The sequence below is a fragment of the Elephas maximus genome, chromosome 4 (assembly GCF_024166365.1).
Source record: "Elephas maximus indicus isolate mEleMax1 chromosome 4, mEleMax1 primary haplotype, whole genome shotgun sequence".
In the NCBI taxonomy this organism is placed as follows: domain Eukaryota; kingdom Metazoa; phylum Chordata; class Mammalia; order Proboscidea; family Elephantidae; genus Elephas; species Elephas maximus.
The window spans coordinates 29,045,860-29,190,038 of NC_064822.1; the positions used below are offsets into that span (position 1 = coordinate 29,045,860).

The 144,179-nt window shown below is 42.0% G+C and overlaps 1 protein-coding gene across 1 annotated transcript; it reads right to left on the reverse strand.

The window, feature by feature from the left end:
• Positions 1-23,121: 23,121 nt before the first annotated feature.
• On the reverse strand, positions 23,122-105,932 carry GAD2 (glutamate decarboxylase 2). The gene is made up of 16 exons (XM_049885221.1): positions 105,857-105,932; positions 105,143-105,202; positions 104,791-104,940; positions 103,653-103,886; positions 98,815-98,905; positions 98,168-98,280; positions 94,660-94,775; positions 81,148-81,227; positions 51,550-51,604; positions 49,715-49,831; positions 47,366-47,430; positions 41,191-41,269; positions 34,645-34,794; positions 31,172-31,279; positions 30,726-30,815; positions 23,122-23,295 (listed from the first exon to the last, which is right to left on the reverse strand). Exons 1-16 carry the CDS (start codon positions 105,930-105,932, stop codon positions 23,122-23,124), a joined length of 1,758 nt encoding a protein of 585 aa, XP_049741178.1.
• Between the last annotated feature and the right edge of the window lie 38,247 nt (positions 105,933-144,179).

The window sequence follows — 144,179 nt, forward strand, 5'->3', positions numbered from 1 at the left end:
ATATATTCTGAGGTACCACTGTGTTTCCCCCATTCCTAAATCAAACTGGGTATTACTTAAACTCATAAAGAAGTAATGGCTTTCTGGAGCCATGGAGGGTGGATAAGCCCCTGAAACTATTGCTGTGAAATAGTCTTTAAACCTTAAACCAAAAATATCCCCTGAAGTCATCTTAAAAGTGAACAATAGTTTAGCTTAACTACTAAAAAAGTTCTGCCTTAAACATTATGCTTTTCTAAGGACTGTATTATGGTATCAAATTGACAACAGTAACTTGAAAGATTAGGTAGGAACCTTAGGGGACAATGAGTTTATGTTAATGAGGGAGGAACAACTCAGAAAAGCAGGGTGAGAATGGTTGCACAACTCAAAGAGTGTAACCAGTGTCACTGAACTGTACATGTAGAAACTATTGAACTGGTTTATGATTTGCTGTGTATATTCTCAATAACAACAAAATAAATAAAACTCAGAAAAAAAAAAGAAGTTATGACTAACGACCTTTTCCATTTCCTTACTTTCCTCTATTTTTCCCTTGGTTGGTCACAAGGGTAATGAGATAATGACGATTCCGTGCCAGACAGAACTTGAGTGGGCATGGCTGTTTCTGGAGTTATTCTTAGCTGACAGGGAGTCCTTACGTGCTCATATTAAAGGTTCTGGGAGAGATGAGGAGAGAAGCTTCCTGTTTCTTGTGTGCGGAGTGAATGAAGATAGAATGAGATTTTTCCTCAGTGTCAGTCTCATGAGGTGGGTGATGGAACTCAGCCCAGTAGATTTTGTTCCTTCATGCTGAGGCCTCTATGGCTTATGTGGGCCATCTTTTGCAGCAAAGGCAGCTGTGGTGGTGTCTGTCAGTCTGGGGTCTTTTGTCTCAGGTGCCTGCTGCTCACCAGATAATAGGTGATTATCTGGTCTGGCACTCTTGGGGCCCTGTCTAAATAGAATCCAATAAAATCCTTACAAATGAGTTTACTGGAATAAAACCTGCTCCCAGTGTACTCAAGCCCATGACTCATTTTTTCTGGTCTCATTTGATATTTTATTTTATTTAAACAAAACAAAACAAGACACCCTTGCTTTAATGGAGGGATACCCTGAGTAGCAAATAATCGTGCTCATAGTGAACACGTTGACCTGGTTGACTCATCAGCAGGCATTCCATCCAGGAAGTGATTCTAATTCCATAGGAGCCTTCACAGGGAAGAAGAAGGGAAGGAAGGGAACAATAACTGGTAGCTGAATGTCGCCAAGGACTTACAGATATTATCTCGCTGAATTCTTAGAAAACCCTGTGCCATAAATATCACCAACTCAATTTCACAGGTGAAGAAAAGACACTCAGAATTTATAAAGAGAAAGACTAGTGCTGTTGGAAAATAGAGCATTTTGTCATTAGGCAAGTATTGAAGGGGCTTGAAGAATTTTGGAAGAGCTGCCATAGATTCAGGATAAGTGTAAGGCAAAAGAATTAGGCCATGCTCTTGCCCCTTCCCTCACCCTCCTCATCCCCTCATTGAATATTACTCTAATTACTAGATTCGCAGTGTCAATGAATTAGGGTTCTTCATGCATTGAATTTACTCAGAGACTAAATCATCTCTTATAATAAATGATTATAGCTCATTATGACAAAAGCTGAGGTAATCACTCAATGTCAGAAATTAATTTCCCACCCATGTCAAATACAGATGGTCGATTCTGAATGTACATTTTCCCTGAAATTTCATCCACCCTTTTAAAAATGTGAAGCAAGGGGGTGATTTGTCTTTGCAACTTTAACAAGCACATTGGTAGAAAGGAGGAAAACCCTTTCTTTATATCTTGCTGCTAAGTAATCATTGGAACCATCTGCTCTTTCGTGAGCATAAATCAGCCCCAGCCCAGCCAGCTGTGCAGATGCACAACCAAGAATGGCTTTTCCAACCAGTATATGTCTCGATAGTACAGAGGGAATGTAAGTAAACCTTACACAACAATTTTAGTAGAAATTAGTAATAAAGAAAATCTCTATTCTTTACTATCTTAATCTCCACTATTCTAAAACCAGCTGTCATGGATTGAACTATGTCCCCTGAAAAGATACATTGCAGTCCTAGCCTCTGTACCTGTGAATGTGAGCTTGTTTGGAAATAGGGCTTTTCTTCTGTTATCATCAAGTTAGACGAGTTCATACCAGAGTAGGTTCAGTCCTAATCCCAATACCTTCTGTGTTGTTGCTGTTAGCTGCCATCAAGTTGGTCTCCAACTCCTGGCAACCCTATGCACAATGGCATTGAACCATTATGATCCATGGGATTTTCACTGGGTGATTTTTCAGAAGATCACCAGGCCTTTGCTCCTAGTCTATTTTAGTCTGGAAACTCTGCTGAAACCTATTCAGCATCCTAGCAACATGCAAGCCTCCACTAATAGACGGGTGGTGACTGCGCTCGAGGTGCATTGGCTAGGAATTGAACTCAGGTCTCCCGCATGGAAGGCAAGAATTCTACCACTGAATCATGACTGTCCCCTAATCCCTTCTAAGTGGTGCTTTTATGAAAGGAGAGAACAGACACAGAAATGGGTCACAAGGAATGCCAAGAAATGCCCAGGGGCTAATAGAAGCTGAAAGAGACCAGGAAAGATCTTCCCTAGAGCTGACAGAGGGAGAGAGAGAGAGAGCACAGGCCTGCCAATGCCCTAAATTCTGACTTCTAGCCTCCAGAACTGTGAGACAATACGTTTCTGTACTTTAAAGCCACCCACTTTGTGGTGGTTTGTTACAGAAGCCCTAGGAAACTAAGACACCAACGTACAAGGATTAAAGAAAATCCAAAAGACTTCAGCGGCAAGATTTCATTTTGATTGACTAAAATCTGAATTGAAAGAAACTCCTGAAATCTCTCCTTTCTTTTCAAGTTTCTGTAATTGAGTTTTCTTGAAATTTACAAAGTTATTGTTGTTTAAATAAATTGGAGCTCCTCTTGGAAGGCATTTTCTTGCCAATTGTAACAGGCTTTTAATTACTTTTCCACAGCAAGAAGCTTCAGTTTAGTTTAATCAAGATCGCAAACATCTTTTCCAGAAGTGGAAAACAGGATTCCAAATAGTGACGTAGCTGTTCAGCCCACTTGAGTCTGTAGTTTATGTGTTTATCCATCACATGCTATAAGGCAAGGATGAATCGCAGCAGCTCCAGGGCCGGGTTGCCCTTCAATTCAGAGCTTTTTAATGCTCTGTTGTTGTTGTGAGATGCCGCTGAGTCCATTTTGACTCACAGTGACCCCATGTGACACAGCAGAACTGCCCCATAGGATTTTCTAGGTTTTAATCTTTACGTGAGCAGATTGCCAGGCCTTTCTCATGCGGAGCCACCGGGCTGGTTTAAACCACCAGCCTTTCAGTTGGTAGCCGAATGCTTAACTGTTGCGCCACCAGTGGTGAGACCAGGGCTCCTAATGATCCTTTACCATTTGGTTTTTGAGGTGTTGGAAACTCTTAAATGGCTAGGGGGAGAACACTTCACTCCTCCCTCTGGTGGAGTATCCCCCATGATGAATTCTCATTGCACAAATGGTAGCTGATAACCATTAGGAAAAGAGTCCCTCGGTGGTGCCTACAGTTAACATGCTCAGCTGCTAACCAAAATGTTGGAGGTTCAAGCCCATCCAGAGACACCTTGGAAGAAAGGCTTGGCAATCTACTTCCCCAAAATCACCCACTGAAAACCCTATGGAGTACAGTTTTACTGTGATACACAGGGGGTCACCATGGGTTGGAGCTGACTCCGCAGACACTGGTTAATTATTAGGTAAACCGCCATATTAGCAGCCTATGTCATTTCCCTCCGACTCGTTGGTAGATGTATGTCTGAACAAGAATGTGCCCTGGGAAAGGGGATTCAAAACAAGGACTAGACATTTCATTCCAAAGAAAATAACTATAGGTAGTCCCCAATTTACAACGTATTCAATTTACAACGAACTGCGCTTAGGACCATTCTTTTTTCTTTTTGTGTATCTTATTGTTAGTAATCTGTTGCAGTGTGTAATTTGCTGATGTTATCATTCTCAGATGTTCACTGGCAGATGCTGAATTTTGATTTACTGTTCAAAACACTGCCAGATTTAGAAAGATACTGCTACTAAAAAGCATTAACAATGAAAACTAAAAAAAAAAAAAAAGCTATTTGACTTACGTCAGAACCAACCTGTGAGGTAGTCATCAGAACGGAACCCCGTCCATCCCAAGTCAGGGACTACCAGTATCTCCTCTTGCTCTCCTTTTTCCCTCATTTGTCCTGCCCAACCATTCTGGGTCTCTTCCCTATCACTATTAAAGCTAAGGCTGTGACACAGGCTGCCTCAGTGACCATCTTCTGTCCTTGGGGATGATTCGTATTTGTCAAATATAGGGAGATGCTGCTGGCAATGACGCTTTCTGTGTTTAGGACACAATTTTCTCTAGGTGAGTTTAAGTAGAATCCAAAGTCTTGCATCGAAAGCCTGATCCTTTTGGCAGCTGACACAGAAGGAAAATAAAAATAAAATTAACAGTATTGAATGTTCACTATGTTCCAGGCATTGTGTGTCTTCTTATTTGAATCTTCACTGTAACCTTAGGAGGTTAAGTGCTATTTTTGTTCTCCATTTTATAGTTGAGAGGACTGAGGTACAGTGAGGTTAAATGATTTGCTCAGGGCCACGAAGCTAATTAATGGCAGAGCTAGCGTCTGAGGCCAGGCAGTCCGGTTCCAGGGGCTGCTGCTTCGGCCAGCTGTCTCTTCAGAGGAATGAGAACCTGAGCAGGCAGCGCCTACCTCTCCTGGCAGGAGTATAGGTTTCCAAGGAAGCCACCACAAACCCAGCCCTTTCAGACACCTCCTTCCGTGAAATTATGGCACTTTTAAGAGATGTACTAAATCAGATTTTTATTTGCTTGTCTGTGGAAGCCCCTGGAAAAGAAGATAATAGGATGCGGTCCCTCAGGAGGACAAGAAGGGGGACTTCTGGGAACCCTCGGCTTCCATAATTAATGTCTCTTATTTGCTGTCTTATTCATAAACACTGGGCTGGTAAGTCAAGTGCTGGTTGGGTCAGTGTGGTAATTGGAATCACTTTTCTATTATACAAGAACAAAAACATCAGTGAGGGGGTGTGAATAAGGGTATCTTTAAAAATCCCGCCCAGACTGGGATAATATTGTTTTCACAATTAAAAGAAATCCTTTTAGTCACTCAATCTGAAAGTGCTCACATATACATGCAGTGCAGATATGTTTTGTAATTGCAATGCATCCAAGGCCAGAAAAACAAAAACAGTCTTCTCTAGCATCCTTTTGGGATGAAAAGGTTAAAATGACAAAAGCTGCCATTGCTTCTTTCATTCCATACTCACCTCTCTCCTTCTCCCTGCCCCCTCCCTGCAAACTTCTGGGAATTAACAGGCACAGAAAGCACTGAGGTTATAAAGTTATAAAGTTACTTCAAATCGGAGTTTCTTTTGCATAAACAAAGACAGATGCTAAACCAGGTGCTTTTTCTAAATAGACATTTTGATATATTTTGGTAAGACTCATCAGTTTCTATGGAGAGGCAAATGCTGCCAAATGTGTGAATTTGTTTGAATTTTGGACAAGGAAACTTTAGGAAATGCGAAGCAGACAAAGCATTGCCACTCCACTCCCGGAGCTTGGGAAGCGTCTACATCAGGAAATAGCCCTATAACTCACTGGTCCCAAGGAAACAGAGTGAAGCAAGGAGATGTGTTTGTCATTTCATAGTCACAGCTTCTCATCCATCTAAGACCAGTTTTGGAGGGTTTTTTTTTTTTTTTTTTTTTTGAAACATTGCGAATGATCTTAGGCTCTGACTTCATGGCTGCTTGGGGTGGGGGCGGGGAGGGGGAGAAGAAGCCCTGGTGGAGTAGTGTTTAAGAGCTACGGCTGCTAACCAAAGGTCGGCAGTTTGATTCCACCAGCCACACCTTGGAAACTATGGGGCAGTTCTACTCTGTTCCACAGGGTCGCTGAGTTGGAATTGACTCCATGGCAATGGGTTTGGATTTTTTTGGTTGCAGGGGTTGGCGGGGGGAGATGAAAATGTCATTATTTTGCACAGCCAGACTAAAGCCAAAGCTAGCATTTACCTGGGTAAATTGCAAAAAAATGTAAGAATAAGGTAGGAGGAATCCAATGCTGGATGTTGGAATGTCTGTGAATTTAAAAACGAAAACATTGCTGGTAGAACAGTAGTTTCTACTAACATGTAGACTCTGCCACAATCCAGTTTTAGAGCTTTCAGTCTGACTTGTAAATACTCAAGTCAATTTAAGTGACATTTATTAAAGGCTCATTAAGTGCCCTGAAATGGATGTTAGGAGTGGAGAGAATGGAAAGCATTCGATGCAATTAATCGTTCTTGGATTTATGGATTACATAAACCAGAAACCAAACCCATTGCCATCTAGTGGATTCTGACTCTTGGAAACCCTGTAGGATAGAGTAGAACTAACTGCCCCATAGCATTTTCAAGGCTGTAATCTTTTTTTTTTTTTTTTAATCTTAATGGGAGCAGATTGCCACATCTTTCTCCTGCAGAGCAGCTGGTAGGTTCAAACTGCTGATCTTTCAGTTAGCAGCTGAGTGCTCAACCATTGCGCCACCAGGGATTACATGGATCAGTGTAATTAAAAAATTCAGGGACTCGACATAGAATTGTTAATTCTTATTTTTCCCAAGTAAGATATCATCAGTACTATTTTACAAAAGAAACGGCATTTTTTTATTGTTGTAAAAATGTATATAACACAACATCTGCCAATTCGACATTTTTCAGGTGTGCAATTTAGTGATGTTGATTACATTAATCATGTTGTGTAACTATCATCCATAAATTTCCAAACTTTCTATCACTGTAAACGGAAACTCATTGCTTCCTAAACAATAGCTCCCCCCATCCCTCTTGCTCCCACCTCTGATAATCACTAATAAACGTTGGCCAAAAGAAAGGGCATTTTAAGAACAAAAAATAAATGTAACAAGGATGTAATCTGAAACACAAGACTGCCCTTCAAACTGAATAGATTTAGCTCCGCAAAGACTTACTTTGGTGCCTTTAGTTTCTCTTTTTGCTCCAGAGACATATTCATTCTGCCTGAGTCCTCAGCACAGCGTTTGGGAAACCCTGGACAAGATGATCTTTCAGAGTTTTTCTAGGACGGTTTAACGTCGCTATGAGTCGGAACCAATTGGACGGCAATGGGTTTGGTTGTTTTGAGGTTGATGACTGTAGTCCCTGAATGGTGTTGTTAACGCATCTGGCTGCTAACCGAAAGGTTGGAGGTTTGAGTCCACCCAGAGGCAACTTTGAAGAAAGGCCTAGTTAGTCTACTTCTGAAAAACCAGTCACTGAAAACCCTATGGAGCACCGTTCTCCTCTGACACACATGGGGTCAGCATGAGTCAGAACTGGTTAAGAATCTGACAAGAAGGTATGCCCCTGCCCTCTGAGAAAAATGTAATGACTAGATTTGCAGACCAGAAATATCTGGAGACCAATTCCAAGGCAATATGGATGCCAGTAAGTGACAGCACGACACGGACTAAACATTTAAAAGCGCAGAGTATTTAATTAAAAGCAAATGAGGAGGGGTGGGGCCAAGATGGCTGACTAGGTAGATGCTACCTCGGATCCCTCTTGCAACAAAGACTCGGAAAAACAAGTGAATCGATCACATACGTGACAATCTACGAACCCTGACCAACAAACACAGATTTAAAGAGTTGACCTGAGTGACAGAGACTGAGAACAAACAACCACGGGGAAGCAGTGACTGTTTTCGGAGCCTGGAGCCAGCGTCCCAGTCAGGAAACCTTGGCGCCGGGCTTTGGACTGGGCGCAGGGGAGCTGAGCACGGCATCCTGAGATGGCACAATCATGGGGCACAGCCCTAACCCCCTGAACTGACCTCAGGGGAAGCCCAGTCAGTGCATGCAGGCAGCGCAGTGACGCGGCTGACAGGAGGAGAAGTCACCAGGAGGCAGTGACTGGTTTTGGAGCTGGGAGTGTGGCATCCCTGCCTGGGAACCTTGGCGCTGGGCTTTGGACTGGGAGTGGAGGAACTAACCATGGCTTCTGAGACAGCACAAGCAAGGGACGCGGGCCTTACCCTCGGGGGCAATCTCTACCCAGCCAGCACACACAGTCAACGACGCGTCCCTCGGGAATCTCAGATAAAACAGTCATCTCAAGCAAGATAAGTAATTTTGTCTATATTCCAGGGTGCCACTCTCCCTATTTATCGGAACCCTCCCCTTCCCTTCCCAGGAGGCTTCATTAACATTGGAATTTCCTGAGCCAGAAAGTAAACTGCTCTGTGGTTTTTCTTTCTTTTGTTTTGTTTTTGTCTTTTCTTAACCCATTCTCCTGGCCTGAGAGGAGCAACTACAAAAAACCCAGGGACCAAAAATCCTTCCCTAATTGGACTAAAAACACAGAACCAGCTCCAGCCAAGCATATGTGATCCACAGTCTTGGGCTTTCATCCCTACAGGGAACAAGGTGGCTATTATAATGCAAAGGCATTTCTGATAGGGATCTGACTGTAATTGTTTTAGTGGATTACTGGAAAGACAAGTTTCCCAGGTCTGATATCTCTGCATATTCAACAGAGCCCTCACTGATCCACAACAGGGAACTGAGGGCTGAAGCTCTCCCCAGACCACCTAGCCTCCTGCCTTAGGGGTCTAAGGAGGGTGACACCTACCAATCTGTAGAGGTACTTGCATTGGTTGCCTAAGGTACAGCTGCAGAGCCCACCCACCAAGGTGCTTTAGGAATAGAGACACACCTACCTTACTGACACTTGGGAGAAGCCTGTCAGCATCCTGCCCCCCTGGAGTGTGAACCCCTGCTGCTACTAGAATCTGGTGCACACAACTATCATCACTACTTCTCTAGGTGGATAGGTGACAGTCTGCATCACACACTTGATGACCCAAAATCAGATTCTACTCAAGAATAGTGAATGGACTCTTAGGCTTCTATATCTGGTAACAGGCCAAACCAGCTGGTAATAGGACATAAGTGAGTCAAGGGCTACAACAATCAAGACAGCTCAATCTAGTAGCCCATCTACATATATTGAAAGAAAACAAAACAAGATAAGACTCAGTGAGCAAATATAGAATAAATCACTACAGTATCTTAGTGATGGCTCGGAGACAGCAGTTGATATCAAACCACATAAAGAAGCAGACCATGACTGCTTCTACAACTCCCCAAACTAAAGAATCAAAATCTTTCCCAAATGAAGATACAATCCTGGAATTGCCAGATATAGAATATAAAAAACTAATTTACAGAATGCTTCAAGACATCAGGGATGACCTCAGAAATGAAATAAGGCAATCTATAGAAAAAGCCAAGGAACACACTGATAAAGCAGTTGAAGAACTCAAAAAGATTGTTCAAGAACATAGTGGAAAAATTAATAAGTTGCAAGAATCCATAGAGAGACAGCATTCAGAAATCCAAAAGATTAACAATAAAATTACAGAATTAGACAACGCAATAGGAAGTCAGAGGAGCAGACTCGAGCAACTAGAATGCAGACTGGCAGAGCTGGAGGACCAGGGAATTAACACCAATATAGTTGAAAAAAAAACAAAAAAAAAAACAGATGAAAGAATTAAAAAAAATGAAGAAACCCTAAGAATCATGTGGGACTTTATCAAGAAGAATAACTTACATGTGACTGGAGTCCCAGAACAGGGAGGGACAGCAGAAAACACAGAGAGAATAGTTGAAGATCTGTTGGCAGAAAACTTCCCTGACATCATGAAAGATGAAAGGATATCTATTCAAGATGTTCATTGAACCCCATTTAAGAATGACCCAAAAAGAAAATCACCAAGACATATTATCATCAAACTTGCCAAAAGCAAAGATAAAGAGAAAATTTTAAAAGCAGCCAGGGATAAAAGAAAGGTCTCCTACAAAGGAGAATCAATAAGAATAAGTTCAGACTACTCAGCAGAAACCATGCAGGCAAGAAGGCAATGGGATGACATATACAGAGCACTGAAGGAGAAAAACTGCCAGCCAAGGATCATATATCCAGCAAAACTCTCTCTCAAATATGAAGGCAAAATTAAAACATTTACAGATAAACAGAAGCTTAGAGAATTTGCAAAAACCAAACCAAAGCTACAAGAAATACTAAAGGAAATTGTTTGGTCAGAAAACCAGTAATATCAGATACCAGCACAACACAAGGTCACAGAACAGAACATCCTGATATCAACTCAAATAGGGAAATCACAAAAACAAATTAAGATTAATTAAAAAAAAAAGAAATGCTCAAAACGGAATCATTGAAGTCAATATGTAAAAGATCACAATAATCAAAAAGAGGGACTAAATACAGGTGGCATAGACCTGCCATATGGAGAGGGATACAAGGCGATATAGGACAATACAAGTTAGGTTTTTACTTAGAAAAATAGGGGTAAATATTAGGGTAACCACAAAGAGGTATAACAACTCCATAACTCAAAATAAAAACCAAGAAAAACATAACGACTCAGCAAACATAAAGTTAAATACTATGAAAATGAGGAACCCACAATCTACAAAGAAAAACATCTCAGCACAAAAAAGTAAGTGGAAAAATGAAATTGTCAACAACACACATAAAAAGGCATCAAAATGACAGCACTAAACACATACTTATCTATAATTACACTGAATGTAAATGGACTAAATGTTGTACCAGCCTGGTACTGGTACAACAACAGGCACATAGACCAATGGAACAGAATTGAGAACCCAGATATAAATCCATCCACATATGAGCAGCTGATATTTGACAAAGGCCCAGTGTCAGTTACTTGGGGAAAAGATAGTCTTTTTAACAAATGGTGCTGGCATAACTGGATATCCATTTGCAAAAAACTGAAACAGGACCCATACCTCACACCATGCACAAAAACTAACTCTCAAGTGGATCAAAGACCTAAACATAAAGACTAAAACGATAAAGATCATGGAAGAAAAAATAGGGACAACCTTAGGAGCCCTAATACAAGGCATAAACAGAATACAAAACATTACCAAAAACGACGAAGAGAAACCAGATAACTGGGAGCTCCTAAAAATCAAACACCTATGTTCATCTAAAGACTTCACCAAAAGAGTAAAAAGACCGCCTACAGATTGGGAAAGAATTTTCAGCTATGACATCTCTGACCAGTGCCTAATCTCTAAAATCTATATGATTCTGTTAAAACTCAACCACAAAAAGACAAACAACCCAATCAAGAAGTGGGCAAAGGATATGAACACGCACTTCACTAAAGAAGATATTCAGGCAGCTAACAGATACATGAGAAAATGCTCTCGATCATTAGCCATTAGAGAAATGCAAATTAAAACTACGATGAGATTCCATCTCACTCCAACAAGGCTGGCATTAATCCAAAAAACACAAAATAATAAATGTTGGAGAGACTGCGGAGAGATTGGAACTCTTATACACTGCCGGTGGGAATGTAAAATGGTACAACCACTTTGGAAATCTATCTGGCGTTTTCTTAAAAAGTTCGAAATAGAACTACCACAGAACCCAGAAATCCCACTCCTTGGAATATACCCTAGAGAAATAAGAGCCTTCACACGAACAGATATATGCATACCCATGTTTATTGCAGCTCTGTTTACAATAGCAAAAAGCTGGAAGCAACCAAGGTGTCCATCTATGGATGAATGGGTAAATAAATTGTGGTATATTCACACAATGGAATACTACGCATCCATAAAGAACAGTGACGAATCTGTGAAACATTTCATAACATGGAGGAACCTAGAAGGCATTATGCTGAGTGAAATTAGTCAGAGGCAAAAGGACAAATATTGTATAAGACCACTACTGTAAGATCTTGAGAAATAGTATAAACTGAGAAGAACACATACTTTTGTGGTTACGAGGCGGGGAGGGAGGGAGGGTGGGAGAGGGTTATTTACTGATTAGTTAGTAGATAAGAACTACTTTAGCTGAAGGGAAGGACAATACTCAATACACGGAAGGTCAGCTCAACTGGACTGGACCAAAAGCAAAGAAGTTTCTGGGATAAAATGAATGCTTCCAAGGTCAGCAGAGCAAAGGCGGGGGTTTGGGGACTACGGCTTAAGGGGACTTCTAAGTCAATTGGCAAAATAATTCTATTATGAATACATTCTGCATCCCACTTTGAAATGTGGCATCTGGGGTCTTAAATGCTAACAAGCGGCCATCTAAGATGCATCAACTGGTCTCAACCCACCTGGATCAAAGGGGAATGAAGAACACCAAGGTCACACAATAACTATGAGCCCAAGAGACAGAAAGGGCCACATGAATCAGAGACTTACATCATCCTGAGACCAGAAGAACTAGATGGTGCCCGGCCACAACCGATGACTGCCCTGACAGGAAGCACAACAGAGAACCCCTGAGGGAGCACAACAGAGAACCCCTGAGGGAGCACAACAGAGAACCCCTGAGGAAGCAGGAGAACACTGGGATGCAGACCCCAAATTCTCATAAAAAGACCAGACTTAATGGTCTGACTGAGACTAGAGGAATCCCGGTGGTCATGGTCCCCAAACCTTCTGTTGGCCCAGGACAGGAACCACTCCCGAAGACAACTCATCAGACAGGGAAGGGACTGGACAATGGGTTGGAGAGAGATGCTGATGAAGAGTGAGCTACTTGTGTCAGGTGGACACTTGAGACTGTGTTGGCATCTCCTGTCTGGAGGGGAGATAGGAGGGTAGAGAGGGTTGAAAGCTGGCAAAATTGTCACGAAAGGAGAGACTGGAAGGGCTGACTCATTAGGGGGAGAGTAAGTGGGAGTATGGAGTAAGGTGTATATAAGCTTATATGTGACAGACTGACTTGATTTGTAAATGTTCACTTAAAGCTCAATAAAAATTAAAAAAAAAATGCAAATGAGGCAGGATTTGTGGTGAAAGTGAAGGGGAGACAGATATTTAATTAACGGTATTGTCTAGTGGGAGAGCAAATGGGAGCGGCTCCCTCAGACTGGGCTGCTGGGAGGTGACTCAGAGATCCCAGGGGTGGAGAAAGGGCTGTTGTCTCCCTCAGTTGACAAGAATGCCAGATCTGAGGTGAATATATTCACTTACTTGGTCTTTGCTCCATTTCTGTCCACCCTCTCCACACCCCCACATCAAAAGTTTTATTTCTTCATTCTTTCCACACACAATCATTCTGCTCAATCTTTGACACAAGATTGTTCTTTTGTAACTACTTTAGTCTGTCAAAGCAATTTTCCTCAGCTATCGCTAGCTCAGGAGAGACTAGGGCGAAGGTGGCACTGGCAGCAGCTATTCCCTGGCTTGCTGCTCTCCTCAGCTGCCGTGCTCCCAGACTTTCATCTTTTCCAAGTCTCTCCATTTCACAGCTGTAAACAAACAGTTATGCCTATTAACCAGCCATCCCCCCACACTGTGCTTTCAGAGCACTACTGGTTATTTTAGGAGAAATCAATTCCTCCAGCTCTCATGAAACTGGAGCTCTGAGCTACTGACCATTCTGTGAGGGCTAGCTCATGTTTTGTGTCAATAAGTGAAATAAAAGGGCACAGGCGTACACACATCCTTTTTAATTTAATGGACTTAGTGAACTGACGGTGTAGTGGTTAAGTGGTATGGCTGCTAACCAAAAGGTCAGCAGTTTGAATCCACCAGGTTAAAAAAAAAAAACAAAAAACCCAGGTGCTCCTTGGAAACTCTATGGTGCAGTTCTACTCTGTCCTATAGGGTCACTATGAGTCGGAATCGACTCGACGGCACTGGGTTTGGTCTTTTTTCTTTTTTGGTGAACTGAAATTCATCTCTATAGCTGTATGGAGTCTGTAGGTGGTGCAAATGGTTAACGTGCCCAACTGCTAACTGAAAGATTGGAGGTTTGAGTCTGAGTCCACTCAGAAGGACCTCAGAAGGAAGACCTGGCGATCTATTTCCTAAAATTCAGCCATTGAAAACCCTATGGAGAAAACGGTTACACTGAAGAATGTCACTGAGTCATACATAAATTGTTGAACTGGCGTATGTTTTGTTGTGTATATTTTCACCACAATTTAAAAAAACAAAAACAAAGAAAACCCTACGGAACACAGTTCTACTCTGACACACATGGGTTTGCCATGAGTCAGAACTAACTTGATGGCAACCTTTTTTTTTTTTTTTAACATAGCTATATATGTGTAGGTATGTGTATGTGTGTTTTAGTAGGCAAATAATTTTAAAAGAACTAGGCTTCTCTGGCTCTGTTAATGGGAAACACAAACAGAACTTTAGTCAGAGTTGCCCAAGATGGTAAAAACAAAGTTAAGCTGAACATTACCTTGTGTTTAAATTTAGAGCCAGGTGTCTTCACCTAATTGGAGTAGGTAGCAGTTATATTAACCAGATAAAAAGTTAAATTTTTTTCATATTTTTTATTGTACTTTACATGAAGTTTTACAGAACAAACTTGTTTCTCATCAAACAGTACACACATTGTTCTGTGACACTGGTTAACAATCCCACGACATGTCAACACTCTCCCTTTTCAACCCTGGATTCCCTATTACCAGCTTTCCTGTTCCCTCCTGCCTTCCAGTCCCTGCCCCAGGGCTGGTGTGCCCCTTTCGTCTTGTTCCACGGGCCTGTTCAATCTTTGGCTGAAGGATGAACCTCAGGAGTGACCTCATTACTGAGCTGAAATGGTGTCCGGGGACCATGCTCTCAGGATTTCTCCAGTCTCTGTCGGGCCGGCAAGTCTAGTCTTTCTTTCTTCCTTTTTTTAATAATTTTTATTGTGCTTTAAGTGAAAGCTTACAAATCAAGTCAGTTTCTCACACAAAAGCCCATATACACCTTGCTACACACTCCCAATTACTCTCCCCCTAATGAGACAGCCTGCTCTCTCCCTCCACTCTCTCTTTTCGTGTTCATTTCGCCAACTTGTAACCCCCTCCACCCTCCCATCTCCTCTCCAGGCAGGAGGTGCCAACATGGTCTCAAGTGTCCACCTGATCCAAGTAGCTCACTCCTCATCAGCATCCCTATCCAACCCATTGTCCAGTCCAATCCATGTCTGAAGAGTTGGCTTCGGGAATGGTTCCTGTCCTGGGCCAACAGAAGGTCTGGGGCCCATGACCACTGGGGTCCTTCTACTCTCAGTCAGACCATTAAGTCTGCTCTTATGAGAATTTGGGGTCTACATCCCACTGCTCTCCTGCTCCCTCAGGGGTTCTCTGTTGTGTTCCCTGTCAGGGCAGTCATTGGTTGTAGCCAGGCACCATCTAGTTCTTCTGGTCTCAGGATGATGTAGACTCTGGTTCATGTGGCCCTTTCTGTCTCTTGGGCTCATAATTGCCTTGTGTCCTTGGTGTTCTTCATTCCCCTTTGATCCAGGTGGGTTGAGACCTATTGATGCATCTTAGATGGCTGCTTGCTAGGGTTTAAGGCCCCAGGTGCCACTCTTCAAAATAGGATGCAGAATGTTTTCTTAATAGATTTTATTATGCCAATTGACTTAGATGTCCCCTGAAACCATGGTCCCCAGACCCCTTCCCCTGCTACGCTGGCCTTCGAAGCATTCAGTTTATTCAGGAAACTTCTTTGCTTTTGGTTTAGTCCAATTGTGCTGACCTCCCCTGTACTGTGTGCTGTCTTTCCCTTCACCTAAAGTAGTTCTTATCTACTGTCTAATTAATGAATACACCTCTCCCACCCTCCTTCCCTCCCCCTACCTCGTAACCACAAAAGAATGTTTTCTTCTCAGTTTAAACTATTTCTTAAGTTCTTATAATAGTGGTCTTATACAATATTTGTCCTTTTGCAACTAATTTCACTCAGCATAATGCCTTCCAGCTTCCTCCATGTTATGAAATGTTTCACAGATTCCTCACTGTTCTTTATCGATGCATAGTATTCCATTGTGTGAATATACCATAATTTATTTATCCATTCATCCACTGATGGGCACCTTGGTTGCTTCTGGTCTTTCTTTTTGAGTTAAAATTTTGTTCTACATTTTCCTCCAGCTCTGTCCAAGATCCTCTATTGTGATTCCTGTCAGAGCAGTCAGTGGCATAGCCAGGCACCATCTCATTGTACTGGACTCTAGTGGAGGCTGTGGTAGGTGTGGTCCATTAGTCCTTTGGATTAATCTTTCCCTTATATCTTTAGTTTTCTTCAACCTTCCTTGCTCCCGAAGGGCTGAGACCAAGGGAGTAGTCTAGATAGCCGCTCATAGGTTTTTAAGACCCCAGATGCTACTCACCAATGTAGAATGTAGAACATATTCTTTATAACAATGTTATGCCACTGAGATCATGGTCCCCACAACCCTTAGCCCAGCAATTCGCTCCCTCAGGGAGTTTGGATGTGTCTATGGAGCTACCATGACCTAAAACAGTTAAATTAAAAAAAAAATCTAATTCACAGAAGCAATGTAGAAGAAACCCCAGTTAAAATATGGAGAATCATGAACTCCCACTGAGGTGTGATGATCAGAAAAAGGGCACTATTAAAAAGCCTTTGGTCATTGTTTAGTAGTAGGATGCTAGAAAGGGACAGGTTGCTCCTCTTGGGCCTGCAAACATCCATTTTCTCACTTTGACAATATGGAGTCTGAGAAAATTCTGATTTTAATCACAAATTTATTTGACTAGGCATTTGTTTGGATTGTCATCTTTCGCTATAGCATTTGAAGATTGTGAAAGATAAAGGATGGAAAAAAATCACTATGAAGAAAACAAAACACAGTGACATGATTGGGAATGAAGAAATTCTGATTGGGTGGTCTGGGAAGGCTTCACGGAGGAGGTGGTATTGGAACTGAGCCCTATTGACGAGGAGCCAGGTATGGAAACATCTGGGACAGTGTGTTCTAGACTGAGGCCAAAGCAAGGGCAAAGGCCCTGAGGCAGGTTTCAGAGAAGGCCCATGTGGCAGGAACATGGTGGTAACAGAGGAGGTGGGAGGTACAGGTAGGGAAGGTAGAATAGATGACCCCAGGCCATTCTGGTTAGGCATTGCGCAAAGGCTTTGTCATTTGTATTAACACAATAAAAAATGTTGTTTGTACTTTGGAAAAATCACTAAACTTCTCTGAGGCTTAATTTTCCTATGTATAAACCGATGGAGCTGGATTAATATACAAAAGCATCTGACATACGGTAAGCCCTCAATAAGGTTAGCGAAATTAATTACTGCACCTAAGGACTCTTCCAGATTTATAAATCTGTAACCTTAAACCATCTTCCACCTAAACTCTTCCCTAGAGATCAACTGGTCCCACCCACTCATTTCTCAACTGAGGAAACTGAGGCTGAGAGATGTTAGTTGACTTGACCAAGGTTGTACCATGGACCAGGGGAAGATACAGTAATGGGTATGGATGGTGTATCTTCTACTGGTAAGACATCATTGGAGATGACAGAGAATCTTGTTGGGGGGTATGTATTGTAGAAGGGAGGCTGGGAAGGAAGGGTGATAAGAAAGAAGCATACGAAAAGACTTTGCCTCTAATCTCCATTGTCAAGAGATGACATTTCCAGCCTGAACTTGCTAGGTAGGTGCCCAACGAGCACTACTAACCAACAGTCAGAAGTTGGGTAATTCGGAGGAGGGAGAGTGGTTAGGAAGGTGTTATAGAGAAGGTGACATGAACTGATTTATAAAATTCGTATGTAATTACCATCATCATTATAAAGACAAGATTTGTTGAGCACTTATTGGGTACGAAACACCAGGCTAAGTGCTATACATGCATTTTTTTTTTTTTTATTTTAAATTTAATCCAGTCAAAAACCTTGTGAAGAAGGTTACTGCTGTAGGATGGGGTACAGAAACTCAGGGAGGTCAGATGGCATGTTCAAAGTCTTCTACCTGGTCAGTGATGGAGTTGGGATTTGAATCTAGGTAACCATCCGTCAGAATCAACTAACAACAACAACAAATCTGGCCCCAGAGCCTGCACACCCAACACCCATACGATATTGTTCCTCTAGTGAGAAGGAATGGGAAATTCTTTCTAGGTTTATGGAATAATGTGAACAAGGGCGGGAATGGGCAAGGCATCCCCTCTTCATTCAGCTATTACCAATTGGGTCCCCTATAAACAATACTGAAATAGTTAGAAACCTTGGTTTCTTTCTCCCCCTTATCTGCCACCCTCTACACACACACTCACATCTGTTTGAAGTTAATATCCCTTTACTCCAGACTAGTACCTATAAAGGGATCTCAAGCCCTTAGGGGCAGCCTGAACCTGATCCTGCACAGATATATATTCTCTCGATTAAATTTCTGTGTCTTTTTAGCCTTTAATCTGCCCACATCATCCAACTCCCATTCCCAACAGCCTGGGAGAAAAGCCCCTGAACACAGGATTCCCCCAAAACTCACAGCCCACAGAGACCCAGAAATAAACACAATGGACAATACACAGCAGCATACACACAGCCAATGTGTGTACAGCATCGTGTTGTGTGTCTGCATATGTCCCAGCTGTCCTGAAAGGGATGCGGGGCCTATATTCGTTTCCTGGAGCTTCTCTAAAAAAATATCACAAACTGGGTGGCTTATAGAAACAGAAAATTTACTGTCTCTCAGTTCTAGAGGCCAGAAAGTCCAAATCAATGTATTGTTTGGGCCATGCTGCCTCAGAAGGCTCTAGGGGAAGATTCTTGTCTGGCTAGCTTCTTGTAGCCCCAGGCTTGCAAACTTATGTTCACAAGGCTGTCCTTCCTCTGCTTCTTCTTTGTTATAATGACACCACCCATATTGGATCAGGACCCACCCTACTCCACGAGTACCTCATGTTGACTGATAACATCTTCAAAGACCCTATTTCCAAACAAGGTCATGTTCACAGGTACCAGGGCTTAGGACTTCAACATATCTTTTGGGGGGACACACTTTAATCCATAATGGGGCCTCATTGGGTTTTCTGATTGTTGTGGGTTGTTGTAGAATTGACAGTTGGGGAAATGAGAACATTAACTGGTTATTTGATGATATTATTACGGCAATATTACTATTGTTGCTTCAGCTTGATGATGGTATTGAATGTTTTTTAAAAAAACATCTTTTAGAGATTCATATAAAAATAACTTGGGCTTGGGAAGAGAATGGGGGCAGGCGGATGTGGGCGACACAAAATGGGCCCTGAGTTAATAACCGTTGAAGCTGGGTGAAGGGTACACGAGTTTATTATACTACTTTTCAACATTTGTATGCATGTGAAAATTTCCCTAATAAAATATTAAAAACAAACAAACAAAAAGATGGGATCTGACTGAAGGAGAAACCACAGTGATCAATGCATATTCTTCAGAAGCTACAGGAGGGGGCGGCTGCAGAAGTTTAAGGTATTTTTTTCCCCAACAAAGACCCAAAGACACTCTGAGGCTGGTGACAAGTTGAGGGAGTGGGAAAGGCCCTGAGCCACTTAGCAGGGCCAATCGCTAAATGGTATGTATCTCCACTACACTGCAAAGTTGGAAATGAGCACTGAACACCCAAGGCGTGTCCACATTTACACATTTATTCTGGCTTAGAGAGACAACACAGATAAAATACTTTGATTATACACAAGTTTATATTTGGTAAGAACAGGTTGCCACATATTTGCATTTTTATTATTATTATTTTTTCTGTCTTTTGTAATGAAGTAATGGTGGGGAAATGTCAACGTCTTACAGAAACACCAATTAGGAACAGTGTTTTGGCACACGTAACTAAATAAATACACACAGTGTTTGCACTTAGCATTTGACAACAGAAGAGCACGTGCAAGATGGTTCCCAGTTTTCAGGTCCTGGATTCCTTGTCCTGCTACTATATTTACACCCTGGCTTTCTTTTTCCATATTCCGAGGAATAGCAGCTACTCCCAGGCCCAGCAGGGTTAATATCTGCCGTTTTAGCAGTTTGTGACACTCTGTAATTGGTTTCTTCTATTCACAGAGACAAAGTTGTGTTTCCACCTTGCATTTTTGTTAAATTACACAATTTGGGGTAGCTATTTTTTTGAGGGCTTGTCCCTATTAGAGCTAACGTGGAGGGCTCACAGCTTAGTAGCGAATACAGGGACAGATGGGAATGTGGTTCTCATAATATCAAAGTTCAATGCAGCTACCACACGGAAAAAGACATCTCAATAATATATTGCGCAAGCTTTTACAGCGACACATGTGGATTTGCAACACTGTACAGTTCAGACCTAAAGTGCACAACCCCGATCTGAGGTGACAAGACAGTACTATCAATATAATAAAGGCAACACAGTCACAGATACAGTTGAGTTCCTTTTCTTCCCTCACATCCTGTGACGATATGTGAAGTCAGTAACATGTATACGTCTCAGATAAAATAAAGACATACTGCGCTTTTTTCAAGTATTTCAAAATAATAAACACAATATTGCTGTATAAATGCAAATGGCCATGTTAATTCTAGTTAAAGTTAAAACCAAAATTTTCTAAAATTTGTAAAGAATGGGCCCATACAAAGGCCTTTGGCACTGGGAATTTGGGGTAATGTTAAAAAAAAGTCTTTTCTTCCTTCCTTCCTTCCTTCCTTCCTTCCTTCCTCCCTCCCTCCCTCCCTCCCTCCCTCCCTCTCTCTCTTCCTCCCTTTCTCCTCCCTCCCTCTCTCCTTTCCTTCCTTCCTTCTGAGTGGATTACAGACCTTCTTAAAAGCATATTTATTAAACTCTTGGGACCTATTAGGCTATTATTTTGTCTCCATTCCTGGCTATAGTTGGCAGGTATTTCACTGCACAGGATTGAGCAAAGCTCCTAGTAAACTTGGGGAAGGACCTGAAAGGACAAAGTATAGGGGAAAACAACCTATTAGTGAAACATATTTTGTTGGAATTTTATATATAGGTTCAAGTGTTTCTCCTTTTAAATTCTATCTTGTTACCAAGTTATAAAGCAGCAGCTTCTGATATAGGACCTGTACCCCGAGGAGTAAGCATCCTGGAATAGAGAGGAGTTGGTCCAGATCAGGGGCATTCTCTTCTTCAAGCAAGGTAAGGGGTTTGATAAACTCCTGTCTCTGCCTCAGAAGTGGGATCACTGGCCTAAGGCTCAGGATAGATGGGCAACTTATTCTCAACAACAAATTTCTAGAAGTTTCTAGAAAGGGAAGAGATGCTTGGCCATTAGACAAAGCCTAGAATGTGAGGCTTGTTCCTTTATGAAATTCTTGGGCAAGAACAATTTTCTTCTCATCGTCATAGGGAATCTATTTGTTTTCTAGACAGAAAGGGTCCGAAGCCATGTTCACATCAAGTGGTGCTAAAAAGAAGTTTTTGTATATAATCTGGGAAAAATACTGTAGGAGCAAGCTCTTGAAGATTTCAGTTGGTTGGAGTCTATAGAATATGACGGGGTTTCTATCTGTTGAAGGACAAGGTCCTCTTCCTCTACTTGTACACCTGTAGTCTTTCTGATTAAAGAAGTGGTCCATTCAGAAAGAACGGATACTTCTACATTTGTATCTGAGGTCTGCATATATGAATCTGTAGTCCTACCACTCACAATTGGCATGTGACATTCGTGGCCCCATAAATATTTACGGGGGCTTTTGTTAGCTCACGTCTCACCACCAGGCTTGCAGGGGAAGAAGGATGTTTTAAAAATGTTATTTTGAGTTCTAGGGATCGGATTATCTCTGCATATTCTGGCCACTTTGGATCTTGATGGGGAACAGATAAAAAGAAGGTCTTAAGATGATGTCTTCAAACCAAGGGTGAGGAGCTCATTTCATGGGACGAAAATAAACACTCAAGGAATAGAAGTTAATTATTTGGAAACCCAGTTATAAGAAGTCTAGCAGGAGAGACTTGTGAGTCGGAATGGGCAGGTGATGGACTAAGCAGGTACCCAGGGGATAAATCACCCCTTCCTGCACTGTGGCAATATGGCGTACAGGATAATGTCATCATTCTCACACAGAGATCTCTCCTCCCAAAGCCAAGTTTAATTTTCTTGCTCACCACATTCATGGACCGTGCTTCATTCCTTTTTACTCAGGCTGATTAGATTTTATTTTTATTTTCCCTAATTCAAACGACCAAATAATACTGTTCAGGAAGATGCCTCAAGAATCAGCATCAACCTTCTGTTCACAACAGACCGAATTGGAGAGCAGACTAGAGAAGATCACCCTAATTTAATCTAAGATGAAGCTTGGCTTGTAGCATTTACTGGTAGGTCAGCTAAGGGTCAACAAGGTGAAAATTTCAATGGGAAGAGAATCTTGTTGTTGACCGTAACTGATCTGATCTACCACTTTAAAGAGCTTGTAGTATTCTTTCGTTTGTTTGGAGATACTCACTTTAGAGATGTGATAAGCCATAACATGTACAGAAAGAAGGCATCATGCCTTTTAAGAATTTTGTGGGCCTAGGTTTCAAAATAACTTTGCTAAGTGTTTTATTGTGTTTCCATTAAAAGAAAGAAAATAAAATCTGGCTTAGTTTTTTATATCTGCCCCTGCAGTTTGTATAACCCATATAAAATAAAAATCTATATGTTACAAAATAGGATTTCTTTTTAATATATATATTTTCCTTTTGTAAAATTATATGTATTTAAATACATTTGAAATGTTGCTATAGGTAAATTAGAAATTTTTTTTCTAATACTATGAAAAAGGCAAGAGTTTTTATTTGTCAACATACATTTTATATTTACTTTATCCTTTTCACTGTACCCCAAAGAACCTTTTACGATTCAGGGGGCAATTTGGCACCATTCAATCCTACTACTTTGACATGAAAATAAAGTTTGATTTGCACACTATATTAAAAGGGAAATATTTATAACAATTTGAAGCTTTTCCTAATTGATTAGAACACAGCCTTTTATCACTAATTACTAGAGGGGTATTCTAAACTTAAGAAAGGATTTTTAAAAGGAGCAATGTTTTTTGATTTTTAAACTGTACTCTACTTTGACACCACAATATAGAAATAGATTTACTTTGGAACAAACTACAAATACATTCACACAGTTTGCGACAACTTAATTGTCTACCTTTAGAACTGAAACAGCTTAGTGAGCTTAAGTTATTATAAATCTTGTCCAAGGCGTTCTATTTCTTCAATCAGGAAGTCAATGTCTTGATGAGTTGCTGCGGGGTTTGAGATGACCATGCGGAAGAAGTTGACCTTGTCTCCCAAGGGCTGGTAGCTGACCATTGTGGTCCCGTATTCCATCATTCTGGCTTTAATCACTGGAGCCACCTGTGGGAGAGACCAGATCAACTTGGTGACTATTTCTCCCCAAGATTCTCCCCGTAGTCAAAGGACCCAATATCAAGTACACTTTCAGTTTTTTAACAAAACAATTGGAGCCATATTTGTTTTTCCTTGAGGGAACTGCCTCCACTTCTTGAGGATCTTAAAGATGGTAAGAGGAATAACAAATGGTAGGATATTGGTCTCACACTTATTAGGTGCTTATAACCACATACCTTTACTTTCTAGTCAGTGTTTTGGGAGAATGGGAAGAATCTGATATTGATTACAAAGTTAAATGGTTTAGCGATACGACATTTTGCTAGAGTTTTGTTTTTATATTCAAGAGTTTTAATGACCCAGTAAATGCAAAAACATTGGAAATAAAACAAATTTCAGAGAATTGTTACCAAAAAGTAACAATGAAGTAGGAAGATATATAGACTTTTGGCAACTTTCCTGAGATCTTTAAGATTTCATTCTCCTTTTGTGTTACCCCAGTTTATATTTTGAAAGCTATTCCTTAAAAACGTTAAAGAATCAGCTAGGACAAAAAGCTAAGCCCACAAAGGATCTAACATACAGAAGTGTATCACAGACAGGTTTTCCACATTTATACCAGACTGATGGTTACAGCTTCAATAGTTCTCTCTCTTTTTTTTTTTTTCCTTATTTTGTTAGGTGTCATTGATTTGGTTCCAACGCATAGCAACCCTATGTACCACAGAACGAGGCACTGCCTTGTCCCGCACCATCCTCACAATCGTTGCTATCAGCTTCAATAGTTCTCTCTCTCTTTTTTTTTCTTATTTTGTTAGGTGCCATTGATTTGGTTCCAATGCATAGCAACCCTACGTACAACAGAACGAGACACTGCCTTGTCCCGCACCATCCTCACAATCATTGCTATCTTTGAACCCATTGTTGCAGCCATTGTGTCAGTCCATCTCGTTGAGAGGCTTCCTCTCTTTTGCTGACCCTCTACTTTACCAAGCATGATGTCCTTCTCCAGGGACTGTTCCCTCCTGATAACATGTCTGAAATATATGAGACAAAGTCTTCCCATCCTTGCTTCTAAGGAACATTATGGCTATACTTCTTCCAAGACAGATTTATTCGTTCTTTTGACAGTTCATGGTATATTTAATATTCTTCACCACCATAATTCAAAGGCATCAATTCTTCTTTGGTCTTCCTTATTCATTGTCCAGCTTTTCCATGCATATGAGATGGTTGAAAATATCATGGCTTGGGTCAGGAGCACCTTAGTCCTCAAAGTGACATCTTTGCTTTTTAACACTTTAAAGAAGTTTTTTTTTTTTTTTTGCATAAGATTTGCCCAGTGCAGTATATCGTTTCATTTCTTGACTACTGCTTCCATGGGCGTGAATTGTGGATCCAAGTAAAATAAAATCCTTGACAATTTCAATCTTTTCTTCAATTTATCACGATGTTGCTTACTGGTCCAGTTGTGAGGATTTTTGTTTTTTTTATGTTGAGGTGTAATCTATACTGAAGGCTGTAGTCTTTGATCTTCATCAGTAAATGTTTTAAGTCCTCTTCATTTTCAAATAAGCAAGTTTACAGCTCAAGTTAATTTCTCATTCAAAAATGTATACACATATTGTTTTGTGACATTGGTCGCAATCCCCACAATGTGTCAGCATGCTCCCCTTTTTCACCCTGGGTTCCCTGTGTCCATTCGTCTAGTTCCTGTTCCTTCCTGCCTTCCCATCCTGCTTTTGGACAGGAGCTGCCCATTTGGTCTCGTATATCTGATTGAACTGAGAAGCATGTTGGTTACGTGTATTACTTTTTGTTTTATAGGCTTGTCTAATCTTTGTCTGACAAGTGGGCTTTGGGAATAGTTTCAGTTCTGGGTTAACAGAGTGTCTAGGGGCCATAGTTTTGGGGGTTCCTCCAGCCTCTGTCAGACCATTAAGTCTGGTCTTTTTATGTGAGTTTGAATTCTGTTCTACATTTTTCTCCTGCTCTGTCCAGGACTCTGTTGTGTTCCCTGTCAGGGCAATCACTGGTGGTAGCTGAGTACCATCTAGTTCTTCTGGTGTCAAGCTGGTGTAGGCTCTGGTTCATTTGGTCCGTTAGTCCTTAGGGCTAGTATTTTCCTTTTGTCTTTGGTTTTCTTCATTCTCCCTTGCTCCAAGTGGGCTGGGACCAACAGATGTATCTTAGATGGCTACCCTCAAGCTTTTAAGACCCCAGATGCTACTCACCAAAGTGGGACATAGAGCATTTTCTTTATAAGCTATGTTATGCCAATTGACTTAGATGTCCCCTGAAACTATGGTCCCCACATAACAAAGGTTTTTGAATGGCACAATTCACTCCATAACAGTGCCTGTGGCCCTTTGAGGGCTTCCTGAGGCCTATTGTGACTATAAAAAGTAATACAATAGGAACAGTCATCTAGGAAGAGGCATACATTTAAATTATGGCTAACTGTACATATGATCTTCCCAAACTGTATATATGATTTACCCACAGATATTCAGCATCAGAGATTATAAATCTAGCATTTGATCTTTTAAATTCATTGCTGTGGAAACATAACCAGGAATGGTAGATATCAGAGAAGATTCAGACTTTAGATACATGTCAAAGACTCAGTTCAAAATGGGGACCATGCCTTTTTATCATAGTTTGATTCATTTAAGTTAAGGATAATTAGATCCAAATAGAATATTTCTATGAACATGTGACTTCTGAATCTCAACCTTTAAATAATCATGGGTTTACAATGAGGTTTTCATCTTCTAAGTACAATGCATGCAATCAGCAATGTTCCCCATCAGGTCCAATCACTGGTTAGTTACTAAAGACAAAGGCAACAGGCAGGCTTCACATTCACTTCACCATATACTTCACATTCTGGACCTGGTTTCTTCATGTAAACATGGAGGTAGACGAGATGATGATTTCACTGAGATTTTCTCTTCTAGATTGACTAGTTCTTATGTCCCCTCCTATCCCTTCCTTAGTCTATGGGGAGGTAATGTAAAGAGGAATGTTTCTTTGGGGTTGAGCCTTCTTTCACCCAAGGATTAAGGGTGTATGCAGAGATTCAGGCTCATCCAAGGGAATAAATATAAAAAAGAATTTAAATCTCTCAAATCTGGAATTAAGTCCTGGGAATGTATCTACTAGAATATCCTAGCCTCAAAAACCAAACCAAACCCACTGCCGTCGAGTCGATTCCAACTCACAGTGGCCCTAAAGGACAGAGTAGAACTGCCCCATAGAGTTTCCAAGGAGCATCTGGTAGATTTGAACTGCAGTCCTTTTGGTTAGCAGCCGTAGCTCTTAACCACTACCCCACCAGGGTTTCCATCCTAGCCTCAGGACATGAAATTTATTCCTTTGTGCTGTAATGCAGAGCAAATCAATGTGTTCCTGGGAAGAAAAATTCCAAATTAGAAAAGGAATCTAAATCCCTGTGTCTGCAGAAATTTAAGAAAAAAAAAATCACATAAATATTCTTTAGTTTTATTTGTGTATTAAAATATGCTTGCTCTTTAGACTTGATAAAATAATGACAATACTGCTTAACTCAGCGAATTAAACACTGATTTCATTTTCATGGGCAACCCGAAGAAAAGCACATAGTAATGGCACTAACTATTGAAGGGCAATCACCCCCAATTTTGCAGGTGAATGCAATCAAAGGTCAAAAGATTAACATTAACAGCCATCATCTCAAATACATTTTGGCATAAAGTGATATTGCATCCCCCCAGTTCCTGAAGCTAGTTGGGTTGGCAAAAATTACAGCTGTCTAAATACATACGACACTTGGCTGCTTCCAGAAAATGCTGATGAACTAAAAGTAGCAGGAACATGGAACATCTATTTAATTGCATAATCTCAAATTGCAGGCTAAGAAAGAAAATAAGATTCTGACTATTCTGATGAATATATAGAGTTTTCACTTACTTCTAGACTTTTTTTTTGGTCACATGTTTGTCCCAATTGGGATAGAGGGAGGCAGCCTGTTCCCTAAAGGCCTAATCAATAAGAGCTCCCTGGGGCTATCTTAAGGGTATCTTTTTCTTCCTTGTGCTGTTAGTTTTTTTCAACCTTTAAAAAAACAATAGCCACAAAATTCTTCCATAACTTGAATCTATCCATACTTGTTTCCTCCAAAGAGGGCTCAGACGAAAGCATTATAAGATAACCTTACAAAAAAGGTATCACAAATTGTATGTTCCCACTATGTATTAGAAAAATGTTTTTATATTTAAATCTTGGGAGTCTGAGATAAATTTCTGAGAAAGGGAAAAGCTGGATAACCATAGGTAAGATATTTTAAAATGTTAAAATTTCACTAAATAAACTCCTCCATTACATTTGAAAAACACAGACATTAGAAGAGTCACTTTAAATATGAAGTCAAACTACTTACTACTCTCCCTGTTTACTTTTAAATTCATCGTTGATCTCTTGAATGGTCTTCTTTACTTTCAGTTTCTTCTTGATTATAAAACCGAAAAAACCAAACCAGTTGCCCTGCAGTCATTTCCAACTCACGGTGACCGCATATGTTACAGAGAAAAAGTGCTCCATAGGGTTTTCTTGCCTATAATCTTTACAGAAACAGATTACCAGGCCTTTTTTCTGAAGTGCCTCTGGGTGGGTTCAAACTGCCAGCCTTTAGGTTAGTAATCTAGCACAAACCATCTGCACCACTCAGGGATAACAGACCTTTTTTTTTTTTTTTGGCCAACATTTATCATCTTCAGGTTCCATGGTGGTGCGGTGGTTAAGAGCTTGGCTGATAACCAAAAGGTTGGCAGCTTGAATCCACCAGTCACCCCTTGAAAACCCTATGTGGCAATTCTACTCTGACTTATAGGGTCGCTATGAGTCGGAATCGACTCGAAGGCAATGGTATCATCTTTAACAATATTCATTCCCTCCTGCCTCTTGGGCTTGGCTTCCTGGAATGAACCACTTTTACTAAATTTCAAATATGACCACAACCTGCCCCTTCCCAACACGTATATCCCGTGAAGAACTTTTAGAACACTTTCCAGGCCCATCCAAAACCAAAAGAATTAAATTCTGTGGGTTAAGACCTGGTCACCAGTATTTTATAAAAAGCTCCCACATAAGCCTAATGTGTAGCAAGGGCCAGGAAGCACTAATTAAAACCCAAACCCGTTACTGTCCGGTCAATTCTGACTCACAGAGGCCCTATAGGACAGGGTAGAACTGCCCCATAGGGTTTCAAAGTTGTAAATCTTTATGGAAGCAGCTGCCACATCTTTCTCTCACGGAGTGGCTAGTGGGTTCAAATGCTTAACTACTGCGCCACCAGGGCTCCTTAAACGGTAATTCCAGGCTTAATTTCAAGACCTGAACTAGACGTAAGCTTCCTCTTACACCTGAGGAGTCGGAGCATCAGGAGTCTGACGCTATGTTGCTTATGGGCAGGGGTTAACATTTGTGAGTGTTTCTGAGGGTTTTAAGTCCACATAAAATCCTCCCGCTACAAAAAAAAAAAATTAGGCTGGGTAGTATTGTTCTTCCTTTTATAGAAAGGTCAGCCAGGTAGCCCAAGATCCTTAGCAGTGGGAAAAGGAACCTGAGACTCGCCTTGGAGAGGTGGTGACTGGAGAAGGGATTCCCTCACTTCCTAGGTCTATGGTAAATGGGGGGGGGGAGGGGGGAATGGGAACCAAAGACAAATGAAAACCCTCAGGGTTTCAAATGCACACGACCACCCCTAGCTTCCCAGTCCTGCAGCACTGTGGGAGACGGGCTCCTGCGTTTATCTTCCTTTAAGACTATCTTCTGTGCAGGTTGTTAACCCAAGTTCACCCAAGCGTAAATGACAGAAGCAGGAGTGGATAAGAGAAAAAGCGTGTCTTACTGGCCACAAGGAGTCCCTGGGTGGGCCAAATGGTTAAGCGCTTGGCTATTAACCTAAAGGTTGGCAGTTTGAGTCCACCCAGAGGTGCCTTGGAAGAAGGACTGGCGATCTGCTTCTGAAAGATAACCACCATTGAAAACCCTATGGAGCAAAGTTTCACCCTGACACACTTGGGGTTGTCACAAGTTGGGAGTCAACTCAACAATAACTGGTTTAGTTTGGTTTACTAGCCACAGCATTATTTAAAGCTCAAGGTCTCAGGCTCTGGAGTTAGATTTTCCGTGGAATTTTGGAAAGTTACTTTTTCTTCCTGAGCTTCAATTTCCCCGTTAGCAAAATGGGGAAGCAACAGCACTGCCTACATTAGGGTGCTTTGAAAGGTAAGAGATCTAACACCGAATAGAAGTTGAGCCTAACCCGTTGCTGTTGAGTTGATTCTCATAGTGACCCTATAGGCCAGAGTAGAACTGCCCCATAGGGTTTCCAAAGCTGTAATCTTTTTTTTTCCCCTAGATTTTATTTATCTTATTGTTGAGAATATACACAGCAAAACATATACCAATTCAACAGTTTCTACATGTACAATTTGGTGGCATTGATTACATTCTTTGAGTTGAGTAACCATTCTCACCCTCCTTTTCTGAGTTGTTCCTCCCCCTTTAACATAAACTCACTGCCCCCTAAGAGTTCTATTTAATCTTTTGAGTTGCTGATGTCAGTTTGATCCCATATAGATAGTTCTTAAAAGAGCATAATGGTCAAGGCAGCTTTTCTACAAGTTAAGCTAAACTATTATTTGACTTTAAGATATTTCTGCGGATATTTTTCATTGAAGGTTTAAAGATTATCTTAGGGGTCCGTCCCCCCTCCATGGCTCTGGCAAGTCTAGAATCCATGAGAATTTGATCCAAGACTGTAAATCTTTATGGAAGCAGGCTGTCACATCTTTCTCTGTGGAGCAGCTGATGGGTTCAAATGGATAGATTCAGACTTGTTACTTTCCAAAACTGAGAGGTTCAGACCCTTCAGTTAGCAGCCAAGTGCTTAACCACTGCTCTGCCAGGGCTCCTAGGATATAATAGGCACTCTACAAACAGTGGGAGTTATTAACGCTCCTTGCCCTGTTACCTTCTGGAGTCACCACAGCTCCAAAGACCCCTCAGAGTAGCCTTAACCTTGACATCTCAAGAAGGTCAGCAGCAGCTTTGTTTTCTAACTATTTCTAGCGACAGAAGTTCATTGCTATCTTCTCTGCACTGGTAACGAAGGCCAGCTTTGCTTGGAAGATCCATCCGTTTCGACAACTGGTTTTGCTGCTTTGGGGATGCCAATCAAGGTTATCATTTAATTACTTAATTTAAGACAACACAGAAAGAAAACAGAGAAGCAAATGGAAGCGTTAAAAGTTCTGCTACACTGGTACTGTATATACTGGCTCCGCAGAAGCACACAGAGCAGAGTGTCTAAATTCACATAAAGACAGTATGAACACGAAAGGCCCAATATACATATCAACGTACACACTGAGGGCTCCCATATCACTTACCTTTGAGAGGCGACTCATTCTTTCTTCATTGTCTTCCAGAGTACGCAAGCTCGGAGGTACATACCAGAAGCAGACATTGGTGTGCTGAGGCTACAAAGGAGGAAAGCAAGATTTCACATCCAGCCCAAACGGGCAATTGTGAAAATCCAAGGACACTTCAATTCTCTGTATTTGACAAGTTGAGAATACAATTCCCACCTTTAAATCAGTAATTGCCTTGGGAGAGCCTGAACTGCACATTATAAAAAAAAAAACCCACATTATATGGAGCCCTTATTAAGTCTGACTTTTACTTCAGCTCAGAAAAGATACCCTAGCATCTACTGCTTCCCCTTTGTAGTGGCCTTGCTTACCTGCAAAGCACACCATTTACATTAAAAACATATCAGTGATAAACACTGGAATTGGCTAAACTCTTTTGGGATTGTAGACATCGGAATACACACCTTTCCATCAAACACCATTTCATATCCTTCTCGGTTTTTTATGATATTGTATAAATACTCCGCCAGCTCCAAACACTTGTCAATCTGTGCTTCAAACCCAGTAGTTCCCTGAGTAAGAGAAGAACAAAGTTCGTTAGACAGGCCGAGTCCTCATAGGCCCACGAGGTTCGGGCAAAGTGATCCCTGTGGAGAATCAGGGTCATTCTGCCACTTCCATCTCTGCTCTCTCCTCACACCAGGGTGGGTTTTCAGAGGCTTTTCTGGCTGTTCTTTCCCTAATGCTCTCCCCCTCAGGGGCTTTTGTCCTCTTCCACTGCATTACTGCTCTCCTGGGTGGGCCCCTTTTCTTCCTCCGCCTCCATTCCCGAAGTCATTATTTTGATCACTCACGGGGAAAATCTGCCTCTGCATTTCGCTGGAGTAGTCTTGAGGTCACTGACAACAGGAGGCTGAGCTAGCCTCTTCCTGCAGAGAAGCAGCAGCAACACAGGCCCTCCCTCGCCCCCCAGGATACCCATTTAGTCCCCCTCATCCTGTAAATGGTCCATTCTCAGACCTCCCTCTTTGTTCACCAAAGTACCTCCCTTAGAACAAATATAGTAGGGGCTCAATGAATATTTGTTGAACAAATGAATGACTGAATCTTAGGGTGCACACAGATGCTTTTGTTGGGTTCGCCTGCCACTCTGCAAAGCTCATTAGATTTCTCCCTTGGGGATAAAGGTTTCCTGTGTCTGTAATGGCAAACATTATCGCAGAGGACTTTTAGTTGCCAGCTCTGGGAGCCTGGATCTGGACTTATGAACAACAACAGCACAGCCTCGGATTGGAGTTGTTTAACGGAAGTCAGTGCACACTAGGGAATTACTCCGCAAAATGACTTTCCTCCTACATCCTTCAGCGGTTATTGACTGCTAATGAAAAGCTTACAGAAACAGCTAATGTCCATCTCAAGAGCACTTTTAACTGGGCTACCAGTGACTAATCCAACATGGAAACCCGAAGGAGCCATTCTCATGGAGATAAAACGGGCCTGTCGTCTGTGTTCACAAGGTCTCATCATCTCAGGGAAAAGTGGGATGAACCTAGCGCAGTGACTTCGAACACCTGTAACATACTTAACAACAGACTACTTCTAAGAAAGCTAATAAAATCCGTTGCTGTTGAGTTGATTCTGACTCATAGCGACCCTAGAGGACAGAGAACTGCCCCACAGAGTTTCCAAGGAGTGCCTGGCGGATTCGAACTGCCTACATTTTGGTTAGCAGCTGTAGCACTTAACCAACCACTATGCACCAGGGTTTCCAAGAAATCTAATGGGATTAGAAATTAATTTTCTCTGGAGATTTCTGCCATAGCCCATCGTCGCAAAGGAGGCCAACTGGTTCCTGATGACTCCAAGAATGCGCTTGGGCTGATGCCTGAATGCTCAGACCAGCACCTGTGCCATGTGCTCCATGATTCCGTGAGTACCAAGGAAATTAGGATGGGTTTGGGCTGACCTTGGGTTGGACCCTAGGTAGGAGGGAGGGAAGCTAACTGTTCTTCAAACTGAATCCTTTGGACCAGTCTAAAGTTGGCTTTAAACTTTCATGTACCGGATCCAGAATACGGTCAGAGCCAATATGACTGCTGCATTGCAAAGGCAGTGGGATTACCACAGCCCAGAGTAGGAGTCCTTTCACCTTCACTAGTCTAGGACTGTACTCTGGGGATGACCAAAAGCAGTCTGACTGCCTTTTTAGCTGGATGTTAAAGAGGTACATAGGAGTCCCTGAGTGGTGCAAATGGTTAACATACCAGCTACTAACTGAAAGGTAGGAGGTTTGAGTCCCCCCAGAGGTGCCTTGGAAGAAAGGCCTGGTGATCTACTTCAGAAAAACCAGCCATTGAAAACCCTATGGAGCACAGTTCTGCTCTGACACACATGGGGTCACCATGAGTTGGAGTTGACTCAACAGCAACTTTTTTTTTTTTTAAAGAGGTACCTGGGGAGCGACATAGGAAACTCTAGTGTGTCCTTAGCAGCTCAGGGCACCTGGTTTTCATGTTGTATATTTATGGGAATAGATCCATGTTTCATTTTCAAAGTTTTGAAGACGTTTAGGGGATCCTTCAAAATTCATCCCTTCATCAAACACTTCTTGAGGAGCTATTTTCTGCCACCAAGCTCTAATGTGAGAATGACAAAGGTATATCGTGAACTTTGTCAAACATTATGTCACCGCGACCTGAATCACTAAGAAGGAAGCTAAAGGCTCAGATGGATACTCCTAAGTGAAAGGCTGGACACCCTGCTTGAGGGCTCTGGTGAAGGGGCTTCTGAAAAACATGGTTGTATTTACCCTCTCACTGCTCACACTCCGTCGAGAATGTAAACTCCCACAGTCTGCCCAGCTCAAGGGACCAGAATCCATCACACCACCCTTCCCAGGCAACACAGTGCAGCCTTAGGTAGCTACCCAATATTCAGTAACACTTAGAGAAAGTTCAGCTGGGGCAAATATTATTATGGAAGGTTGCCTGAAGGATATGTAGTCCAACCTCCCTGGAAACCATCTGAGAGTTATGTCTGCATTAAGCAACACCATCTTTTCATTTAAACTGCCTTTTCCTTTGATTCAATAGTTACAGATTGCATTACTTCTCTCCCAAGCCCCCTTTTTTTCTTGTTAGCTGCCCCTCTCTCTGAACTGCTTTGGCAATTCAGTTTACTATGAAAAATTTTATAGACAGCAGCATGTAGAATTTATTGCTATAGTTCATACCAGGTGGGCAGTCACTTATTTGTGACATTTAAGTTAGGAATCTGAAAAAAATTTTTTTTTTACCTTTCTAGCCTGTTTATGTTTAAACATAATATTTATGCCCTTTGAAGACAACAAGTAAGTCCCACCAATACTGCACACCGTTAGTCACAGAGATTACCTTTCTAAGAGAGTTGTGATCACATACAGTTAAACTCTAGAGGTAAACAGAGAAACTGTACAAAGGAGGTGAGTAGATATTTCTGGAGTTTTTTTTTTTTTTTTAATTATCTCTTGAAAGGTCAAAAACAAGCTATCATGGTAGTTTTTTTTTTTTATTTTTCCTTTGTGTTCTCCGGATACATGTGTACAAATTTGCATTAACCTACCCAAGTGGTCAACCATTTGGTAAAAACCAAGAACTGGGGACAAAAAGGGGGGAAAAAAAAAGTACCTCCTAAGAATCGAGGAGTTTTGCCCTATAAAGCAAAATGGGTTTGTTTTCCAGATGAGTAAGCATTAGAAACAATTTGTCTTAAAAGAACAAAAAAAGGATTTCATTATATTCTTACTCACGTAGGATGCAGATATTTGGAAATAGCAGTAAAGAAATTTAATCTTGGGTAATTTTCAATTTGGAAATCATTTTTGTAACATGTCATCATAGGCGCCACCAGAAATTGTTGTTGCTCCTAGCCACCAGTTAGCGGGTCTACACGTGCTTACCTTTGCCCTCCACATTAGCCACAACTTAAAAACATCGACATGGCGCCCGCACTGTAGGGCTTTGTCTCCAGTGTCATAGGACAGGTCGTAGTGTTTATCTTGCTGAAAGAGGTAGGAGGCATGCATCTGGTTGCAACTCTGCATCAATCCCTAAAAGAGAGAAGAGAAAACTTAGGAACCTCTACTGATATTATCAAGTATTCTATTCAATTTACATTGCAGTGGAAATTATTAAGAAAAAGAGAGAGAGAGAGAGAGACATTGTACATCCTGGAAAAAGGAAACCGTGAAAATCAAATGGAAAAAAAAAGAGGCCAGTATCTGGATGGTATGGGCTTCCATGATAGGTCAGCTCTGTGGGATAAATGACTCAGGGTCAAGTGTCACCAGAAGTTAGCAACAAGGGTATACTTAACACTTTTACTCACCTTCTAAAGAGCAGGCATTTATTTAAAAGAAGTGTGTGTGTGCGTATGTGTGTGTGTGTGGTGGGGATAAAGACATAATCAGATTGTTCATTCCTTGGGAGAACAATCTGAAATTCTAGTTTTATTGTAATTAAAATATTTTGGCAACTCTTCGGTTCTGTAATACATTATCAGAGCAATTCTTCTAAAGTTTCATCCATGTTTATTTCAAGCCCTTTATCATTTAGTTGTTGCTAGTGTTCGAGCTCTCTTTGGAAATCACAGACTTCAGGATGGCTCATGGCTATCATATCTACATGTTAAAGTCTAAAAATGTAAAGGTATTGCTATTTTGAGATGATTTACATATGCAACCTTTCAAACGCCACGTTCTTCCCAGGAATGATCAGAGCTTCAGTACTGTGTTTTCATACTGAGTTGCTTAAGGAAGTTACAGTGGAAATTTTTGTTGTTCTGCCAGGGAACAAGGACCACTGATTGGCCCTAGCACCATAACCCTACTATGGAAAATGGGTGGCAAAGTGATGGAACTATTCCAAAGAAAAAGGAATGAATCATGCTTTTTTGACTAAAATAGCACTGCCAGTCTCCTCATTAGAAACCCCACCACGTCTCCATTTGTCACGAACCTCAGGAAGCCTTTGACTCTTTATCTACAGTATAATGGCGATTTTACAAAAGCTTTGACGTTGTTTCTCTTCTGACTCATGACAAGAGGAGAAAAGTCTAAAATGTAACCAATTAGTTGATGTTAGAAGTGAAAACCCTTTTTAAAAAATTACCCAAATTACCACAATGTAATGTGACTAAAATATTAACGTCCTGGGAAATCAGATGCCAGGTGTTAGACAAGTAGAACTGGGCTGTATTTTGTAGTGTAGGCTTCATATTCACTGGAATCTATTAAGTTATTTTTGAGACTAAGAAAAATTAAATACAATGTATTTGTATAAGAGCAGTCAGAAGACACTCATTTTGAAAAAGAAAATTCACTTGAAGCCCATTATGAAGATGTGAAAATTGCAACAGGTATTTCTATGTTGTTCCATGGTCACAGAAACTTGGTTACCCCTCTTCCCCCTGCCACACAAGCTCACAATAGGTGCCACCAACCCAAAGGATGACCACTTCAGAAAGTGTGCAACTATGGACAGATCAAACCGGCTCCTACCAGGGTAGGAAAAACTGCTCAAAGCAAATGGCCCCCCAAATGACGACCAGCATCGATCTCATTGTTGTACAAAAACATAAGTAAAAGTGATGTGGTTTTGCATACGGAAGGCTTTGGTGAAATAATATCCTGGTTCAGAATCAGTGAAAAGTTATAGACCACCATGTTCCAAACTATTTGAAGCATGTTAATAGTTGCTGTGCAAAGAGAGATTCCCATGATCAAATAAACTTAGCAAGCTCCATACCATAATTCCCTCCTTTTTAGATACTTGCAACACATATATTATGGGCTCCCACAAGCTCCAAAGTAGTGAAACTTGTTTTAAACTATTTGCTGATTCTCAAGCTTTTTTGAACCCAGAACCCTCTTACTGTGGAATACTTACTAAAATCATATGCAACAGTGTTATTCCTTGGGCGCCAATAAGGAAAACACTGTCAGAGCTTCGTAGACTCTTGGATGTAGGAGGGACCTCAGAGCTGATTTATTTCCTGCCCATGAAGGAATCCTTCCTATACTGTCACTGGTAAGTGGTTGTTCAAACTGTTTGATCTCCTCTGAGGATGAATTTATCCCTACATAATGCATTCATTACTATGTCGGACAGCTTAATTTTTAGAAATGTCTTCTTCTGATTGATTCCAACTCAGACCTAAAATCATTGTGTATGCTGATTTTGCTATCACATCTCTACCACCCAGTGTTACTAACTGTTACGGATTGAATTGTGTCTCCCTGAAAGATATGTTGAAGTCCTAACTTCTGTACCTGTGAATGTGATCTTGTTCGGAAATAGTTTTGTTTTGTTTTTTGCAGCCGTTATCAGTTAAGTTGAAGGAGGCCTGGTGGCACAAAACGTTGGTGGTTTGAACCCACCAGCTGCTCCATGGGAGAACGATGTGGCAGTCTACTTCCGTGAAAATTACAGCCTTGGAAACCCATGGAAACCCTGGTGGCGTAGTGGTTAAGTGCTATGGCTGCTAACCAAGAGGTCACAGTTCGAATCCACCAGGCGCTCCTTGGAAACTCTACGGGGCAGTTCTACTCTGACCTATAGGGTTGCTATGAGTCAATGGCAGTGTTTTTTTTTTTTTCTTAGGAAACCCTATGGGGCAGGTCTACTTTGTCCTGTAGGGTCACTATGAGTCAGAATCGACTCCGTGGCAGCGGGTTTGGTTTTTTTTTTTTTAATCAGTTAATGAGGTTGTAATGAAGTAGGATGGCTCCTAAGCCCTTCTGAGTGGTATCTCATCAAAGGCGAGAACAGGCAAGGAGGCAGAGACACACAGAGCAAAGACACCATGTGAGGATCCGTCTATAAGTGAAGGAGAGTCAAGAAAGCTGAAAGAGACCAGGAAGGATCTTCTCCTAGAGCTGACCAGAGAGGGATCATAGCCCTGCTGATACCGTGAATTCAAGCTTCTAGCCTCCAGAACTGTGAGAAAATTAATTTCTGTTCTTTAAAGCCATCCACTTTATGGCATTTTGTTATGGCACCCCTAAAAAATGAAGACATTAACCTAGTACCCCACAGTTAAAATAAAACAAAAAAGCTAATCTCCACTTGAGATCATTTAAACTGTGAGACCACTATCCTCCCCTCAGCTCTCTTTCTCTTTTTCCTCCCTAGGTTAAACATTCTTGCTTCTTCCAACTATTGCTTTTACATCTTTACCAGTTGTTCACCTCTGTCTGAGCTCTAGATTGATGGAGTCTCACATTGGGCACCGAGCTAAGTGAACCTTTCCAGGTGTGGCCTAACCAGAGTGGGAGACTACCACCTCCCTCAACACGAAACTCCGTTTCTCTTATTACAGGCTAAAATCCCATTAAATTAGATCGAATTGTATTTTTCTCTTGACTCATTGTTGACCACGCAGTTCAACCTAAATATTAGGCCTTTTTCACAGTCAAAATATTACTATTCTATACTTGGACAGGAGCCCTGGTGGTGCAGTGGCTGCTAACCAAAGGGTCAGCAGTTCGAATCCTACTGCTGCCCCTTGGAAATCCCACAAAGTAGCTCTATTCTGTCCTATAGGGTCACTATGAGTCCGAATTAACTTGAAGGAATGAGTTCTGGGATACTTGGACATAAGAGCTGGTCCTTGCAATTGTCCCCACGAACAACTTCCCTTTTTCAGATGTGGTTCCCTGTCCCAGCCTGTAAAGATCAACCTGCATTTTAATTCTGTCATTTAAAAAAAAAAATTGCTGTTGAGTCTGTTTCGACTCACAGCAACCCTATAGGACAGAGGAGAACTGCCCCATAGAGTTTCCAAGAAGTGCCTGGTGGATTTGAACTGCCGACCTTTTGGTTAGCAGCTGTAGCACTTAACCACTGCATCACCAGGGTTTCCATTTATTTTCCCTCCCAGTTTCCTGTCATCTGAAATGTTAATAAGCTTCTATGTTTATTCTCACCATTGATTAATATTTTGAATGGTACAGGGTTAGGCACCAGGACACAAGGCTCTATCCTGGGTGACATTAAATTGTCAATCAGCAGGTCCTTCTGACATAGTCTTTTGAGCAGTCCCGAATCTGCCTTCACTCTATTTTCATCCGGCCTGCATTTCCCTTCCTGTCTGTAAGAGCATGATGGGAGCATTTAGCTGAAATCTAAATAAAAAATCATAGCATTTCCAGTAATATAGCTGAAGTTAGTATGAGATTGTTGTTGTTAGGTGCTGTCAAGTCGATTCCAACTCATAGTGGCCCCATACGACAAAGCAGAACTGCCCCATAGGGTTTTCCAGAATGTAGCCTTTATGGGAGCCTTTCCTTAACCACCATCCTTTCCTATCTGCTTAACCACTGAGCCACCAAGTCTCCTTTGCATGAGATAGGGTATATGATAATATATTTATCATGGATTGAATTGTGTCCCTCCAAAATATGTGTATCAATGTGGCTAGGCCATGATTCCCAGTATCGTGTGATTGTCCACCATTTTCTCATCTGATGTGACTTTCCTATGTGTTGTAAATCCTATCTCTATGATGTTAATGAGGTGGGATTAGTGCCAGTTATGTTAATGAGGTGGGACTCAATCTACAAGATTAGATTGTGTTTTAAACCAATCTCTTCTGAGATATAAGAAACAAGGCCCAGGAGTTTAGTTCATCCTTTGGACCAGAGGTCCCTGAGCTGAGAAGTTCCTCAGCCGGGGAAAGATTGATGACAAAAACCTTCCCCTAGAGCTGACAGAAACAGAAAGTCTTCCCCTGGAGCTGGCACCTTGAATTGGGACTTCTAGTCTACTAGACTGTGAGAGAATAAACTTCTATTTGCTAAAGCCATCCACTTGTGGTATTTCTGTTATAGCAGCACTAGATAACTAAGACAATATTGAACTGAATTTTTAACTGATAGAAAACCAGTCTGAAAGAATATCTTTCAATGTATCCATCTCATTTTGGAAGGAGGTTCTGTCTTCAATCAGTATTTCTATTAATTACTTTCATGAAGACACAGAAGGCATACTATTTAAATTTACAGTTGACAACACACGGTATTAGGAACACAGAAATAATAATACCCTTTGACTCATCAATCCCACTTTGAAGAATCTATTTAAAAAAAAAAATCAGAAACCCAATCAAAGATATAAGTTCATGGATTTTTAGCAAGCCAGTATTTAAAATATTGGTTAATATCTTAACCATTGGGGTACAGTTAATTAAATTATACTGTAGAATATGTTGAGGCCATTAATCATGTTTTAGAAGCTCATGCTCACCATTTTTATGTTAAGTATAAAGAAGGACAAACATGTAGATATGATACATATGATAGGAATTTTATTCTTTAAAAAATGTATTCCTAGAAAAATTGTGGGAGAAAATACTAAAAAAAAAGTTAAAATATTTATCTTCAAGTGATGGAATTTTAGGTGACCTCAAATTTATCTATGTTTTCTGTACTGCCTAAATTTTCTGAAATAATTATGTGTTAATTTTATAATTAGGAAAAAGCAAAATATTTTTAAAGTAAATAAAATAAAGATTTAAAAATCCCTGTAACTGGGCATGCTAAGGAGATAAAATTTAATGGGGATAAACTGAAACTCCTTATTTTGTGTCTCATAAACTAAATAAGTGTAGGATTGAGGAGCTGGGACGTCCTCAGGATCCTGGAAGAGAGATGTAGGGGCGTCGACTGACTGTGAGCAAGCTACAGAGAAGGGCCTTAGGATTTGTTAACAGAAGTACCTTGAAATCAAAGTGGTCTTTGCTGGCTAATACATATGCAGATGCCTTACTTTTTAAACACGGCAATAAATATTAAATATGTTATTGTTGTTGGCTGCCGTTGAGTCGATTTCAACTCATAGCAACCCCATGTCACAGAGTAGAACCGTCCCGTAGGGTTTTCTAGGCTGTAATCTTTACAGGAGCAGATCTCCAGGTCTTTGTCCCTCAGAACTACTGGGTGGGTTTGAACTGCCAACCTTTTGGTTAGCAACAGAGTGTTTAACTGTTGTGCCACCAGGGCTCCTTACATATTAAACATAATTGAATATAATTAACAGAGAGACACCCCCCCCCCGGCCCTAAATGCTAACAGTAACCCTAACCCGATGTTCATGTATATTTTTTCTTAAGGCAAAACTAACCCTTTTTACATTCCAGAAAAAAATGGAAATTTAATTTCTTGAGAGAGTAAAATAGAGGACCTCTGGCTTAGAGGACACAATTAAGAAAAGGGGCATCATACGGAAAACCTGGAGATTAGGTCAAAGTTTATATCTGGAAAATTGAGGTCCTCTAAGCCTGTTTTCCTCTCTAAGCATAGGCAGGCGTTAGAAGAGTACTCTCTGGAGAATCTGAGCAACTCTATACAAAAGACCTAAAGATACTGACATTGAGAGAGAAAGCCAATAGTACATAGACAGCCAAACCCATGGATGGACTAAAACAGGCAAAGTCAAGAAGGACATACCTCTTCTCTAACCAGGAGAGCTGAACACTGCAAAGGGACACCCATCATCTTGTGTGGATTCCATGTCACAGAGTTGGCCCTAAAATAAACCAAATCATGTGAGAAGTGGCATCCCATGACAGGCTCAAACTATAAGGCCCTGCAGATGGGCAGCAGAGCTTCTGGGGCCTATGGCTCTGTTTCTCAGGCTCCAGGACAACAGTAAATTCACAAAACCAAAAGTGGGCTTATAAAATGTTCAACATCTTCCTTGCCCACAGAGACAGTAAATAAAAGCAAAACAAAACAAAGAAAAAAACAAACGTTGCCATCAAGTCAGTTCTGACTCATGGCAACCTCGTGTGTCAGGGTAGAACTGCACTCCCTAGGGTGTTTGTGGCTGTGACTTTTCAGACGCCGATTGCCAGGCCTTTCTTCTGAGGGCTTGAACTACCAACCTTTCAGTTAGTAGCTGAGTGAGTTAACCATTTGCACCACCTGCGGACTCACAGCTCAGTAATGTAACTTCACTGTTGCTTTTTAAGAAGCAAGATGGCCATATTCTCCAGAGCTCCCATGGAAGCCTTCATTCTGTCTCCATGGTGGGTCGAGAGCCCCTTAGATTCAGGGGAGCATCCTGCCCAGTGTCCTGACTTTAGCCAGTGCTGGAGCAGAGCAGTGGGCAGGTGCAGGGGGCTGCTGTGCACACACAGCACCCCCTCCCCCAATGACCTCCATCGTCCCTGCTTCTAACACTAGTCAAAGAGCCTGGACTACATACATACACATCACACAGTCCGCTGCTTAATTCTGTTCTTCTCTTGGCTCGATTTCTCCTCTTCCTACTTAACTGATTACCAAATTTCTCAAACCTGTTTTTTTGTAATAGCTTTTAGCGAGTTTCCTGCTTCTATCTCTTCTCTAATTCAGAGTTATCTTTCTAAACCACAGAGGTTTTCAATCTTCTTTGTCCCAACACACCTGAGAAATATACTGCTCTCTCGTCAGTAATTGTGGTTTACACAGCAGCGATTCTCAGCTCAGGGATTTATGTTACTTGAAAAATCTGAACCACTGTCCTGGTCCAGACTCCTTTAACGATAATAATTGTTATTTTAGTCTGGATACAGCAATAGTGTCTTAATTGACTCTTGGGCTCCATTTCACCCTCCAACAGGTCACTAGAGGAATCGAACTCTGTTTATAGCCCTCTCTTCTTCCTGAATTGTTGACCACTCCCCTTTGCATACAGCCTAAATTCCAAACGGCGGAGTACGGCTCATGAAGCTGCACGGGCAAGCCCCAGTCTATGTGTTCAGTCTTGTGTTCCTTCACTTTCCATTACCCATTTTTGTCACATCAGATTATTTTTGTTGTCAGAAAATTCTGTTCTCTTGCTCCTAGAATAGCCTTTTTATGTCATTTCTTCTTCCTGGGATGTCACCTTTCTCAGCTTCACTTGGTTAAATCTTATTTATTCTTTAGAGCCCAGATCAAGTACTATCCCTGCAGCCTTCTTCAACTTCTCTCCCTGGCTCCACTGTGCTGTTTCTGCCTCCTCTTCCTCCCGCAACCCCAGCTCCCCCAGGGAAGTGACTGCTCTCACCATCAGTTCCCATGATTCATTTCACACTTTTTTTAGGTCAGGTGAGTCTCTGAGTATGTCTTCTGAGACTGGTGGATCCCGAAGGATGAGGATCGTGATTGTGAACGTGACCTTGGTGTACACCCACAGGAGGAAGGAAAGTAGAACAACACATGGCCGCTGCATCCAGACTGCCCCTGGGTTGCTGCTGCTCCTCTTGCTGAAACGAGCCCTGGTGGTGCAATGGTTAAAGCGATGGACTGCTAACCGAAAGCCTGTTGGTTCAAAACTACCAGTGGTTCCACAGAAGAAAGGTGTGGCAATCTGCTTCTGTAGAGATCTGCAGCCCTGAAAACCCTATGGGGTCACTAAGAGTCGGAATCAACTCATCTCAGTGGGTTTGGTTTTTTTGTCCTCTTGCTGAACAATGGGCTTGGGCTGACCCTGCTCCCACTGCTTGGTGGTGCTAGAGCTTTGGAAAGAAATGAGAAGCTAGGAAAGATCCCATTCATCCATTTGACGGAGGGTGGATGTCAGCTAGCCAGGCAGACAGCAGTTAGTGGCCAGAGGATCTTATCTAAGTAAATGAATAGTCCTGCTCATCTTCTGGTCTTTCTTTGGCTCTGACATTGACTGTCAGATATTTTAGGACTGGAATGGAGGACACAGAAGCAAAAGCAATTCATGTCCAGTGGCTACAACTCCTGGCAAGAGGACTAAATAGCTTCATGAATAATAATGGAACTGTGGCACTGGAAAGCTCCTTTCAAGAAAATATCTCCTTATTCTGTAGAATGACCCTAGAGTCAATAAACCTGGGCTCTAAGCAGTAGATTACAGTGATGAAGGGAGGGGAGTTCAGGAGCCAGACAGTCTCTGTTTCATCTAAGTTCCATCACTTTCTAGCTGTGTGACTTTTAACAAGTTACTTACTCTTTCTGTGTCTACATTTCCTTGTGTGTGAAAGAACAGCAATAAACAGCTTGGGTAAAGTGCTTAGGACTTTGACACACAGTAAGCATTCAATAAAGCTGGCTCTTGCGATTGATTTCAGCTCTGTCACTCACTAGCTTTGTGACATTGGGCACATACTGCCTGCTATCCTACACATTCTACAGCGCTACGTCTCATCAGAAGCCCCAGCGGTGCAGTGATTGAGAGCTCAACTGCTAGCCAAAAGGTCGGCAGTTGGAATCCACCAGCGGCTCCGTGGAAACCCTATGGGGCAGTTCCACTCTGTCTTATAGGGCTGCTATATGAGCCGGAAAGTGACTTGACAGTAACAGGTTTTGTTTTTTGGTTTTAAGTCTAACTATGGTAAAACTCAGACTGGTCAGTAAGGAAGCCCGACAGGAGAAGAAAAGCTGTCCTCCATTTCCCTGACTGTGTGTGTCTGTTTCCATGCAGTGGTCTATTTGTTGTTTTAGAATGGAAGCCAAGGCCCACAACTACCTGTCACTGAATTCTCTGTCCCGCCTCTCTCTGGAGGGGCTGCCTCCTAAAGATGGCAAAAAGCTGCAGAGTGACTTGATGAGATGGCTTTAATTTTTTTGAGAAATGTTGGCAATTTGTCAAATACAGCCTCAGGTTCCTTTTCAAAATGTTTTCCCATGGGAGTCTAGCATGCGGCTTCTGTGGTTTTCAGTAAGCTGGAGAGAAGCAAGTCCCTCAGGGCTGTTTTGAAGACATACTCTTGTGCCCATATTCGCACTTCAGACTCACAGATCCCGAATGACACATTAGCCCTCCCACTCCTCATCCATCTAACTCTATTCTTCTCTATGTTCTGTGCCTTGGATCTTGGAGCCATTTTCCTTCAAGCATCCGGCCCCCAAACCTCAGTATCATCTTTTGTTCCATCTCTTCTTCCCACTCTCTTGATATCGTCCTTTCCAGTTCTGTTTCCCACGTCCCCTGGGTTCACCCACCCATTTCCCTGTCCATTGCTACCGTGCCAGGTCACACCTTCAGCATCTCCTAACCTCCTATACCTGGACTTCCGTAATAGCTTCTCATTACTCCCTGGTTTCTATCTCCTCTCAAATCCAGAGTTATCTTTCCAAAAAGCGGATAATATCACTTTTCTTCTCAAAACCCTGTGATGGCTCCTACAGTGGCGGTTTGCAATCTTTTTTTTCCAGACACATGAGTAATTTACTGCTTTCCGATCTGTGGAGCCCTGGTAGTGCAGTGGTTAACAGCTCGGCTGCGAACCGAAAGGTTGGCAGTTTGAATCCACCAGGCGCCCCTTGGAAACTCTATGGGGCAGCTCTACTCTGTCCTATAGGGTTGCTATGAGTGAGAATCCATTCGGCAACAACGGGTTCTCCCGTCTGTAAGTGGCTCACACAGCAGCCAGTCTTTGTGCAGGAATTCGTGTGACGTGAAATAGCACCCCCAGGTGATTCTGACTTGGCTCTGCAGGTAGGTCCTCTGCTGGACAGGACTTTGGGACTTTCCACTAATTTCCCAGCACCATCTGTCACGGCCACCATTGTCTTCTGCATCCATCTCACTCTCCAGTCCAACAGGTCTAAGCTTTCTCCAAGGACCTGTGCGCTTCCAAACCTCAGTGCCTCTGCTCAGGATGCAGCTTGAATGCCCTTCTTCCATTTTCTGCTGGATGAGGACTCCTCACCTGTTGATGCTACGCTCCAAGGCTCACCCCTCGGTGAGAGCCTTCTTTAATAGGCCTGTTTAGGAAGGGTCATTCCTTCCTCTGTGCCCTCCCATCAGCTTACTTCTCTTCTCAGCCTTTACTTCTTCCTGCCTTGAATTCTGACCCATTGTTAATTGTCCACATCATTGTGTGGACTTCATATCTGGGTTAGCAGGTTTAATTATGATACAGGTTCAAGAACTGTGGCAATGAGAGGACTCTGTGTTCCAGGATGAATGTTCTGAGCTTTGCTCTCAGATAATAGTCTTTAGTACAAAAGCATGTGGGTGTTTATTTTTCTGAGGCTCAGGGTGGGTAATATGAGTTTTCAAGTAACCGTTGGTGGAGGGTGAGCTGTGGCTTTCAAAAGTTGGAGCCATAAATGGCATTAAAGGTAGAATAACAGACACTCATTTTTTTTTTTTTTTTTTTTGTGCCAGTCAGAAGGAAATTCAAAGATGAGAACATGCTGTGTGCAGGGCCCTCTCTCAAAACACAGGAACTTAATTCTTATTCTGATGACCTGAGGCAGCACCACGTGATTCGAAGTGTCATTGTAATTGGATAATAATGACTGTAGCGCATTCGAAGGCTTGAAAGGTAAACTGGCATAGAGTTTTAGCCTTGTATTGATGGGGCCCTGGCAGTGCAGTGGTTAAGAGCTTGGCTGCCAATCAAAAGGTCTGCAGTTCATGTCCACCTGCTGCTCCTTGGAAACCCTATGGGGGAGCTCTACTCTGTAGTATAGGGTCGCTGTGAGTCGGAATGGACTCCACAGCAATAAGTTTGATTTTTTGGTTTAGATACATGTAAGCTGGGCTTATGAAAAATTTTGTTGTTGTAACTAAACTACAGGGATATTTTTACAAAAGATAGTAAATTTCTGATGAAACACCACACAAATATTTTATAGACAGTCATTTTGGTGTCACCCCCTGACAGTGTCACCCAGTGTGGTTAGCACCCCCACCCTACCCTAGCGACACCACCACTGACAGATGCCTCCCAGCTTCCTCAGCCTCTCTCCGCGTCCTGGAACACATATTGTGCCAAGGCATCTCAGGGCAGAGCCCCGGGAAAACTTTTCCTGGGCGGCATCTGGCTATTTGGCAGGGCACGTTGGGTATTTGGCAGCCTCAGATGAATTCAGGGTTTCTCCATGGCCTGGAGCGTCAGATCTCACCACTGTAGCTGACCTGCCACTGTGTGATGGGAAAACTGGGAACTCTAAGCTCCCCTTGCATATGGTCCACACCAAAGTCTGAGGTGGAGTTCATATTCTGTACTTTTTTTTTTCTTTGGACTTAAATATGCTTTGTGTGTAGTGTGTGGGGGTGTTTTGCAGCTTTTCTAACAGTGTACTGCGTGGGCTCTGACCAAAAGGAGCTCTGCAACATCAATCACAGTTATGTCAGAAAAAAATTATCACAAGAATGAAACCACGAGATCATGGTATTATCATGAGTATGCCTTGCTTTAAGTAAATCGGCCATATCAAACCCAAACTTTCCACATTAGTAAGTTATAATGTGCTTATCTTCTTTGCAAAATTATTTGTTGGTTTATATAAAAGCAGTGGGTATTATCCTGTAATGGGACTTGAAAGCTATAGATCTTCTCCCTAGAAAAAGGCAGACTGTCTGCAAGTTTTAAACAATTCTGGTGGCTGGGTCAGAGGCCCCAGAAAGGTCATTCCTGAATCCCCTGGTGAATCATAGGCCCCCAGTTAGGAACCTATATTTGAGAGCCATTTCACCTGGGTCACTTGATATGGGATTGGATTTCTTTTTATTGCTTAAAAATAAGAATGTAATGATTTCACCAGGCAATGAACACAAGCACTGCACAAAGAAGGCTCACTTGTGTTCTAAGAGTCCCTGGAAATCAAGTGGAAATTTGCTTTCACATTTAGCTTTCACACTTTACATTGTTAACAGGAAAAATGTGTGTACCTCTCCACGCCGCTCAATTTCCATTTGTGTTTCCGGGATACCAGTAATCCTCCTCCCCAAGCTGCCTGAAAAAGGAAGATCATATAAGGAAAAAGGTTGACTAGGTTTCTATAGTTTGGTGTCTTCTAGAACACAGAGTATCTTGCAGAGTGAAAATTACTTTCTTGACCCTACCCCACCTTCTTCTAGCGTCAGACCTCCTAAGTTTATATTGGAGGGCTATCTTAAGGTCTCAGACGCCACCGCTCATTTATAGGAATGTAAGGAGCCAAATTTGAAGCACACTCCCTCAGTCTACAAGAGAAGGAGAAAATGTTCCCCCCCAACTCACCACTACCACCCTTAGTCCCAGTGAAGCTCATGTTCTCGGAATGAGGAACCATATGTTCTCCACACTTAAGAAAAAAAGAATTTTTTTTCTTTTTTTTAAGGGTAGAGAAGATGGGCTGGGGACCCATTAAACAGCTTCCAAGTTGTAAGGAAAAACCCTTTTGAGAAGTCTGGATGATTCCAGAGGGATAAAAAAAAAAAAAAAGAGGGATAGAACAGCTTAACAACCCTATTTTACTGATGTGTAATATTGGACAAGAGAATTCCTCTGTCCAAGAAAAGCAAACAGGAAAGATTCATCATACTAGTCAATTCGCTGCGGTATTAGAACAACAACAACAAAAAACCCAGTGCCCTCGAGTCGATAGAACATGCCCCTTAAAAGTCTACTCAAGTTTGAAGATCTGAATTGGTGTAGTAATCTTTGCAAAGAAGATGTCAAGATGGTGTCTAATTTGAAAATGTTGACATTCTTTACTCTGTGTGTGAAAATCATCCTGGGATATTTTTTAAAGAAAAAAAAAAAAAACTGTTAAGGTTTAATTGTGTGTCTCTTTGTTGTCATTTCCATTTTTTTACCCTTTGAAAAATGATCCAGTTTTCAAAATGTGTAATATTTTACGATTATTTTCTAATTTAATTATAGAGTATATAAATATTAAACATTAAATCTAATAAGAATAAGTGGTAAATGTGATATATTTCAAACAAAAGTTAAACCAATCAGTTAAAAGGTTCCCCAGCTCTAATTTAAGTAGGAAGCCTTGGGGAGAGATCACAGCATCTGCTGGCATAGGACACGCAGACATTCTTATTTTTAACATTGTTAGAGTAATCAGCTCCCTGAAACAGCTAGCAAGATTTGGCAGGCTTTTCAGTTCTCAAACCTAGGTCACTGATGGTAGTTGTGGTATTCAACCTTTTGGGTCCTTCGTGTCTTCATGTGTAAAGTGAAGGGGTCTCTGGTAGCCTAATGAACAACTCACACTGTTAATCAGGGAAGGAAAAGAAGATAGGTAATTGCTATGTAGGATAACTCTGGAATAATGGAAACCTACCTAGGTTAGCCTGAAGAAGTTTTCTGCTTCTAAAAAAAAGCTAGAGAGGGGATTAATTTGGTCTGAGTACTTATTATAAAGCTGAAATGACCTATGCTGGTGCTACTCAAAGTGCTACCCGACAACAGCATGAGGATCTTGCACCAAAATGTCAATCAATTTATGGCTTCCTTCATTGAGAAAGTCTTGTAACGAAAAAAAAGTCAGCTAAACCAAACACTGTGCTTAGTAATGGCCTGGCACAAGCTCCTTATTTCATCATAGATTAAAAGAGTTTACAGATGGCAGCGATCTTTGAAACACACTTGGAGTAATACTGATCTAAACTTCAATCCATTCAATTCATTCTTCTAAAAATTGACATGTTTTTTCATATGAAAATGTTTTGAGGGGTACAATTCCATTATTTTTTGGTGTGACTAAGCCTGGAGTCAAAACATCTCAAATACAATTTATCTTCTTAGCTGATCAAGCTCATTGATGATTAGAAATGTGGTTCAGATTTCCTAGCAAGCTGTCAAGCCTGCTTTTGTCTTTAAACATATGAATACCTGACTTGAGTCTGAGACTTTTATCTTCTAGCTTTCTTGTATAAATGCATCGTCTTTTTACTTTTTTGATCATTCTTGCAAGTGTGTGAATGTGTGTTTATGTCAGCTGTATTCCTTCATGGATGTTTATGGCTCAATGAATTGAGAACTAAGTGCACAGCTCATGTACTGGTCACAAAAATAAAAATATCAACATGTTGGGGACATTAAGGCATAATCAGCCTCCAGCTGCTTCCTGTGAATGCTGTGTACTGTGTGAGTTGTGCGCTACTTTGCCTCTGCAATCCTTAAAACTTAAATGTCACCATTCTGAAAATAAGCTCATAAAAGAAAAAAAAAATCATTCTCTGATCCTCAGATGAAAAATGTGCAAAAATATTTTAATGGCCAGCCCCTAGTGGGGTACTTACATCCACATGCATCCAGATGTTATATTTTTTGCAAATGTCAGCAATAGCTAAGAGGGGATCGAATGCTCCATACACGGTGGTTCCAGCAGTGGCGCTCACAAGGAAAGGAACAAATCCCTACATAAAGGAGAAAGCCCCCCAGAAGGTCAAAGAGTGGCTCAAGGATTCTTTTAAAAATCTGATGAAAACAATGGAAATTCTTCTCCTACCATATGCATCTGCATTTTTGGAACAATCAGAAAGTTTATGGACACCCCGGAGCTTGGTAGGTCCCCACATGGTGCCAATGGTCTGTGTCCAAGTACAAACCTAAAGGTTGGCGGTTTGAACCCACCCAGAAGTATCACGGAAAAAAGCCTTGGGGGTCTGCTTCCTTAAGATTACAGCCAAGAAAACCCTATGTGGCAGCTCTACTTTGTAACCCACGGGGTTGCTATGAGTCGGAAGCAACTTGATGGCACAGTGGTCTGATTTTTGCGCTTGGAACCCATTGGAATCTGTGTGCACTCTCCAGGACCTGCATTCCCTGGTCCATTCTGGTGGCCTTGCCAGTTGCCTTATGAGAATAGACACTGGGGTTCTCAGGAGGGGCCGTCCCAAACATAAAGGTGAGCAAACTTTGTGGTAAAAAAAAAAAAAAAAAATGGTACCCACCATCATTTATATATATTCTAGGTAGATTTCCTGACCTTTTTTTTTTCCTTTGCAAACTTTCTAGTTCTCCTTATTCACAATAGAAAATCTGAGCCTAATAAACTGCCTAGAATGAACAGGCAAGAGAACAAAAAGAAAGACCTCTGATCAACCCATTATTCTTCTTTGGAAAATCCTCTGATAATTTATTTGCAGTCTTAGAGGGGAGGGTAGATATGGGGCCACATAATTAGCCATGGCTTTTATTCCAAGTAGTCCTCAGTCTGTCTTGTCAAGGCACAATGAAAATCGATTGAAATAACAGGCTACTGCTGAAAGAAGGCAGAATTTCACAAACAGGATGAATCTGGTTACAGCCTGACTCGGAATGCGACATGATGAGGTTACAGCATGAGTCTTTAGGTGGCAGCAAAGGTTTAATCTTGTGGTTTATTTTTCTAGCAGCAGTTCTAGCACAAGAACCAGGGAAACTTTCCTATTGTCACTTTGCAGAAAAATGGCATATGAAAATATGTAATTATTCCTGAGTTCATAATAATCAAATGCATGCATTATGCCAAGGAACTGTGGGTTATACTATCAAGAGTTAAACTAAGAGAGTTCTAAAAACAAACTCTGGTTTGTGAGACATCGGGGATGTAAACGAGTTCCTAGAGCTTTGTGGGAATCTTTGACAGGTCTTTAGAAGTTGTTACTTCCAAAAAGAGTTCTGTGCTTCCTGCAAACCAAGATATTTGGAGAGCCAATCATATCAGCCTGCATCTAGGCAGCAAAAGCTGGTCCCTTTTAAAAAACTATACATCAGAGACTCACAAACTGTATTAGCATTAGGATATTTGCCACTTGTGAAATTATCTTTCAAATGCAGGTCTGTTTAATGCTAACCCTCAAAACATCAGGAAGACACATGCCTTGGAAACTCCTGTAGTTTATCTCTGTATATATTATTTATTTAGCAGCTTAGACCTTTCCAAAGCACAGCCTGTAACTCAGAGAAATAAATCATGATAGGATGCAAAACTCCATGCTCTCCTGAAAGGTGGGAGGTTGAGGTTTGGATGCTATTTTTAACATGAAACCAAAGTGTGTTTCTCTACTGGGTGGAAATAGAAGTATGTATTCCCAGCTTGTTAGGGCTGATAAAACCCCCTTCCTCCCCGTTCTCCCTCCCACACACTTACTTTTTGTTTGGCTTCAAGGATCCTTCTTTCAAGATCAGATGGGATCATTTTCCCTCTAAAAGAAAAAATAAATATATTACAGGTTTGTTTGGAAGAATTTACTGTGCTGCCTTTGCAATGTAAGCAGTCACAGGGGAGTAAAAGTCCAGCCCTAAACAGTAGAGAATAATGGTCAGTTAAAGCAACTCCTTGGCTATTTCCAGCAAGAAATGTATTCACATCCCTGAATGATGCTTGGCTATAATATACAACACGTTTATGCAACTCCTAACCATGCTGTGCTGTTATCTTGTTGAACAGCCACAAGGTCCCTCTACTTTGCTCAGAGCCTGCTTTTTAAGTCATCCACGTAATTCCACTAAAATAAGCCTGATTTGGAGCGAGATCTTTGGCAACGAATGGGGGAGTACACATTCGTCTTCCAGGGCTTCTAATGAATGGAACTGCAATTTCACACACAGACACAAAGCCAAGAAGAGAGTAATCCATTCTGCCACCCTGATCTTGAAACTGTTGAAAGAAAACATTAAGTCAAAAAGTTACCTGGTTATATTCTAAGGGCTCAAAACATAAAGCAGGCCAAGAACTCATGGGCTCAAACTCAAACAGTTATATAGACAGGCATCCTAAAAAGAAATATCCCCAAATGTTTCTTTCTTAAGATAAAAACACAGATAATACTTTGCTTACAATAAAAACCTTGTTAGATGTCGTTAGATGCCATCAAGTTGGCTCTAACTCATGGCAACCGTAGGCACAAGAGGATGAAATATCACCTGGTCCTACCTTATTCTCACAATAGCCAGGATGCTCAAGTCCAGTTTTTGTTTCTGGCTTTGTCTGTATTTTGAGTGCCTTCCTACTTCGGGGGCTCACCTCCCAGCACTCTGTCTGAGAATGTTCTATTGTAATCCACGGGGTTTTCATTTGCTGATTTTTGGAGTAGGTCACCAGGCTTTTCTTCCTAGACTGTCTTAGTCTGGAAACTCTGCCGAAACCTGTCCACCATGGGCGACCCTGCTGGTATTTGAAATATCAGTGGCATAGCTTCCAGCATCATAGTAACATGAAAGCCACCACGGTATGGCAAACTGACAGACAGGTATTGGACAAAAACTCTACTATTATAATAATCAGAAATACTAATTTCTACCAGAAACAATTGTTGTTTATAGAAGAGTAGGCCAATTAATATCACTAGATACGTGATCTTGGTCAAGTTACTTAATTTCCCTGTAGAATAACTATACTAATGTCACTTATATAGTTATTATGAGGGTTAAATGCATTAATAAATGCAAAATGACTTAAAAAGTCCTTGGGATATGGTAAGCCAAATGTTGGCTTTCATTGTTGAGATTGTTATTAGACATTGTGACATTGTAATATTTTCATCCCAAGACTTTGGGGGAAAAAGAGGCAAAGGATAGACCAGGGTAGTTGCATGGTACTGGTCGCTGTTGTTAGCTGCTATTGAGTCAGTTTGGCCCCATGGTGACCCCACGTATGCAGAGCAGAACTGCTCCATAGGGTTTTCAAGGCTGTGACCTTTCGGAAGCAAATGACCAGGCCTGTCTTCCAGGTGACTCTGGGTGGGTTCTAACTGCCAACTTTTTAGCTAGTAGTCCAGTGTTTAACAATTTGTGCCACCTAGTGAGAAATTCTTTAAAGCAAAATAGCTCTCTTACAGTAAAAAGATCAGTGTTTGCCAGGGGTTCAGCAGAGAGGGGAAACGAGGACTAGGTGGAGGACAGGGCATTTTCAGGGCAGATTCTGTTAACGGTGGACACATGACATTTCTATCTAAGTTCTCAAAAGGCAATTTGGAAAAATAAATTATGGGGGAGGAAGCTGTCACAGTGAGCTGTTGGGGGATGCTACTGGCTGGCATTTAGCGAGCAATGAGTGGGGTTCTGACATCCGAGTCACCCACCAGCACAACAGTATGTTTGACCCGGTGATTGCAGACACAGAGCAAGCACTGGGCTACCTCACTACATCTGCTAGGGCAGTCTTGCCTAAGCTTTTCATATTGAGATATGCTACTTTATTAAAAATTACTTTTCTAACTTTCCTCCATTTTTCTAGCTTGGACATTATGTACTAAAAGCAGGTAAGTTACATTTTGTATGATTTTCATTTCAGGGTAATAAAGGCGGTATTACAAAATAGTTGTAATATAAAGCAGACGTGAGGTCTCCAAGCATCGAGAAAGCGAAGCTATTTTCCAAAGAAAGGCAGTTACAACGCCATTACCTGGGCACAGTAACTGACAAGTTACTAGTGATTAGTTTGTCAGGCTGAAATGCAACAAAGGACACTAAAGTTACATTTACTGTGGAAGGGTATGGACTCAGATTCAGAGCAGCTCACTGCTTAAGAACTTCAGTTGAGATGTACCCCTCACAGGGGAGACTATGGGACCCTTCCAGGAGGTAGGGTGGTAGAGTTGGGAAAGTTGCCCCAGAGGGCATCTCACTCCCTACATTTTCCCAACACTTCACAGCTTTGCCTTGGGACATCCCCTAAAGCAAAGATTTTAGGCTACGCTACAAAACTTTGAAGGAGCCCTGGTGGCGCAGTGGTTAATCACTTGGCTGCTAACTGAAAGAAAGGTCAGTGGTTTGAGCCCGCCAGCTGCTCTGTGGGAGAAAAGACCTGGTGATCTGCTCCTATAAAGATTACAGTCTTGGAAACCCTGTGGGGCAGTTCTGCCCTGTCCTGCAGGGTCACTATGAGTCTGAATTGACTTGATAGCAACTCGTTATAAAACCGGCTCTAGCCCTAATATAAACAAAATGTTCACATGTCAAAGAAAATCCGGGTAGTATATTTATCTTTTAAATAAAGTTTCAAGCTCATTAAAATTGCCATAGTATTTTTTACAGGTAAACATGAAAACTGAGAAGGAGAATTCTTAGAACTTGTTCTGAGATCCCTGAATTTTAAAGAGAATGGTATAGACCAGGCCAGCTTTTCATTTTGTTATACATGACGTCACTGCGAGTCGGAGTTGACTCGAAGGCACCTAACGACAACAACCACAAGCTGAACACCTCTGCCTTAGAGAATTTTGGGAAGACTAGCTTGACAATCACTATTTGTTCATCTAAACACCTCTGGACATTTTGTGAAGCATAAAGCAATATGGTGTCACCAAGAAGGCACAAATCAGGGCACATAATTGTCAAGGACTCAAGATCTGATTCTAGTCTAACCCTCTCATTTTCTACATGAGGAAATGGATCAAGAGAGGTGTAGTGACTGCTCAAGATCAAACGCTGGTAAAAGACCAGCCTGTAACTAAGTATAAAAATGTCGAGCTTCCAAAACAACTTCTAAGGGACCAAATACACAGGAAACCTACCTTGAAAGGGTAGGCTCTTTTAAGATTAAAAAAAAAAACAAAAACCCGAAGCCAGTGCCACCGAGTCAATTCCGATCAATAGCAACGCAAAAGGACAGAACAGAACTGCCCCACAGGGTTTCCAAGGCTGTAAATCTTTCCGGAAGCTGTCTGCCACAACTTTCTCCTGCCAAGCAGCTGGTGGGTTTGAACCACTGACCTTTCTGTTAACAGCTGAGCTCTCAACCACTGTGCCACCATATAATTATTTTAAGGCAATATCTGGCTTTCATGGATCAGAGGTATCATTCAAGCCTGGCTGGAAAACTAATATACGGTCTGTGCCATTTCCATACCAGTGAGTTTGGGGCAAGGAGAAGGGAGGAGGCTTGTCAAATAATCAACTCCAAATGTTCACTTCTCTTCCTGAGTGGAAAGAGATGGTTGTGGCTTTTGACAGGGAGGGCGTTCTTCTTTCCTAGGGTGTTCTGTTTTCTCTAGATCCTATTTGTTTTGTTCACGTATGAACCCAGAGCTGAGCACACTGCAGGTGGCAGATAAATATTCCTTGGATATGTGTGGCTAAAAGGCAGACGTTTAACCCTAGGATGACGTAAATATATTTACCTTACTTTAACGTTTGGCCAGACAGCTAGTATGGGAGTTTCTGGGGACAAAAACTTTAATCTTTGTTGGAATTGATTGAATTGCTTTAGAACAATGCTTCTTAAAATTTAGTGTGCTTGAGTTATCTGTGTACTTATTTAAAATACACTCTTTGAGCTTGCCCCTAGGGATTTGATTCAGTAGGTCAGATATCAAACCAAACCAAACCAGTTGCTGTTGAGTTGATTCCAACTCATTGTGACCCCGTGTGTGTCAGGGTAGAACTGTCCTCCGTAGGGTTTCTAATGGCTGATTTTTTTGGAAAGTAGATCCCCAGGCCTTTCTTCCCAGGTGCCTCTGTTCAGATTTGAACTGCCAATCTTCCAATTAGCAGCCAAGCACTTAACTCTTGGCACCACCCAGGGACTCCTAGGTTGGTATGTTATTGTTGGTTGCTATTGAGTTGATTCTGACCACGGTGACCCCATGTATTACAGAGTAGAACTGCTCCCTAGGGTTTTCTTGGCTGTAATCGCAATGGAAACCAATCAACAGGACTTTTCTTCCAGGTTTGAACCAACCTTTATGTTAGCAGTTGAGTGCAAACCACTTGCACCACCTACGGACCTACTTCTGTATAAACAAGAAACCAAACCCGTTGCCGTCAAGTCAATTCCAACTCATAGCCACCTTATAGGACAAAGCAGAATTGCCTAATAAGGTTTCCAGGCTGCAATCTTTATGGAAGCAGTTGTGGAGCGGCTGGTGGGTTTGGACAATGACCTTTCGGTTGGCAGCTAAGTGAGCACTTCACTACTGTGCCACCAGGGCTCCTTTAGGCCTGTATAACCCCTTGGAAAAGCTCAGTCAGAACAAGGCCAGGGGCCTATTGCGGATCAAACCATCAATTACTCATATGCAAGTTCAAGTTGAAACTGATGAAAATTTGAACAAGTCCACCAGGCCCAAAGTAAGACCTTGAGTATATCCCACCTGAATTTAGAAACCATCTCAAGAATAGATCTGACATGCTGAACACTGATGACTGAAGACCAGATGAGTTGTGGAATGACATCAAGGACATCATGCGTGAAGAAAGAAAGAGGCCATTAAAATTACAGGAGAGAAAGAGAAGACCTAACTAGATGTCAGAAGAGACTCTGAAACTTGCTCTTGAACATCGAGTAGCTAAAGCAAAAGGAAAAAATTCTGAAGTAAAAGTTCTGAACAGAATATTTCAAAGGGTGCCTTGAGAAGACAAAGTAAAGTATTATGATGACATGAGCAAAGACTTGGAAATAGAAAACCAAAAGGGAAGAGCATGCTCAGAATTTCTCAAGCTGAAAGAACTGAACAAAAAATTCAAGACTCGAGTTGCAATACTGAAGGATTCTACAGAGAAAATATTAAATGACACAGGAAATATCAAAAGAACATGGAAGGAATACACAGAGTCACTATACCAAAAATAATTGGTTGATACTCAACCATTTCAGGAGGTAACATATGATCAGGAACCGATGGTACTGAAGGAAGAAGTCCAAGCTGCACTGAAGGCACTGGCAAAAAACAAGGCTCTGGAAATTGACGGAATACCAATTGAGATGTTTCAACAAATGGATGCAGCGCTGGAAGTGCTCTCTCGTCTAATGCCAAGAAATTTAGAAGACAGCTACTTGGCCAACTGACTGTAAGAGATCCATATTTATGCCTATTCCCAAGCAAGGTGATCCAACCGAATGTGGAAATTATTGAACAATATCATTAATATCACAGCAAGCAAAATTTTGCTGAAGGTCAGTCAAAAATGGCTGCAGAAGTACATGGACAGGGAACTGTCAGAAATTCAAGCTGGATTTAGAAGAGGACATGGAACCAGGGATGTCATTCCTGATGTCAGATGGATCCTGGCTGAAAGCAGCGAATATCAGAAGGATGTTTACCTGTGTTTTATTGACTATGCTAAGGCATTTGACTTATGGATAACATTGCAGAGGATGGGAATACCAGAACATTTATTGTGCTCATGAGGAATCTGTACATGGATCAAGAGGCCGTCGTTTGAACAAAACAAGGAGATACTGCATGGTTTAAAGTCAGGAAAGGTGTATGTCAGGGCTATATCCTTTCACCATATCTATTCAATCTATATGCCGAGAAAAAATCAGAAAAGCTAGAATACATGAAGAAGAATGGGGCATCAGGATTAGAAGACTCATTAACAACCTGCAATATGCAGATGAAACAACCTTGCCCTTGCTGAAAACAAAGAAGACTTGAAGCACTTAGTAATGATCAAAGACCACAGCCTTCAGTATGGATTAGACCTTGAAATAAAGAAAACAAAAATCCTTGCAACTGGACCAATAAGCAACATCATGATAAATGGAGAAAAGACTGAAGTTGTCAAGGATTTCATTTTACTTGGATCCACAATCAACCCCATGGAAGCAGCAGGCAAGAAATCAAAAGACACATTGCCTTGGGCAAATCTGCTGTAAAAGACTTCTTTAAAGTGTTGAAAAGCAAAGATGTCACCTTGAGGACTAAGGTATGCCTGACCCAAGCCATGGTGTTTTCTATCGCCTTCAGAAGACCAAAGAAGAATTGGTGCCTTTGAATTGTGATGTTGCCGAAGAATACTGAATATACCATGGACTGCCAAAAGAATGAACGAATCTGTCTTGGAAGAAGTACAACCAGAATGCTCCTTAGAAGCAAAGATGGCGAGACTACGTCTCACATACTTTGGAGATATTATCAGGAGGGATCAGTCCCTGCAGAAGGACATCATGCTTGGCAAAGTAGAGGGTCAATGAAAAAGAGGAAGACCCACTAAGAGACGGACTGACACAGTGGCTGCAACAATGGGCTCAAGCATAGCAACAACTGTGAGGATGGCGCAGGACCGGGCAATGTTTCATTCTGTTGTGCCTAGGGTCGGTATGAGTTGAAACTAACTCAATGGCACCTAACAACAACAACAACCCATTGCTGTTGAGTCGATTCCGATTCATAGCAACCCCATGTGTCCGAGTAGAACTGCTCCACAGGGTTTTCAAGGCTGTGACCTTTTGAAGCAGATTGCCAGGCCTGTCTTCCAAGGTGCCTCTATTAGTGGGTTCAAACTGCCAACATTTTGGCCAGTAGTGAAGTGCTTAGCTGTTTGGGCTACCCAGGGACTCCTTTATTGAGCCTTACTATGTGCCCAACACTGTTCTACTGCAGCGCTGCCAGGGTCAACAAAACTGTCTCTGCTGTCCAGGGGTTACATGCAAGACAAACAATACAGCAAATAGACAATGATGCATAGGAATCAGCATTGCTAACAGGCACCCTCAAGAGATTCTGATGCAGGTAGACCCAGAGCCACACATTGAGAAACACTGCTTGAGAAATGGAAATTTTAGACTGGTAGGTATTTGAATAATTGTGTAAAATGCTAGCCAAGTACTTATTTTCAAATGACCCCTGGTTTTGAGCCAACGTGGCTCTACGGCAGCGAGCAGAAGGAGATGCAGATGTGCCTGCCTGCCCGTATGCTGCAGGGCGAGAGCACTGGTCGACAACAGTAGGCTCCTTTGAGAACTGGAAGCTGTCTGGCCAGGCCTGGCTTTCCAGGACCAGCATCTCTTGGCGCGTAGGAGGCATCCTCCATGTCTGGCCTGAAAGTATTTCTATAGCAATAGCATATATCTCTAATAATTCCTCATCCAGTTTTTAAGCTCACAATTAAGGAGTGAGTGATGCTTTGTAATGCTCCTCTCTGTTAATTGTTGGTGTTTAAGACTGCTACTAAAGTGAGGACTGTTGAATCTGACTGCTGCTTTTGATGCGGCTGTTTGGCACTGAAACTCCTGATCAGCAATAGCCTTTAAAAACTCATATGATGCTATGTTGTTGTTGTGAGTGCCTGCAAGTGGATGCCAACTCATAGTGATCCCATAGGAAGAGTAGAACTGCCCCATAGGGTTTCAAAGGTTGTAATCTTTACGGAAGCAGACTGCCACATCTTTCTCCCACAGAGCAGCTGGTGGATTTGAACTGCTGACCTTTCAGTTAGCAGCCAAATGCTTTAACCACGGTATCACCAGGGCTCCTATATGATGCTACAGTGGCCAACAACTCCATTAAGTTGCCTGGGCAAAAATCCCACAAAGCCATGCAGAACTGCCGGAAGGAAAGAGGTTCTCTTTGTAGAAAGAAGGAAAAAGACACCATGGACCTTGGGCCCAGATTCGTAGCTATATTCCTATGACACTCAGGCATAACAGCCATTGTGGGGATGGCGCAGGACCGGGCAGTGTTTTGCTCCGTTGTGCATAGGGTTGCTGAGTCGGAGCCAACTCGATGGCACCTAACAACAACAACCATTACTGTTAATAGCAACACCACCAGCAGCAATAATGAATCACCAGTTTTAGAAGCAGTAACTGCTCTATGCTTTACTACATGATTCCTGCTCTTCCCTCCCATCCCATAAGAGTTACTATTGTTCTTACTTTGTAGATAAGAAAACTGAAACTTGGAGGCGCCTCAGTTGAACGTGGTTAAAAGCCTGGAATGCAGAGACAGAATAGCTGCTTTCCTGCACTAGCTGTGCACACTTGAAGAATTAAGTTCCTCCTTTTACTCATTTTTAAAATGATAATAATAGTACCTGCTTCGCAAAGTTTACATGAGGATTAAATGAGGTAGTTGGTATAACATACTAAGAATAAAAATTTGCCCAGCATATGGTAACCATTCAGTGCATGCTTTTTTTTTTTTTTTTTTGAAAAAAAAGACCAGTTGGCACCAAGTCAATTCTGGCTCATGACGACCCCATGTGTTTCAGAGTAGAACTGTGCTCCATAGGGTTTTCAAGATTATGACCTTTTGGAAGCAGATTGTCAGGCCTTTCTTCTGACGTGCCTCTGGGTGGGTTCTAATCATCACCATTTTGGTTAGCAGTGGAGCATGTAACCATTTACACCACCCAGGGACTCCCAGTACATGTTAGATACTCTTATTGTTGTTATTAGCTGTGTTGTTGCCTTAGTTGCCATCAAGTCAATTCCAGCTCATGGTGACCCAATGTGTGTAGAGTAGGATGGCTCCAAAGAGCTTTCAAGGCTGTGACCTTTCAGAAGCAGATTGCCAGGCCTGTCTTCTGAGGTGCCTCTGAGTGGGTTTGACCAGCCAGGCTTTCAGACAGTAAAAACCAAACCTGTTGCCATTGAGTCAATTCCAAATCATGGCAACCATACAGGACAAAGTAGAAAGGCCCCAAAGGGTTTCCAAGGGGCGCCTGGTAGATTTGAACAGCTGACCTTTGGTTAGCAGCTGTAGCTCTTAACCACTACACCACCAGGGTTTCCTTTTAACTAGTAATGCTTTATGATTTGTGCCACCCAGGGACTCCTAACTGCAGTATTACGTGATTTGTAGGATGTCACACAGCTGGTAGAGGGCAGAGTCAAATTTCAAACCTAGAGCTGTGTGACATCAGAATTCAGGCTCTTAGCACTGTACAACAAATGCCTTCCTGAAGCATTTATGGGGCTTAAACAAAGTGCCTACTACTCTGACTTAACAAGGAGTTTTCCAGGTTGAGTTCTAAAATTGTAATGATACATGTGATATTTTCACTATGGTTTTCAGGAAACTCCCTGAACTGAGTAGTTCCTTGACCCCAATTTTTTTTTTTTTTTTTTTGCTATTAGCACTGGCTATTAAAATAAGAAAAACATCTAACCTCCTCTGTCTTGGGATGATATTGTTTTTCCTAGTATAACACCCGAATGCTACAGGATTAACAGAAACTTGCTAGTTTTGGTATGCTTGACTAGTAGTGCTGAACAAAATTATGTCTCTAACATAGACTGCAATATAAAGATAGCAAGGGAGTTCATGGACTCAAGTGAATTTTCAAATTGCCCAGATACTATATGATGACTTGAGAAATTACACAGACTGACTTGGGGAAAAAATTGTCAAAGGAACTGCAGAGCAGCAGTAAAAACTACCAAAGAGATTCCCCTGGGGAATAAGAGTTCTGTGTGTCGTCACTGCTGCTGCAAATGTGGATAACCTTCCTTAGGAAAGGCCCCTAAGAAAATCTAACAAAAGTCAAAACAGATAATTTAGGAATTATCTGCATTACATAACCTCTTGGAAGCTCTTGAGCACCAGAAGAAAGCAAATAATAAAAATTAGAGCAGAATTAAATGAAATAGAGAATAGAAAAACAACTGCAAGAGTTAACGAGACCAAAAGCTGGTTCTTTGAAAAGATCAACAAAATCAATAAACCACTGGTGAAAGTGACAGAAGAAAAATAGCAGAGAAAGCAAATAGCCCAAATAAGAAATGAGATGGGTGATATCACAACAGACTCAACCAAAATTAAAAGAATCATAACAGAATACTATGAAAAATTGTACTACAACAAATTTGAAAACCTAGAGGAAATGGACAAATTTCTAGAAACATACTACCTACCTAAACTAACACAAATGAAGGTAGAACTAAATAAACCTATAACAAAAGAAGAGTTTGAAAAGGTAATTAACCCCCCCGCCGCCGCCCCCCCCCCCCCCACAAAAGCCCTGGCCTTGACAGCTTCACTGGAGAACTCTACCAGACTTTCAGAGGAGAGTTAACACCACTACTACTAAAGGTATTTCAGAGCATAGAAAAGTGTGGAACATTCCCAAACTCATTCTATGAAGCCAGCATATCCCTGATACCAAACCCAGGTAAAGACACCACAAAAAAGAAAACTGCAGACCAATATCCCTCATGAACTTAGACACAAAAATCCTCAACAAGACTGGAACACTTATACACTGCTGGTGGGAATGTAAAATGGTACAACCACTTTGGAAATTGATTTGGCACTTCCTTCAAAAGCTAGAAATAGAACTACCATAGGATCCAGCAATCCCACTCCTTGGGATATATCCTAGAGAAATAAGAGCATTTACACCAACAGATAATGCACACCCACATGTTCACTGCAGCACTGTTTACAATAGCAAAAAGATGGAAGCAACCAAGGTGCCTATCTACAGATGAATGGGTAAATAAATTATGGTATATTCACACAACGGAATACTACGCATCCATAAAGAACAATGATGAATCTGTGAAACATTTCATAACATGGAGGAATCTGGAAGGCATTAGGGTGAGTGAAATTAGTCAGTTGCAAAAGGACAAATATTGTATAAGACTACTATTATAAGAACTCAAGGAATAGTTTAAACAGAGAAGAAAATATTCTTTGATGGTTAAGAGAGAGGGGAGGGAGGGAGGGAGAGGGGTATTCGCTAATTAGATAGTAGACAACTGTTTCAGGTGAAGGGAAAGATAACACACAATATAGGAGAGGTCAGCACAATTGGACTAAACCAAAAGCAAAGAAGTTTCCTGAATAAACTGAATGCTTCGAAGGCCAGAGTAGCAGGGGTGGGGATTTGGGGACCATAGTTTCAGGGAACATCTAGGTCAACTGGATAAAATCTATTAAGAAAACATTCTGCATCCCACTTTGGTGAGTAGCGTCTGGGGTCTTAAATGCTAGCAAGCGGCCAACTAAAATGCATCAATTGGTCTCAATTCACCTGGAGCAAAGGAGAATGAAAAACACCAAATACACAAGGTAATTATGAGCCCAAGAGACAGAAAACCAAAAAAAAAAAAACCAAACCCGTTGCCATTGAGTCGATTCCGACTCATAGGGACCCTATAGGACAGAGTAGAACTGTCCCACGGAGTTTCAAGGAGCACCTGGTGGATTCAAACTGTCGACCTTTTGGCTAGCAGCTGTAGCACTTAACCTCTATGCCACCAGGGTTTCCAAGAGACAGAAAGGGCCACATAAATCAGAGACTACATCAGTCTGAGACCAGAAGAACTAGAAGGTGCCCAGCTACAACCGATGACTGCCCTAACAGGGAACACAATAGAGAATCCCTGAGGTAGCAGGAAAGCAGTGGAATGCAGACCTCAAATTCTCATAAAAAGACCAGACTTAATGGTCTGATTGAAACTAGAAGGACCCTGGAGGTCATGGTCTCTTTCTGTTAGCCCATGACAGGAACCATTACCAAAACCAACTCTTCAAACAGGGATTGGACTGGACTATAAGGTAGAAAATGATACTGATGAGGAGTGAGCTTTCTGGTTCAAGCAGACATATGAGACTATGTGGGCTGCCCCTATCTGGAGGGAAGATGAGAAGGCACAGGGGGACAGAAGCTGGCTGAATGGATGTGGGAATAAAAGGTACAGAGAAGGAGAGTGGGGTCTCATTAGGGGGAGAGAAACGAGTAGTATATAGCAAGGGGTATATAAGGTTTTGTATAAAGATTTGTAAACTTTCACTTAAGGCACAATAAAAATTGAAAAAAAGAAAATGCTCTGCATTCCACTCTGGTGAGTGGTGTCTGGAGCCTTAAAAGCTTGTGAGCGGCCAGCTAAGATGCATCAATTGGTCCCAACCCACTTGAAGCAAAGGTGAATGAAGAACACCAGAGGCACAAGGAAAATATTAGCCCAAGAGACAAAACAGACACATAAACCACAGACTCCATCAGCCTGAGACCAGAACTAGATGGTGCCTGGCTATCACCGATGAATTCCCTGACAGGGAACATAACAGGTCCCTGACCAAGGAGGAGGAAAACGCGGGGCAGAACTCAAAGTTACATAAAAAGACCAGACCTAATGATCCCACTGAGACTGGAGGAGCCCCCAAAGCCATGGCTCCCAGATGCTTTGTTAACCCAAAATTAAAACCATTCCCAAAGCCCACTCTTCAGACGAAGATTAGGCTGGACTATAAAACATAAAATAATACTCGTGAAGAGCAGGCTTCTTAGTTAAAGCAGGTAACCCAGTGCCATCGAGTCAATTCCAAATGGGTAGCTCCTGTCTGGAGGCAGGATGAGAAGGCAGGAAGCGACAGGAGCTGGTTGGATGAATGTGGGAAACCTGGAGTGGAAAGGGGGGAGTGTGCTGTCACATTATAGGGATTGCAACTAGTGTCATGTAACAATATGTGTGTAAATGTTTGTATGAGATATTAACTTGAGCTGGAAACTTTCACCTAAAGCACAAAATTTTTTTTTTTAAAAAAGGAAATTAATAAAAAAAAAAAAAAAACCCTCAACAAAATTCTAGTCAACAGAATTCAATAACTTATCAAAATAATAATTCACCATGACCAAGTGGGATTCATACCAGGTATGCAGGAATGATTGAACATTAGAAAATCAATATAATCCATCACATAAATAAAACAAAAGACAAGAACCACATGATCTTGTCAATTGATGTAGAAAAGCCATTTGACAAAGTCCAACACCCATTCATGACAAAAACTGGCAGCAAAATAGGAATAGAAGGAAAATTTCTCAACATAAAAAAGGGCATTTTTACAAAGCCAACAGCCAACATCATCCTAAATGGAGAGTCTGAAAGCATTCCCCGTGAAAACGGGAACCAGACGAGGATGCCCCTTATCACCGCTCTTATTCAACATTGTGTTGGAGGTCCTAGCCAGAGCAATTAGGCTAGAAAAAGAAATAAAGGGCATCCAGGTTGGTAAGGAAGAAGTAAAAGTATCTCTATTTACAGATGACATGATCCTATACACAGAAAACCCTAAGGAATCCTGCAGAAAACTACTGAAACTAATAGAAGAGTTCAGCAGATATGAGGATACAAGATAAATATACAAAAATCAGTTGGATTCCTCTACACCAACAAAAAGAACTTCGAAGAGGAAATCACCACATCAATACCATTTACAATAGACCACAAGAAGATAGAACACTTGGGAATAAATCTAACCAGAGACGTAAAAAACCTATACAAAGAAAACTACAAGATACTACTGCAAGAAACCAAAAGAGACTTACATAAGTGGAAAAACATACCTTGCTCGTAGATAGGAAGACTCAACATTGTGAAAATGTCTATTCTACCCAACGCAATCTATAGATACAATGCAATCCCGATCCACATTCCAATGGCATTTTTTAATGAGATGGAGAAACAAATCACCAACTTCATATGGAAAGGGAAGAGGCCCCGAATAAGAAAAGCATTACTGAAAAAGAAGAACAAAGTGGGAGGCTTCACACTACCTAATTTTAGAACCTATTATACCGCCACGTAGTCAAAACAGCCTGGTACTGGTACAACAGATACATAGACCAATGGAACAGAATTGAGAATACAGATGTAAATTCATCCACATATGAGCAGCTGATATTTGACAAAGGCCCAAAGTCCATTAAATGGGGAAAAGACAGCCTTTTTAACAAGTGGTGCTGGCGTAACTGGATCTGCATCTGCAAAGCAATGAAACAAGACCCATACCTCACACCATGCAGAAAAACTAACTCAAAATAGATCAAAGACCTAAATATAAAATCTAAAACAATAAAGATCATTTAAGAAAAAATAGGGGTAATGCTAGGAGCCCTAATACATGGCATAAAGAGAATACAAAACATTACTAACAATGCACAAACACCAGAAGAGAAACTAGGTAACCGGGAGCTCCTAAAAATCAAATACTTAGGCTCATCAAAAGACTTCACCAAGAGAGTAAAAACACAACATACAGACTGGGAGAAAGTTTTTGGCAATGACAAATCTGATCGGAGTCTCATCTCTAAAATCTACAAGATACTGCAAAACCTCAACAACAAAAAGATAAATAACCCAATTAAAAAATGGGCAAAGGATATGCACAGGCACTTCACCAAAGAAGATGTTCAGGTAGCTACCAGATACATGAGGAAATGCTCACGATCATTAGCCATCAGAGAAATGCAAATTAAAACTACAATGAGATACAATCTCACCCCAACAAGGATGGCATCAATCCAAAAAACACAAAATAACCAATGTTGGAGAGGTTGTGGAAAGACTGGAACACTTACACACTGCTGGTGGAAATGTAAAATGGTACAACCACTTAGGAAATCAATTTGGCGCTTCCTTAAGAAACTAGAAATAGAACTACCATACGATCCAGCAATCCCACTCCTTGGAATATATTCTGGAGAAATAAGAGCCCTCACATGAATAGATATATGCACACCCATGTTCACGGCAGCACTGCTCACAATAGCAAAAACATGGAAACAACCTAGGTGTCTATCAATAGATGAGTGGATAAACAAATTATGGTATATTCACGCAACGGAATACTACGAAACAATAAAGAACAACGATGAATCTGCAAAACACCTCATAACATGGAGGAATCTGGAAGGCATTATGCTGAGTGAAATTAGTTGCAAAAGGACAAATATTGTATGAGAACAGTATTATAAGAACTCAAGAAAAGGTTTAAACACAGAAGAAAACATTCTTTGGTGGTTACTAGGGTGGGGAGGGAGGGAGAGGGGTATTCACCAACTAGATATTAGACAAGAATTATCTTAGGTGAAGGGAAGGACAACACACAATACAGGGGAAGTCAGCATAACTGGACTAATCCAAAAGTTAATAAGTTTCCTGAATACAACCAAACACTTCGAGGGACAGAGTAGCAGGGGTGGGGGTCTGGGGACCATGGTTTCAGGGACATTCAGGTCAGCTGGCGTAACAAAGTTCATTAAGAAAATGTTCTGCATCCCATTTTGGTGAGTGGCATCTTGGGTCCTAAAAGCTAGCAAGGGGCCATCTAAGATGCATTACTTGTTCCCAACCCACCTGGAGCAAAAGAGAATGAAGACCACCAAAGACACAAGTAAAATGTGAGCCCAAGAGACAGAAAGGGCCACATAAACCAGAGTTCTCATCAGCCTGAGACCAGAAGAACTAGATTGTGTCTGGCTACCACCAATGACTGCCCTGACATGGAACACAATAGAGAGTCCCTGACAGAGCAGGAGAAAAGTGGGGTGCAGAACTCAAATTCTAGTAAAAAGACCAGACTTAATGGTCTGACTGAGACCAGGGGGACCCCAGAAGACATGGCCCCCGGACTCTCTGTTAACCCAGAACTAAAACCATTCCCAAAGCCAATTCTTCAGACAAAGATTAGACTGGACTGTAAGACATAAAATGATACTTGTGAAGAGTGTACTTCTTAGCTCAAGTAAATACATGAGACTAAATGGGTAGCTCCTGTCCAGAGGCAAGATGAGAAGGCAGAAAGGGGGAGGAGCTGGTCGAATGGATGCAAGAAATACAGGGTGGAAAGGAGGAGTGTGCTGTCACATTATAGGGCGAGCAATTAGGGCCACATAACATGTGTATAAATTTTTGTATGAGAAACTAACTTGAACTGTATACTTTCACTTAAAGCACAATAAAGTAAAATAAATAAATAAAAATAAAGAAGTCTGCCACCAAACTTCCTATTAAACAAAAAATAAATATTCTTTAAAAAATATATAAGGAGAAGAAAAATACAATCTTTACCAAACAACATAAAAAGATTTTGATAAATGGACATCATATACTTTCATGAGAAGACTCAGCATTGCAAATAGGTACATATAATTAACCTCTAAATTTAATATAATTCCAATAGGATTCCCAGTGGGGATTACAGAGAAATGGGAAACTGGGAAATTAATTTTAAAGTATAAATGGATGAAAAATATTAGTAAGAATAAAAAAATAAAAAAAAAAAAAGACTGGGTGTAGGACAGATTTTTCTGTACCAGGTAATAGACAATGGAATACATTATGAAGCTATAGTGATTAAAAAGTATGCCAATTGAGCCAAATAGGAAAATCAGTGGAACAAAACTAAAGGACAAGAAACAGGCCCAATATGAATTTAGTATATACAGATCAGTGATTAAAATACATATATATATATATATATTTTTTTTACCTCAGATGCTATCGAAACAACACTGGGCAACAAAATAAAGTTGATTACCTGCTAACAGGGCCCTGGTGGCATAGTGGTTCAGCATTTGGCTGCTAACCAAAGGTTGGCAGTTCAAATCCACCAGCTGCTCCTTGGAAACCCTATGCAACTGTTCTACTTTGTCCTGTAGGGTTACTATGAGTCAGAATCAACTTAATGGCAACAGGTTTGGATTTGTTTGTTTGTTTGTGACCTCCCAAACATTTTGGAAAACATCTGCAATAACCAAAAAAACCAAACCAAACCCAGTGCCGTCGAGTCAATTCTGACTCATAGCAACCCTACAGGATAGAGTAGAACTGCCCCATAGAGTTTACATCTGCAATACACATGATAAAAGAGGGTTCTATTTTCTTTTTGAACTATAAAAACTGATAAATGTAAAAAGCTTTTCTTGAGGGCAACATGCCAGCAAGTATCATAACTCTTAGGCTAGGTACAGCTTTGGCTCAGAAATTCTACTTCTAGCAAGTAATCCTAAGAAAATAACACACGGATGGATGCAAATATTTACCCACAATGATGTTTACATGAGCATTTTTTAAATAGTGAAAACTTAAAGCAACTTAAATGTCTAACAATAGGATATTTGTTAAATAATATAACTAAATGGAACACTAAGTAGTGTTTAAAAAGAATATTGGATAATTTCTAGTGACATGAAAGTAATATTTTGTTATCTTTAGTTTTTATTTTGTTAAGAAAAAAATTTCTGATCAATATGTATGTCTGAATAGTTCCTTTTATGGTAACAGATATATAAATATATTTGGAACTCTATATACCAAAGTATTATGAAAGATCATCTCTATGTCTTTTTTTCCCCCCTACGGTAAACATTATCTTATTTTTCAAAAAGAGGCTGTGTGTAAGTAGTGAACACTGGGAGTTCTAGGTCCAAGCCCTGACTCTACCACTGACCAGCCATATGACCTTGGACATGCCACCCGCTCTCCCAGGGTGACTAGTCAAATGAGTCAGGGAAAATGTGCCATACTGTTTAGAATTGTTGTGAATGTGGAAACAATGCACAAAGCTAGGTCAGCACCAGGTAGATGTGAGGGAATATATTCTTTTGTGGGATTAATTAAATGAATTTATTAGATTAGTTATATAAAGTACTTAGAACTGTGTCTGGCACATAGTAAACAATTATTAAGTTTATCTATATGTACCCGTTGCCATCAAGTTGATTCCAGCTCATAGGGACCCTATAGGAGAGAGTAGAACTGCCCCATAGGGTTTCTAAGGAAGAGGTGGTGGATCAAACTACCAGCCTCTTAGTTAGCACCCAAGCTCTTAACTACTGTACCACCAGGGCTCCCATTAAGTGTTAGCTATTATTATTTCTTATAACCCTTTGTATACAGGACATAAGGAAGCACACACACACCACTAGCATCACTGGGCCCTCTGTATCTAAGCCCATGGGAGCTATGACAGTCAGGGGGCTTGCCACAGCTCTGCTTGATCATAACAGATTCAGTGTCTCTGTGAAGTCTCTCCAGTTACAGTGTGTGCAACAGCCCCCCAATGACCTGAAAGAGTGAATTAGTACCTCCAACCACTTCCAAGCACTGGTTATAGTTCAGCTAATTTAATAGAAGAGTATAATGACCCTAGATTATTTGTACTTTCAATTATTTAAACTGCTTGTACAATAAAATGTGGTACTTAACTAGCACAGGGAAATCTAACCTGTCATTTATATAGCTACAGTGATTTTTTTAAAATCAAAAATGTATACAAAAGCACTAGTGGTTAATTTTTATTGCGCTTTAAGTGAAAGTTTACAAATCAAGTCAGTCTCTCACCCAAAAACCCATATACACCTTGCTACACACTCCCAATTGCTCTCCCCCTAATGAGACAGCCTGCTCCCTCCCTCTACTCTCTCTTTTCGTGTCCATTTCGCCAGCTTCCAACCCCCTCCACCCTCTCATCTCCCCTCCAGGCAGGAGATGCCAACACCAGCGGTTAATTTTTGTAGTGTAGAAAGCATTAATGGGAATAGCATTCATCTTGGGTTACACAGGAGCTAGGAGAGTCAGTAACTATTTTAGTTCTGTGCCAAGCAGGTATCACGTATCTTGGTCAGATTTCTTTTCTGCAAGGTTTACAGCAATTTAGTAGTAATTTAGCTAATATAAAGGAAACTTGGAAGAGAAGGGATGGAGAAAGGAAGAGAGTGGGGGAGAAAATTGATTCCTAATAGAAAAAGAAAGGGTTGGATGAATCCTTGAGTCCATACAGATAATAAAGAGAAAAGAGGGGGGGGGGGGGGGAAAGGTAAGAAGGGAAAGCTCTTCCTTATAGTAGAATGAAAAAAAAAAAGGAACTAATAAATGTAGAAGGACGGATGGAGTAAGAAAATCACTATTTTGCACCATCATTCCCAGTACCCCAGGTGCCGTTAAGTCAGCTCTGACTCATGGCGACCCCGTGTGTGTCTGAGTAGAACTGTGTTCCATAGTGTTTTCAGTGGCTGAATTTTGTGAATTAGATTGCCAGGCATTTCTTCCAAGGAACCTTTGGGTAGACTCAAACCTCCAACCTTTTTGTTAGTAGGCAAGTGTGTTAATTCAGGCAAGAATCATCAATGGATGCTAAACTGGTGGGTGAATGTTTCAGGTAGAACAGGATACAGGTAGCCCCCAATTTACGATGGGGTTCCATTCCAACGACTATGTTTAAGTCGGTTCTGACGTATAGCGAATATCTCTTTTTTTTTTAGTGTTCATTATTATTGCCTTTTATTATCAGCATCTTTATAAATCCCATCTTTATTTGTCTTTGCGGGTTGGAAACATTACATATAAGCTTACAGATATATTTTAATATATATATATAAAAACCCATACCTAAAAAATACACAAATCAGAAAAAAAAAAAAAAGAACGGTTGTTAAGTGTGGTTCGATGTAACGGGAATACTACCTGTGTTTATATAGTCTCACACTGTTCCCTGCAAGATACTTATTAGTTACAAAGGAGGAAAAAGTCATTTTACGGAGGAGAAAGCTGGCAGTCACCACCTTAACCAGGTGGTTAAAGTTAACATTATTGATAATGGAACAAACCTCCATGAGATGTACTTCAGACAAACATCACCTGTCTGAAATCCCTGCCCAAAAATGCATCACCTGAATCTAATCATGAGGGCATAGCAGACAAACCCTGAGAAATATTCTAAAATAAATGGTTTATAGTCTTCAAAAACATCAGTGTCATGAAAGATAAAAGGAAGGCTGAGGAAAGGCTCCAGATTAAAGGAGACTAAAGAGACATGGTAGTGCAACCGTTTAAGCAATAGGTTGCTAACCAAAAGGTTGGTGGTTTGAACCCATCGGTGTCTCAGTGGGAGAAAAGACCTGGTCATCTGCTCCTGTAAAGATTACAGCCTAGGAAACCCTATGGGGCAGTTCTACTCCGTTCCCATGGGGCCACTATCATTTGGAATTGACTTGATGACATACAACAACAATAACAACAAAAAGACAAGATGACAAAATGCAATGTGTGATCCTGGGCTGGGAAATAAAGAGTTAGGAAGGACATCATTGGGACAACTGATGAAATTTGAATAGGGTCTGTATATTAGTAGTACTGTATCAGTGTCAAATTTCCTAATTTTGATAATTGTACTATAATTATGCAAGTGAACATCCTTGTTATTAGGAAATACAAGTGAAGTATGAAGAAGGGGTATGACATCTGCAATGAACCCTCAAATCACTCATAAAAAAAATAAACACACATCTGTGCACACACACACATGCATACACCTATGGAGACAAATAGAATGGTAAAGAAAATATGTCAGAATGTTAACTTTTAGTGAATCTGGGTATAGGGTATATGGAAGTTCTTGTTACTATTTTTGCAATTTTTCTTTAAGTTTGAAATCATTTTAAAAGTACAATGTGAAAAAAAAGTTGGAAATTAATGTCTAAGAACCATTCCAAGAGTTTCTTGTTGAAATCCATTAGCAGCTTGTCAACGCAGCATCAGCCCTGAGCTTGCCCCCTCCCCTCCTCGCCAGGCCTCCCAACACCTTTCCTCCTACTCTTTCATCACTACCGCCTTTGGCCTTTGTCTTTTCCCCCTTGCTTCTTTCCAGTGTTATAACGTGAGATAATTACAGCGTTTTTGTGAGCACCTCAGAGAAAGATCCTATGCAATTTTAACCAAAAGAATAAGGAGCTTGACAAGGGAAATAAAACTTCTGTTGTTTATTTAACCCTTATTTTTCTCATAGAATTTACATCACATGACATGCTTTAAATCCCTCTACTTAAAATAACAAAACCAAAAGCCACCCTGGATTCAACATGACCCTCCAGCTCTGGTCCGACCTCCTCCTCTTCATAGCTTAACGTCCTGGAAAAGCTGACTGTATTTGCTCTTTCCCTTTTCTCATCTTCTATGAAGTCCCTGGTGACGCAAACAATTAAGCGCCAAAAGAGTGACTGTTTGAACCCATCCAGAGGTGCCTCAGAAGACAGGCCTGGCAATCTGCTTCTGAAAAGTCACAGCTTTAAAAACTCTATGGAGCAGTTTTACTCTGCACACACGGGGTCACCAGGAGTCAGAATTGACTCTACGGCAACTAGTGACAACGACTCACTCTTCAACCCCCTGCAGACTGCCTCCTGCCCTAACAACTCATAAGCCACCTCCTTATACGTAAAACCAACGGGCAGTTTTCAGCCCTCCTCTCATCTTGGTAACATCTGATACTGTTGACCACTCCTTCTTCTTGAAACCCTCTCTCCCTTGGGTCTCTCATGACCCCTGTTTCCTAGTTCTCCTCCTATACCTCTGCCTGTGCCTTCTGAGTCTCCTTTGCAAGCTCCTCTTACTCTGCCTGTCCCTGAAATGTGGATATTCCTCAGAGTTCTTTCCTAGGCCCACATCTATATGGCTTCAATTGTATATCTTCTAAGTTCCAGACTCATATTTCCAACCACCTACTTGAAATCTCATGTGGATGTCTCATAAGCTCTTCAAACTCAGTATGTCTAAATCTGCACATTCCACCTGCCTTTCCAACCAGTTCGCTAGCCAGGGGTCCTTATCTTAGAGCTAAGGTACCACATCAACTTAGCTGGCAAGCTAGACACTTGGCATTCATCCTTGACTCCTTGCTCAACCGGCACACCAGTCAATCAATAACTCCTATTAATTCCACCACTCCATCTCTACTGCTCACCTCCGGTCAGCCCACCATTCATCATCGCTAACTCATATTACTAGAACAGCCACCGACTTCCAGTCTTTAACCCGTTATTTCTTCACCCTGTAGTTAAAATGACCTTCTAACACAAAAACTCAAAACCCTTCACTGATGTCCCATTGTCTTCAGTCTAAAGTCCAAACAGCTTAGCATGGCTCATAAGGCCCTTCATGACGAGGACGCTCTCATTCCTTCCCCTAGAACTTGTCAGTTCCTTGAACAAGTCAAGTTCTCTCTCACAACCATGGCTTAGAATGTGCCGTGGCCTCTGCTGGGAACATTCTTTCCTTTCCTCTTCGCCTGACTAACTTCTATCATCCTTCCTCTGGAGGCATGATTAGATGTGTATCAATAGCAACCTATACTTCCCATATCATAGCTCTTACTTTCCTTAAGTGTTATTGCTTGTTTAAGGGTCTGCCTTCTACACTCTAGACTAAGCTTTGTAGGATCTGTGACTATATCTGTCTTGTTTACCACTGTGTTCCCAATCACCGAAAACCAAAAGAAGCATCTCACGGGGTCCCCTCTTCCATATGGGAACTTTGTATTCTTCCAAATTATCATCCACATAAAAGAAATTTTCTCTCCTTCTCCCCTAATGGAACCATTGGGAAACATCTTTTTGCTCAGTGGCTGTTATGAATTAAATTGTGTCCCCCCAAAATATGTGTTGGAATCCTAACCCTTATACCTGTGGATGTAATGTAAGGTAGTGTAATGTAATATAATCACTTTCCACCATGCAATCTAATGGTATGTCAAGGACGCCATACCAGTGTAGGGTGTGTCCTAAACCTAATTGCTTCTGAGTTATAAAAAGAGTAGATTAGATACAGAGACAAGCACATACTGGAAAAGAGATGCCATGTAAGGGTTGTCTACAAGGCAAAGAATACCAAGGAACCAAGAAACACTCAGGGCTACCTACAAGGAAGGAATTTATATGGTTGAGATGCTGAGTTGGACTTTTAACCTCCAGAACTGTGAGAAAATGCATTTCTGTTCTTTAAAAACATCCACTTGTGGTATTTTTGTTACAGCATCAATAAGAAACTAAGTCAGTGGCCTAATCCAATTCTCAAATATCACTCAGTATTGTTTGACAAATATTTATTTTCCATTAGATGTTAACTCAGGTTTTTATTTTCTATCCTTAGACACATCAACACATCATTAATTTGGATCCCACTAATTCAAAATTCTCAATAGCAGACCCAATGATACTTGAGTAAAAAATTCCATAATTTTGTCACTGTGAATATTTATTTTTTTGCTAACAAGAGAACTGTTAAGTTAGATCTTATGAAGTCATGGATTAATTTAGCATGTTTTCCCCTCTTGAAATTTAATAATTTTTACACAGTAGAAAACTATTTTTAGTTATGATATTTCACATTAAAATGGGTACTATGGTGAACTGAGGTTTTCCATTACCTTATTTTACTAATTAGAATATATACAATTAAAATCCTTTTGATTTTTAACTCTGAGAGAACCTACTCCAAACAAATGATGTTTCTCTTTATTCAGAGTCTCTGGGTGGTGCCAACGGTTAACATGCTTAGCTGCAAACCAAAATGCTGGAGGTTCAGGTTCACTCAGAGGTACCTCAGAAGAAAGGACTGGAGACCCATTTATAAAAAACGTCAGCCAGTGAAAACCCTGTGGAGCACAGTCTACTCTGAGATTGCCCTGAGCTGGAACCGGCTGGAGGGCAACGGGTTTGTTTTTGGTATCTTTGTTCGTTTTAACTGAGAACCATGCTTCAAATCCCCTGCAACTGATAATTAAGGGAGAGAATCTCACAGCATCTTCTTCCACCTGTGGCTTTGGGCATACTGCTGGAAAGGCACAGGCGGTTCTCTTTTGCTAGGACATTTACCTCCAAACTTGAGCTTTCTACTAAGGCAAGGTCTGCAGGACAAGATAAAACCTGTCACCCTGGTCACTGATAGGCTGTTGTGCAGAATCCGAAAGACTGACCACATGGAATGAAAGAACCGCTCTCTCAAGCAGTTCCATGTTCATGCCTTTGGAGGCCTGGATGAACCGTGCAAAAATACACTAGGAAAAACAAGTAGGTACCCACCTTATCACCTTAAATGATCCCGAACTGCACGTCGGACTTTCCCAATGACATGATGATAAAAACATAATGGCTGCCATGAATGTTTTAACTGATTCATATGGGAATGGTGACTACAAACAACTGTCCAAGGCCTTCCCCTCGGCCCCTGACCCCAAACACTTCAGGTTCAGTCAAATCCATGAAGACCAGGTTCTCAGTCCTAAACTTATGCTCTATGGATAATCTGAATTACCAATGTAAAATTAAAGACTGCATGTAATACCAACGCTGCTTTAAAAGTTTTTGAACATTCTCTCATACAATACTGTTTAAGGAGAATAATTTGGTGGAAACTTTTGAAAGGCGATTTGGCTTTATGTACCATGTTCCTTAAGAGTGTTCATATAGTTTAAGTTAGTAATTATACTGAGAAATAATCATAGGTGGAGAAGCACTGAACACATAAAGATATTCACTGGAAGATGGAAAGGTTGTTTATAATAGTGATACCAGAAATAGCAACATGTACAATACCAAAAAAAAAAAAAAGCAAAAAACCCCAAACCCATTGCCATCGAGTCAATTCTTACTCACAGTGACCCTACAGAGTAGAACTGCCCCACAGGGTTTCCAAGACTATAGTCTTTACGGAAGCAGACTACCATGTCTTTCTCCTGAGGAGGAGCTGGTGGTTTCGAAACTCTGACGTTTCAGTTAGCAGCTGAGCTGTTAACCACTGTACCACCAGGGCTCCTTGACATGTACGACGCCGTTGTTAGGTGCCGTTGAGTCAATTCCGACTCACAGTGACTCTATGTACAACAGAACGAAACACTGCCCACTCCTGTGCCATCCTCACAACTGTTGTTATGCTTGAGCCCACTGTTGCAGTAATTGTGTGAATCCATCTCTTTGGGGGTCTTCTTTTTTTTTGCTGACCTTCTACTTTACCAAGGGGGAGCAATATATTGTTCTTGTCTGTGCTAGGTATTATTTTTAGCATTTTATATTTGTCAACACATTTAATCTTCATAACAACCCTATGAAGCAGATGCCACTACTTTAAACATCTTTAAGATAAAGAAAGGGAGGCACAGAGAGGCATTTGTTCAAACTAGTGCTGGAGCGGAGATGTGACGTCAAGTGGTCCAGCTCCAGAGCCAGAACTCTAACATACGAGGATAAGCTCAACAGAGTCACACAATGGACGTGATGGAGGTAAGTGTGTTCTTAAGTGTTTGAGAGAATGTGGAAATATGTTTATGTTATTGTGTCTAGTTAGAAATACGTAAGAAAAAAAAGAACAAACCCCTTCGTAAGAAAAAGAGATTCAAAAGTTTAGATACCAATGTGTAATTAGTGATGATCTTTGGGTGGTAGAACTATGATCTTTTTTTTAATGTTATTTTCCCTTTTTAAAAGTAAGCATATAGTTTTTTAGATAGTAAAAAATGTAATTTCTTTTACAGTTCTGTGTTTTCTGCTCCCACCCATATTTCCCTCGATTTCCCCCCACCTTGCTTCACTTTGAGGAGCCCTAGTGGCTCAGGGGTTAAAGCACTCGTCTGCTAACAAAAGCTCAGCGGTTCTAACCCCCCAGCCACTCTGCGGGAGAAAGATGTGGCCGTCTGCTTCCATGAAGATTACAGCCTTGGAAGCCCTATAGGGCAGCTCTACTCTGTCCTACACGGTGGCTATGAGGCGGAATTGACTCGACGAAACTGGGTTTGGTTTGGGTTTTGCTTCACTTCACACATCCAGCGCATTTTTTTTCTCCTAGGCCTTGTTTTTTCCCCCTTTTATTTCTTTTAAGGTTCCTGGGTGGTGCAAGCGGTTTGTTTTCAGCTATGGGGCCCTGGTGGCACAGTGGTTAAGGGCTTGGCTGCTAACCAAAAGGTCAGCAGTCTGAATCCACCAGCAGCTCATTGGAAACCCTATGGGGCAGTTCTGCTCTGTCCTACAGGGTCACTATGAGTCGGAATCCCAGTTGACAGCAGCAGAGGTTTAATAATCTAAAGGTTGGCTGTTCGAACACGCTCAGTAATGCCGTAGAAGAAAGGCCTGGCGATCTGCTTCTGTAAAGATTACAGCCAAGAAAACTCTACCGGGCAGCTCTACTCTGTAACCTATGGGGTCATCACGAATCAGAATCAACTGGACAACAAAAGGTTTTCTTTTTCCCTATCCTTTGTTCTCTTTCCTGTTTCCTGTACTGCTTCCTCCTCCCTCCACCCTCCTCATCCCCTAAGCTCAGGAGCAGAAAGAACAAAAGACCCCTAGCTCCCTAATGGACTCTTTCTTCTGTTCCCTCCAAGGAGTGTATGTGAGTATGTGTGTCTGGGGGTTGGGGCGGAGGGGGCAGCAGATAATGGGGATTTTCCAAAAAAAATTTTAAAAATCTTGGATTGTACTCTAGTTTTTCTAAAGGCTTCTAAAATTATTGAAATAAAATTCTTTGGTTTTAAGTTTTCAGGCCATTTGGCCAGACACTGGTTCTAGACCCCACTGGTTTTCCAGCAGCCCCTGCTGCCTACCTGCTTCTCTCTGCCTCCTGTTTGTGAATGGCAGCACCTTTTGTCCCTCTGTCCTGGCAGTGCTGTCAGTGTCCCTTTCCCTGAAACTCTGGTGCTTTTCCTTCTTGCTCTTCCTTCTTTGGGGCCTCCACATCTCTTTTGAACATGCTGCCACCTTCAGACAGTCAGCTGTCCTCAGGCCAGACTTTTGCTTCCAGGAGTGCCTGGCTGCCTGGCACGGTTGACTCATTCCAGGGCTACTTCCACTGCTACAACCTGATTTTCACAGGAGTAGACGCAGCCATGCTGATGCCTTCAGGAATGGAGTCAACGACAACCTCCAACTTTCCAGGTCCCCTCCCAGCCCATTGGGGGTTCAATCCAAGAACACCCGCTAACTAGGCTGCCGAGGAAGACTGACTAGCCAGAAAACCAGGGCCTGTCATGGTGACTTGTCCCTGAATTCCAAACCCCTTACCTATAACAGTTTGGCTATAGATAAAGAAAAAATTTAAAGTCATCTAAAGTTTTATTCCCAGTTAGCAATTTTTTTTTTTTTTTTTTTTTGGCAGTGTTCCCCTCAAATCACAGTTCTTAAGTAACTGATGGTGAGAAATGCTGGTAGCCTTACAAATTTAAGTCAATTCCTTTTAAAAAATGAGTTCACCTCCCTCCAATCCTTTATCATTTCATGTGTGTTCTATTACTAGAGTGTCTCACCTGGCCTACATTAGACCTTCTTAGACACTTTTATTCCTGGAATGTGGCTTCATTCAAGTCCTTCTTGGATAAAAATGCTTTCAAGTTGTCCTTGTTTCCAAACCTTGCAAGCTCAAACAGCAAATTTAGCTTTTTTTTTCCCCAAAAGGAAAACATACAAAGTAATGTGTGTTCATTGCAAACAAACAAAATCAGGCACTATGTAAAGATGCAAACAAGAACGTGGTGGCTGTTCTTAGGTACCGTCTAACGTGGTAGTCCCCTATTATCTCACCACCCAGAGGTAAATTGGTTATTAACCAGGTTGGTTTTTAGAGCTTTCAAGATCCCACAGGTCCACTCCTCAAAGAATTAAACGGAATTACCACAGGACCCAGCAATTCCACTCCTAGGTATATGCCCAAAAGAACTGAAAGCAGGAACACCAACAGAAACCTGTACACCAATGTTCGCTGCAAGCACTTTTCACAATAGCCAAAAGGTGTGTCCATCAGCAGATGGATGCGTAAATGTGTGATCACCCATACAATGGAATATTACCCTGCCATAAAGGGAAATGAAGTTCTGACGCGTGCTAAAGCTTGAATGACTCTTGAAAACATGCTGAGTGAAATAAGTCAGATGCAAAAGGATAAATATGGGATGATCCCACTTAGAAGAAATATCTAGAATAGGTAAATACATAGAGACCAGAGTTGATGAGTGTTTACCAGGGGTGGATGGCAGGGGGAAACAGGGAAGTATTGCTTAAGGAATATGAGTTTCCTTTAAGGGGGATGAAAACATTTGGAAAAGGATAATGGTGATGGTGGCACAACATGGAGAATGTAATTAATGTCAATGAATTGTACACGTAAAAATGGTTGAAGTGGTAAATGTTTTGTTATGTATATTTTACTATGCACACATACATACAAATCCCACATGTCCACCCGTATTTCCCATGGCTGCCTCCCCTAGCCCACCACCTCTGGTCAGTCCCTCGAGCCCCACAGCTTAGTGTTTGTTCCTATTCCTAGGGCTTTGTCTGTGATATTCAATTATGTGTAATTGCTCCATCTTAACCTCCACCCATCCAACTCAACCCTAATTCTGAAAATCCAGCTTAAGCCCCACCTGCCCTGTGAAGCCCCCCAGGTTCTGCCAATATAAAAAAAAAAAAAAATTTTTTTTTTTAATACAGAACGTATAATGTGAGTCACACAATTCAACTATATAACTATCTTCTCTTGATGCTACTGTATCTCTCCCCCACCAACCCCAGACCATACATTGTCAGGGAACTGGGATTATGCCTTACGTTTATCTGGAGCTGAGTGAGGTTCCTAACACACGGTGGACAGTCAGTAAAAGTTAATCGAGTGGCTTCTTTTTTAGTTTAGTGAAAGTTCTCACTTGATTCTTTTAAAGACTGAACCTAGTTTTTAATAGGTTATAGGCCTATCCAAAAACCAAACCCATTGTCATCGAGTTGTTTCTAACTCATGACAACCCCGTGTGTTACAAAGCAGAACTACGCCCCCCAGGGTTTTCTTGGCTATAATGTTAAAGGAACAGATCACCAGGCCTTTCTTCTGTGGTGCTGCTGGGTAAGTTTGTTTAGTAGTTGAGCACAAACTGTTTATGCCACCCACCCGGGGATCTTCTAGACCTGTAGGCCAGTGATAACTTACATGGAGCCCCTGAAAATGTTGTTAAATTCTCTTTCTCAAATAACCATATGTATTTCCAGAGTGCCTGTGTAGTTCAGGTGCCAGTGAAGACAGGGATCTTCCCCAAGAGAGCTCTTTGTCTCTAGTGAAAAGCTGGTGCTTTGCTGGGACATTATTTACTTCCTGCTCACTAAACTGTCCCTCCCCCCCATCAGGTTTACGAAACCCATGAAGCTAACCCATAAACCGGTGACCAAATTGCGCGTTGTTGCCAAAGTGCCCAGGTGATGAATGTCCTTCTGCACCTTCTAGGTGCCGAATATTTTGATTTATTTAAGAACGGTTTGGATTCAGTCCAGGGGTGTGAAAGGCTCCCTGGCACTGAGGACTGACGTCTGAGGGCTGCGAACAAGAGCCCACGTTATAAAGAAACAGCTACCGGCAGCAGCAGGGCTACAAGCCTGCTCGCTGCCTCACGGTTGTCACCTCTTTTCTGACCAGAAGGTATTTGTGTAGAATTTGCAAAGGTCTAATTTTAATCAACAGTTGGGGATTTATGCTCACCTCTCATCACATTTAATCAGAATCACGCTGTCTGTTCCAATCCCCAAGGCTGCAGCTCCCTTCTTAAGCGAAAAATGACTCTGTAAAAAGCACATTTATAATTAGTTGCATATAAAGTCAAGGCCCATTCTCTTGGCTGTTTTGTTTTGTTTTGTTTTCCCTTTTCTCCTTTTATTTAACTGTCACTTGGTTGCTGAGAGAAGGTGGTATCCTTCACTTGGGCTTCTTGGGGGAAGATTACAAGGCACTGGGAACTGTAAAGGAGTCCCTGGGTGGTACAAATGGCTAAGCCTCAGCTACTAACTGAAAAGCGTGGTTCAAATCCACCTGAGGTGCCTCAGAAGAAAGGTCTGGCAAACTACTTCTGAAAAATCACAGCCATTGAAAACCCTATGGAGCCCAGTTCTACTCTGATACACAAGGGGTCACTATGAGCTGGAATTGAGTCAGTGGCAACTGGGTTGGTTTTTAGTTTCTGAGAATTCTAAGTGGACCTGATATGCCAACACTACCCAGTAACTCCAAGCCAATTTTACATCTAAGACACAAGAACACGTTAATGACCTCCAGCAGCTATGTATTGTATGTTTCCCAGGCCTACGTTTTGCTACCAGGAGTTTATACTCAGTTTCTGCCAAGTTCAGTGAAATTGTGCGCACTCAGCTAAGAGGGGAGGTTGGCCCCAAATTTAGCACCTTCATCCCAGAGTTGTTGGAGGGCCTGTTTGTTGCGCAGATTATCCATCAGCAGAGGAGACCCTCCCCAGGGTGGAGGAAAGTTCTGGAAGGAGGAGTCAGTCACTGACAGTGGCAAAATGGCTTGTCTGTGTGCTGAGAGCAGGCCCTGCAGACAAGCCACCAGTGGGAAAGACAGAATTTTGTTTGCGCTTTCGGTTATTGATTCAGGGTAGGATTTTGAATCTCAATGGCTGTAATCATGGTGCAATTTGGAGTGCTGAGAAAGGCTACCCTAAGCCCAGCTGTACTGCATCTGCCTGTCAGCCTCTTACTATTAACTACAGATCATTAAGCTGTCCAACAGGAGAGCCGCTTCCTCCATTTACATCTCCAAAGGGCTGCTGGCTGGGATTTTAAACTCTGATTTCAAAGCGTGCACCCTCAGTTCTACTGCGCCCTTTCAACTCATCTGAATCCTTGAATATGCAAGAAAAGAAATGTCAACACATATTTTGGGGGTTATGAGTCAGAATCGACTCGAGGGCACTGGGGCTGGGATGTCTACTAAACAAGAAGAATTCACATTTATAACAGCAGCAAATAAAGTACACCAGTACATGAGGCACTGAAGAGAGGAGTTTAAAAAGCCTGGTGTAACTTGAAGGAATGCGAAAAGGCTTTTAGTCTCGTTTTACAACGTCGGAAAGACCGAGCGGACAATCGTGCCAAGATATCTGGGAACTAGGAGAGAAAGCTCAGTTGGATTAGGGCTTGAAAGATGCACAACTTCCCCCACCAAGAAAGAAACAAACAAAAATGTGTTCTCCCTTGCCTATTCAGCAGAGCCTGGGCATCCTGGAAAAGAAGGCACTCAGGGGAAAACAGCACTAAGTCTCTGATTGCCGGGAGGGCACAGAGCAGAAGAGCCAGCTGTCCCACTGAGCAAGCACAAGCCGTTCCCATCATGCCCCTCAGTGAATGGGCCCTTAAGTACTAAACTGCAAAATGGCCACCCGGGGATAAGTAAGAGATCTGGTGCACCTGGTCAATGAGAGGACGTATTCTTGTCTGGTCTTTAATGAGGAAGAACGGAGATTCTCAAATGAGGTGCAATTACCCGAGATAATGGATCACTGTACCAAACGCCACAAATGTAAAGAAAAATACATGCCCAGATAGGAAGTTTAAGCATGGGGAACAGAGATTATATGAGGCATGATAAAGAAGATTAGGTACTGAACACTGAGTCTGTTGATATTTTCAGGAAAGGGAGCATAGAAACAGCTAAATGTTATCCACAAATAGCAGGAGACCCATGGAGAGTAAGAGCTTGAGAGAGAGAGAAAAAAAAAAGACGCTACCTAATGAGGAAGAAACTGTGAAGACAGCTTAAATGGTGCTGGTGAGATGCCACGGGGAGGCTCATTTTTAATCCTTGGTACCATGCTTAATAGGACCACTTGTTGATGAACCTGAGAAAGCAGCCTCCAAAGAACAGCCTCCTGGATGCTGAGGAGCCTGGAAACCAGATGTCTAGAAAAAAAACTCAGGGGGTAGTTGTGGTTCAGCGGTAGAAATCTAGCCTTCCACATGAGAGACTCGGGTTCAAATCCTGGCGAAGGTACCTTATGCACAGCCGCCACCCGTCTGTCAGCGGAGGCTTGTGTGTTGCTATGATGCTGAACAGGTTTTGGTGGAGCCTCCAGACTAAGACAGACTTGGAAGAAAGGCCTGGTGATCTACGTCCAAAAATAAGCCAACGAAAGCCCTATGGCTCACAACAGTCTGATCCGCAATGATCAAGGTGACGGCACAGAATCTGGCAGTATCTTGTTCTGCTGTGCATGGGGTTCCTAAGAGTCAGGGGGCTGGCTCAACGGAAGTTAACAGCAACAGAGAAAACTTAGAGGACACTCGGTCATGAGCGGAGGGCATTAGGGACATGTGACATGGGTGGCCCTCGTATCTGAAGTCAGGGGCAGGTAGGTGGGTAGTGGATAGACTGATCTGGGTGACGTCAGCAGGCAAAACTATGAACAAAATTTGGAAGTTTCAAGGATTCAGATTTGTCCCCAAATAATAAAGACTCTTCTAATAATCAGTTGTCCATCAAGAGCATGGCTGAGGAAGGAGCTAATGGGCACCACAGCCCCCTTCTCCACCCTGATTTGGGTGGGGGGAAACAATAGACCCCTGGTAGAATCTAATGCTTACTGCTGACTACTAAATCCTATTTCCATTTAAGGGTTGTTGTCATCTGGTACAACAGTCAACTGAGTGATTCCGACTCGTGGCGACCCCATGTTAAGCTCCAGAGGGTTTTCTGGCTGTAATCTTTATGCAAGCAGATTGCTAGTTCCTCTCTTCGGCGATGCCACTGGGTGGGACTGAACTGCCACCTTTTCCTTACCAGTCGAGTGTGAACTGTGCCATCCAGTTACTTTCTATTTAAGGGTAATAATATACATATATATATATATATATTTTTAAATGAGCCCTGGTGGCACAGTACTTAAGCTTTTGGCTGCTAACCGAAAGGTCAGCCGTTTGAACTCACCAGCCACTCTACAGAAGAAAGATGTGACAGTCTGCTTCCACAGAGATTTACAGCCTTGGACACCCTCTGGAGCAATTCTACTGTCCTATAGTTGGAACTGACTTAATGGCAACAGGTTTAGATACTAAAACCCGTATGATTTTCATTCTGTACTAAATTAAAAAAATCAAGGTTGACGAAGGATCAATTTTTCTGTAATTTAAAAAAAATGTCACAGGCAATCCAGCCACGGGCCATATGATTTGGCTTATATTTAGAACATGTGCAAATAAGTATGGGGTATTATAGTTATTAAATAATTGTGATACAAAAAATAATAAGCAAGACTTCTAGGTTTGGGTGGGACAAGATTATCAGAGTAAGAAGGAATGGAACTGAGACCCCGTGAAGCTGGGGTGAAGGGGGATGAGCTCTCCATTCCGTCTAGCAGGATGGCATGGGGGTGCAGCATCAGTTCCTTATCTCTTTAATGGGACAATAAATCTTATTTCCGTTTAGGGATGGTGGGGGATGAAGGCAAATGATAGAAAACTCTGAGACAAACTATCTCAGTCTCCTGCCATGCCAGTTTCTCTTTGTCTATTAGAATTTAGATAAGCAGTTTGGAATTAATTCTTGGTTTCAATGGCTGCATTAATTTAAAAAAAAAAATTTTTATTTATTTATTTTTTATTAAGCCACCATTAAAACAGTAAAACCAGTTGGTGTCCAGTCAGTTCTGACTCATGGCAACCCCATGTGTGTCAGAGAAGAACTCTATTTCATAGAGTTTGCAGTGGCTGATTTTTTTCAGAAGTAGATCTCCAGGCCTTTCTTCCAAGATGCCTCTGGTTGGATTCAAACTTTCACCCCTTCAGTTAGCAGCCAAGCATGTCAACTATTTATACCACCCAGGGACTACAAGCCATTATTTAAAAAACAAAAAACCTCGTTGCCGTTGAGTTGGTTCTGACTCACACCGACCCTGTAGCACAGAGTAGAACTGCCCCACAGGGTTTCCAAGGCGCGGCTGGTGGATTTGAACTGCCAACATTTTGGCTAGCAGCCAAGCTCTTAATCACTGTGCCACCAGGGCTTCACAAAGCCATTGTTAGTCACATCCAAATATTTAACCGAGACTCAGATTCAGCTGCCTAGTGGGCCACAGGGTTTCAGGGGAAAGCCTGTACTAGGCTCAGGGGACACAAAGATTATTAAGACAGCTCTCGGTTCCCAGCGACCTCTCCTACCTCATCTCCTTCCTCTTCTCTCCTGACTTACTCTTACTGGTGGTACTGGCCTTCTCAGTCTTTCTTGAGCTTGCTAAGCTTGTTCTCGCTTCTGAGCCTTTGTACTTGCTGTTCCATTTTCCTGGAAAATTTTCCCCTCAAATATTTATTTGGCTCCCTCCTTCATTTGACTAAGGCCTCTGCTCACATATCGTCTCCTCAAAAGACCTTTGATGGCCATCTTGTAAACTAGCCCATTACCACTCCACTCTCTTGTCACTACATAATATTATAGTATATAAGTACAAGTTCATTCCCTACGAGAACACAAATAGTTGCATGAGGGCAAAGATTTTGCTTTAGTATATAGATAATAAATATTTGTTGAATTTGTTAACCATATGCTCAGAGGACAAGTCTAGGGAAATATCCAGTATTTGTTGCCATAAATTTTGGGCCCCAAATCCCAATGTTGAGGCATGGCCTTGGTGATTGGGGTCAGATGATGTTGGGCTAAATGGACCCCAGTATATCTAGTCTCAGGCCTATTCTGAAAACAAGTTCAGAGGTTTTCTTGGCATCCACCCAAAAGGCCTAAGATGGAGCCTTTCCCAAGAGGAAAGCAGTTACATGCCTTCTAACCAGAACAGCTGCTTGAGGGAAGAAAGAAGTAACCCAGAGACTTCAGAGGGAGAAAGAGAAGGGCATATTAGTTTTGAAATCCCAGCTCTAAACTCTTTGACATTCTACCAAAAGCCTTACCTTCTAGCTCTAAGGTCTACCAATTGGCCTTGGACTGGATCCTTTTGTTCTAACACTTTCCTCTTTGCGGGCAGAGTGAATGGAGTATGTGTGGAGGGACACTGACCAGAGATGAACGAGGATCATTATACCCAGGGATCCCCAGCTAGTAGATCTTCCCCATGCCCTGGGCACTCATGCTTTCAGCGATCCTAGAACCAACGGTCTTCCCCTTGTCCTCCTCTTTCTCTACACCCCTCAAACACTCCCGCTGACTTGCCTCCTATACATCTTAAGATTTGAGGTTCTTGATAGCTACATCTGCCTTAGAAAGACACGTTGCCCTTGTTCTTGTTTCTGCCCATCGAATGGTCTAAAAGAACAAATTCGGCTTTCTGGAGCATCTGAGTTACAAAGAAGTGTATACTCTGTGAAGCTGTCTCATTGATTTCTAATTATTATGATCTGGAGGAGACGGGACCACCCAGCCATGGTCTTAGAGACTCTGTGTGATTCAGAGCTGATGTGGCTCTTTACACAAAGCATTTCCGTGAAGCTGCTACATTATTATTCTCACCCAATTCTAACTGGTAGTTTAAAGCCACCCCACTGTGAGCTTGTGCCCTAAATATGTGCTGAAAGAAAGGAATGTTCTGTAGCAGGATTAAATTTCACATGAAAAGAGATCCAAAGGTGATATTTGGTGACAAATACAAACATCAGTGCTGAGTTTGTATTCAGATTAAGTGACCACTCTAATGGAAAGCACTTATTTGCATGACTTTAGGGTCCCAGAAGAGTGAAATAAAATTGTGCAATGGGGAAAGGTCATTTGAGACAAAATGACCTGGGTTGGATACCTGGCTCTGTTTGGGTAAGTTACTTTCTTGCTCTGAGCCATTGTCTGCTCAGCTGCAGTGACAAAGCCCATTTTAGCAGTGAGAAGTATAGATAATGTATGTAAAGTGCCTATAGATTGCTGGGCATTCACTAAGACCTGTTCCCATCGAGCTGATTCTGACTCACAGCGACCCTATAGGACAGAGCAGAACTGCCCCACAGGTTTCCAGGGCTGTAATCTGTATGGGAGCAGACTACCACATCTTTCTCCCCCATAACAGCTGGTGGGTTTAAACCACTGACCTTTCAGTTAACAGCTGAGTGCTTAACCACTGCACCACCAGGGCTCCTTGGGCACTCACTAGGTGCTCACAAAGCTGTGGCCCTTATTCTTCCCTTCTCCTGCCTACAGTGATACCATCCACAGGTCTCCCAAGCTATCTTAAGCAGAACTTTAAAATCTTCAAACAAAACGAATGTTAATACTCTATGTCTTAAACATATGCCATACGGAATACGTAGGGAAATCTCAAAATTATACGAGTAAATAAAGGATCTGAACCTTCCTAAGGCTGAGAATCCTTGAGTGGTGCTCTGGCACTCTGGGAGAGGGAGCACATCCATCCTAAGGAAACAATTAGCCCCCAGACATATTCCCTGACTCACAGCTTCCCCTGCTGCCTCCACCTTGTCTCTTTCTTCATGAGGGACACTGGGGAGAACCAATAACTAAAACCAATTCTGACTCATGGCGGCCCCATGTGTTACAGAGTAGAGCTTCTCCGTAGGGATTTCTTGGCTGTAATCTTTACGGAAGCAGATCACTAGGCCTTTCTTCTATGTAGCCGCTGGGTAGGTTCAAACAGCCAACCTTTTGGTTAGTAGCTGAGCACAAACCATTTGCACCACCAGGGACCCTTGGAAGAAGCAATAGGTAGCTGAAAACAATAGCAAGGTTACCTGCCATTTGTTGAGTGCCTACCAAGTGCCAGCACTCTGCTATACCATTATTATCTAGCTGCATCCTCTTAACACCCATATGAGCAAGGTGTCATAATCCCTACTTTGCTGATGGGGAAGAAATGAAGTAGCTAATCTGAGGTCACCCTGGAAGTTGGCAGAGCCAGGCCTATCATCATTTCTAGTTAATTCCAAACTTGTGGGCTTAACCACTAACCTGAAGAAAGCTGACTCTATCCAGTCCTTGCTGCTCTGACACTTGAAGCAAGGAAGAGTCAATCACAGGATGAGGAATGTGATCTCAGGGACACTGTGAAGGCCGGCTGTCCCCTGTAGACCACTCCTCCTTCCTTTTTCCCTTTAGTACAACATATGCTCCATGACAGCAGGCACCCATTTGTCCTGTTCTGTTCTCAGCTGTCTCCCTGGTGCCTAAGACAATGCCTGGCACGTAGTAGCACTGAGCGGAGGGAGGGAGGGAGGGAGGAAGGAAGGAAGGAAACAAGGAAGGAAGGAAGGGGAAGGGAAATGAGGGGAAAGGAAGGAAGGGAAAGAAGGAAAGAGGGAAGAAAGAAAGGATGGGAAGGGAAGGGGAAGGAAGGAAAAGAAGGGAAGGGAAGGAAGGAAAGGGAGGGAAGAAAGAATGGGGAAGGGAAAGAATAAAGAAGGGAAGAAAGGAAGGAAAGGGAAGGGGAAGGAAGGAAGGGAAAGAGGAAAGGAAGAAAGGAGGGAAGGGAAGGAAGAAAGGAAAGGAAGGGAGGAAGGAAAGGGAGGGAGGGAAGGAAGAAAGGAAGGAAAGGAAGGGGAAGGAAGGAAGGGAAGGGAAAGGAAAGAAGGAAGAAAGGAAGAGAGGAAAGGAAGGGAAGCGAGGAAGGGAAGAAAGGAAGACAGGGAAGGGAAGGGAAGGAAGGGAGGGAGGAAGGGAGCGAGAAAAGGGAGGAAGAGGGGAAGGGAGAAGGAAGGAGGGAAGGGTTGATTTTGTTCTCCAGTGGCTGGAATTGTGCTTCACTGCCTCATTCATTGGTCTCCTGTTGCAACGGAAACAGTCCCTGAGGAGGCAACACTTAAGTTTTACCGACTACTTACACTTCACCATGGCTTTCAGGCTCTTTCCTGAGAGTAGGCTTTGATGGGACTGAGTAGAGGATGAAATAACATGGAAGTGAAAGGAAGTGAAAAGGAGGCAGGAGTGCAGAAGCGGGGCCTGTAACCAGCTGCCGTGGAGTCCACTCCAACTCATGGTGACCCCATGGGTGTCAGAGTAGAACTGTGCTCCATAGCATTTTCAATGGCTGGTTTTTTTGGAAGTAGACAACCAGGCCTTTCTTCTGAGGAACCGTGGGGTGGACTCGAACATCCAACTTTTCAGTTAGCAGCTGATTGCATTAACTACTTGCACCACCCAGGGACTTCTGGAAATGGGGCACGGAGTGCTAAAGGTAAACTGAGTTCATGCCGCAATTTCACGTACTGTCATTTCTGTCAGCTCCTGCCTAATGGGAGCATTACATTGCGTGGGAGCTGCCTGTTTTCCAAGCTGCCCAGGTCACTGTGATTCTTTTTTTTAACTTAAAAAAGATTTATTTTTTGAACTAAAACTCTCTCAAACAGTGCTGTTATCCAGAAATCATTTTTCTAAAGCACTTATGACAATTACTTCCCTAAGAGCAGGCTGGGGTCATGAGGGGCCTCTGTAGGACACTGGTGATTGGCTTCAAGGAGACGCGGCTGAGACGGGCTGGTGTGTGAAGAGTGGAGAGTGAGTTAGTTATGGATCTGCTGAAAAAATTCCAGTGTCTCTTATGATTATGAACATTTTTCCTAAATGAGATTATGCTGTTTCATTGAAGGTATTTCTGGAAGAGCTTGTGCCACACAAGGAAATACGATAAATTTGGAATTAAGCTCCCGGCTTGGGCTTTCAAAGGATTCAGACCTGGAGATGTGAATCACTGAGCTGGAATCTTACCTTCTTTCAAAACTTACTCTCAAGAAAGGGTGAGAAACTCATCAGATTAAATTTGTGTCAAGCCTTTCCATCACTGACAATACAAGGAAGGTGATGAGATTCCAGCAAAGCATGGGTGTTGAATCAGACAGACTTTTAAGATCCCTTCCAATTCTGAGATTCTATGAATCTATACTTCTTTGGAAGAAAATAACTTCGCATGTCTTTACTCAGAGTTTAAATGCCAACTCTTGTTTCCACTCACTGATTTCTCCATTTCTAATGCAGTTCAAGCAATACCACTTGTTTAATGCAGTCCTTTTTTTCAAGTTTTGTAAGAAAACAGTTGATTTGAACAAAGAGGAAAATTCAGTAGCTTGCCCTCCTTATCAGCTAAGCAAAGTTCTAGTGTATGTTAGTGGCCAGAAAGGAGATGGGGAGGCAGAGTGGTGTGTGACAGAGAGAGCGTGAAGGGTCATTTAGAAAACAAAAGATGATACTTTCCTACCTGAATGTGCATAGTTTACAGCTGGATACCAGAGGACTAGAAGAGTCTTTCAATGTCATTTTCATCTCTAGGGCTCTGAACATGCCAAGTTATAAACTCAGTGTTCAGAACAGAAGAAAGGACAGTAAATTGGCCTTAGATCAGGGAACTGTATTAGTCCTAGAATAGTCAACATGCAAAATGGGATTTGAGAAAAGATGCTACAAATGAATTTGGAGCAGCCAGCTAGACAGCGGTGTTCAAGCCATCTGAACATGGTAGTTGAAAAAGCAGTGTTGGGATTGTTGGAGGCTGAGGCTGTAGATGTGGCTCTGCCATTGGTTGGCCATGAAATCTTGGGCTAAGCATCTTCCCTCTCTAGGGCTTGGTTTCCTCATCTATAAAATAAGGTTGTTGTTCCTTTTTGAAATTACCTAACATTTATGTAGAGCCGAGCCCACCCATCAGCACTGCGGAAGAAAGTCCTGATGATCTGTTTCTGTAATGATTACAGCCAAGAAAAAAAACTCTGTGGAGCAGTTCTGCTCTGTAACACAAAGGGTCACCATGAGTTGGAATCAACTCCATGGCAACGGGTTTGGTTTTTGGTTTCCTATGTGCTGGAGGTAAGTTTTAAAAAGTTATTTCATGGTCCCAAAGTCTTGGGTCTTGGAAACCTCTCAAAGAGATGAGGAGAAGCACCACCTGAAGCAGCTCTGCCTTAGCCATTGACCTTCCTTCTCCTCACGGGCTTCACACAGTAGTCCTTCCACTAAACTTTCTCCCTGCAGGCCAAGCAGTTCAGCAAAGAAATCTTGATACAAGGATTGAAATAGGTTAGTCTGCAGAAATGACATTTGAGAAATGACTTGGGAATTTTCTTCAGTCTGTATAGGTCTATTTCTGGGTCTGGGAAGACCAAGGGAATATGTGCTCTGGCCTGAAGCAGGAAGGACCCACACTAAATGATGAATAGAAGGTAATGGCTGGGCCCCAAGGTCTAGAGCCCAGAAGGAAGTAGAGATGAGGACTGTATTACCTCTTCATTTGGAGCCTCAAGGGCAGGGCACCGGTTTAAGAGCTCCTCTGGCCAGAATGGTTTCCATCAAGTCTTTAAAGAGACAGAGGAGAGCTTCAAAAGAGCTTTGAAAGCCCTCTCCCACTCAATCCTCAATGTTAATGAGGAAAACTGGAGAGGTGGTTGGGGCACTAACAGTTTAGCATCATCTTCACACTAAGGAGATCAAACAGTTGGAGCTCAACTACTAACCTAAAGGTTGGTAGTTACAAACCACCCAGTGGCTCCATGGAAAAAAGGGCTGGCAATCTGCTTCTTTAAAGATTACAGCCAAGAAAACCCTCTGGAACACATGGAGTCGCCATGAGTTAGAACTGACTCAGGTTTGGTTATTTTGTATTTACTTTTTTTTTTAAGTTTACATTGAGGAAAGAGTTCACGGCAGGAATTTGATCCAGGAGGTATATAATTAATTGATGAGCTGTGGTTTACAAAACTTGATTGCTGGATCTTTTCATCTTATTTCTACAGTAGTCACTGGGGCCAGAAATGACCACTGGTTTGCGAGTCAGGAAACAACGTTTGAACCAGGCTCTGTTGGTGGTGGTGGTTGCTGCCAAGTCGATTCTGACTCATGGCGATCCCACGTGTGCAGAGCAGAATTGCTCCATGGGATGTTCAAGGCTGTGACCTTTTGGAAGCAGGTCACCAAGCTTGTCTCCCAGGGTCTCTGGGTGGGTTTTAAACCATCAGCCTTTCTGTTAGCAGTGCAGTGCTTAACCATTTGATCCACTCAGGGACTCCTTGAGCCTGGTTCTACCTTACCTGACTGCGAAACCTCTGGCAACCACTAAGCCCAGCTAGTGTCTGCTTCTTCACTTTCAAAATGCTGATAACAAACTCTGCTCTTCCTCCCCCACAATGCTGCTATGAGAATCCGTGTGTGCTTACATATACTGGAAGCATTTTGGAAACTTAAATAGTAATCAGATATTACACACTAGAAAAATAATTCATTTGTAAAAAATGATAAGCCTTCAGTTAGAACCAATTGATATTTTTGGAAATGTTCATAATTTAAATGTTCTTCTATAATTATGTACACAGATAGAGATCCAGGAAGGAGGAGGGAGAACCGAATTGAAGGGTTGTTTTATAGCTGAATTGCCTTTCTTTCCTTTAGAAATAAAGAAGTAGCCCCCAAGTTTGCAAAATCAAGAAAAGAAGGCATAGCAAAACTATCCTCAGACTACACAGCCTGGACTTTCAGGGTAAGGCTAAGCCAATTTACAGCAAGCTCGAGCCTGAGAAATCAGAGTGATGGCCAGCAGAGAGCACAGGCAGCTTGCTGAGGGATCCATTTTGTTTCAAGTTGTGCAAACAGCATGGATGTCAAAAGGGAAACATGCCCAATACAAGATCATCTTGGTTTTTTGAGGCTGAGAATGTAGTAACTTTAACTACATAGAGGTCCAAATCCACTTCAGAGAAATAGTAATCGGAAAAAAAAAAGAGAAAAAGAAACTACATCTTGTGTTTATGCCCTTGGAGAAGCTGAGAGATGAGTAAGAGGGTAGGGGTACAAGGTATAGTAGGCACGATAATGCCCTGCCACCCCCCAAGATATCTACATCCTAATCTCCGAGACCTGTGGATATGTTACTTTACATGGCAAACAGGACTTTGCAGGTGTGGTTAGGTTAAGATCCAGAGATTATTCTGGATTATTTGAATGGACCCAAGGTAATCGCCAGGGTCCTTATAAGAGAAAGAGAGGTGGGAGAGTCAGAAAAGAAGCTGTGACAATGGAGTCAGAGATGAGAAGGAGAGGGAGAGAAATGAAAATGCTGTGCTACTGGCCTAGAAAATAGAGGAAGGGGCCACAAGCCAAGAGAAGCTTCCTCTAGAAGCTGAAAAGGCAAGGAAACAGATTCTCCCCTAGAGCCTCCAGAAGGAACCAAGGTCCTGCCTGACTATTTTAGACTTCTGACCTCCAGATTGTTCAGTGGTAGATCTGAGATCCACTATGGATCCCTGCTCCTCCTGACTGTGACCACCTTAGAGGAGGCCGGAGCCTCTCTATACGCCCCCTCTCTGCTCTCCCCTTCTCCAATTTCACCAGCAAACACGGGGCTTACTGATTTTCCGTGAGGCAATTGGCTTACAGACCCTAGGCTACTTGCAGGCAGAGGCTGTGAATTACACGCAGGCAATACTCATCTAGCACCTATCCAGGAACAGGTCTCTGGTTAGTCACAGGCACTACCGGGCAGGAGAGTTCTAAACTAAGATGCTGCTCAAACAGCTGCAGTGTGGCCTTGTGCGGTTGGCTGCTTTCCCCTGGCTTGTGAGAGAAAGCTGGTTTACCAGACCACCTGAAGTGGTTTAGCTCAATTTGCACGAACAAGGTGGGCCTGTTTTTTTCAACGCCCAGGTGATAGTAAGGAGAAGTGCATGAATTTTCTGAAAGGCCACTGAAAGTAAGGACTATGCCATGGGGTTCAACAAGGAAGACCGGCGCTGTCAGCCTCCTGTCCAGCCAGTAGCCTGGAGTAGACTGGAGTCCATGTTCAGCTGGCCCAGGGACCAGACATGATAGACCCCAGTGCTATTTCTATACAAGGTAAAACTATGATCAAGTCAGCGAAAGCTTAACATTACATGTTTCAAGGCACCATGATCAGCTGACTGAATTTTCGAACAGAAAGATTACACCAAGAAAATACTCTGGAGTTTTGAGTTGTGCAGGCACAGAGTCAATGACTCAAAAAAGTTCAAGCCACTCTGCCCTCCCTCCTCCCCTCTCCCCAACACATATTATCACAGAGAAGTGAAGGGTAAACATTATGGATGTTGAAAAAATTCTGCTTTATCTTTCACTATCTTCCTAAATTTCAAAGAGACAAGGAAGATACCCCGTCATACCAACCACTCAGCTGTTCTTCCCCCTCACTCTCTCCCAAGGTGTGTATTCCAGAAAGGGAATCTCTGGGGATAAAGCATGCCCAGATAGCTTTCCTTCATGGTGGGGATTAAAGAATACACTCTTAAATTTGGGAAGAATGGAAACACGTACATGTTCGGATGTGAAGGCAATGAGCCTGGGAACGGCGGCCATTCCTTTCTCCTTGACTTCTGGGAATGCCTTGAAGCGCGCAATCAGCATGGCGTACATGTTAGATATGGCTCCACCTAAAGTGCACAGCAATAGAGTTACCTTCCTGGTCATTATCCACATCATTTCACATGCAAGCAACATTCCTCATTTCTAGTGATCTCGAGCCCTCCTCAGACTCAAAGGCAAGAGCCAATAGAGTTCAGAGAAGGCAGATTGGGCCCAACCATAGCATGAATGCTGCCCCTCCAAACCCCGTTCCTTCACGAAGATAAATTGCAATAGATTCTGCTCCTTGCACTTGGATTGAGACAAATCAGTTGCCATTAATGGTGTGGGGTGTTACTCAACAGTCTTAGAGAAGGTAGGATAATGATCCAAACCCATCTCATCACACTCGCCTGTGAATTCCCCAAGAACGTTCTTCCCTTTTGAAGACATCATTGAAATGTAACTGGAATGGTGAACAAAATCTTATTTTGCAATTATAGGGAAACACACAATTAAGGGAAATTTAAGCTTATATTGAATTAGTTTTTCTGTGTCATCCTAAAATTGTCAGATTTCATACCATATGTTGAGTCTCACTTGACAAGCAAAAAGTGAGCTTTCCCCAGGGTTGTTGGGAAGCTGAGGATTTTTTTTACCCAGGAAAAACACAGATTGTTATGAATACAAATGAATATGCTGGCATGGAAGGCATGAGACCAGGAAGCAAAACGATAGTCTATCTCCTCTTCCCATCCAAGGGGGACACGCCCAGGCCCTGCCATCATGTGGGTGCACTGAGCTTCCTTCCATTCTGGTGGCTGTGAACAGAAGGGTCCTCTGTGTCAAGGTCAGTGGGCCATGCAGAGCTGTGACCTTTGCCTCATTAGCCTGCCTGGCACAAAGCGGTAATCACCCAGGTCCTGAGCTCTGGCATCGGTTAGAACAAGGGGAATTCCTATCTCCTCTGGACCCCAAAGACATGGGACATGCAGAATCCAGGTCAGGACTGCTCTGAGCAGATGCCCTGCCTAAAGGCTGACTGTGTCAGAAATTGTTGGGCAAGGGATCAGCTTTTAAAGGAACTTTCACTCTAGCTCATGGCTAATCTTGGCACCACTGACATTTGGGGCTGGAAAATTCTTTGTTTTGGGGGGCTGTGCATGTCCTGTGCATTATAGGATATTTAGCAGCACCCCTGGGTTCTACCCACTAGGTACCAGTGCCACCTCCCCCTGCCCCCCAAGTCCTGACAGTCAAAAATGTCTTTAGACATTGCTGAATTTCCCATGATTGAGAACCAATGCTCTAGCTGTTCTTCTCAGAAACGCTAGGGAAGAGGGGTGGGGGTGGGGTGGGGAAAGAAACAAGGGAAGACATACACAAAGAAAGTACACTGCACAGGGCAACTGCCCAAGAACCTTCCAGCCCACCTTTTCAAGCCAGCCCATCCTCTGTTTCAAGGCTCAGCAGCCCTGAGAGAAGCAAGCAGCTTCTGGGCCTCTAGATAAAGCATACTTGGCCGAGCTGAACTGCCAAAGAGGATTCTTTCTCCAGGCGTATGTTTTTCTGGGGCATGTGGGTCATCAGACAAACCAGGTAGCAGCCCTGTCAGCCCCCTTGGCCAAGGTTTCAGGGTCAGCGAGTGCACCTGTTTTCTCCCCACTCCTGGGAACCAGCAAAGGAGAGGCCAGGCTGCTCCCTGTTCCCTTAGAGGCAGCTCAGTCCCGCCACCAACCACATAAAAAGGAAGGAGAATAAAGGTAGCAATGATGTTGATCTCTGAACTCTACCTAATTCTTCATGAAAGCCACCTGAGAAGCCTCGGTTCTAGGCAACGATGACAAAGCCACCTTGACATGGGATGGTTGGTTCCCCAAAGGAAAACTAAATACTACCTTCCCTACAAAATAAACCGGTTACTATTGAGTCATTTCTGACTCACGGTGACCCAACGTGTGTCAGAGTAGAACTGTGCTCCAGAAAGTTTTCAGTGGCTGATTTTTCGGAAGTAGATTGCCAGGCCTTTCTTCTGCTACAAAATAAAGGCTGGTTTAAATTCATCACAGCTGTGTTCAATGACTTAAAAAAAAAAGACTAACATTTCCATCCATTTAACTAACACTTTTCCCTTTAGCCCCTGAAAAATTATGCTATATCTTTAAAAACATAAAACAAAATAGTAGATCTGAGCTTGTAGGCAAACCTGCTTAATTGAAACCCTGGCCTTGAGGCCACTGTTGCCTGTTCACCAGTTCTTCTTTCCCCCTTTTCCTTTATTCCCCTCGGTGTCCTCATCCTCTTTGTAGATTTGCTGAGAAGAGATCAAGACTTGGCCTTTGCTAAGGCTAGCATAGGTCCCTGGGTGATGCAAATATTTAAGTGCTGGACTACTAGCAGAAAGGTTGGTGGTTCCAACCCATCCAGAAGTGCCTTGGAAAAAAGGCTGGTGATCTCCACCTGAAAGATCACAGCCTTGAAAACCTTATGGAGCACATTTCTACTCTGATTGACATGCGGCTGCTGTGATTTGGAATCAACTCGCTGGCAACCAACAACAACAAGCCCGGCATAATGGCAGGCATGGCTCTGGCCTCTCCAGTGGGGTCAGTATCAGTGTTCTGAACCCTGGGGGAACCTCCACTCCCTTCTGAGGGTCCCTCCCTCTTGCACTGCTTAGGTGATGGTCTGCAGACCAGGTTTCCTCGCCATGAGTCAGTGGCTTGCTCTTCCCATTCCCTTCCTAACTTCCATTTCCTCTCTGCATGAAACCCAGATGACACACAGACCCAGGATTCAAGGGCAGGGCTTTTTGTTTTGGGCTGGAAGAGATATAAACAATGGAGCTTAGAATGCAATGGTTAGTGACAAAAGGCAGCATGAAAAAGCTTAAATGGCATGATAAAGAAGAGAAGGAATGAGAAACCTCTTGAAGAAATCATTGCCCCCTTTTTTAGGTCTAGGAAATTCCCTCCTGAGACACCCTCTGGCCTCCTTGAAATCAGTGTAAATCAGCTTCTCTGCTTGTTATGTGAGAGTGGTAGATGGTGTCTGTGTTCTGTGAAATAGATCTGCTTTGTTATGCATCCTCGAACAGTGAACGCTTTATTAAATGATGACACCCTTTCCCTTTCGCTCATCCTGGGGAGAGCATCAGAGAGTGATGTTTCCCTTATTTGGAATCTTTATTGCTTTGTTCCACAGGATCCACACATCCTGCATACAGAACCACAGTAGAAGTCCCAGGGAAGTGTCATCTCTGATTACGCTCTTTATGAACATAAATTACTAAAGCACGGGGTGTTAGCTCGGAGGCGTGGCCAGTGGCCATACACACTTAATCACGCTCATTCTTTTGATTAACATAAAGCCTGTTTAACCTCAGCTGAAACGTTGACCAGATATTTAATCCTTCCTAGGTGCACGATGAGGCACTGCGTATCAGAAGAAAAACACGAAGAAAGGTTGAAATATCACATACCAGGAGAAAATATCCCGTCGCCGGAGCCCCCTGACCAGCCGATGATCTCTCTCATTTTCTTTAGTGTGACATATTCCAAAAGCACAAATACTGGAGCAATTTCATAGGTAAACCTGAAATGTAGTAATGGCCACATTTTATACATAAAAATCAAAGAAATAATCCACCATTTACAATACCTACAGAACCCTTTCAGCCGCTACATTCATAAATGTTACGATTGTAACATTCATCAGACAGAAAATAATGTCTTCCAGAAGGCTTGCCTGATTTTCCATATCCCTGCAGTCAAGAGCTTAAATTATTGGCAAACTGCACAAGGAGCGTTTATCATACTGAATAAAGAACACCACAGAGTAATACCATTTAAAAATCTGGTCCCATTTCTTTCACATTATACACAGTTATAAATCCAAATGCCAAAAAAGGCCCTTTTGTGTTTTAAAATTTTTGGATAGATTTGATTGCCTGAAAGCTATTTCAAGACTATTTTCTATCAAGCTAGAACAAACACTCATATGCTTCTGAGGCTCATATTACTATTTTAGGGGCTACTTATAACAGGAGATTTTAACACAGGCGTTAAAGCCTACAGAATCACACTAATAACTATCCCGGATTACACAATAACACATTTAGCTACTTACATATTAGTATTTGCTGTTGATGTCAGCCAGTCGGCTGCTAATCCAACCATATCCAATCCAGTGGAAAGTTGATTGAAATATCTGGGATGCCCTGAAAAAAATGGAACACCACATTCAGGATTGCATCCAGTGGAAAGAAATGCCTCTCAAACACATGATTTTTCTAGCTAAAAAGCTTTGACAGATCCTCCCAACACGGGAAATCCATATGCAGAAACACACACACACACACACACACACACACACACGTGCATGTATAAAAAAAGCATTTCCCTCTAACAAGAGACACTACTTTGGGTTTTGGTATCTCTTAAAGCACCATTTTCTTCAAACATACCCTATAAAAAATAACAAATGTGATTTGTAATTGGGACATCAGTTTATTTCCTACCATTCTTTCAATATATTTGCAAATTAAAAATGCTCCTGCAATCTAAAGCAACTCAGACAGGCCACTTCCTGTTTATACTCATGTTTCTAAAAACCCCTTTTTGTTGTAGTTGTTCTGATAATTAGTCCTATCATGACATCCGAGAGGCATGCCAACATTCATAACAACATCAGTGACAAATGGTTGATGATTACAAAAGACAGGGCAAAGATGAGAAAATAGGACACTCTGCTGAGTGACTTGCCCTGGATTCAGAAGGTGATGATTGTCTGAAGACGGCATGGATAAAGCCAATGCTTGTCAATTCCTCTCTGGCAGAACATCTGGATATAAACAAGAGAGCTTCCTCCTAGTCGCGATGTAAAATAAAGCTGAATACAGCCAACATCACTGTCTTGTCAGCATGATACATGAAGATATATTCAATGGACTCGTCGGTCCATTAGCAAAGCTTATCTAATTAACTTCTAGATTTTGCTAAAACTCTCTCAAGGGGGTTATCATCAGAATACTCTCAAGGCTATTATTTAAAATGTGATTACGAATATCTCATTAGAATTCTGTTTCCCTATTTTGTCTCATAAAAGCCTATCTATAATTTGGGGATTTGCTTAGCAACAAAAATTTGGGGGAGAGTAACAATTATGGAAATAGAATCTGATAAAAAAAAAAATATCTGCCATTCACTGGACACCTGTCTAAAGCCTGGGGATGTGATAGTCCCTCATGGTCAGCATGGAAAAACAAGATAAAGGGAGGCAGTAGGGAAGTCAGGGACAAAAGTCAACACACAGTTATCTTCCAGACTGGAGTGCTCTCTTATCAGTCTCAGGCATGTGGCTAGAGAATCAGACACTGAGGAGAGATAGGAGCCAAGAGAGAGCACGTTTTAAAAGGGCTTGGGATTGGTGCATCTCTTGTCCATTCTCCGTCACTGTTTTACCTCCCTATGGCCCTGCACAGTGCCCCTTCTATCCTTTTGCTCTTTTCCAGGCCCTCTGATGCTGACCCTGTCAGTTCACCCATCCTCCTCAAAAAGCAAAAAAGCCTTCCTGGCTGCTGCTGCCGCTGCCATCTGGAACAGCCCCCCACTCCTCTCTGCCTCATTGACTCCCCATTTCATTACAGCTCACTGCTGAAGTCATAGCCACCTTCCCTCCCCATGCTCCTTCATTACTCTTTCCCTAAGCCTTTTCTTAGAGTGGGGGAAATTAATAAGGATTAGCAGATCTATCCATTAATCTACTCTCCCAATCCATGTGAATTTCTGGATGAATCGTGTGTCTATTATCCCACTCTATTTAACTCTGTGGAAACTTTGGTATGAAAAACTCTTAAAGTTGAGGGGGATTCCAAGGTGTGTGTTGTGACCCCAGAATATCCAAAGGCCAATCCACCCTATGACCACCTTTGGTACACTGTGCAGACAGTTGATGCTTCCGTTGCTTGCTCTCCCTTATTCTGTGTTTTTTATGACCTTGGTCGGCCATTTCACCTGACTCTTTCCTGCCTCAAAATTTTGGTTCACTGACAAGCATTTGCAAATATGGAAGATAGTCTGACGGGTCAGAGCAACATGCCCTCTTGATTTCCGCAGAAATATTCCTCTAATTACGTTTGCTCTCATTCTGTGACCCCTATAGGCTGTCTCATAGGGTTGCCCAGCGAATCCAGCCAAGGCTCAGTGAGAGAAAGGGCGTGAGAAGCCTGCCTCAGAGTCTATGCAACCGAGTGTCCCAGCAGCCCTGGGCACTCAGCTACTGCCGCTGCTGCCCCCTGGGCCCCTGCGCTGAGAACACTGGCAGGCGGTGCTCAGGAACCTGGTGCCACACACACCCTCCCCAGCCAGCAGGACCTCAAGTCAGACGTCATATTGCAATGCAGGCAACTGCCCCGCCTCTGGAAAGCTCCCCACAGTTTAGCAAATGAGCCCTGAAGGATGCTCAGACTCTGCATATAACCGGTCCCAGGCAGGTGTGACCCTGGTGCCCACAGTTAGTTGGGGAGGGAGCAAAAGTTAGTCCAAAGTGCTCTTTATGTTCTGGCAAAACAGACACAAGAACGGTCTGGTTCAATGGCACTCCAATTTCCTTTGTCTGATGGTTTGGTTTAAAGATTCAAGAAAACGTTAGCCCCTCTCTCCCCCTACCGAATCTGATATCCCCTGCAAATGCCAACTATTCCAGCATTCTATCCTCTCTGCTCGACAGCACTGGGTTATCCTCTCTGCAGTTTTTGGTTCCAACATTTCTTCCAGGGATAATTTTAACAATACACAAAAACTTCATTTGAAGGCATTTTCCTACTGCCTGCGCCTCACTCCCCTCTGAGCATGAAACCTAAGTGGAAATCAGGTTAAGGACTCTCAGCAGAAACCAAGAGATAACATGTATCTTATAAAAGAATCTCCGGAGAAACACTACATGCCTGAGGGTAGCAGCGATGGTAACTACCCTGACAGACTCTGAATAGCCCTGGTTGTCAGATGTAACAGTTATAGCATAAAAATCTATAAACGTCAGCTGAAAAGAGAAGGGGATTGCTGTTAATTCTCTGAAATGTCATTTTGGGGGAAAGGCCAGAAGTCTAAGCAAGGTATGAATAATATAGAAATATTGAATTCATATGGATATGCCTTGCTTAGAAAACCCAGCTTAATCAATCATATTTTTTATGTGAATTCAAATAAAATGCACGAAAGTTACCCTTGACTAGCACTTAGTCTTACAAGCATTACCGCAAAGTCTATGTATTGAATTGATACATCTTTTCCCGCCACTAAACGGAACATTGTTGGGCAGGACAATTACTTTCATTGACTTGCAATTCCCATTATCTTAACTCCTTAAATTGCATTTCAAACACCACCAGCTTTTAAAAATGGATACGTAAAACATGTCTGTAGATTCTTTTTAGTTTGGTAGCAATAAAAACAACAGGTAGCAATTTACTATTAGCACTTAAATATTCAGTTAGTGGAATGGGTCATGCAAAAATGAATTACCAGCGATGTTCAGGTTTGTACACACAGATACATGAAAAATTGGGGGAAAAATATTTTCATGCCTGGAATATACATCATGTTGGTTTCCCCGAGCATTAATAAAGGATATCTAATAAGCCTTCAAAAATCATACTCCACTGACTGAGTTTGATAAAAATCGCCTTGTTAAATGCCTTTTTCTGTGTGTCTAGTTCTAAAACTATATAATCTCACAAAAGTGGATACGGATAATCAGGACACAGGCTTTCCAAGGCTTCTTCTATGTATACCTTTTGTCACTGTTGGCATAAAGGTGTAAAACAGCTCAAAGTTGCACGGTAAGCAGCCTTAAAACTTCTGTTATTGTTGATTAGAATGATACTAATTCATCAACAAAATTTTTACAATATAAACAGATCAAGTAACAATGGTAATTAAAGTTCATGGAATATTTTACATTTTTATTTGTCAGCAAATCTTTTAAAGGCTTCAAATCAATGTAAATCCACAAATTCTTTTTTTCTCCAGAAAGTCATTCATATTTATTTTTATTGCTCTGTGAATCACCATGCCAACATGTATTAGGATGATTAGAGACAACACAGAAGACAAGGGGAAAATCATGACTGGGGCAGAAATGAATAGCTGACTTTGTGTTGATGAAATGAAAGCAGAGAATGTGCCCAGACAAATGTTACACCAGGGGCTATAAAATGGATAGAGTGTAAAGGATATTGTGAAAAACCAATATTCAGTCAACAAAATACATTTAAAAAAATGGCCCTAAGGAGATCCGTTTTTTTTTTTTCTTTTTGGTTTTATCTTACCTGCTCCGTGGCTGTAAAGGACACACGACATGTCTGAATCACTAAGCTAGTCTATGTGCGTCTTGTGTTTTCTTTTGTGTACACTTCTTTAAAAATAGAAAGCAACCAGGAATTCAAATTTGAAAGCTTGGGTTTTTGAGAAAATGTCAAAATATTATCCTTTTGTTTCAGTGATTACACAGGATAATTTGTCCTGTTTCTGACCTTTTCCAGGCCAAGGAAATCACCAGCGTGCACACGGTATTTGGGCTTTTGTTTGGGTCCTGCTTTTTGAGCTTTCATTTCCATACCTCCTTCCTTTCTTCATTTTGGGTCGTTTTTACTGGCCTCTGCTGACAAACGGTCGCTTCTACACCAGTGGTTAATCTCCATAGCCAAATATGTGCAGTGTAAAACCTGACCATCTATACTTCATACTACAGCTAAAGTCTCTAATGTTACCAACTTCAGAAGCAGTCACACTATAGCAGAGGGTGCTTTTTGTTTTTAATCTTTCCAATGATGACTACTTTTTAAACAATGACTGAAAATAACTTTGCCATCCTGGCAAGTATCAGTAACTCCATAAAACACAAAACAGTTCTATAGAAAAAAATCCTAAATGAAAAAAGTTTTATTATTTCTGATTAGACAATACCTGTTTTAATTGCATATTTTAGAGTTGTTCGGCAATTCGTCAAAATTTCCTCCAAATTTTGTGGCTGGTCTGCTAATTCCCAATTATACTCTTGAAGAAGCTCATTAGGGTAATGGAAATCAATGACTTTGGTTGATCTATCGAAACTTTTCACCACATACTGAAGCAAAATGTCCATAACATCTTGCAGAAACGCCAAAGTGGGCCTTTCTCCATTGCAAGCCGGCAGCAAGTCTAAAGAATGGAATAAAAACACCGCATTTTAATTGCACTGTGGACATAATTCAGGCCCGATCTTGGTCTAGCAATTTGTCTCTGAACTAAGAAATTTCATGCACAAAAAAGCTTTGGAAATGCGGAGCATTTTCTTTAAAGGAAAGCATTTTTCAATGACAAAGGGCATAAATGAGAAAAATTACATCCCCCCAAAATTAATTATTGCATGTCAATTAATAACTTATTAAAATTTTTTTTTCTAAGACGACTGCCATTCATCTATTTCACAGGCGTTAGTCCTAAATGTCATTTCTCAGTAAATCATCTCGAAATGTTTCTGGGAATGTTTGAGGCATATCTTCGGCAAACCAGACAAAATGGAGCATGCAACATTAAGGTTCTCTGGCCCATTACGAAGACCGTTGTTTCCAAAGTCAATGTGTGTGTGCGCGCGCATGTTTGCGTGACTGATGGTTTAAGCACACAGGCGCAAAGCTTCGCGCGCAGGTCTCACACGAATGGAACTGTTCTGTGAAATAATTCTTGCCATCTAAAGACTCAGAAAATCCCAGCAATGCTGAATTCAGTGGCACGGGATCTGGAAACCGAGCCCCACAAGAGGCTTCAGCAACACTGGGGAGCCGACGTCCAGCACTGGCACGCGTGGGCGCCTCGCTCAGCCGCAGCCCCTCGGGCCGCTTTTGGGGAAGAGCGCCGCGGCGCCACAGCCTCCTTGGAACGCGGCGCCCAGGGCCGCGCAGGGGCCGGGGTCCGGGCTCGGAAGGATTTCAGCCTGAGATTTAAGCAGAGCCCGCCTGCGTCCGCCACCTCGCTCCTCGGGTCGAGTTTCCAGCGCCGGGTCCCACTGGGGCTGCGCCGGGCGGGGCAGCGGCGCGCCCCAGGCCCGGCCCGGCGCCTTTACCTGTTGCGTGCAGAAACGTGTAGTTGACGTCCGCCTTGGGGCAGCTGCAGGGCTTCTGGTCACAGGCGCAGACTGCCTTCCGAGCGGCGGCCCGCGAGGGTTCGCTGCCACCGCTCTCCGCGGGCTTCTCTGCGTCTCCGTAGAGCAGGGCTGGGCAAGGACACCGAACGCGAGCTTTGGTTAGCCGCCCGCCCCGCACGGCTGCCTAGGCCCCTCCCGCCCCTAACAAAGAAACCCCGACTTCGCTGCGGAGGACACCGGAGGTGAGAAAGCAGCGTGGCCCCCGCAGGCCCCGCGGCGCCCGGCCTTGCTCGGCTCCCCCCTCCGCCTTTCCTGGGACTCGGGCACTCACCGCACAGCTTGTTTCCGATGCCGCCGGTGAACTTCTGGGCCACCTGGCACCAGGCTCTCGCTGGAGGCAGAGACAGGCAAGCAGACAGCGAGGCAGAAAGAAAATAGCAGACGGACGTGTGAAATTTTGTTCTATTTGAGCAACGTCAGTAAACCCTCGGTGGGGAAGGGACCGCCCGCCTCTAGCGTGACCGCCCGGGGCTCGGCTCGGCCGGCATGAGCCGAGTGTGCGCGGGGACTCTCGGTTCAGCGATTTGCGTTCTAAGGAGAAACCCACACCTTCCCTGCCTCGCTCGGGCGAGTTTCCTGGACACCGACGCTGTCCACTTCCTCACAGACTCTCCTTTTAGACAAGCAGTCTCTCCCCTTCCCCATATTTCCTTTCTCCACCGCCACTATGTCCCTCCCTAGGGTTCACACAACAAGGTGGTAGTAGCGCCTTAAGCTCACGGAATTCGATGTCGGGGAGATACCGCCGTCTTTGGGTGGTTGTCACAGACTTCGGCATAAAGGACCCGAGTCTCTTTGGGTGTCTTCCCCGTGGACATGGGGCTGCGGGTGGGGTGGGGGCATCAAGGACCAACCCCAAGAACAGGGATTAGCGTCCAAATAAGTTTCCAGCTGCAGGTGGAAAAACCTCCTTCGTCTTTTCTCTAGCCATGCAAACCTCAGTCCTCGCACAAAGCTCGCCTGCTGCACATCCCGGTTCTCCTACCTGTGCCAGGGTTCTCGGGATCCCCAGAGCCATCTTCGGACCCGAAGGACCAAAAGCCGGAGCCAGGAGATGCCATCGGCGCTGCGAGACTGGAGCAGGTCGCCTCTGAGTGCGAACTGCCTGCGAGCTGCCCTCGGCTCGGCCCCGCGCTTGCGCGCGTGCGTGTGGCTGGAGGAGGGCACCGAGCGGGTACTGGCACGATCGCGCAGCAGAGGGTGGGTGTCACACAGGGACAGGAAACGTGCGTGTCTGCGTGTGGTTGTGCGCGTGTGTGTGGTGGGGTTAGGGCTTAGAGACGTGGCAACGTTCTGGAAGCCGTGGAGGTGGGGGGTTAAATAGGGAAGGACATCGAGGGGTCCTTGCAGCCTGGAGGTGGGAAAGCGCTGAGCCACCAGAGAGAATTTGAGGAAAGGGAGCGCCGTAAAGCTGGGTGAGGGGGCGGCAGAGAAAAAACAAAAAAAGGGAGCGGGAGGGAGCTGAATCGTGAGATTGTGAGGCAAACGGTTTGCGCGAGTGGGTGGGAGGAGTACAGGCTGACACGGGAAGCGAGTGTGAGGCCAGCCCCGGCAGGCCGGGATGCGCTGTCCAGGGTGCTAACGTGGACCGCTGTTCGCCGGCCTCAGCGAGGGCCACAGTAGAGAGACCTTGGCAAGACTGGAAGGGTGGCCAAGACGAGCTTTATACATGCATCGCTTGGCTTATTATTTGAGGTCTGGCTCTCGCTGCCGAGAAGGAGGCGCAAATGCGCCGGCTTCCTCCATGAGGGTGCTGAGGTCGCTGCGACCTGGAGAGCCTGGGTCACTGGGTTGGAATCAGCCGCCGTTCTGAGAGGGGACAGTGGGGGAAGGACATCTACGGCCCTGATAGGCTCATTTCAGCGACTAAGTAGAGCCTAATGCCTGCCTTCTGCGCCGCGCCATCCCTGGAGGCGCACCATTCGGGCATCAGCCGTCCAGGTTTTGACTGACGGCTGGGGAGAAAGACTGCTGATTGAGGCAATTAAAATCCATGCTGGAGTCTATCATCGAGGACCCCGGGCTGGGGGGAAAAGAAAACGAATAGAAACTTATTGGAAGGGGTCGGGAGAGAGGCCAAAGGCAGCCGGGATGATGGCCCATGGAGGATGAATCCGGGTTATTTGGTGACCTCGGCCAAAGGAGGTGTGGAAGGGCCCACTGCTTATGTGTGACAGGAATCTGTGTGTGCGTGGGAGGCGTGCACAGGGTTCCCAGCTGAGCAAGCTGGGCTTTCCAGATCTGAGGCGCAAGGAAGGCACCGCCAGTTGGGACCTCATTTTAGGGGGCCTCAAGCCAATCCTGCCTGCCCTTGCCCCCCTCCCCCCACTTACGGTATGCGGGAAGAAGGCAGATATTCACTATTTCTGACTGCCTGGTGGAAAGGGGGAGAAAGTCAGAACCTCTCCTGACTCTTGTCTGACAATTTCTTGTCTCTAAGAGCGGTTAAACAAAGGGAGGGCGCTTTCGGAATTTGGGGTCCCGTGGGTTCGCGTTGCTTCCTTGGCGTTCCAGACCAACGTCAAGCACACCTTGCAGCCCCTGGGCTCGCTGAGAGAGGACGAGGGTGACCCCGACGGGAAGGGGCTGCGACCAGCCTCCTGCCGCGCTGCCTGCCCGAGACTAGGACGAAAGCCTAGCACTTCCATTGTGTTCACAAGTCGTTCTTTCTCAGGCCTCCTGAACCACTCCCCTGAAGCTGCTGTCGAAGCACAGACCCGAGGATCCTCCAGTCTGTGCTCGACCCTCACTTAAAAGGGGCGTCATCCCGCCCGGCGTAACTGCGTGCCGGCGCAGGTCCTGTACCTCCGGGTATTTGGCAACCTGATCAGTTTTCTCCACAAAGCTTTGTCACCTTCCTACGTGCCGGAGCCAGGGGTAGGAGAGCTCGGAGGAGCCGTAGAAGCCGCGCGGAGTGAGCTCTGTCTAACACCCAGGCCAGCCTGCGGGCTCGCGGTGGGCATACACTCCGGCCTCAGATCGGCTGCTCTTTTCAGCTCTCCCGGCTCCGAAGCTCCACCCGACACAACTAACAACCCCAGGGGTGTGAAGACTTCCTGCTTCGGCCGTCTGCACCGTGGGCAGGGCAGTTGCACAGCTTTCGCCCTAGCAGCGCAGATCCAAGTCAGAGAGAGCTGTTCTTTGTCCAGCAAGTGTTTCGCTTCAAGCCAGCAGCCTGGGTTTGCAGAGTCTTTCTGGCTATGGTTAAGCAGTCGAAAAGATAAAAGTTCTTAACAGCAAGAGTTTAAACACACACATACACAAAACCCCCAAGGAAGAAATGGATTAAAACATGAAGGTACAAGTCCCAACACCCGAATATTATATATTTTTAATGCGGTGATGTAAAATGCTTCTGTTTAAACTCCATTAACTCCGGAGTTCTTTGAATCTAATCGTGGCATTTACATTTTTTATTTGAACACACCCTACTTCAGCCCCAGACAGATCTGATTTGTCTCTCCTTAACGCCGTCCCTCTTTCGACGGTAATTTGCTTTATAAAGACTTTCATTTCGCAGAAGAGCCCACTCCCCCCTCTCTACTGCTCGAGGTTGGACATAACAAAAGAACTCTGGGAGGTAATAATTACAGTCATTAGTTCACAAAGGAGGCAGCCACCAAAGGCGAAGAGGAGGCGGACCAGGGCTGGGGAAAAGCTTTCGAAGGCACTTCCTCGATTAAGGGGAGAGGGACCCAGGCTTCAGTGGCCGCCAGCCGAGACGGTTTCCTCGGATGCTCTTATTTCTTGTCGGTGGTGTGTTTACCTGGACATCGCGTCGCAGGCGAGATTAACAAAGAGCGCTTGCCACAATTATTCCCGTGTCCTTTCCGTGCTAAAATGTCGAACGGAGAGGAAAAGAGGGAGAAAGAAAAAGGAGAAAAACCAAAGAAATACAAAAGAAAAAAAAAAAAAAAAAAAAGGAAAGCCAAGACACTGCACTCTTTCACTTCGCCTTTGCCACAGTTCATTCCTACTTTTTTTCAAAGCCGAGATTTTAGGGAAGATGCTTGTTGCCTCCCCATTCATAAATGAAGAGGCCGGGCTGCTAGGGCTCTGATCTGCGGCAACCACGCTGGACACCTGGATTGAAGGATGGTCCTGGCAGAGAAGGGGAGCTCGTTTTTTTTTTTTCTCCCCCGAGGGCCCCCGGGTGGTGGATGGACAGGTGGGTAGGGGCAGAGAAGGCCTGGCCAACCACCCCCCCCCCACAGGCGCCTTCTCCCTCCCCTGTCTTAGATGACCCCTTGCTTCCATCAGCGCTTGGGTCAACCCCTGCCCCGCGGCAGCCCTGCCATCAGTCTGCACCCCAGGGGTGATTCCTTCCTCCTGCTGCCAGGGGGCCACTGCACCAGTGGAGGGCAAGAGCCAGGTCCAGAGCGCACTTGGACTTGGGGCTCTGCCCCACCACAGAGGGAGGTGTCCCTTTGGCTGAGCTGCCAGATGTCCACGTCCTCACTTGTAAAACAACAGGGTTCTACGAGTCACCTCTGGGGGCCTTTCAACTGCAACGTTGGGTTGGAGAGGTCACCTCCCATGGTCTGGCAGCAGCAAACATCATCGGCCGGCCGCTGTGCGTGCCCTCACTTGCTCCTCCAAGACTTGCCCAGAGTCTCCTGGTCCCAGCTGTGTGTGCAGGAGCTGAAGGCACCCACAGAATGGACAAGACTCTTTCCAGCCAGAACCCTTCTCCCACCGCATCACCATTCCTCACCAGCCCGCATAGACACGGAGGTTTTTAGTTCTTTCTAAGAGTTTAACCTGGGTTTTTAAAATAAGGTGCAGTCAACTGAAGAATGTAGGCCCTCCCTCCCAATCTTAAATATACTTAAATTTGGAGCTGCGGCCCCAAATCTGCAGATTAGGCAAATCTAGAAACCTAACAGCTTAGTCCAGAATTTTGTACAGGAGGGGCCAATAGAAGCTAAACTGGCTGAGAAGGCAGAGCGTGTGTGTGAGAGGCTTGGGGGGTTTGGGGATTTGTCTGGGAGTCCCATTTGCACAGCAAGTACGTGTTTTCAGCTGGATTATATGTTTGTTTGGGGTGGCTGGGAGTGTTCAGTGATAGAGACCCCCTCCATCCCTTTCCTAGGCGCCACTAGCAGCACGGACAGACACAAGGAGCCAGGCCACAAACCCGCCAAGCCACAGACTTTCCAAGGCACTTCTTTTATTTAGTAACTTTGATAACCAAGGAAGGGAAATGGAAGTTTGCGTGACATTCGTCTTCAAGCCTCTCCCACCGGGCAATGTTCTTCCAGACACAATCCGTCTGCGAGTATCCTGAGGGCCTGGGACAGCCCTTTCCAAGAAAGAAGAAGTCTTTGAGGTCAAATGAGAAGAGCGCTCAGCAAGAGCTCAGACACAGTCAGGGCCACGAAAGGATTCACAAACAAGTGAACAAAGGGATGCATTAGGGCATACAGGGAGGCCCCATCTTGCGGGCTGGTTAGAGTGCAGGGTGTGGGGGTGCAGGAAGGTGGGTTGGGGAGGTTTCCCAAGAGTTTCCAGTTCCCCTCTTTCAGGCCATGAAAGACCGGGCTGGGCACTCGGGGGCGAACGCAGCCGGGCAGTCCCGGCCTAGGTCAGGGCCCTGGCTTCAGTGCCTCATGGTGCCAGCACCTGAGGGAATCCAGTTTGACCTCTGCAGCCTGGCAGGCGTGGGGCACATTCGTGGGCAGTGGCCACCAAGCAGCCGTCCTACCACTGCTGGACGAGGCGCCTGCGCTGGGGGGTTTTGCGTAGGAGTCTTCTGTAGTCGTAGGGGTTGGCTCCCGGCCCGCTCCCCTCCTGCTCGGGGCACTCTGCAGCCCAGCACCTGCCAGGGAGACCCACGGCCTGAGTGTCAGCAGTGCCACCATGCGGGGCTCACCCCCACCTACCCTGAGTTAAAAACCAAAAAACCAAACCCAGTGCCGTCGAGTCGGTTCTGACTCATTTTCCCCACACCTTCCACCAACCCACCTGAGACATAAAAACAAGGCATGATCAAAATGTCAGGATGACGGCCAAATGTATCTGGGATCATGTCTTACCAGGTTTTCAAAACTGAGAGGAGGAACAGAGAGGGCTTGGGCTTACATTTCTCCAGGTGACTTTGTGTTTGGATGAGAGCTAAGTAAGCTTTGGGAGTGCAGTTCAGAAAGGTAAGCTTCAGTTGGTTTCAGATAATTTACAGTCAATAAACACTTATTTTTTAGTATCTCTATTTTTTTTTTTTAACACATCCTGGTCAAACAAGAAAACTCAAGATGGGTAAATACACATCCATCATTTTGCATTTTAGAAACTGCTCCAACATGTCTTAAAAACAAACAAACAAAAAGTTCCCTCTGTCCCCAATCTGACCAGCCATTCTATTGGAGAGGCAGGCACAGTTCATTCCTGAAAGCAATGTTCAATGAGTTTGCTGGGCCAACCTTCCTCAACCCCAGTGCATAACAAACCCTGTTAGTGCTTACCTTTAGACCTTGCAGCTTGCCTGGGGGAGTAGGCTGCTCCTTTGAAATGCAGCTATATTGACTGATTTATTCATTCTTTCATTCATCCTGTAGCCCTTACTAAGTGCCAGCCACCAATTTAGGTGACAGGTGAGTAAAAGTACCTTCTCTCATGGGCTTTAAAATCTAGTGTGGGAGAGGATTATAATGAGCTTTACAGGTGGTGGTAGGTGCTATACAGAAAAATACAGCAGGGTGATGGTGCCTGCAAGCTATTTCATAAAGGATGGTTGGGACAGGCCTCTTGGATAAGGTGAGACTTGAATGAAGGAAGGGGTGAGCCATGCAACTCTCTTGGGGGAAAGGTCCTGAGACTAGAGTGTGCATATTGTATTTAAGGAATGGCAGGGGAGCCAATGTGGCTGGACTGGAGTGAGCAAAGGGGAGAATAGCAGATACTTTAGATAATTTGAGATCATAGCAAGGATTTATATCTTACTTAGAGGAAACATTGTAGGGCTCTGAGCAGAACTCTCCTGTATAGAGCTTTGTAGTCAGACTAGAACATTTCTAAGCTCGAACATGTTGCAGTTCTTTATCACAAGATGGATGAATACATCTTTGTTATAGATTGAATTGTGTCCCCCCCCCCAAATGTTACAAATCTTAACTCCTGATCCCACTGTGGAACAGAGGTGTATTTTGTTATGAATGAGGCATATTAGTGTATGGTGTGTCTTCAATCAATCACTACTGAGATATAAAAAGAGCAGATTAGGCACAGAAGAAGCAAGCAGGAATGGGGAAAAGATAGATGCCAGGTGGAGATCTCCAAGGAATGCCGAGAAGGAAGGATTTTCCCTAAAGTGGAGAGAGCCTTTCCCTAGAGTCAGCGCCCTGAACTTGGACTTCTGCCTCTCTAAACTGTGAGAGAACAAATTTCTGTTAGTTAAAACCACCCACTTTTGGTGTTTCTGTTACAGAAGCACTAAGAAACTAAAACAATCATTCGGGAGACAAGGGACAGAAATCATAGTTCAGGTAGATTCTGGTAAAGTAAATAAAGGTGATAATAACCACCATTTAAAGAACACCTTAAATGATGAAGATAAAAGACTACAGCCTTCAGTGTGGATTACACCTCAACACAAAACAAAAATCCTCACAACTGGACTAATAAACATCATGATAAATGGAGAAAAGATGGAAGTTGTCAAGGATTTCATTTTATGTTGGTGCCACAATCAAAGCCCATGGAAGCAGCAGTCAAAAAATCAAAGGAGTGTTAGGCAAATCTACCGCAAAAGACCACTTTAAAATGTTAAAAAGCAAAGATGTCACTTTAAGGACTAAGGTGTGCCTGATCTAAGCCTTGGTGTTTTCAGTCTCCTCTTATGCATGCAAAAGCTGCATGAGGAATAAGAAAGACAGAAGAAGAATCATGATGTTGGGAAAGAATAACTGAATATACCATGGACTGCCAGAAGAGCAAATAAATCTATCTTGCAAGAAGTACAGCCAGAATGCTCTCAAGAAGTGAGGATGACAAGATTTCATCTCACATACTTTGGACATGTTATCAGGAAGGACCAGTACCTGGAGAAGGACATCATCCATCTAGAGGCTGAGCACAAAAGGGGAAGACCCTCAACAAGATGGATTGGCTGCAACAATAGGCTCAAACATAGCAATGACTGTGAAGATGGCACAGGACTGGGCAGTATTTCATTCTGCTGTACATAGGGTATAGGGTCACTATGAGTTGGAACTGACTCAACGGGACCTAACAAAACAATAACAAGGAACACTTCCTCTATGCCCTTTCATGACCTAATTTTTTTTGCTTAAATTTTTTGTTGATAATTTTTTTTTCATTAATGGAATGCATGATGAAACATTGAGTGTGTCTGGAATGAGTTTGTCCATCTGGACTCCAGAGGTAGGAACGGTGAGATACGTATGTCCTTCTGAAATTTATGGCTGCATATGTTCTGCTGGACTCTGGGGCAGGGGGTAGGAATGGTGGAATACATATGTCCCATTGAACTCTGGGACACAAATGTCCCCATGGACTCATGTGCAGGCTGTTGGTCCACATATGCCCCTACAGGATGCACCAACTCATACAATATCCTGTAAAAATAGTAATTTGTGGCACACGAACTTCTTCTGCTTCAAACTATTATACAGGTCCCCTCATGCATGATGGCTGCACATACTGTTAGTGGGAAAGCAGCTTCCCAATAAATCTGAGAGGCAGAAATTGTAGGTGGGACATATATGTCCTGCTGGTCATGAAAGGGTTTTAAGTGCCTCACATACATCATTTCATTTAATCTTTACGACCACATGGTAGTCAGTTATTATTAAATTCTTTTCCAGATGTGGAAACTGAGGCTTAGAGAGGTCAAGCAGCACAAACAAGATCACTCAACTGTCTGACTCTAAAACCTCTTTGTTAACCACCATGTCACACTGTACAAGAGGCCAGTGTGGAGGTACAAGGTGCCTTAGGTAGAGAGCATGTTTGCTTAGAATTTTTGATCAATAGGTTCATTGCCTGTCATTGCTCCCTTTTCTTGTATACCGTTTCTGTTTTACTATGTACCCTCAATCTCAAAACTTCACAAAGATTTGTTAGGGAAAGAAAAAAAAATCCCAAAGTAGTAAGTAAGCTACAAATGGTTTAAATTACTTACTGTCAAACAAAGTCTGTGGCAAGGTGAGAAATCAAATGCAAAACACTTATTTCTATGTGAACTTTTGTACAAATATTTTTTGGTCTGACATCACTGGTTCTGAAAAATTATATAGCATAAAAACCAATAAGGGATTAAAATTACATTGACTAGAGCTTGAATACAGATTTTGGATATGGTTTACTGCTTATAATTAAGATGACCATACCATTTTTCAACCAACTTGGGGTAAATAAAGGGGAATGCTATTAATCATTACGCCACGAAGTATAAACTGTGAGTGCCCTGGGCAATTCAGGATGTCCGATTACCCTATCATAATACTTATGATTTTACTTTCAAACAACATATCATTCATAAGATGCAACATTCAATACAAATTTGTCATCAGTCCATACAGAAAATGAAATATCTTAAATAATGGAATTGCGAATATAAAATTGAAAATGTTACACTTTAAAGCATAGTTTATTACCTTCCATCAGCCTTAAAACATTGATTCTGGAGTTCTCTTTGTGGTCTTTGTTCTTTAAAACTAGGGTTACATTCCTTTGGTCCAGAATGACTGGGTGAAAATTCCTTATAATAGAAATCTTCCAAATCTAATAATTTTCCCTCACTGTAAATAAAGACATAAACACACCATAACATCAATCTAATTTTTTACTTACTTAAAGTTATGCTTCTTTTCTTCTTTTAAAATATTTACTATAATTTAGGGATAACACATACATATTAGCACAAATGGAAGAAGTCTTGAAATGTGCAAAAAACAGTAGGTACTATAAATAAAAAGAAAAACAACACTCTCATTTCTTACCTTGAAGAGGGCATTAGCTGCTGGAGAAGGTTTGCCTGGTTCTTTGCCATTCAACTTGACACAAAACAAGTAGTCAGTGATTACAATGTTCCTGTTTAACCAGACTAGATCAGGGTTCACAATTAACCCCTGAGGCCAGAATCAGAAAATCTGAGCTTTATGCACAAATGCACAACATTTCCAAATTTTACTGGTCATCAGTACATTGATGCACACAAGGTTTATGACTTCAACTTACTTCCGTTGCAGCTAACCTTCTGTCCTCCCCCTATGTCTTGATCTTCAGGAGATTAATTTCCGTGCTAGAGTTTAATTCCTGTGCATGATGTACAAACAAGGGTGTGTCCTTCAGCCACTTCTAATTCTTGGATCTATTCAGGTTACAGTTCTAGTCTTTGTGGTGTTCAGTATGATGTGAACATTTAGGTCTGGAAAACCACCTTGATACACAGTGCTTCTAGGAAAAAATGTTTTTTTTTTTTTTTGTTACAGGTACTAATTTATAAATGAACTGTCAGAATGCCACCAAATCACAAATTGGGAACTCTGTGTACACACATACTTAGTAGGACAACCCTTGTTTTTTATTAGCACTGTCTGGAAATTGGTTAACATGAATATTAATTAAAATAGTGGCATAGTATTGAAATAGTAAAGTACTGATGAACTGAAATGTTCCAAGAAAAGGAAAATATTGTGAATTCACTTTGATCAACTGGAGAAAACTCTGATCTAAACCATGAAGAAGATGACGAGAGCTTCAGCAATAGCAGTAGCAGCAACCAAAGACAGAGCGGTGAACGTACTTCGCCCACATCGTCTCATTTATCTCAAAACAACTCCAAAAGGTAAATATTGCCAGTTCTCTTTCACAGATGGAGAAACTGAGGCTCAGAGAAATAGAACTTGCCAACAGTCATATCACCTGCAAGTGGAAGGCCCAGGCCTGTGAAGTTCAAAATTCGTGTTCTCTACTCAGCATACCAACTTTCTTAATTCAGACAGAAATGTAACCTGATACTCTATTAGTTCTTTTTATTTTTCAGTTGCTTTATACTGATTTTTTTAAAATAATTTTTATTGTGCTTTAAGTGGAAGTTTACAAATCAAGTCAGTCTGTCACATATAAGCTTATATACACCTTACTACATACTCCCATTTACTCTCCCCCAATGTATACTCATATTTTTATTATAAAATAACATTTCAAAAATAAGCTGCCATTCTCAGTACAAATTTTTATAATAATTAAATCCTGGCACCAGAATTGTAGAAGGTACCGGAGGTTAGTTTTATTGTGTCCTGATCTGAGCCCAAGAAAGGCCTGAGATGCTGATTATTTGAATAAAGATGTGACATGAGAAGTTTTCTTGCAATTTAACCATTTTGTTAAAAAAAGGACATGTGTCATGCACAAAGCATTCTTGTACATGAAGGTTTTACTACCATACCATCAAAATGCTTCTTAAAAAGTTGCATAATCAAAATATTATTCAAATCCCACCCATCATTTCAGACGCTACCATAGCAGAATCTGAGGTGTGGGAAGTGTTCTGCAGTTTTTTGTAAACTGAAGTATATTACACCCCAGGTACTGCGATTTACAGTGTGACGTGAGTTGACGCAAACATTATCTTCCCGACAAATCCATAAAAATGATACAAAGGAAGGCTTACCATGTGTTGAAAGACAAAAAGCAAAAAGGAGTTTTTTTTTTTTTTTTAACAACAAAAATTATGGGAAAAGGAGTTTGAGGAAAGAAAGTTCACAAGCATGGGCATGTACACATTGCCCAAGCCAAACAGTATCTATGGACCAACGAGGGCAGATTCTATATTGACAGAGTCCAATTCACTCAACAAATATTTGAGTTCTCAGTATATGCTCAGCGCTGTGCTTAACAAGACCCAAACCAAACTCGTTGCCGTCGAGTTGATTCTGACTCATAGTGACCCTATAGGATAGAGTAGAACTGCCCCACAGCGCTTCCAAGGAGCACCTGGTGGATTTGAACTGCCAACCTTCTGGTAAGCAGCCATGGTTCTTAACCACTATGCCACCAGCACTGTGCTTAGGTCAATGTATTTCTAATAGGCAAGGTTCGTATGTTGTTGTTGTTGTTAGGTGCTGTCGACTCAGTTCCGACTCATAGCGACCCTATGCACAACAGAACGAAACACTGCCCAGTCCTGAGCCATCCTTAAAATCATTGTTATATTTGAGCTCACTGTTGCAGCCACTGTGTCAATCTACCTTGCTGAGGGTCTTCCTCTTTTCTACTGACCCTGTACTCTGCCAAGAATGATGTCCTTCTCCAGGAACTAATCCCTCCTGACAACATGCCCAAAGTATGTAAGACACAGTCTCGCTATCCTTGCCTCTAAGGAGCATTCTGGCTGTACTTCTAAGACAGATTTGTTTGTCCTTGTGGCAGTCCATGGTATATTCAATATTCTTTGCCAACACCACAATTCAAAGGCGTCAACTCTTCTTCCGTCTTCCTTATTCATTGTCCAGCTTTCACATGCATATGATGCGATTGAAAACACCATGGCTTGGGTCAGGCGCACCTTAGTCTTCAGGGTGACATCTTTGCTCTTCAATGCTTTGAAGAGGTCCTTTGCAGTAGATTTACCCAATGCAATGTGTCTTTTGATTTCTTGACTGCTGCTTCCATGGCTGTTGATTGTGGATCCAAGTAAAATGAAATCCTTGACAACTTCAATCTTTTCTCCGTTTACTGTGATGTTGCTCATTGGTCCTTTTGTGAGGATTTTTGTTTTCTTTATGTTGATGTGTAATCCATACTGAAGGCCGTGGTCTTAAATCTTCATTAGTAAGTGCTTCAAGTTCTCTTTACTTTCAGCAAGCAAGGTTGTGTCATCTGCATAACGCAGGTTGTTAATGAGTCTTCCTCCAATCCTGATGCCCCGTTCTTCTTCATATAGTCCAGCTTCTCGGATTATTTTGTTCAGCATACAGATTGAATAGGTATGGTGAAAGAATACAACTCTGACGCACACTTTTCCTGACTTTAAATCAATCAGTATCCCCTTGTTCTGTCTGAACAACTGCCTCTTGATCCATGTAAAGTTTCCTCAAGAGCACAATTAAGTGTTCCGGAATTCCCATTCTTCGCAGTGTTATCCATAGTTTGTTATGATCCACACAGTCAAATGCCTTTGCATAGTCAATAAAACACAGGTAAACATCCTTCTGGTATTCTCTGCTTTCACCCAGGATCCATCTGACATCTGCAATGATATCCCTGGTTCCACGTCCTCTTCTGAAACCAGCCTGAATTTCTGGCAATTCCCTGTTGATATACTGCTGCAGCCGTTTTTGAATGATCTTCAGCAAAATTTTGCTTGCGTATGATATTAATGATATTGTTCTATAATTTCCACAATTGGTTGGATCACCTCTCTTGGGAATAGGCATAAATATGGATCTCTTCCAGTCAGTTGGCCAGGAAGCCATCTTCCGTATTTCTTGGCATAGATGAGTGAGCACCTCCAGCGCTGCATCTGTTTGTTGAAACATCTCAATTGATATTCCATCAATTCCTGGAGCCTTATTTTTCGCCAATGCCTTCAGAGCAGCTTGGATTTCTTCCTTCAGTACCATCGGCCCCTGATCATATGCCACCTCTTGAAATGGTTGAATATCGACTAATTCTTATAAATTACATAAAAAACCAAAACCAAACCCAGTGCCGTTGAGTCGATTCTGGCTCATAGTGACCCTATAGGACAGAGTAGAACTGCCCAACAGAGTTTCCCAGGAGCACCTGGCGGATTTGAACTGCTGAACCTTTGGTTAGCAGCCATAGCACTTAACCACTATGCCGCCAGGGTTTTAAATTATATATAAACTATATACTTATAATATAAATGTATTGAGAGTACTTTACTTTCCAAATCTATCCACATAAACTAGGTGATTTTTAAAGTCAGATTTTGAACACATAGCCTTATGCTTTGGTTTGAACAAGGCAACTTACTGGAATCTAATAATAAGGATTACCTGTCTTTCCTTGGTTTTCGTCTTTCTTCTTGGATTGACTTCTAAAAGGAATAGAAGAATTTAAAAAATGTAATTGATATAGTATTATAATCTTAATATATAAAAACATGTATTCTTATAAAGAGCCATGTTACAGATAAGCAAGTGGGTACAGTATTTTAAAAATCTAAAGAAATATAACATTGTGAAGAATGGGAATTCCAGAACACTTATTGTGCTCATGAGGAACCTTTACATAGACCAAGAGGCAGTTGTTCGGACAGAACAGGGGGATACTGATTGGTTTAAAGTCAGGAAAGGTGTGTGTCAGGGTTGTATTCTTTCACTATACCTACTAAATCTGTATGCTGAGCAGATAATACGAGAAGTCGGACTATATGAAGAAGAACGGGGCATCAGGATTGGAGGAAGACTCATTAACAACCTGCGTTATGCAGAGGACACAACCTTGCTTGCTGAAAGTAAAGAGGATTTGAAGCACTTACTAATGAAGATCAAAGACCACAGCCTTCGGTATGGATTGCACCTCATCATAAAGAAAACAAAAAATCCTCACAACTGGACCAATGAAAAACATCATGACAAATAGAGAAAAGACTGAAGTTGTCAAGGATTTCATTTTACTTGGATCCACAATCAACAGCCATGGAAGCAGCAGTCAAGAAATCAAAAGGTGCATTGCATTGGGTAAATCTACTGCAAAGGACCTCTTTAAAGCGCTGAAGAGCAAAGATGTCACCCTGAAGACTAAGGTGTGCCTGACCCAAGCCATGGTATTTTCAATCACATCATGTGCATGTGAAAGCTGGACAATGAATAAGGAAGACGGAAGAAGAGTTGACGCCTTTGAATTGTGGTGTTGGCAAAGAATACTGAATATACCATGGACTGCCAAAAGAACAAACAAATCTGTCTTAGAAGTACAGCCAGAATGCTCCTTAAAGGCAAGGATGGCGAGACTGCGTCTTACATACTTTGGGCATGTTGTCAGGAGGGATCAGTCCCTGGAGAAGGACATCACGCTTGGCAGAGTACAGGGTCAGCAGAAAAGAGGAAGACCCTCAACAAGGTGGATTGACACAGTGGCTGCAACAGTGAGCTCAAGCGTAGCAGCGATTTTAAGGATGGCCCAGGACCGGGTAGTGTTTGTTCTGTTGTGCATAGGGTCGCTATGAGTCGGAACTGAATCGATGGCACCTAACAACAACAACAACAAAGACATATAACGTATTTTGTACTAATTTTGAATTTGTGATTATTTGTACTGGGTATAAAGAAAATTAATCTTTGTATTCCATATGAAAAAAGAGCTTACCACACAATGACCAGTATAAACAAGATTACATAAGGTCTATTTACTTACAAATGGGAACAAAATGTAAGAATTTCTGGGAAACTCATCTCCCTAGGACAAATGCAGTTGTGATTTAAGCAGGTTAACTGCACTGTATGATTTCTTGTTTACACGTCATCCTTGTCTTTGGTTAAACGCAGATGGGTGGCTACCGAGGGCAGGTGCAACAGTCCACAAAGAAAATGAAAATATGACTTCATAAACTTACAGGAGCTTATTCATAGCTTAAACGTAGAGTAGCAGGCAGAGGCAATATACATGTTCAATTGAAAACTGTTTTCATAGTTGAGAACTTTATCTATCAAGGCACAAATTACAACAAAGAAACAAATATATTTTAATTTGTACTTCAATTCAAACACCAACAAAATGGTACTTCATTTTATCTTACATGAAAAGCAATACTGCTTACAAGAGAAAATAAAACTGTCCTTTGTATTTTAGCATTAGCAATGTGCTTCACACTCTATTCATATATTTATGCACTGCAAGAGCACATATGTCTTTTAGGCTGAGAAAACACATACCCTGCTCAGCTAGGACAAGATGAATAAATTATAATTTTGCAAATCCTAATGCAGATATCAAGTTGGCTAACACTATAAAAGTGCAAGATAAATTAATAATGACAGCTAATAATAGTTTGTAAATATTGGAGTAGAATGGGAATTCCAGAACACTTAATTGTGTTCATGAGGAAACTTTACACAGATCAAGAGGCAGCTGTTCGGATAGAACAAGGGGATACTGATTGGTATAAAGTCAGGAAAGGTGTGCGCCAGGGTTGTATTCTTTCACCATACCTACTCAATCTGTATGCTGAGCAAATAATCCGAGAAGCAAGCTGGACTATATAAAGAAGAACGGGGCATCAGGATTGGAGGAAGACTCATTAACAACCTGCGTTATGCAGATGACACAACCTTGCTTGCTGAAAGTAAAGAGGACTTGAAGCACTTACTAATGAAGATCAAAGACCACGGCCTTCCGTATGGATTGCACCTCAACATAAAGAAAACAAAAATCCTCACAACTGGACCAATGAGCAACATCATGACAAATAGAGAAAAGATTGAAGTTGTCAAGGATTTCATTTTACTTGGATCCACAATCAACAGCCACGGAAACAGCAATCAAAAAATCAAAAGACGGATTGCATTGGATAAATCTGCTGCAACGGGCCTCTTTAAAGCGTTGAGGAGCAAAGATGTCACTTTGAAGACTAAGGTGCGCCTGACCCAAGCCATGGTATTTTCAATCGCATCATATGCACATGAAAGCTGGACAATGAATAAGGAAGACCGAAGAAGAATTGATGTGTTTGAATTATGGTGCTGGCAAAGAATACTGAATATACCATGGACTGCCAGAAGAACGAACAAATCTGTCTTGGAAGAAGTACAACCAGAATACTCCATAGAAGCAAGGATGGCAAGACTGTATCTTACATACTTTGGACATGTTGTCAGGACAGATCAGTCCCTGGAGAAGAGTATCATGCTTGGCAAAGTACAGGGTCAGCGGAAAAGAGGAAGACCCTCAACGACGTGGATTGACACAGTGGCTGCAACAATGGGCTCAAGCATAGCAGTGATTTTAAGGATGGCTCAGGACTGGGCAGTGTTTCGTTCTGTTGTGCATGGGGTCGCTATGAGTTGGAACCGACTCGATGGCACCTAACAACAACAACAAATACTGGGGTTACTTCTCAGCATTTTTAGGGACATGGTAAATAATTTTTTCTCACCATTTATCATTTTTAATACTCTAAGCTACTGAATGAGTCAAACACTGAATGAGTCAAACAGTTCATAGTTCCTTTTATTCGTATTGGGTGGCATTTTAGTGGATGGATGAGGTAGTAGTGAACCCATAAATGCATCAATTCTCTGGGTAGACCACTGAGGAAGTAACAATGTAAGAGCAGGACACCAATTACATTCCTGTCTCCTTTCCCACTTCCTATTACTTCACATTCTTGATCCAATGCCCTAGGCTAGTAGGTGCTTGCAACTAATTATATTACCAGCATAGGTACAGTGGCCATCAGCAGTCCAGTTATTGACCCCTAGGACCCCTGATGTTTGTTGTTATTTGAATATGTCATCAGTAGTTTCCTACAGGGGTCCTGCCTCCTCAATCCATTACCTGAAAAAAGTTCCTGTTGACCTTGGTAATGATTTTCTATAGTCCAAAGTCATGCTGAAATGATGGTACTACACTGAGTGACAGAAGCAGAGGTTCGCTTTATACAACTAAGAGTCAAACAACAGGCTGCTCTTGAATTCTCTAGCTGGTGAGAACCCCGTTTTATATAGATGTCAGCATTCCCTTCTGGGAGATGACATATATAAACTGATCCTCTGCTACAGGAATTTCTAGATGAGGAAATACAGTCCAGGCTTATTTCAGTCTTCCCTGTGCTAGAATATTCGAATACAATTTAATTCAGTAGTATATTTTTCCAAACATTATTTAAGATGGTTTATAATAGAAGCAAATGTAAAACTGAGGTAATAAAATAGAAGTTGTAGACAAGGAGCAAAGGTGGCAACGTGGCAATTTGTTAAGACTGAGCCTTAAGTTTGCCTCTGAGTTTCTCAGCAGCTAAAGCTAAAATGGAAGCATGATGAGTTAAACAGCATTCGGCACCACGAAGAAGGAGGTATATCGGTTCCTGAAGACAGACAATTTAACAAGAATTTTATTACATGGGCATTATATTTGGGGGCATTTATTGCCAAGATCCACCATGTGTCTGTCAGTTTGTCATACTGTGGTGGCTTGAGTGTTGCTGTGATACTGGAAGATTTGCCACTGGTATTTCAAACACAAGCAGGGTCACCCATGGTGGACAGGTTTCAGCAGAGCTCCCAGACTAAGACACACTAGGAAGAAGAACCTGGCAGTCTACTTCTGAAAAAATTGGCCAGTGAAAACCTTATGAATAGCAGTGGAACACTGCCCGATATAGTGCTGGAAGATGAGCCCCTCAGGGTGGAAGGCACTCAAAATATAACTGGGGAAGAGCTGCCTCCTCGAAGTAGAGTTGACCTTAATGACGTGGATGGAGTCAAGCTTTCTGGACCCTCATCTGCTGATGTGGCACGACTCAAAATGAGAGGAAACAGCTGCAAACATCCATTAATAATCGGAACATGGAATATAAGAAGTACAAACCTAGGAAAAACTGGAAGTCATCAAAATGAAATGGAATGCATAAAGATCGATATCCTAGGCATTAGTGAGCTGAAATGGACTCTTATTGGCCATTTTGAATCAGACAATCATATGTTCTACTATGACAAGAATGACAAATTGAAGTGGAATGGTGTCCCGCTCATTGTCAAACAGAACATTTCAAAATCTATCCTGAAGTACAACGCTGTCTGTGATAGGATAATACCCATATGCCTACGAGGAAGACCAGTTGATACGACTAATAGTTAAATTTACTCACCAACCACTAATGCCAAAGATGAGGAAATTGAAGATTTTTACGAACTTCTGCAATCTGAAATTGATCAAACATGAAATCAAGATGCACTGATAATTACTGGTGATTGGAATTTGAAAGTTGCAAACAAAGAAGGATTGATAGTTGGGAAATATGGTCTTGGTGATAGAAATGATGATGGAGATCACATAATAGAATTTTGCAAGGCCAGTGACTTCTTATTGCAAATACATTTTTTCAAGGACATAAACAGTGACTGTACATGTGGACCTCACTTAGGGAAAACACAGGAATCAAATCTACTACATCGTGGAAAGAGATTATGGACAATCTCAATGTCATCAGTCAGAACAAGGCCAGGGGCTGACTGTGGAAGAGACCATCAATTGCTCATATGTACATTCAAATGGAAGATGAAAAAAATTAGAGCAAGTCCACAAGAGTTCAAATGCGACCTTGAATATATCCCAACCTGAATTTGGAGACTACCTCGAGAATAGATTTGATGCATTGAACACTAATGACTGAAGACCAGATGAGTTGTGAGAAGACATAAAAGACATCATACATGAAGAAAGCAAGAGGTCATTAAAAAGACAGGAAAGGACAAAAATGGATATCAGAAGAGACTCTGAAACTTGCTCTTGAACGTAGAGTAGCTGAAGCGAAAGAAAGAAATGATTAAGTAGAAGAGCTGAACGGAAGATTTCAAAGGGCAGCTAGAGAAGATGAAATAAAGTACTATAATGAAATGTGCAAAGACCTGGAGTTATAAAACCAAAAGGGAAGAACACCTGATATTTCTCAAGCTGAAAAATTTTGAAGAAAAAAGTCAAGCCTCAAGTTACAATATTGAAGTATTCTATGGAGAAAATATTAAATGACTAGGAAGCATCAAAAGGAGATGGAAGGAATACACAGATTCACTGTACCAAGAAGAATTGGTTGATGTTCACCCATTTCAGAAGGTAGCATATGATCAAGAACCAATGGTACTGAAGGAAGCAGTCCAAGCTGCACTGATGGCACCGGTGAAAAACAAGGTTCCAGAAATTGACAGACTACCAGTTGAGATGTTTCAACAAACGGATGCAGCATTGGAGGTGCTTACTTACCTATGCCAAGAAATTTAGAACGCAGCTAAGATATCCATGTTTATGCCTATTCAAAAGAAAGTTGATCCAATAGAATGCAGAAATTATTGAACAATATCATTAATATTACACACAAATAAAATTTTGCTGAAGATCATTCAAAAGCGGTTGCAGTAGTACATCAACGGGGAGCTGACAAAATTTCAAGCCAGATTCAGAAGAGGACATGGAACAAGGGAGACCATTGCTGATGTCAGATGGATCTTGGCTGAAAGCAGAAATTACCAGAAAGATGTTTACCTGTGTTTTATTGACTATGCAAAGGCATTCCTGTGTGGATCACAACAAATTATGGATGGCATTGCAAAGAATGGGAATTCCAGAACACTTAATTGTGCTCATGTCCTGTATATAAATGAAGTGGCAGCTGTTGGAACAGAACAAGAGGATACTGCGTGGTTTAAAGTGAAGAAAGGTGTGTGTTAGGGGGGCTGCAGCCTTTCACCATACTTATTCAATCTGTACGCTAAGCAAATAATCTGAGAAACTGGACTATATGAAAAAGAATGCAGCATCAGGATTGGAGGAAGACTCATTAACTACCTGCATTGTGCAGATGACACAACCTTGCTTGCTAAAAGTGAAGAGGACCTGAAGCACTTACTTAAGAAGATCAAAGACTATAGCCTTCAGTATGGATTACACCTCAACATAAAAAAAAAGAAAAACCCTCATAATTGGACCAAAAAGCAACATCATGATAAATGGAGAAAAGATTGAAGTTGTCAAGGATTTCATCTTATTTGGATCCATAATCAACACTCATAGAAGCAGCAGGCAAGAAATCAAAGGATGGGTTACATTGGGCAAATCTGCTACAAAAGATCTCTTTAAAGATGTCACTTTAAGGACTAAAGTGTGCCTGATCCAAGCCATGGTGTTTTCAATCACCTCACATGCATGCAAAAGCTGGAGAATGAATAAGGAAGACCAAAGAAGAACTGATGCCTTTGAATTATGGTGTTAGCAAAGAATACTGAATATACCAAGGACTGCCAGAAGAATGAACAAATATGTCTTGGAAGAAGTGCAGGCAGAACGCTCCTTAGAAGTGAGGATGGGAAGACTTCATCTCACCTACTTTGGACACGTTATCAGAAGGGACCAGTCCCTGGAGGACGTCATGCTTGGTAAACTAGAAGGTCAGTGAAAAATAGGAAGACCCTCAATGAGATGAATTGACACAATGGCTGCAACAATGGGCTCACAAGCATAATAATGATTGTGATGATGGTGCAGGACTGGGCAGTGTTTCATTGTGTTTTTCATAGGGTCGTTATGAGTCGGACCCAACTTGACACCACCTAACAACAAGGTTGGAAAGGTAAGCAAGGCCCAAATTATGACAGGCCTTGTGCATCTTTGTTCTTAGGACAAAAGGAAGTTTGAAAGGTTTTCATCAGGGGAATAGCAAGATCAGGTGTTCATTTTAGAAACACAACTTGGTGGTGGGGAGATGCATTAATTGGAAGAGGCAAAACAAGAGACCAAGAGAAGAGTAAGAAGAGTAATGCAGAAATGTAGATAAGAAATGCTGGTCTGGAGGAAGGTGTTGGCAGTGGGTGTGGAGAGAAGCAAAGAAATTCAAGAGACATTGAAAAGATAGGGTTTTAGATATGGAAGGTGAGAAAGAGGGAGAAGCCAAGGATAATAATCAAATTACCCATGTGTAAAACTAGATGGTCAGTTATAAAAGACCACATATGTATGATTCCATTTATATAAAATGTACAGAATAGGTAAATCTATAGAGACAGAAAGTGGATTAGTAGTTGCCTAGGCTGGGAGGGGGGTTAAGGGGAAATGAGGAGTGACTACTAATGGGTAGAGAGTTTTTTTTGAGGTGATGAAAATGTTCTAAAGTTGACTGTGGTGATGGTTGCACAATTCTATGAATATACTGAAAACCATTTAATAGTATACTCTAAATGGATGAATTGTTTAGTATATGACATATCTCATATATGTCACATATATACGTGTATGTATAGTCTATGTGTGTGTATAAATATACATGCATTTATATTTATGTATATATCTATCTGTGTGTAAACTGTAGAATATGTAAAACAGACAGTAAGTAGTTTGGGTCTGGAGCTTGAGAGAGATCTAAACCAGAGATAAAGATTCAGGACTCAGTAGTAACTTAGGTCATGACTGCTAATGAGATTGTCCAAAGATCATGTATAAAGTGAGATGGGGAAAGAGCCTAGGGTTGAATCCTGGGCAACACCAAGAGGGAGAGGAGGTTTCTAAGGAAACTGAAGAGAAATCACCAGAGAGAAGGGGAAGGACTGGGAGACTGGCTGACTTGGAAGTCAAGTGGGAGCTTCATTTTCTGCCAGAAACATTTCAAACTTATTTCCAACTATTGGGAGGACAAATGAATTCGTGACAGATGCAGGACCTGTGAGCTGCCTCTAGGCCTGAAGCTGACCATGGTCCTGGTAAACACCTCATTCTTGGAAATGAGTAGGAGGCCAAGGAACATAACACCCTTGACTCAAGAAACATAACATCCTTAAAAGAAACTGGATCGAAATAATAACATTTGGACATTTTGGACTTGAGAGAAAGGGAGCTGTGTGACAAACCCATATTACAAACCAAACCTGTTGTCATTGAGTTGATTCCAACTCACAGCGACCTTATGGGATGAAGTAGAACTGCCCCATAGGGTTTCCAAGGAGTGGCAGGTGGATTAGAACTGCTGACCTTTTGGTTAGCAGCCGAGCTCTTAACCACTGCACAAACACTTTGGCTCCTCTACATAATCTCTGGAGCTTGGGGCAGTAGCTGGGAGATCTACCTGTCCTGCTGCTGCCGCCCAGGACCTCATCTTATAGGTAGGTTTCCCCATAATAAATCTTAGACCAGTTATTCAGCCTGGAGTGGTCAGCCCCTTTCTTTGGTCTAACCCTACCTTCTGCTGTCCCTACTTTCTGTGTATGGCGGCCGCTTTCGGATTCCCCTGGGGGCTCCCTTGTCCATTGCCTCTGCCTGATATCAACTAATGGGGAAAATTCTCTGGGTTTTATAGGGCTACGGAGAAATGTTGCTCTCTCACTGAGGAAGTGGAAAGTTAAGAGTGAATAAGTATTGCAAATGGAGGAATTAGCAAATGCAAAGGTCTTGAAGTATGAAAGAATGTCACTCACTTGCAGAGTTTCAAGTAGTTGACTATGGCTAGGAGTCCCTGGGCGGGACAAACTAACAAGCTCCACTGCTAACTGAAAGGCTGATGGTTTGAGTCCACACAAATGCACCTTGGAAGGAAGTCCTGATGATCTACTCCAAACAATCAGTCACTGAAAACCTGATTGAGTGCAGTTATACTCTGACACATACAGGGTCACCGTGAGTCAGAATCGACTCGACGGCAACCGGTGTTTTTGGTTAACTGTAGTTAGGAAACCCTGGTGGCGTAGTGGTTAAGTGCTACAGCTGCTAACCCAAGGGTCCGCAGTTCGAGTCCGCTAGGCGCACCTTGGAAACTCTGGGGGGCAGTTCTACTCTGTCCTATAGGGTCACTATGAGTAGGAATCGACTTGATGGCACTGGGTTTGGGTTTGGTTTGGTATGGTTAGTGGATGTGCGTGTCGGGGGGCAGGGGTGGGGAGGTCAGGAGATGAGGATGAACAGTAGGCAGGGTCTGATGATAAAAGCCTTAGAAGGAGCTGGAACTTTATCCTGAATGAATGACTGAGCCATTAAAGGGGCTCTCGAAGGACTGTGATCACATTTATAGTTTAATGAAACGTTCTAAGAGGGACTGGAGAGGCTGAGATTGGGTGCAGTTAGAAGGGGCCTGAAGTAGGGTAACAGCCGTCAGATTAGAACAGGGAGATGAACTGGAGAGAGCTTTGGCAAGTAGAAGCCACAGGTTAGAGTGACTGATTAGATGCTGGGTATGAGAGAGACGACGGCAAGATCCAGGGCGGGTCCAGGCGCTTCGTTTAGGTAACCAGAAGGATGACAGTGGTGTCCTTGGAGAACAGGAACATGAGAGTAAGGGCAGGCTTAGTAGGAACGATGGCCATACTGCACACCGTGAGTGAGTAGGGGGCTGTGGAGTCAGAAGACCTCAGTACAATTAATGGACCTGACTGCTTGGAAGCACCTAATCTGTGTCTCAGACTCCTTCTCTGTGAGGTGGGGACACCACCTTAAGGGCTGTTTTTAGGATTAGATATCACAGTGTATGTGAGCATGCCTCACTCGAGGCCTAGAATATAACAGGTGCTCACTAATGTCCTTCTCCTCTCCTCTCCCTCCTTTTGCTTTTGCCATAGCTCAGCCATTGACATTAGGCCCCTTTCTAGAGAGCTCCTGCTTTGATGCCCTTGACTTTCTGGGTTCATATTTGCATATGTGCTCAGATTAATGGGCTGGCAAAGAAAATTTCTGGGAGGAAATGGGGGGTACAGTAACATAGGAGGGGCTTAGACCATGACAAAGAAGGGCTGCAGGAGAGCCAAGTGCCCAGTTATTCAGCCAGGGTGAAAGGAAGCCAAGGTGCCTCGCTGTGACAGGCCTGGTGTGGCCCCAGTTTTCACCATGGCCTTGAGTGAGTGCTCCGGGTCCTATCTGACAAGAAGAGTGAGCCACTTACATGTAGTAGATAATAGTATGTGGAGTCTTCAGGGTTATTTAATGTTTTGGGCTTCCGGGGTCGTCTTGAGGGTCTCAATATTTTTGGCTCTCCTCCTTTAGAGATACCTACGAGAAAGGTGACCACAAACAAGTATTCAGTTAAAAAGACTATTATCAACCAACGTGTTTCTTTTAGGGTAAATAGGAAATTATATACATACATCTGGGTCTAAAGCTGAGAGAAGAAGGAATACTTTTGTTCCCCTAATGAGTCCTTATCATGTTCCTCCCCACCTGCTTCCCTCCAGTGTCTGATGGTCTAGGACTTTGAGAGGTCAGAGGAAGGGAAGAAGGGGCAGAAGAAGATGGCAGAGTTTGGTGACATGGTATATGGTACAGCCGTTCAGAGGATGGATGAGGAGAGGAGTCAGAACCATCAGAAACATTTTAAAAAGGACTATTATGCTTATCAAATCTTGCTGTCACCTTCCCTGACCCTTGCACCTGCCTCATTCTGCAAGTCATCCACTCAAGCCCTGCGTGATCTTCATTTTAAAGTGCTACCTCCTATGGCATGGCCCAAATCAGGGGACTGCCTAATCTACAAGCCTAATCTATTATTTCACCAACATTTAGAACCTCAGACCAGGAGGTTTCTCACATCTGACTTTAAAATCTTGATCAAGAAAGAATACATTTTGTCATCTTTTCCTGTCCCCCTCTTTTTTTTTTTCTGTAAATATAGCCAAGTTCTCAAAGCTAAAGCATCTGATGAATTGCATGCTTGGTTTTTCTTGTCTGTTACAAGTGGCTTCATATTTGCAGAGCTAATAGGCCTCTTACAAAGCATTTCTATCTATTTTTAATAATTCTTGTCCACCCCACCCTCCAACTGCATTTGTGCAGGAATGTTTGCTCTACAGATACATTGGAATCAGGGGGATGATGGGTATAGGGACTTATTGGAGAATGGCCCACACTCAACAGATATCTGAGCATGCATATCTTGTTGTTGTTCTTAGGTGCCATCAAGTCTGTTCTGATTCATAGTGACCCCATATAAAGTAGCAGGTATATTCAGCCCATTGTGGCAGCCACAGTGTCAATCCATCTTGTTGAGGGTCTTCCTCTTTCTTACAGACCCTCTGCTTTACCAAGCATGATGTTCTTCTCCAGGGACTGGTCCCTCCTGGTAACATGTCCAAAGTACATGAGATGAAGTCACTCCTAAGAAGCATTCTAGGAAGAAGGGCCTAAGGATCTACTTCTGGAAAAGTGGCCAGTGAAAACCCTATGAGTTACAAGGGCCTGATCCCATTGTGCATTGGGTTGCCAGGAGTCAGGGTGACTCGACAGCAGCTACCAACAACAAAAAGGGTATTAACTGATCATTACTGCATATAATGAAGGGGCCACCATGATTCCTAATCCACAGACGTGGAAATATAGAGAGAAATCAAATTGCCCCAAACCATATTAATCAAATCAAGTCAAATGTAATCAAATCAATGAATACTTAATACTTACAGTGTATAAACAACCGTGACTGGCAGTGTAAATCAACATCAACCAGGATGGAAGACTCATAGCTGTCTACTTTTCAAGTTCCATGCCCAGCCCTCTAGGTAAACATACTTTTCACAACACTTACATCTTAACACTGTTCAGCTCATTCCTTTCAAAATGTATGGGGAATCGCTGGATGACAAAAGAGATCAGCTAGTTGGGAGTACTTCATAGGGGTGTAACACATGGAACTATGGTAATAAGACAAAACCAAGACAACTGTAAATTACTGTCCTTTTTAAGTGAAACAAAAGAAAATGATATACCATGCAACCTGTGAGAGCCAGAATTTGATGGGACTGCCTTGGTTTTCTGTGTCTCGCAAGTTTTCTACCTTTGATAGGGTGCAGTCTTACCACTTTTCTACTGCTCCTTTTAGTGGAAAATATTGGAGTTTTCCTTCTCTGACAGGTTTCTGCTTTACACAAGTTCTGGCTTTTGTAGGTTTTACTCATGAGACCATGTTGATAGTGATTAGCAATAGGAGAAGTGAAAGCAGTTTTCTAACCAATCCCTGGCAGTTCATCTCCCCTTCTCTCTCTCTCTCCCTTCTTCTCCACAGGAACAAGACAAAGGAGGTGGAAGGAGTCCAAATCTCTGAGCCATTTCTGGATCTCATTTTAGATTGTCACAGGCAGAGAAAAGATGGTAATGCCTGAATTCCTGCCACCACTATAAATAATGGTCTTTTATTTTTTTCCTTCTCCTCACTTGTCATCTCCCTCAGTGCTGATGATTATTAAATAGCTTTGATTGGCTCTGGTAAAGTTTTATAATCTTAAAATATATCAGTCATATCCGCTTATGTAACTTGTTTGACTTTGAATGGTATGAAACAAAAATTCGGGATCAGATTAATATATGTTGTTACTGTTGTTAGGTGTTGTCGAGTTGGTTCCGACTCATAGCGACTTTATGGTCAACAGAACAAAACACTGCCTGGTCCTATGCCATCCTCATGATTGTTGCTGTATTTGAGCCCACTTTTGCAGCCACTGTATCAGTCCATCTCGTTGAGGGTCTTCCTCTTTTTCTCTGATCCTCTACTTTACCAAGCATGATGTCCTTTCGTCCCTCCTCATAACATGTCCTAGGTTAATAACAATGATTGTGAGGATGGCACAGGACTGGGCAGTGTTTCGTTCTGTTGTACATAGGGTTGATATAAGTTGGAACTGACTCAACGGCACCTAACAATACCAATAGGTTAATATATATATATACTTGATATTTTTAGAAACATGAAAGTGCCCTGTGTCTAAATTTTAACTTGGTTTTAATATTATTTAGTTCATATTAAAATATTAGAACATTATTGTTGTTGTTCATTGTTGTCAAATAGGCTTTGACTCACGGCAACCTTGTGTATAACAGAACAAAACATTGCCCTGTCCTGCGCCATGTCTGTGATCTTTGACATGTTTGAGCCCATTGTTGAGGCTATTTTGTCAATCCATCTCACTGAAGGTTTTACTTGTTTTCACTGAGTCTCTACTTTACCAAACATAATGTCTTTCTCTAGTAATCAGAACACTGCTATTGTAAAATAAATTAATTAGATCGAAGATGGCACAGAATCTGAATAAGTATGAGAAGAACCAAAAAAAAAAAAAAGGGGGGGGAATAAAAGAAGCCTTGATCTTGTGTTCATTTTCTCATCAGTTGTCTCCTGTTCAGTCTGATCTCTAGCCCCAAGATCTTACAGAACGTATCCTCTGGTCAAGAGTAACCACTTTTTCTGTCCTTATTATCTCAGATTCTGCATTATTTAACATTATCAACCAACCCTTGCCTTCATGACTAAAGATGAGGCTTCTGAGGGCAGACAACTTATCTTTGTTTTCCTGGCACATATTAAGTGCTCAATAGAAGTTTACCGAATCCGTCAGTGATCTCCTCCTTGCCTCCTCAATGAGCACATCCCTCTCCCAGCTCCTTGCAGTTTCCACAGTGAACTCCATACTGAGGACTCCAAGTGCAGACCTCAGGTTTGACCTCCCACCCCACCAGCGCTCCTGTCCACCTACCCATTACCTACTGGCCATTTCCGCTTCAAACTCTGGTGCCCAGTCAAGCTTTCTCCAGCTAAGATTCTGTACTCAACCATCTCAATGGCATCAGTATTTCTGTCCCTTGGGTTCAAAATACTGAAGTCACCTTTACCTCATTAATCCTCCTCATTTCCTATGAACAGACAATTATCAATTTCTGTCAATTTTTGGTTTCTTTGAAATGTCTAATATTCATTCATGTTTTTTCTTGTTTACCATTGCCACTACCCTGGGCTAAACTATTCATTTAATATTTTTGATGGAGGCTTACTCTGGTCTCCACACCACATCTTATAAATGAATACCAGATTTTCCTTCCATAAATACTGCTTTAATTATGAAATTTCATTTTTCACAAATTTATGATGATGTCTCTTTTTCTTCTTCCTTATCAAGCCTTAACTTCTCCTAAGTCCAGGTTATTTACAGTCTCAGCAGTTCCAGTTTTCACTCCCACTTCTCCCCTAAATGAACTATCTCCTCTAGTCAGCTGATCCTGACGTGTGTGTGTACACCATGTTTATTGCCGTAACTTTGTTTATGCTCAGCTTCTCACAGAAAAGCTTTTCAGGGCCTCACTTAAGTATCCTTCAATGCCTGTCTCCAGTTTTATCTCTTCCTTGAAGCTTTCTCTCACTGTTCAGTCATCTCCCTTTCCTTTGGGTGCCAATGGTACTGGCTGGCTGTATAAATACTTGAAAACTAATCTCACACTTCTTGTAGTACCACTTACTGTTTCCACCTGTGATTTTTTTTGAAATATATAGTGGGGGATCAGAAGTTTCTGGATGGTGGGGGTCATGACTTGAGTTAGATGTCTCCTGCCTTGTCACCAGTGGTCTACATGTGGTAGTTGTATGGAAATGCTAAGAGGTTTGACTGATTCCATTTTAGCTTAGAGACAAATGTAAGGTGAACAGTAGATATTCAACACACTTTTGTTAACTGGGTCACTATTGTCACCAAATATAAAGGTAAATTCCCAATGTTTTAAAGACAAATGTAAGTAAAAAAACAAAACAAAACAAAACAAAAAAACCCAATCTAAGTCTTGGAAGAAAATCTAGGGGACTTCGTGAACAATTTAGGGGTAAAAATGTCTTAAAATTCAGAAGTCATAAAAAAAGGGTAGGCGTATTTGCCTACTAAAAAATAGATGAAAACCTTTATACGGCACAAAAGTAAAAAGACACAAGACAGATTTAGAAAAATATATTTACAACACAGATGACAAACTACTAAATACTAAAATACTAAATACTAAAGGATTAGTATTTCTCTAATACAGGAAGAATGCCGAGAAATGATCACAAAAATATAGCCCAATGGAAAAATGGGCAAACAACATAAACAGGTAGTTTAAGATGGGCAAATCCAAAAGGCCAGTAAACATGGGAAGAGCTCACTAGCAGACAAGGAAATATAAATTAAAATAACAATGAGATATCATTTTATTCCAGTCAAATTGGCAAAAATTAAAAAGAAGGATAATAGTGCTACATGGGGTGTCAAAAAAAGCATATTCTCCCAAATGCTGAAGGAAATGTCAATTGTTTCAACTGGTTGACAATATTTTTTGACTCAATAACCCCATCCCTGGGGGCTTATCCTATAAAATTAAAATCCTAGCCTACAAGGACATTTTCAAAGAATGCTTACTGCAACCTCTTTCATAGTGGCAAAGACATTGAAAGAACGTACATATCTAACCAAAGGAACAAGGTGTATAAATTATTGTGATCCACACATGGAATATTATGTAGCCATTAAAAAAAATGAATTACAGCTATACTAGTTGATATGCAGGGATCCCAACCAAGGTACCGAGTGAGAAAAGCAAGAGTCTTTACAGCACAGTCCTATTTATATAAAACAATGATAATATATGAATATATAGGTGTATGTATATACATCTGCAAAAAATAGGAAAGAATAAATATTTTATAATAAGGGTCCCCTTGAGGGAAGAGTCTGACTCACTACGACCCTATAGGACAGAGCAGAACTGAGGGTTTTGTAGCTGTGAGTCGGAACTGACTTGGTGGCAATGAGTTTTGGTTTGAAGGAAGAGTAATGTGGATTGGGATGGGGGAACAGAGGGAAGGAAACAGTAAAAAAAGAAAAACGGGTTACATTAAGAAAAATCCTGGAATTTATGGTATGGTCATACCTATATAACCTTAAAAATGTGCATCTAGGTATGTGTACATAAAAATAAAAATATTAATATGAATTGAATTTTAAGAATTTCTGTTTAATTATTGTATCTTGCAGAATCTACTTTAATGTTAGTTTATTGTCTTTTTTCTTCACTAGGATAATCTGATCTCTGGGTGCAGCCTTGGTGGCACAGTGGTTAAATGATACGGTTCCTAACCAAAAGGTAGACAGTTCAAATCCACCAGCCACTCCTTGGAAACCTTATGGGGTGGTTCTACTCTGTACTCTAGGACTATCGGTCGGAATCAGCTCGATGGCAACGGGTTTGGTTTTTTTTTTTTTGGTGGCACAAAATGGTTTGTGTTTGGCCAGTAACCAAAAGGTTGGTGGTTCTAACCCACCCAGTGGCATCATGGAAGAAAAGCCTGGTGATCTGCTTCCTTAAAGATTACAGCCAAGAAAACCCTATGGAGCACTTCTACTCTGTAACACATGGGGTCACCAGGAGCTGGAAGTGACTTGACAGTACGAGATAATAATAACAGGCTAATCTGAAGCAGAGGGTTGGGTGTCTCACTTAAGATATTGCCATGCAAAGTGGGCAGCCAGTAAGTGAGGGTTATTGATGAATATATTCAACAGGGTCTGACTGCTTAGATTAAATTTCCCCAGGCTCTTTTGTATTTTTGAAGAGCAAATTTCCCCTGAGCTTATTGGCCTAGAAATAGTTGAGAAAGGCAGAAGTTTATTTTGCCCTCTAATGGCTTTCAGAATTTTTGTTCCTTTGGGACGTACAGATACTGTCTACCAGCGTTATCCTAACCCCTTAATTACAAAAGTGACATAAACATTTATAATCATAAATTATCAACAGCATATCAATGTTGGCACTAGCAAAATTAGGTTTGTGACTCTTTCGTGTGATGTGCATGATAAATGATAGCTTGCAAAGGTTATTGCTATATTAAATAGCCAGAAGGTAACATATTTATTTATATTGTAGTTCTGGCAATAATCTCCTTAAGTGTTTTCATTTATCAGGAATGTACACGTTTCTGATGATGAATTGACAAGGAGCTCAACATTTTGCATTCAGAAGAATGATGATAGATTTAAAACTCATTGACAATATTTACCTCAGAAAATTAAATTTCAAGACATTATTCTCATTTTAATGGTAATTACACAATTTTATTTAAGTATCTTGTTGTTCCGTGCCATGGAGTCAGTCCCGACTCGTAGTGACCTTATGTACAACAGAACAAAACGTTGCCCAGTCCTGCACCATCCTCACAATGGTTGCTTTGTTTGAGCCCATTGTTGCAGCCACTGTGTCAATCCATCTCTTTGAGGGTCTCCCTGATTGTAATTTGCATAAGTATCACATATCTAAATCAGATATTGGCGGAACAGAATGCACTTCTGTTACTGTAATTTCTTTTTTAAGAAACCCGTTTTCAAGTGTTGGTAAATTTCCATTTACTTTTGACAGCCTGTGAACTTCAAGCAAGATGGTGGCTCTGTCTTTTCTACCAAGTGAAGACGATGCCTCAGGGCCAGCTTATACCTGTACTTATCCTACAGATCTTGGACTTCAGGTTTTTGTCACTCTCTAAATTAGGTTCTTTGCACTAAACCCAGAGCCTTGAAAGTAGAGCTTTTAGTTTTTTATATTCTTAGGTTGAGGTAAGTTGTTGCGCTTCTGGCCTGACTTCATGTCTCTTCTAGTTATGTTTTAGGAGAAACAGAGGAGGATAAAGTAGTTCTGTTTTGGGGGGGGGGCGGTGAGAACAATAGACATAGCCTCTGGACTAACATCTGTCTCTTGAACATGATCACTATGTATCTGCCACCTAGTTCTGTCATCTGTTGGGTTGAGGTCATGGATTAGGCTCCTCAAAGGCTAGTTAGTCTTGTCCTAGTCCATGGGATTAGATTACACTCTGACTCACAGCCATCTTGCATATATTGTGCACAGACATCAAAAGAGGAAGCCATAATAGAAGCAGATGAGAACGCACTCAATGCTGATGGGGTGCTGAGAGTTCCATCTCTGTTGGGGATGTTGGCTGTCATGCTAAACACTGTGAGCATGTATAGTGTGTATGGCTATGGCTTTGATAAAGTCACGAAAGTACACGTTTACCTGTCCAAAGAACAAGGGAAACTCAGGGGTGGCATTTAAGGCCCCCTGTTTCTAGGTGGAGCAAATGGTTAAGTGTTTGGCTGCTAACAAGCTTGGTGGTTTGAATCCATCCAGAAGTGCCTGACCATCCACTTCAAAAAATTTAGCTATTGGAAACCCTCTGGAGCACAATTCTACTCTGACACACCTGGGGTCTCCAAGAGTAGGAGGTGACTCAGTGGCAGCTGGTTTAATTACGTTTCAAAATAATATTGATCTTAATGCAGCTGAAAAAAATCTGGATACATCGCCTGAGGTGAAAACTTATATTAATTTTTCCCCAAAGAGCCAAATGCTAAAAAATTATTTATCGACTGTTAATAGTCATTCTCCCATACTGGCCTTTTTAAAAACAGAAGAGATGAACATCACCTGATTTTAAACAAGCACCATTTAATCTCTTCTTGCTCTCTGCACATACTTTATAACACGTAGATAAAAGACTTCCGGTTCACATCAAGGTGAGATATATACCAATACTTTGGAAAGCCATTATTCTGTATTAGTGCATGTCTGGTCATAAGCATGGCTGAAGAGACGTCAGACAGCCTGGAAACAAAGACGACATATCTAGAGATAACACTCTAGTCTTTCACACATGGTAGTGGAGGCTTTACACGAGTTGCAGTGACATCATTCACATCCTTAATTTTAAACAGGGGTGGGCTCTGAAGGTCTACGTCAGAGAGGGATGGAAAGTACCCGCTTTACTGGAAAGTTAGTACCTTATTCTCAGTCAGCCCATCACCAGGCTTTTCTGGAGTGCAGTGGTGAAGTGCTTGACCACTAACTGAAAGGTTGGCAGTTTGAACCCACTCAGAGGCACCCTGGAAGAAAGGCCTGGTGATATGCTTCTGAAAAGTCACAGTGTTGAAATCCTACGGGGTGCAGTTTTACTCCACAACACATGGAGTTGTCTTGAGTTGGAATCGACTGGATGACAACTTTTCTTTTTTTTTTTTTTTTTTAAGATGTATACTTAGGTGTTCTTGTTTTTTTAATATATGAGTTTTTTTTTTTTTTTAATATATGAGTGTGTCATTACTTCTTAATCCTTCTTTCATGGTCCAATTTTATTTCTTGCCATGTACATAATTTTTTCTTATTCAGCTCTGATTATTTCCTTAGGCTATATTCCCATAAATGGGGCAATGATATAAAATATTTCAATTTTTTAAAAACATGTTGCCAGGTCACTTTACAAAATGTGGACTCTTTACAGTCTCATCATCAGTGTTTGAGAATCATTCATCGCAGTTAATTTTTTTTTCATTCTTGCCATTTTGACAAGTAAAAAATAATAATTAAATTTAATTTGTATTTTTTTTATTTCTGGGTCATATACACGCTTATTTGCCAACTGTATTTCTTCTTCTGTAAATAAATTAATATCTTTTGCCCATTTTTCTGTTGGGGGTGTTAATGTTTTTCCTAATGGCTTATAAGAGCTTTTTCTACATTACATATTACACCCTTTTCACATTTGCTCTAAATATTTTAACTAGCTTTTCACTAGCTCTTTAACTTTTAGTGATGCTTTCTAATCTCTAGAAGGTTTTAATGCGTATGCTGTCCAAATTTACCACAATTTCCCTTCGTAATTTCTTCAATTACTTCTTACCCTAAGCTGAGGCTGTTAAATAGTTCCTATCATCCAGTTTCTTTTGGTTTGTTTATTTCTTACATTTAACCTGCTAATAATGCATTTGAAAAATATTTGGGTATGCAGCATAAGACTCTTATTTTTTATCTCCAAATCAGAAAAATTTTAAGCATTATTTGTTGAATAATCTATCCATTTCTTGTTAGTTTGTGATGCACCTTTTATTAAGTGACAGGTTTTTATATTGTTCCATTAATGTATGGCTGACTTTTATAACAGAGGCATATAGTTTTAATTATTTTAGTTGTTGTCTATTTTATTATCTAATAAGGAAAGTCCTCATTTATAAGTCCTTTTTTTTTCCTGAAATTTATAGATGATCTTTAGAGACATTTTCATAAGTTTCAAAGAAAATCTCATTGAGATGCTGAATGTAATTTGTTAAAACCTAAAACCATTTAGAATGGTCATGCTTATAATATCTTGTCTCCTGATACAGAAACACAAAATGTCATTTCATTATAAATCTCTTCTTTTTTGTATCTTTGTGGTTTTCTTGCTAGTTTTAATTCAAGGTATTAAAACTTTTTATTTTATTTTTTGCTGTTATTTCCAATAGGCTTTTATTCCGTTATGAATTTTAATAGGAAAGGCTACAGATGCTATCATTACCTAATTCTATTGGTAGTATTAACCATTAGCTTGGCTCTATTTTTCATTTTTAAGGTCAGAATTCATGTTGTTTACTAATAACCCTGACAATCCTGTTTCTCCTTTTGTTGTTTTTTATTTTGATGTGTAGGATTGTTAGTTGCCTTTGTGGTTACCTTAATATTTACCCCTATTTTTCTACGTTAAACTGATCTTTTATTTCTTTATATTGCCTTGACATCCTCTCCATATGAAAGTTCTATGACTACATTTTTAAGTCCCTCTTTTTTACATATTGAAGTCTCAGTTTCCCTATTTCAGTGTTTTAGCTTTGATTTACTTTTGTGACTTCCCTATCTGGGTTGATATCTGATTGTTCTGTCCTGTGTTCTTAGTTTTTGGTTGTTATCTGATGTTTTTGATTTTCCAACCAGAGGACTCCATTTAGTATTTCTTGTAATTTTGGTTTGATTTTTGCAAATTCCCTAAACTTCTGTTTATTTGGAAATGCTCTAATTTGGCCATTATATTTGAGAGACAGTTTCGCTGGATATATAATGGCAATTTTTTTCCTTCAAGGCTTTATATATGTCATTCTACTGCCTTCTTGATTGTGTGATTGCTGCCGAGTGGTCCGAGCTTAGTCTTATTGATTCTTCTTTGTAGACGACTTTTTTGTTTATCCCTAGCCGCTCTTAAAATTCTCTCTTTATCTTCGGTTTTGGCAAGTTTGATTATAACGTGTCTTGGTGACTGTCTTTTGGGATCTGTCTTGTGTGGGGTTCGATGAGCATCTTCAATAGCTATCTTCTCATCTTTCATGATATCAGGGAAGTTTCTGCCAAGAAATCTCCAACAATTCTCTCCGTATTTTCTATTATCCCCCTGTGTTCTGGTACTCCAATCACTTGTAGGTTATTAATAGAGTCCCATATAATTCTTAGGCTTTCTTCATTTTTTAAAATTCTTTTATCTGATTTTTCCTCAAATAAGTGCTTTATCTTCAATCTCACTAATTCTGACTTCCACTGCCTCAATCCTATGACTTTCTATTGAGTTGTCCAATTCTCAAATTTTATGTTAATCTTCTGGATTTCTGTTTGCTGTCTCTCTATGGATTGTTGCAGCCTGTTAAATTTGTCATTGTGTTCTTCCATAATCTTAACTTCCACTACTCCTTTGTCTGTGTGTTCCTTGGCTTGTTCTGTGTTTTGCCTGATTTCCTTCCTGATCTCTTGAAGAGTTCTGTATACTAATCTTTTGTATAGTACTTCCAGTAATTCCAGGAAGTTATCTTCCTCTGGAAGATTTCTTGATTCTTTGTTTTGGGAGCTTGTGGAAGTCATCATCGTCTGCCTCTTTATGAGATTTGATACTGACTGTTGTCTCCAAGGAAATCCTGGGGCATAGTGGTTAAGTGCTATGGCTGCTAACCAAAATGTTGGCAGTTCGAATCCACCAGGCACTCCACGGAAACTCTATGGGGCAGTTCTACTCTGTCCTATAGGGTCGCTATGAGTCAGAATCTACTCAACAGTAATGAGTTTTTTTTTTCTTTTGGTTGTCTCTGAACCATCAATAAGTTATTATATTTATGTTTACTTACATATCCTAGCTTCTTGCTTTGTTTTGTTTTGATATGCCCAAACACACTGCTCATTTGAGCTAGTTTGATTATTGGTGCCTTTGAACCTCTAATGTCCTGTCACCAGGTGGTTAGATTTGTTACTAGGTATGTGAGCCCAGGAGTCTGTTTACTTTTCTTGTATGGATTCAGCTCAGGAATCCAGATAGTCACCAAGTGTGTCGTACAGGCTCTTACTTACAGTCCTAGATGGACAGGGGTGATTGGAATAGGCACAGGTATCTGGCTGCAGTAGGGGGTCATGTGCTGAGCAAGGCAGGGGCTGACAGGTGCTCCTAAGTGTCTGGGAGGAAAGCATGTCCCTGCTCCCTAGATTGTGTAGGAGGGTAGGTTTTGCAGCTGGGACTATGGGTACCCATTGCTGTTGGCTGTAAGGACTGGAAGGCACCACTTATTCTTGGACCCCTGTCAGGGGTGGCTAGGTGGTATTGTGAAGCCACCAGTCCTCAGGCCCCTGATGTGGGTAGGTGAGGACCCTGCTTAATGAGCAGAGCAGTATCAAAGTCAAAAACCTGCCACTCCACCATATAGCTGATACAATGAAGTTAAGCCTCAGGTATATACCCTTTTGTACTGTGCTAACGAGGGTCCACACTGCTGAAATGGGGCCACACAGGTCTATGCAGGGGTGAAAGGCATTCAAAGTCCGTGGACCCTTTATGCCTGTGCCGAGGCAAAGGAGCTGTACCTGCCCTGAGTTCCTGGCTTAGGCGAGCTGGCAGATTATTTTTTCCTGTTTGTTAATTTGTTCCCTCTCTCAGGCTGGGAGAATGGCTCAGGGCACGTGATGGGCCCTACTTCTGTCCCAGGGGAAGCAGCAACCCATAATTGCTGAAGCCTGCCTGGAACCCAGTGCAGAGTGGGGAGGGAGCAGGAAGAGAGGTTCTTCTGAAATGGTGTTTTTTGATCCAAGTGGTAGGTTAGACGCATGTACTTATCTTTTGCTGATTGAGGGCCACTTCTTGCTGGTTCTGGAGGGTTGAGCAGACACCCTGCTGCGTGGATGTGGAAAATGTATTCCGAACGCCAACGCTTGCCTCAACGTACTTGTCAGCTAATTTGGCCTGGAGGGTGTCAGTTTCCACTCGGTAAGGTCTGGCAACCCCTAGCTGCTTCTGAAGCATCTCTCCCTCCTCCTGCCACTCAGTCAGATTCCTCTTGCCTTTGATATTCAGGGCTCCTAGATTGTCATGTAAAATTGATTCACTTGTTTTTTCGAGTCTTTGTTGTAAGAGGGACCACTGGAAGTGTGTGGCTACTCTGCCATCTTGGCCTGTTTCTCCTTTTGAATAGTTACACTTTTTAGAAACTTCTGTTTGCTGTCTTATTGCATCAGCTAGAAATTCTGAAATAACACACACAAAAAAGTGTTATGTTACTGAACATCCTGATTTTAGCCCTGCTTTTAAAAAAAAAAAAAAATTTATTTATTTTTTATTTTTATGGGACTTCTTCCAGTGTTTTACTGTTAATTATGATGTTGAAAGTTGGTTTAAGAATTTGATTCTTCATATTGCTAAAGAATATCCTCTTATTCCTAGTTTATTAAAAAAAAAAATTATTTATTTATTTTTTATTTTTATGGGACTTCTCCCAGTGTTTTACTGTTAATTATGATGTTGAGAGTTGGTTTAAGAATTTGATTCTTCATATTGCTAAAGAATATCCTCTTATTCCTAGTTTAGTAGGAATTCTACTTTTCATCAGGAACGGGTGTTGGATTTCATTGTAAACTGTTTTAGCATTTATCAGGATGACTTTTCTCTTCTGATCTTTTGATATGATGTTATATTAATACATTATTTGCATAACGTACATATATATTAATATGTATAATTCAACTAGCTAGTATTATACATAGGAGATTGACTCATAGCTTTTTAAAAACGTTATTTCTCAGGCTTTGGTTCTAGGGTAGGTGACCTTCATAATATAGGTATTGTTTTACATTTTCCTTTTTTTTCCTCAAACAAAATACATAGTATGGGAATTATCCTTCCATGAAAGTTCGAATAAATTTGCCTAAGCCACTATGAGTTCTTTAAGCCTTTCTGTGGCGGTAATTCTTTGACATAAGTATGTTTACTATTTCCTCTTAGAAACTTACATTTCAGCCCCAAATTATATATATGAAGTTTATTGCATGTATAGTTTAGTATTCTGAACTATAGTTGTTATAATCTTATTCCTTCTTTTTTTTGGTGGCTTTCTTTTTAAATAATTAGTCAGGAATTTGTGTATTTTATTTTTTAAAAACCATATCTTAGCTTTATTTAGCTAATTGGTATATATCTGTCTTATTGTCATTATTTCTCTTTCCCATTTTTCCTGGGTCTGAGTATCTGTTTTCCTTTTTAAAGAAATTTCTTGGCTTACATGGTTTTTTCATTTATATTCTCTCTTGACTAGTAAGAAAAACATCTAATGATTTCAATTCTCCTCTGAGTATAGGTCTGGCTACATCCCATTCATAGTTTTCATACGCAGTTATTCTTACTTGTAATTTGCATATGTATTTTAAAATTTATATCTCAGTTGCATCCTAGTCAGAAAATGTAACCTGGTTCAATTCTTATTTTTGGAATTTATGGACTGGACCCATCACCATATGTCTGGTTATAAGGATGATTTTTAAAAATGTACTAGGTGTTTAAAAAGGCATTTTTTTCCTGTAGGTTATAAAACTATAAACACACTGTTATGAATTTAACCTTATGGATTTATTATTAAGTAAACAAATAACAACAGAAAAACCAAACCTGTTGCCCATGAGTTGATTTTGACCCATAGCAACCCTATAGGGCAGAGTAGAACTGCCTCACAGGGTTTCCAAGGAGCACCTGGTAGATTTGAATTGCCGATCTTTTGGTTAGCAGCTGAGCTCTAACCACTGTGCAACCAGGG

Coding starts and splice junctions, on each gene's coding strand:
- GAD2 (XM_049885221.1), bottom strand. CDS start 105,932: ATGGCATCTCCTGGCTCCGGCTTTTGGTCCTTCGGGTCCGAAGATGGC. Junction 104,941..105,142: donor CATCGGAAACAAGCTGTGCG/GTGAGTGCCCGA, acceptor GTCCTTGCCCAG/CCCTGCTCTACGGAGACGCA. Junction 81,228..94,659: donor TTGCCTTCACATCCGAACAT/GTACGTGTTTCC, acceptor TGCTTTTTACAG/AGTCATTTTTCGCTTAAGAA.